At 42.8% G+C, this 142176-nt stretch overlaps 8 protein-coding genes across 11 annotated transcripts; 5 read left to right on the forward strand and 3 right to left on the reverse strand.

Annotated features, from left to right (window-relative positions):
- The first annotated feature begins 7848 nt into the window (after positions 1-7848).
- Positions 7849-51492, forward strand: iqsec1b (IQ motif and Sec7 domain ArfGEF 1b). 4 transcript variants are annotated; one of them, XM_030051912.1, is made up of 14 exons: positions 7849-8130; positions 32284-32557; positions 35209-36470; positions 37297-37458; positions 38858-38980; positions 40477-40643; positions 41182-41321; positions 42083-42112; positions 42421-42546; positions 42647-42746; positions 42908-43069; positions 43660-43836; positions 45281-45330; positions 47116-47667. In XM_030051912.1, the coding sequence occupies exons 1-14, from the start codon at positions 8099-8101 to the stop codon at positions 47665-47667; spliced, it is 3357 nt and encodes a 1118-aa protein (XP_029907772.1). In that variant the 5' UTR covers positions 7849-8098. The 4 variants fall into 4 exon arrangements, with proteins under 4 accessions (XP_029907772.1, XP_029907771.1, XP_029907770.1 ...); XM_030051911.1 differs by lacking the exon at positions 7849-8130 and adding an exon at positions 25371-26069; XM_030051910.1 differs by lacking the exon at positions 7849-8130 and having other exon boundaries at positions 47116-51492.
- Positions 51493-52993: 1501 nt separating this feature from the next.
- Positions 52994-63176, forward strand: acad9 (acyl-CoA dehydrogenase family, member 9). Its single transcript, XM_030051916.1, has 18 exons — positions 52994-53239; positions 54449-54542; positions 54723-54824; positions 55571-55677; positions 56451-56551; positions 56723-56801; positions 56947-57121; positions 57227-57300; positions 57424-57499; positions 57603-57673; positions 57774-57893; positions 57989-58117; positions 58770-58849; positions 58944-59070; positions 59623-59700; positions 60625-60753; positions 62156-62228; positions 62511-63176. The coding sequence occupies exons 1-18, from the start codon at positions 53063-53065 to the stop codon at positions 62609-62611; spliced, it is 1893 nt and encodes a 630-aa protein (XP_029907776.1). The 5' UTR covers positions 52994-53062; the 3' UTR covers positions 62612-63176.
- Positions 62972-73356, reverse strand: cfap92 (cilia and flagella associated protein 92 (putative)). The gene is made up of 19 exons (XM_030051914.1): positions 73347-73356; positions 72739-72779; positions 72485-72611; positions 72063-72277; positions 71319-71517; positions 70472-70594; positions 70222-70294; positions 69167-69255; positions 68924-69049; positions 68381-68565; positions 67251-68158; positions 66927-67121; positions 65841-66120; positions 65595-65759; positions 65074-65262; positions 64524-64674; positions 63842-64041; positions 63225-63368; positions 62972-63113 (listed from the first exon to the last, which is right to left on the reverse strand). Exons 2-19 carry the CDS (start codon positions 72769-72771, stop codon positions 63063-63065), a joined length of 3453 nt encoding a protein of 1150 aa, XP_029907774.1. The 5' UTR covers positions 72772-72779; positions 73347-73356; the 3' UTR covers positions 62972-63062.
- Positions 73357-75193: 1837 nt separating this feature from the next.
- On the forward strand, positions 75194-92143 carry efcc1 (EF-hand and coiled-coil domain containing 1). The gene is made up of 8 exons (XM_030051915.1): positions 75194-75865; positions 76435-76874; positions 85304-85452; positions 86212-86347; positions 87899-88055; positions 89491-89649; positions 90822-90891; positions 91055-92143. The coding sequence occupies exons 1-8, from the start codon at positions 75194-75196 to the stop codon at positions 91186-91188; spliced, it is 1917 nt and encodes a 638-aa protein (XP_029907775.1). The 3' UTR covers positions 91189-92143.
- A 79-nt stretch (positions 92144-92222) lies between these two features.
- On the reverse strand, positions 92223-102366 carry nuf2 (UF2 component of NDC80 kinetochore complex). Its single transcript, XM_030051917.1, has 13 exons — positions 102099-102366; positions 101556-101630; positions 100319-100395; positions 99305-99366; positions 98938-99035; positions 97947-98020; positions 97710-97803; positions 97559-97621; positions 97263-97400; positions 96705-96845; positions 94001-94176; positions 92600-92735; positions 92223-92511 (listed from the first exon to the last, which is right to left on the reverse strand). The coding sequence occupies exons 1-13, from the start codon at positions 102219-102221 to the stop codon at positions 92404-92406; spliced, it is 1365 nt and encodes a 454-aa protein (XP_029907777.1). The 5' UTR covers positions 102222-102366; the 3' UTR covers positions 92223-92403.
- Positions 102367-104291: 1925 nt separating this feature from the next.
- ap5b1 (adaptor related protein complex 5 subunit beta 1) lies at positions 104292-109377 on the forward strand. The gene is made up of 3 exons (XM_030052170.1): positions 104292-104655; positions 105340-106134; positions 107021-109377. The coding sequence occupies exons 1-3, from the start codon at positions 104515-104517 to the stop codon at positions 108989-108991; spliced, it is 2907 nt and encodes a 968-aa protein (XP_029908030.1). The 5' UTR covers positions 104292-104514; the 3' UTR covers positions 108992-109377.
- Positions 109378-109917: 540 nt separating this feature from the next.
- On the reverse strand, positions 109918-113475 carry c5h1orf50 (chromosome 5 C1orf50 homolog). The gene is made up of 5 exons (XM_030052171.1): positions 113281-113475; positions 112412-112527; positions 111615-111701; positions 111064-111195; positions 109918-110147 (listed from the first exon to the last, which is right to left on the reverse strand). Exons 1-5 carry the CDS (start codon positions 113327-113329, stop codon positions 109962-109964), a joined length of 570 nt encoding a protein of 189 aa, XP_029908031.1. The 5' UTR covers positions 113330-113475; the 3' UTR covers positions 109918-109961.
- A 1944-nt stretch (positions 113476-115419) lies between these two features.
- p3h1 (prolyl 3-hydroxylase 1) lies at positions 115420-127250 on the forward strand. Its single transcript, XM_030050601.1, has 15 exons — positions 115420-115884; positions 117252-117404; positions 118015-118204; positions 118323-118451; positions 118645-118784; positions 119946-120035; positions 120141-120193; positions 120318-120445; positions 121196-121323; positions 122254-122349; positions 123922-124072; positions 124516-124633; positions 124880-124955; positions 125085-125225; positions 126128-127250. The coding sequence occupies exons 1-15, from the start codon at positions 115426-115428 to the stop codon at positions 126635-126637; spliced, it is 2562 nt and encodes an 853-aa protein (XP_029906461.1). The 5' UTR covers positions 115420-115425; the 3' UTR covers positions 126638-127250.
- Positions 127251-142176: the final 14926 nt, after the last annotated feature.

Consider the following 142176-nt stretch of genomic DNA (forward strand, 5'->3'; position numbering starts at 1 on the left):
GGCCTTGCATTCTGGGAAAATATCCATGGCCGGGATTATTTATACAGGGTTTCTGTTTTCACTGTTTTGGCATAAGGTTGTATGAGCCACAAGCAGGGGTAGGGTAACAGAGATTAACATTGCAGCCCTATGGAAGGTGTAAAGGCTGTTTGTGGGCTGCATAATGGGCTGAACAATGGTGATTAATTCAAGTGGATGTGTCAGGTGATCGCTGACACACTGCTGCCATTGCTTTTGTCTTGCACGTTACCTGTTAAAGCCCTGTTTTTGTGTGAGGAAACTTTAAGTTAGCAAAATGTCTCTGCACCAGAAAACTCCTGCATTTAGTGCAGCCGGCGATTAATTGATTCAGCTTCTAATTCTCATATTTTCAGCTCCATGAAAAAAAGCAATTTGATAAGGGATTGGTGATTCAAACCAGTCTATATATCACTTTATTGAAGATAATAAAAGAAAAAATCACCATATTATTTCTTCCTCTGTTCTCTTCTTCCTTCTTCCTCTCCTGGGATGTCCAGCCTGAAACCCCCCTCCTCCGCACATTTCATTATTTTTTCCCCCCTGTCTCTCCTCTCTTCCCCACCTCATGCTTTTACTTTTCAAACCTGCAATCAATTACTAGCAAAGAAGCTCCCATCAGTTCCTGCTCATTTGCAATTCCTCCCTGTTAAACATTCTCCTTTATTGCCGTTGCCGTCATAATTAATGCGGAGGAGATTGAGAGAGGAAGGGAAGACAGGAGGCCTAGCGCTCACTTGATCCTGAGGAAAAGGGAGGGTGGAGTTGGCAGGAGAGGAAGATGCGTGTGTGTGTATGTGTGAGTGTGTGTGTGTAATACTTACCTTCTGTTTTCTCCCCACTATTGTAATCAGCCTTACTGCAGTCAGCCAATAGGCCTACAGAGCAATAGCATCTATCAACAGAAGAGTGCAACATGCAAACAGTGCTGTCCCACGGCCTCATGTTACCTCAATCCCGTGTTCCCTCACCATTTAAAAAGAAGAATAACGCCTGTACCTCTGCTGATATTGCATATATGGTATAACACACTAGACTTCCTCATTAATTGTTGCAAAAATCCAATAAAATAATGTGAAAACATGCATTTAAAATTGGAATAAATGTGTAGTCTTGTTCACTGTAATGTACTGCACAAGTGTGTTTGAATAAGCAGCTTATCTGTAAACACAATTTCAGCACATACTATTAGACTCATTACAATTATGCATTTTTGTTAGTATCACAGAGTTATGGGGAATATAGGGCCCTGGGTACACAGAGATCTGGGAGGGGTGGATCCCTTTTAGATTACACCGAGCGTCAGAGGATTAATCTTTAAACTGGGGTTAACGTGCTTGTCCAATCCCAAATTACCGAGGCCCTCTGCTGATACACATCTCTCTCTTCCTCTTTCGCAAAAAGTGTTGATGCAGTCGATGCCTGAGCAGGATGACAGTGAATTCGGCCCTGAGACGCGGCGCGTGCATGCCCACGCCTGTGCAGAAGCATGTTTTTTATGAGCATCCGGATGAAAATGGCAGTGACGGGGGGGCAGGTGGCGGACTTAAGATCTACTGGTAATTGCAGGCCAGCGGTGCCTCACAGTCAGTGGTCCCCACACACCAATCTGTCTTCTTCTGGCCCTAATGAAAAGCCTTTTAACATCTGATTAGCTTTTAATGTCACTCTGTGGGTGAGGGAGGGTGTGGCTTGGTTATGGGAGGCTGGGACAAGTGAGGAATATGCAGATTTATTAGTTTTTGATTGAAGAGCCACATGATCCAGGTGTAGATAATTGCCTGTGTGTGTGTATATGCGTATGTATATGTAAGCCTTTGTGTATAGTGGCAGATATCATTAAATAAAACCCTCTTAATGCATTCATCTCAACATTCGCAGTGCAAACAAAAGCCTCTCTATTATTATACAGTGGAATTAAATGAATATACTGTAACACAAATTAGTCTTTGCAGCAGTTAGATCGTTTAGACACTGAAATGAGACCAAAACCTGATTTTTTTACAAACAGTCCCTCCTGGGGGCTGGAGCTGAATTTGCGGTAGTAAAAATTCAGCACGCGTGCATTAAAATCTGGGACATCCATGATGGCTTCATCTGTATGCATGTATGGTTGCATGTTTATGTGGGCCAGTGTGCATGTTTGCATGTGTGTGTGTGTGTGCTTCTCACTCAGCTTCCTCTCACTGCACAGCGGTGTCTTGTTGATGGATTGTGCGAGATAAATTATTTGATGTCATAGGAGGGATGAGGCCTATTAGAAATTCATTGCAGATTATTCATACAACGGAAGTGATAATGGACATCAAGGACTTAATGGATGTGGATGGCATTTTCTGCCAGTTACTATGATATCCTTTTTGCAGCGGTTTTGTTTTAACGTTACCTTGCCACGCTCATTTTTTCCTCCGACTGGGAAGCAGCAATTCCTCTAAGAGCCGCCAATGATCACATTATTCTATTTCTCCTTTATGCCAGCAGCTTTCATCTGATCCCCTCTATCAAGTCGCAGCGACAAGAGTTGCTTGGCTGAAATGAGCTCTCATACTGTATCAATATGAGTTTCCTTTGAAGCAAGGCTTTCTCGCCGTATTTCATCAAAATAACACTTCGCTTCGTACTTCTCAGTGATTTCTTAGATCTGTAGTTTCTCAGCATGTGATAAGAAAGTTATCACGAATGTCAGCGTGTCTTTTATGATGTTTTCCACGCGAGAAAACAAATACAAAGATATGAAAAAAAGCATTTTTGCGCCATCATGACAAATATCTTGAAAGTCCCCGCATGCTTTGATACGTCCCGAAATGATAGCCAAAAGCCGGGCCTACCTTGTTTTGTGCATTTTGGTGTGACAAGACGGACTATATGAAAGACTGTAAACTGTCTGCCTGTGCAAGCTCTTCAATTTGTCAGGGCCAAGAAGAAACGACACCGAAAGCTTTCAGAGTGTCCAGCAGACGGATGCTCACCTTTATCTGCACTGAGCTCTTGATATTGACTGTGTGAAACGTGTTGTAAGTAAACACCAGCTGTGACTGCTCGGCGAAGGCTGCCTCTGTCACTCCGTTAAATGTAAGTGGCAGGCTTTCGGAGGGGGCAGACGGGCTGAACTGATACCCCTTAGTGGAAGTACAGGTGGGTGGGTGTTGGGTTGTCTCACTCCTAAATTAGCAGATGCACGGTGGGCTTGCCAGCAAGGTGGCAGTCAGCAGCCCGACAGCGGGACGTGGCAGTAAACACTCATTAAATCCAGCTCTGCCTTTGCATACGAACGTCTTCTGTCTGCGAGAGTCAGTGGACCCTACCCAGCACCCACTGTACATGTAGTGTGGGCGTCCTGGCATGCTGAGTCTCTGTACGCCTCACTGCTTTCCATGCCAGCCAGCCCTGGTGCATCAGGTATCACACAAGCACACCTGCACCCAACCCTGGTACAGAAACTCAGGGAGCCTTTGGTAACCTTTGGTCATATCTGTCGTCTTCACCAAAGGGTCTTTTGCTGCTCCATAGACAAATTTCCATTGAGAGGTGTAGAACAAAATCACAAAGTCCAAATTCACTGAACCATACAGATATCCAGAGTCCTTCATCTGTGTTCTTTCACTGCATTTCTTATGTACAACCAAACTTTTTTGACGCAATTAAAGACAAGTACCCCCCGACTGTCCATTGCACCAAAATCAATGGACAGCTGGCGTTGAAAGGTAATTGCACAAAAACAAACAAAAAGATGAGTCGAACATTTCCAGCGTCAACTTGCATGTTTTATGGACATATGTCTGCAATATAAATCTGAACATATGTCTGCAATATAAAGTAGAGGGGATATTATGCGAAGTGTCAGCATTTGTTCCGCAGTAAGTATATCATTTGGAAGTACAGCTCCAGTGAAAAAGTTGAACCATCTGTCCACCATCTTTGATTTTGTTACATTATAGATTTTGACTCAAACTTTCTACAACAAGGCTTCAAAGATTATTCGCACCTAGGAGATGAAGTACGTGAAAGTAGATAAGAGAAAGATTATGGATCTCTTCTGGGAAGTTGGATGTTTTTTTTTTGTCGGAGATGTCTCTGATTTTGTAGGGAGATTTTTCAATAAAGCAGCACAGGACACTTTGGTAGATACAATAACAGATAGAACCAAGATTACCAATCCTGTATCAGGGATAACCCACACCCACAAACATACGCCTCCTCCCACGGCGCGAGGCCTGCCATGTGGTAGGGGATGAGCTCTGAATCCACCACAGAACCCACAGTTAGCACACATATGAGAGAGCATATGCTTAAATGTTTTGACAAAGGCCCCACGTACCAGAGACGGGGCTCTCGTCGTCTCCCTGCGGAGGCTTCCCATCTCGACATCACAGACTTTGGGAAAGGCGGCGTTTCACTGCCAAGGATATGCCTCAGATACTCGGCTTTAAACCCTGCTGCTCTCTAATTTAAGCTCCCCACTTAAATTCTCGAGGAGGGCATGCAAGGAGTTGTTCTTTTGAGGAAGCAACGTCTTATTTCTATCGTTGCCAAAGTGATTACATCAACCTGGGCATGTGCGAGGCGTGAGTTGAAGCCGAAACACGGTGCTAAGAGACACCGGTAGCCCCCAGTCGGCTGGACGGAGCTGTTGTATTCTTGGCACGAATCCCGTGATTCAATTACTTGATCCAAGAGGCAGATCACACTCGTTCATGAAGCCCGTTTCATGAGGCGTTTTGCATCAGCGCTGGTTTTAGCCCCACAGTTACTTATTACATCTGGACACCTTAGCGCTGTGACAAGCTGTCAGGAGATAGTTGAAAGCTCCTCTCTGTTTCTCTCTCTCTCTTTCTCACTCTCTCTGTGGCTCATTCTGTCTCTCTACCTCTACCTCGCCTCTTTCTCTTAGTTGTGGAGAGGCTGATGGTACTGACGTGGTGTCAGAAGTAGTGCCAGCACAATGCCGAGCCTCTGGGCTGCAGGCCTCTCTAATGAGCTCCCCTGAGTGGTTAGCCGGCTGATGGAGATGGCTGTCCTCTCTCCTCCCCCTCATTCAGCTGGCCTGACTCTAATTGGTCGGAGAAGAGAGGCTTCAGAATTACAGGAGACGATGGTTTTATCAAAAAAAAAAAAAAAAGAAAAAAAAAAAAAGAATCTGCTTCATCCGAACGGCAGCCCCCTTCACCCCAATTACAGCTCTTACCATAGGCCTGCGGATTACATCAGCCAGCGCTTCCTAAGCCTTAAGGGAAGGACAAGGCTGAAGTGAAAGGCATCAGGTGCTCTATTTGTAACATGCACGCATCAAAATGTGCCAAAAACTTTCTGATTTTTCACCTAATTTTGATCACGTTGCTGGCTCCTAATATCAAAAGGGGCCCTTCACATTTCCAGGCTCGTCGAGTGTCTGCCTGAAGCCGGAGAGCCGTAAGGTCTGGAAGACTGGAATAAGGACTCCCTCTGCTGGTCAGTTATCAGCACGGCCACGCAAAAACAAAACCTGAACAACTGGAACGTCATGTGGACAGCAATTACCTCATACCTCTAACTTATAATAGCATTTTATCTCTTTTATCTTCTTATTGATAGATTTTTTGTGAGGTTATTGTGGTTTTGCAACAGCTGTAAGTGGATTTTGTGCATCAATGTAGCAGCTTTGATTCAACATTCTCAATTTTACGTCAGCAGCACTTTTATTTAAAATGATCAGCATTCATGATCAGTCTCTTTCTTTTCTATATCTAGCTTTTGACTTATGTCGCTGTGCCGTGGGCCAGAGCTCAGCTGGGTTAAAACTCCCAGCAGCTCCACAATTAGATAAAAGCATCTCTCTCTCTCTCTCTCTCTTTCTCTCTCGCTCTCTCTGAACTAAACTCTGTGTTTCATTTATTCAACACTTTTCCCAAACCAGCCGCTAAGCTGGAACAAATCAAACATCTCACAACTTTTACAACAGAGGAGAGGTGACTGGAAGCTTCTCTGTTCTTTTCACTCAGTGACTTACAGCACTGATCACACTCTGAAGTATTGATGAATGTTGTTCTTGGAAGATGTTGTGTGTTTGTAGTTGATCTTAGGATGACATGAAGAAACCTCGGGGAATCTTTTTTTTTTTTTTTCTCGGATGTATTGGTTTGTCGAACTGTAAAGATGATGGTAACTGTCCAGGGAGGCATAAACCATGAAATAAACTTTATTTTCTTTTACTGGGAGTATTTTAGCGAAAGCTGTCAGGCTTTAGAGAAAAGCTTTTATGTTTCTCCAGAGCAAAAAGAGGAAGTACACACATTTTGAAAAATGCCTTTATGGAGAAAACTGATAACTGCTGCTTCAAGACAAAATTTACAGCACAGGACCTTTACAGTATCTGTAAAGTCTGCAGGCGCTTCTTTTTCATTTTAGCCTTTATTTCTATCCACTATACCTTTTTGAGTTGGCAAGGTGGCTGCATTTTGTTTTGTTTTTTTATGTTATTTCATGGATGGAACAGAATGAAAGTTTTGTGAAGTTTCATGTGTGGAAGAACTGAAACTTTCTCACTATTGCAGGAAATTAGCGTGGGCTTTGTTTGCATCCAGCTGCACGGCGCTGAACTGTATCGCTCGCACATTGCAGCACATTGCACAATAGCGCCTGAAACAGTGGAGGCGATGCCTGCGATGTCACAAGCTGTCCTGCTTTCAGAGGCTTACGGAGAAAAGGTGACAAGCTGCTTTATCCTCATTAGCATCATTACATTATGACGTGCCTCCAGCTATTGTTGTCTTTCTTAGTCCCCGCCCTCCCGCCCTCTTTTCCCTCCTTTTCCCTCCCACTGACTTAGCATCCGTGGACGTGCACAGCTTGACGAGGGACCGTTGCATTGAATTAACATGAGACAGATGTAGGTGACGAGACATAAGGCGATTTAAAAGGGTAGAGGAAATGTGAGCGCCGCTGCTCCCTGTGGCGGTGTGGTTTAGAGATTCCTCGCCGTCCCATCGAGACGCCTCCGAATCTGCTCAGTGGCCAACAAGGTTCAGTCCCCTGAATAGGAGCGCCTGCAACCGTATAAAAGTGAAGCACAAAGCCAGTCCTTTTTTTTTGAAGGCGAGCGTGCATGCTTCGAAAACCTTCCGTGAATAAAGTGGCTGTTCAAAAACACTTCAAAGGTGATGCTTTCACTTGTGGCAAAGTTGCTTTTATCATCATCAGGCATCAGTTCTGCACAGGCCACTGGTTTTGAAAAGCATAGCCCTGATCTCAGCTGCCATCAGATGAGATTTGCATCTGAATATTAGTCAGACGGTGGAGTGGCAGGATTATCATGCGTAGGTGAATCACAGTATTCTGTTTGACTCAAAAAAAAATATTCATCTCCACAAGTCATTTCATTATTGCTGCTTCTAAAATTTTTTTTTTTTAAATGTAATCTTAAAAAAGAAAATGAATTAGTACAGTTTGCCTGAGACATTTTCCATCTCACAACCATTTCAGTCATTTCAGTCATCCAGTCATTTTGTCTGTTTACATCTTTGCAGAATTTAGTCTTAAAATTTCATTTAGCCATTTTCATTGGCCATTCAGGTAAAATAATTTCACTTGAAAATTACTTTATTCTGGTAATGATATATTACCAGTCTTGTTCCGAGGCAATTGGCAGAGCAGGTGAATGCATCAGACATGTGAGATTTTATCTCATCCCAATAGCTGATTTTCTTTTGCACTTGCTTTAGGGCAAACAAGATTTTTAGACTCAACACTAAAAGCACTCGCTAATGTGGATATTTTTTGCAGCACAGGGGGAAAGTAAGGAAAGCTTTAAACCTCTGCAGTGTTTTTATAACCAAAGCTGAACTTGAGCTAAACGAGGACGCCACCTGTCAGAAGGGGCCATTAGTGGGAAATCCCATTACCCGTAATCCTATAGGCCCAGTGGTAAGAGCTCGACAAATAGTTTACACTCTCGCTCTCTCGGCTTCTCTCTTTTGGGATTGCTTGCAGTCGTGCACCCACATCGGTTGTGTGGCGACAGCCCTGTGAGTGGCAGGGTTAAAAGGGGGTACAACCCCTAACAAACTTCCTCCCAGGTGGACAGAGAGCCTCGGTCGGGATATTAATGCCGCTCCGTGCCAGATGCAGTTTACAACAGTAAGTCTGTCGCCTTTCGAGGGACTTCTTTCCTGCTGTTCATTATTCTTGTTGGCTTTACATGACTCTATTGTTAAAAACAGAAGGAGGGAGGCCTGTTTGATCATTGTCTTGTGTTTCACCATGTGTTTATGATAACGTTCAGTGTACCTGAACATGACATGACCGTTCATGTCGAAGAGGAAGCTTAGGCCTAAGCGTTAAGGCTGTGGTGCAGTGTTGGTGTTGCTGTCTTGCCTCTCGTATGTGATGGAGGCCCAAGAATAGAGGTGCTACGGATGGTAAACCCATCTGAAGTCAATTTACTCGGCTTAAGATTTGCATAATGGAATTTACCATGTTTTTAAGCTTATGTTAATATCTGTGATATGAAATTCAAGCTGTGCATCGTGGTCAGCAGAACAAAGCCATTGTAAGGTATTCACAAATGGAGCATTTTAGCAAAGAAAAGCATCGACTGCAAAGAACCTCCATCGCAACAAGTCATTAGATCACATGTGTATGTTTTTTTTCCGTAAATCGAGTTAAACAAATCGAACACTGGGATGAGACAATCCCACTTGCCTCCAGTTCAATTTCACTTGTTTCAGGAATTTTTCTTGGAGGTATAATAAGATAATATGTCGAAACAAGGCACAATAATGTAGATCAGCCCACTTGGATCAAGAAATTGACACTCGATTCAAGAAAATTCTGGAAACAAATTGATTATGGAAACAATCTCATCCCACTGACATTTGATTTAAGAAAAGCTTGATTTTACCACTGAATGTGAGACTAAATGACTTGTTAAAATGGAGCATGTTTTTAAGCATGTTTTTTTTTTCTGCCTTATATGAATAGAAATCATTGTGCATTCCTCCCTTATGTACCATTACAAAGCCTGCAGCTTTTCCATCCAAACCAAACACTACAGCAGGTCGTCTCACTCATTACCACCACTCTCAAGGCGGATGAGCCGGTCAGTGAAATCCGCTGGGCCTCAGTGGCTGAGGACTGCTAATTTACAGCGTTTCTCTCCAGCCAGAACAGACCAGATGTAGAAACCAACCTTGACCTTGCAGCACCACCACAGAGGCAGGGACTCAGCTGCATCAGGCTGGACACACAACCCCACCGAGAGGGGGGGGGGGGGGGGGGGGGGGGGGCGAGAGGAGGAGGAAGAGGAGGCGGCTAGAGGGGAGGGATGGAAAGAGAGAAAGAGAAAGAAACACACAGAAAGAAAGAGAGAGAGTCCAAAGAGGGGAGGGGCCGAGTCGTGTCAAGAGAGTGACAGGGGGAGGGAGAGAAGCTCAGTGCACAGGAGACAGTGGAGGAGAGAGAGGGAAAAGTGAGAGAGAGAGAGAGAGAGAGAGAGGGTGGGGTGGTGTTGGTGGTGGTGGGGGGGGAGCCAGTGGGCCCGATCCATCTCTGTGTGAAGCTGGAGGTGAATGTGCAAGGATGGTCCCTTAGCTTTTATCCTGCCAACACCGACTCTGTCCCGGGCTGAGCTTCTCTGCTCTCTCTCTGCCGGTAGGGCTGCTGCTTTCACTTGTTTTGTTGTCATACGTGTGTTTTCATGTGCATCCATCAGTTTTGTTTTTTTTAGTATTATTGGCATTATTATTATTATTTTACCCACCACAATCTACCTGCGTATTCTGCTTCTGCTCTTTTGGCATGTGTTTGCATGCGTCCTGTCTGAAGTGAGAATAGTATGAAAGGCATGTGAGAAAGCTAGATGTGAGTGTGTGATTTAAATGTATGATAGATAGAGAGAGAGATTGTGTGGTGTGTTTGTGTATGTGTGCATGTGTGTGTGTGTATGTGTGTCAGTGTTGCAGTGGGCTGCATATGCCCCACTCTGTTTACACCCGCTGCCCAGGCAGGTGTCTGGCAGAGATGACTGCAGCAGCTGCACTGGCATGCCCGCCCTCCCGTCCCTTCTCTGTTTCTCTCTCCCTCTCTCTCTCTCCCCTGTAGTCTGATGTCATGGCAGCTGGTGATGCTGCGTTGCTGGAGGACACCCACAGCTTTCTTTGCAAAAAGCTGAAGCGACGGTTCAAGTTGTTCAGACAGAGCCTGGGCTGTTGTCGCTCCCCTCCCCACCCCACCCCAACCCCTCCATCTCCCCATCCCACCTTTTACCATGCAGAGGCTGCTGTGTCCTCCAAGCAGCTTTGCAGAGTAAAGGGACATTGATTGTGTTTTTTTTTTTTTTTTTTTTTTTTTTTTTTGCCGAGGAGGATCCTCTACACCCCGTTTCGAAGCATTTGGCTAAAACATATTGCTGAGCACAGGAAGGCTATGTGATGAATCCCTATTGATCCCTTAAACAGACCCAGGAATAGTTCATTACATCAGGCTGCTCTCTGTGCTGACCTAGACACATTCAACTTACAAAGTGGATGGGCTCCTGTGCCATACTCCCCATTACTGCAAATTAGATGGAGGAGTGCAGCAGATCAGTCCTCTCCTTAGTCCTGCTTTATTTCTTACTTTCTGTTTCGCGAAGCATATCTTAATACAGTTACATAGGTTTTTAGCAAAGCGCACGAGAATTTGTCCGTGATAAGTTTACGGCTGCAGCCTGCAGTACGGGATTGTGCCACGGCTTGTTTGATCTTGATGAATATTGTTCCATTTCTGAAGCCAGACCTTTTTTTTTTTTGGCTCTTGGTTATATCCTTGGGGGCGGGATTTCAGTTTGGGTAGATTATGCAGTAGTAAGCTGTTTGGTATCAGATAATTGTGCAACAATGAAATCCTCAGTGGTTATGAATTAGAATGGGCTCAGATTTCCTGTGAGGTTGTGTTTTTTTTTTTTTTTTGCTCATAAAGATTCACATACAGCACAGTAAACATTACCTCTTTTCAAGCATTTTAGATTCTCGTGCAAATACATCAAACCGTGTAAGACATTTGTCGGGCAATCGCGGATGTGTTTGCTTGTCCAACATTTACAATAGCACTTCCTGCCTGCTCTGAATATGAAACTTGGCCATCCTCGGGGAAGCCAAATTGAGGATGCAAATAGTGTTCTGAGAGGGCATCGCATTCAAATCCCTGCTCTCCCAGCTGCGGGGACGTTTTTTCCACCAGCGAAGCGCACTGATGCATTTAAGCTATTTTAATGCAAAATACATCAGCATGCCTTAAATAAACCATAGGCCAATCAAAAGGGTTTCAGGATGAATATTTACAGCGAGTGGCGATGGAGCCAGCGAGCTATGACAAGCCGCCTGATGACTCATCGTGCGTTTCATTTCAAAGACGGTTGAGGCCCAGCCTGCCGGACAGCAGCTAGCTCCGCCGGCCCGTCATTCATTATCACACCAAGGAGACTCCACTCCGGGATAATGAGTTTGATTGGAGTTTGCCGAGGCTGAATGGAATCCAAATCTGTGACGCTGACTCATCGAGGCTGCCGTACGCCATGCGTTTCCATCCTTGAATTTGAGTTGACCTCATTATGTTTGGAGAACTGAGTTTTGTGTGGCTCCTTTGAGATAAAGAAAAAAAGAAATCAAAAAGTGAGAACATGACATCTTGTTTTTTCACGTAAGCTCCGTGTAGGTGGACTCTGCTATTCTAGCCCCTGGCAATTTATGTTTAATACGGCTGCGATCACACCTACAGTTTTTCTGTCTGGAGCACAGTGGCAAGTTTACAGGGTTTTACTTTGTTGCATTTTTTATTTGGTTTGTTTTGGTACACAATGCGCCCTTACAAGCAAACCAGGTGCTAATAAACAAAAGTTCCACTGAGTCACAAATAGCTTGTTTATTGGGCAGAGTTTTGTCTAACCTGTCACGCTGCCAGGTAAAAGCAAATCCAATTTCAGTCCCTGTAAGTTTAGCAAGGCATGATGGACTTGTTTGTGCTGTTTGATGTAATTTGCAATAGAAATAGCTGGCTAGAGTACTAGTCCAGACTGTGGGTTTCCCTTAATTTCTCTTTTTTTTTTTTTTTTTTTGCATTATTTTTTGGGCATTTCTGCTTCATCAGGGAGTCACAGAGAGACAGGAAACACAGGGCAGAGAGAGGGGATGACATGCAGCAAAGGGTCTGGGCCCGATTCGAACCCAGGCTGCTGCAGCATAGCCTTCACATTACATGGTACATGCTCTACTATGTGGACACCCCATGATACTGCTGTTTTTGTCATGATTTTAGAGACGTCATTGTTTTTGGTTTTCAGTTTCCCCAGGTTTTCCGAGCATGGTTAAACTCCTGGCTATCAGATGTTCAGATTGTATTCTCACTCCCAACAAACCGCACTGCAGCTCTCTTCAAAGAGAACTGAGATCCGCATTGTATTTCCTGGCATCCCGACGCAGATTGAATGTCATTTCTCTCACCTGGCCAAAACAATCGAAACTTAGGAGTAAATGCTGCAGAATTCAAATGAACCACTCCAAACTTGACGGGTGTGAGCGTGCCTTCACACACCAACAGATACGCTCATTCATGACACACTAGTGCTAGTTGTCATTTAATGAGTGTCATAATCCACTGTGCAGAAACACGCCTCTCCCTCTCAGATGCCTGGTGATGGGCTGCAGGGTTCAACCAGTTCGCAATTTGGATTAAGCTGTTTACACGCACCCTGCTTTGGCCCACTGGGTCAGCGTTGGGATTGGCATCAACAGGTTGCCATAAGGCCCAAAAATATGGCAGGAAAAGCTGTGGGGGATTATTATGCTGCCGCTTGCTCTGTCTGCTCCAATTATTGACACAATTACTGTCAGCAGACATAACAACAGGCATTCTGGAGATGTACAACATGAACGATGGCGTGTCATTCCGTTTCAGTTTCATAATAACTCCCATGCTGGATTGAGACATCGGCTGTGGTAGGATAGCTCCTCCTGAGTGTGTGAAGACATCACACGAGAGAATGCTCCACATGTCCTACAGTTATTAATGGCGGTGGCTGCAGTGATCTTTCACAACAAAAGATTGTTGTCCATCGGGACCGATTCAGACAGGCTGCAGTCACTACTAATAGAGCTCATAGAGTAATAAACGCTGGTTGTTTGAAAGTCACCTACTCGGCTTTTTTTCAGTGTGTCACTTGGTTCCGTGTGGACTGTCTGGCACAGCAGATTACTTTAACCTCTGGTAAAAGCGACCCACAGGCTTGTCCCCTGGCTCGCTGCTGCTGCTGCTCTTAACTAATGGCCGCTCTCGCTGTCACATCAGCAGTGGAGGGACATCTGCTGCTGCTGCAGAGCTGAATGCTAAGACACAGCAGAGATAGACATGCCCATACTGCAAATAACATGCACAGCAGATTTACCCAGATGTTTTATAGGCATCAAATGTGCAAACAATTGGCCAGAAAATGTGTTTGTTCACGGAGATGTTACGCATTCAAAATATATGTTTGACACTGGAAATAAATTTTCCTCTTCTGCACTGTTGATAACATACATCTTGCCACTGTATATTTTGAACAAATGTCTTCATGTACAAACACGCCAATTTATATGTAATTTGAAATATAGTACAAATATATAGTGAAGTACAAGTACTATATGTGAAAGGTGTTTTTCTCTCTATGGATGCACTTGATGGGCGTGTCGTTTGTCTGTAATGTCGCATTTTGATTTGTTTTGTTCCAGCTTGCTGAAATGTGGTGTGTCTGAAGTAAACAGGCCTATTCTGCCATATTCTATCATAACAGCCCAGGAGGTAATTATGTTAATCATAAATGAGAGGTACAGAAACAAAGGCCGATGTCTCTCTGCCTGTAAACTACATGTTATGCAACTCAGTGGTGTGTCAAAATGTGTTCAAATAATGACACAGTGCGCCTGTGTGTTTTTCTGCGAGGAGATAAACTGAATGGCGCTTTCACCGTGGGCATCCTGTTCCTCGGGTCTTGCCAAGGAAAACGGAGCCCTGAGTTTGTTCTTTCCACCAGACAGCCGTGGAAAAGCTCACTCCCTTCACATGGAGTTTGGTGTGAAGCGTAAGATGTCATGGGTCGACTCGGTGGGTGTGCGTCATGGTTCGTTCATACATCAAGATTTACAAGACAACATGATGGAAAAAGTAGCCCATTCAGCTTCATTACCATGCTAAAAAAAAAATCCCTCTGAGTGGGTTTGCATTTCAGTTTTCTCCAATGTTGAAATACCACCTGTGCTTTATGAGGAATCTCTAACAGCATCCCCTTAAAAGTACCTGACATACCAAAGATGTGAAGCACATGGTATAAGAATCAAGTTTGAGTTAACTAGTGTGTTTTTTTTTGTTTGTTTTTTTTTCCCCACTTGTGGTTGAACCCTGCATTTGTAGCCAAATGGCCCATGGTGATTGTGGCTTGGCTGCTGGCTTTTCCATGTGGTTTTGCTGAAGGAAAACACTTCCAGAAGCTCCGACACCCTGTTCCCAGTCACTGGAATGTGAACAGAGGCGATGCACTCCAGTGCCTTTGGACGCCAGAGCTTGTCGATTACAGTTGTTTGGAATTGATGATGAGCAAAGGACTGCGCGGTTCCTGCTTCAGTCTGGTCGCTTCTCAAACAAACGGGAATTAGATCTGATTCCTGCATCAGGCCTGGGTCAGAAAATATTTGCAAATAATTCCTCGGGTTTGCTCTGAGGTGTGTGTGTGTGTGTGTGTGTGTGTGTGCCAAGACGGGTGGGGTTGACTGCATCGGGACAATCCAGGTAAGCTGACAGTTATAGATAAGTGTACTAAATGACTTTGAAATGAGTTTCAAATATTTACCTGCGCCTTAACTTTGCAGCAGTCAACCCTTTATGGTAATCCATATCAAAATAGCACCTAAGTAGCTTAAAAAAACATTTAGAAATGATGTTTGCCCTGAGACTCTTTCACACCTGTTCAGCGTGCAGCACAACTCTATCGCTTGGAGATCAGCTCCTAAAACTAAGAGTTATGGCAGTAGTATTCCTATAGGAGAGGATTTTGCACTTCTTAGGGGTATTATTCTGCACTCACGACATGGATTTCCTTTTGAAGAGGATTAATATATGACTCAGTCTTCCAGGCTTTCAGTGTCAGTGTTAGCCAACCAAATTGCAGGTTAGATGTGTAAATGTTTAAGTGCTGAGGGGAGAATGACAGCGCTGGTGATTCACTGTGTCGGTCAGGGGGCACGACACTGCACATTATGGCATCCCAAACATTTTCGTGTTCAAGGACGCCTGCGAATACACACGGGGGCAAAGAACAGCCACTGGTGAACATTTTATTTGCGGATTCAATGGGAGAAACATTTTGTGATTTAGCTCAGAATCGCTTAACCCTGTGGTATTGGAGATAACGGTGAGGACAGTGAGGCTGCTGTCTGGCTCATGCAAGTCTCTTAATGTGCTGACCGCTTTTGAATGAATTAATAACAAAATCCCAGCCTGGCTTCAAGAAGTCGCTGAATTCAATTTCAAGTTGCGCCTCACAAATGCGATTGTTTTGAAAATGCATTCCGCAAAGTCATTTTTGTTAATTCAGCAGTTTGAGTGTGAGCATGATGAATTGAAATGCAATTGAAATGCAAGCTTTTTCCGGTACTAATCTGTTTCCGTGGAAAAGGAGACATCACGGTGTCTGATGTGTACAGGTGTCCTCGGGGGAGGGAAGGGAGAGCCAGCAGGTATGAGCGTTGGTACAGTACATGACGATTATGTTAACACTGGCAGGCCCTGTCAGGCCGCTCGCTTGCCTGTTTGGAAGATAGTCAGAAGCCACATTCAGCCCCTCAGGCCATAGAAACCGCTGCCATTCTTCTGTAGAAAAACATTACTGTCTTGGGAGATTTCTCGCTGCTGAAGTCTACCTCCGACTACAGTTGGGCGGCTTCAGAAAAATGCTGGAGGTGCAGTAGTCGGCAGTGTTTCCCAGTCCACTTCGTCTCACTGCTGCCTTGCTCGGGATAAAAGATAGCTGGTGGGGACATGCGGGGCTCGGCTACATTAGAAAGCTTTTGACAAATGGTTGAAATGGTCGCCCTCAAAAGCACTTTGTGGAAAATGATGACTGGAGTACAAAAAAAAAAGTTCTTTCCTGTTCCCTTTTGATATATTGTACTCTTCACCTTCTCATCCTTAAAAACAATTACCAATCCTTCCTCTCCATGACACCCATATTTTTCAGCTTAGGGAAATAACTTCTGCTGACTGCTTGACTCGTATTTTACTGGAGAGGAAAGTAGCTGGGATTTTAGTGTGCTTCCAACTCATAAATGAAAAGGATCCTTTCAGCTGTGCTGAGGCTGCATTTTTTTTTTTGAGGTCCCTCAGGGTTGCTTAGCATAAAACATTACTGATATGGATGCGGCAGGTTAATACCACAGCATTTACAGATTACACTGAGATTTGTCACACCGAGAAAACAACTCAAAAGTGATGAGATTCGTAGTCAAACAAATTAGGCAGGAGCATGTAGTTTGCGTTTCTGGGAAGAGGCAGCCGTCATTATCACACCCATCACACCCTGTTGCACAAGATAATGTGCACCTCCTTTGGTAATCTTTTCTTCTGTAACTGGCATCGCTTGCATGTCAGAACACCACCCCGGCTTGTTGGCACGCATTTGTCATGTTTTGGGGTTTTGGAAGAGGCATCTTTAAATAAGGGGAGGACATCTTTGGCATGTGTGCGTCTCGCTGACACAACAAGTTGTTGAAACAATGGAATGTGAAGCGGGAGTCCCCTTTCCTATCTGGGGCTGTTTACAGGGAAGTGCTGATCTGGAAGGGTAAGCAGAGGTCACCCCTGAGGAGGAAGTGTTCAAGGAGAGGAGGTTACTGTAGATCTGCAGGGGTCACCAAACTTTGAGCTCGAGTCTACATGCTGTTGACGCATAAATCTGCAGGAAGCACTTTTGTTTGCTGATCCCTGCCCAGCCCTGCCTCAGAATAGACCCGGCAGATTCCTCCCGAACGGAGCAACAGGCCAGCCAAGAGCTAATATTACTATGTGGCGCACGCCGCGTTGAATTTCTTAACGAATTAAAGTGGCTGTGTCTGTACTGCCGCGCGTGCTCTTTGGCTCCACGTCGCCATAACTCACCGCTTCGTGCATATGTTGGTATGCATGAGGGCCTGTTAGTATCACTCGTAAAGGCTAATATTGACAACTCTGCCAGATGGGAATCACAATTAGTGTAATTACAAATGCCGCGCGGGCCTACACAGGAGAACACACTCGGCAAAATTGATTGTAAACGCGAAACTAAGCACATTGTTTACGGGCTTAGCGACAGACTTTTGTTGCTAAGCATGACTTAAGACAGCTGTGGCTAAGCCCGTATCCGCTTATTTACGTGAGCTGAACGATGTGGTTTTACTTACACATGCAGTGGAGATTTCCAGAGTATCAGGTGGGGGATTGCTCAGACTGTGTAATGGTTATGAATAGCACTCGTAGGATCGGGTTACAGCAGCTTCTTTTTTTTTTTTTTTGTAGAATGTATAAGTTACTAAACTGTGTCGGAAGCCGTGGGTCGCTCAGTGTGTAAAATCTGCCCGCTTTCAGATGCCATTTTTGTTAAATAATGGAAGGGACCGCGCTTCCTTGCGACATGAATTATGGTAGAAAACCTCACCGAGGAGAAATGACACAAAGTGCTTTTCCTTTTTCTGCCTCGGCACTTGGCCGTAATGCTCAAATATCCACGCCGACTTCTGACCGGCTGCACTTTGTCAATGATGCTTATGTAACTGTAATTGATTAGATTTACGTGGGAACTGCATTTCGGGCTCTCAGACCGTTCAAGTCACTCTCTCTCTTTGCTCATTGCTCTCTTCTGAACCCTGAGCTATATTTGCTCTCACGCTATTTAACTGTAACTAGCTGGGAGTGTCCCACGCTGAACTATAGTACTTCCCTATTTCTTGAAGTGCACTTTCGGTGTCCATCGACAGGAAGAGGAGGGAGCAGCTCTTCCTGCTGTCATGCACTGTAGTTTTACCCTGGTTGCTATGTGACAGCATATTTCACAATAAATAAAATAAATATAGCAACTGTTCACTGACTGACAGTGACAGCCACCGAGTGTATATATTATGAAGCCTGGTGTGATCACTCATGGGCATGGTAAAGGCAATTTTAGTGGGCCCTTCACGTCATAATTAGGCATGTATACAGCGTAGGGTTTCAGTTTGAGGAGGGTGCCATTAGAAGCCAAAAATAGTCCCCAATCAGCAGGGGTAATCAAGTGTGTCACACTCGGCAGCCACTCCCTTCTCCTGACAAGCAGGCACATACAGGCGATGTAACACCGGCACACAACCCTTTTTTTTTTTTTTTCCCCTCATTTCAGCCTCACAGCTCTCCTTGGCAGAGGTGAAAACTCCAGCGGGAGGGCAAGGGACATGCAGGAGAGAGAAAGGCAGGCTTTATTCCAGATGCCAACATCAACAGCCGGCGTGTAGACAGAGGTGCTGCCTGTCCTTCAATAGCCTCAGTGTGTGTGTTCTGCACCACAGGAACAGGACAGGACGGGAGCTGGCAGAGGAGAGGCGGGCAGGGTGGTGCCCGCTACCCACACTAGCCTTAACTAGCTCCAAGTTCCTCTGGGAATCCATCAGTGTGAAAGAGAGGGTTCCTGGCGTCATCGCCTGTCTGGGCAGATTTCTGTGGAGAAGGAACTTTTCATTCATTTCTGTTTCTATTCGGGACAGACTAGTGTAGAGCTATGCAGACTCTGACTCAGATGTACTTTGCTTGATCTGCTGTGTGATGAAGGTAAGTTTACATCTCTTATCTGCTCTCTGCTCTCCTGCTGTGGGATTCAAGACCTCTGGAATCTATAGTTTTATGTGAGCACCTCACACAGATTACCTTTCTAAAAAAAATAATAATAAAAAAAAAAAAAACTGTAATCCATTAGTTGTGATGCTGAATGTCATTGAATTATCTTTTTCTTTTTTTTTTTTCTTTTTTTTTCTTTGTTACTTCCAATGCCTGGACTACCTTGATTTTTTTTTTCTTTTCTTTTCCCCTGTCATGTCTGTGGCATTTTTTGGGGGGGCAATTTCTATCAGGCCTAAACTAAACTTGTCAGTGTCTTAAATCAAAGACACAGTTCCTTGCCATGTGCTGCGTTGATAGATAGCTCCCATCATCTTTCGGTACCATCTCCCCCAGCAGATGATATACGGCTGCTCTTCCCATGTTAACAATTCCTTTCCCTTGAACGGGTGAAATGCCCTTGAAACCAGCAGGGCCGACAGGCGGATCCATAGCCTGTCACCACTGCTCAGCCAGGATCTCTGGATGCAGGATTTTGCCCTGATGGTCCTGCTTAGATCAGACAGAGGAGGGTATTACCCATCAGTCATTTCTGCGGCAGCGCTACCCACTCGGTGCCAGTGATGAACGATGGATGGCAGGGCAGCGAGGTAATGAGAGAGAGAGAGAGAGAGAGAGAGAGAGAGGGACAGAGAGAGAGAGAAGGTGGGGGAGGGAGGGGGGGTAACTCTTTGGGGCTGCTGTATGCAGCAAATGTGCACCAGCCGGCTGGAGCTGCCTCCCTTCCTCCCCTGTTCTCCTCTGGAGCGATGGCTGGTCAGAGCAGTCCAAAGTGCAGCTGTCAGTGTTTTTGCTGGAGGTAGAGGTGTGTGTGTGTGTGTGGGGGGGGGGGGGGGGGGGGGGGTTCTGACCTCCAGACACACTTCATCAGTCCGAAAGTTTGAGTTCAATATTTAATTTTAGAAATATTCAATACTTTAACCACGCGTGCCACGCAAAATGAAATTCCAAATTTCAGTCACGTGTGGAGGATGTACACATGCGGATTGGGAATGCTAAACGACGAAGGCGGCTTGGCAAAGCAGTCTAAAAGCTCAAAGCATGGCAACAGTGTCAAACCTTCCATCATGTCTTGAGCTGAATCCCAGTTTGTCTAACCTAGTTGACAAAAGTGATGCCAGGAATAAATGATTTCACAGACATTACCCGACAATGATGGACACCCGGCTGACATTAAAACCTCCTGAGCGGTAGTTGCTGCAAAGCTGTCCAAGTGTAATAACGCAAATAACTCGGCAGAGCATCTCAGTGACTCTTCTGCGACACTGTTGTATCGTCGTGTGTTGTATTGTTGTATCAAATTTAAAAATGTTTGCACTCATTTTCTGGAGCGTGTGTTCCTTCAGCCTGGTTTGTTTAGCCAGGTGAGGACATTGCCGTTCAGACTTGGATGGCACAGAATAGCCGCAGGGGGCCGCCGGCGCCTGCAGATGCGAGTCTCAGTTCTCTTCCGAGCAAACTGCAGTGTGGTTCATTAACAGTGAGAACATAATAGAAGCAACTACATTAACACAAGAGTTATAAGTATAAGGCGATGGAAGTCGAAATCTGATGGTCATCAGGTCCTTGTCTTGAAAAGCCTAGCATAACATGAAATGAGGTCAAACCACAGGTGTAATGCTCATATTCAGCCGTTTCCTCCTGTGTTCTGAACTGGTGTGAACGCCAAATACTGTAAATTACAGAAAAGAACCCACACTGCTCCATTATGCTTAGTTAAAGTACAGGGACCTCTAATCAGATGACACGTTACCAAAACTCTGTCCAATAACCATCTGCATGTGATGTGACTTTGGTTTACAGACGCTGGTTGACTTGAAATTGTGAAACTAAATGACCCAGATAAAAGAAATGGAACAAATTAAACATTCACTATGGTTTAAACCAAAGAAACCAAAGTGTGTGAATGATTGTTCCCTTAATACTGTAAAACTCGTTAACAACACTTCTCTTTTGCAGCAGTAAACCGTGTCAAGAACAAAGGAAATCAAAGCCTTCTGATACTGACCACTGGTAAAACGATTCAGGTGGCATGCCAGTTATGACCATACTTGCAAAGAAATCTGTTTTCTTTCAGTTAAGCTGAAAACTCTACCTGCCTCATTTTTTCCACCCTCCCTGTGTTTTTTGTGTTTGGGCCTTTCCACCGCCACAGAGCCAGTGTCCAGCCATTCTCAGACAGAGTCTGAGCACGCTCAGCTGGGCTGTTCTTCCTGGAATAGCAAGGTGTTTATGAATGCTAATGAGGCAGCAGCCCCTCCACCATCTCAGTGTCACTGCGTGACTCTCATCTGTTTTCAGCGCAAACCAAACATGTCAGGATTTGTCATGTTTCTCACACGAGGCAGAGGCTTGTCTTAACTGCGTCAAACTGCTGCCACGAGGAGTTTCTGTTTCAGTGTTAGGGGCTGTGGTATTATTTACGGGAAAACTGATTGCTAGTTAGTATAGGTCTTTTGCTCGGGTCAAATTTCGTTCAGTTGGACTTCCTGAGTCTGCCTATGATGCAGTGTCACATTATCTATGGAGGACATCTGAAAAATGCTTCCTGTCTTGAATCATCAGATAGCACCAGGCGTAGCTCAGATTGTCTGCAGACCTGACAACAACAAACACAGACGACAGGAATTAACGATAAAAACTCAACTCTGCTGTGCAACAGAAATAAAAAAAAAAATTCAGCCAAGTGGTAAAATGAAATTAATGTCCCTGTATGAAGACTTCTGCCGGAGGAATGAGATAGTTATTCAGAAGTATAGCCACATCTTATTCTCTTCATCTGTGTTTAAATCTGTGTGGATTATTAAACCTGCCTCAGCCTTCTTGTGTGGTTGCACAATATTTAGCCAAGTTCTCATTACATTGCTGTGGGTTAATGGTGTTGGCTTGGCGCTGGAGCTTAGTGGGCAGCTCAGGAATAGGGTGGAAGTGGAGTTACGGAAGGAGGATTAACGGAGATAAGCTGAATAACTGTACCCTGGTTCGAGGGGCTGTCATAGCAAAACATAAACATTAAAAAGATGCGGTGCCATATGGCCATCAGCATAACATCATCAGCCTGTAATGATCTCCCAGTTCCTTCCTCTTCAGCTTAGCTGCTTCATACTGTGTGTTTGTGTGCTTCCACTCAGTGGGTCCACGATTGTTTGCGGATGCTTGCGTGCATTTAGCATTTGTCACAGAGTCAGCAAAGTGCGTGTTTTTTTCTGCATTGGCCATCCCTGAGTGACATGCATGTCCATCACGAGGGCAGTGGCCTGTCCTGTGGTTAATTGAGTTAATCCTCTCGCTCCCTCTCTCTCTCTCTCTCTCTCTCTCTCTCTGTCGTTCTCTCTCTCGCTCTCTCTCTGTCAGACAGAGAGGCTTGCGGCAGGCTGAGAGGGCAGGGCCTCTGCCTCTCTCTGAAGGCCACATGTGGGTGGGATCTGAGCTCAGGGATTACAGGGTTGAACAGAAGCCAAACAGCTTTACGGCGCATGGCCAGAGCCTCAGTCAGCTGGCCGGCCTGGGCCGTGCTTGGACTTGGGGTGCGGGTGATGGAGCAAGAAGCCAGCCAGAGACCATGGGGGTAGTCACTGCCTGGCTCTCTGTTACCCATGTCAAAATTTACTCACATTTTGTTTTTAGTGTCTGTAAACAGGACGTAATGCACATTCAGGAAACAATTACAGATGTTCTGGCCTGTTGTTGGTGTGCAGTACACGCAGCTAGACTTGTGAAAACATGGGAGGATCTGCGCTGCTAGCTGGTGTAGAGTAATGGAAAACAGCATTTATGACCACACTAAATTCTTTACTAAATGGTTTCCTTGTTGTTTGTGTATGTTAAAATCTGGCACACAGGTTGGATTGTAAAAGGAATCAGGCCAACAATAATCCCTTTTTCCCAAGCTTTGACAAACACACATTCCAAAATGATGAATGTATCTGCTTGTATTATATGAAAATGACTATTTCTAGTCCATCATGCACACTGTCATCAACAGGTACAACACACTGGCACATGGTGGGCCGGACATGTAATTTCTAATTTGTACGAGCTCCCTGTTGAAAAATTCCTCCTTGAGTGCCTCTGCATTGTGAATCCAGTCGGGCACCTTGTGTTTCTAATCAGTGCTATTGTTGTTTTCAGCAGTAAACTGTAGCATATGGGGAGGGGGACGCGCAAACACATTTGTCTCCAGCCACCCTGCTCACGCAGGCTGGTCAATTTACTTACCAAGCGGAGCAGAAAATGCAATGTCTGTCAATGGATCTATTTCTGTCCCTGCTGAATGAAACCCAGTCTCATGCAATATGTGGAGTTTATCACTGTTGTGTGAGTGGCATGCTGTCACCCCAAAATGTAGAAGGAGTGCTCAGTGAAGGGTGGAGAGGGTAGGATCGTGTAGATTAAGGTATGCAGAAATAGAGTTGGTGTTTACTGGTGTTCCTTAACAGGACCAGAGCTGTGACTCCTCCCGTCTGGCTTGCAGACACTCTGACGGATGGAGGGATTAATACAAGGACAAGAGAGAAAGAGAGAGAGTTCCTGCTGTATCCAGTTTGGAGCCGAGACAGTGTGTGACAGGTGTATCTGTAACACAAGCTCTACAAAGACCCATCCGGTGTCAAGATTTCTCTCAGCAGGTTCACTGTGAACGTACATTATCAAGAGGGCCGGGCTGCTTCATGAGTTCCTCAGAGTCCCCCTGGGTTTGGTTTCTGTCCGATCAATGGATCACAGAAAAATAGCACCAGGCAACATTTTACTGGAAAATCATTGTATTTAATCAGTCAGTCACAAACTGGAGCTGCAACGACGCAGATCATCCCGTTTCCCCCAAATTTGCTCGATTTGCCTGAATTAAATTTTTGCATTGAGTGTGCACACTGCCAGGAATTCTTTGCTTACAGCAAGTTACAAATCAAAACTTTGCGAAATCCAGCAGGCGGTCTAACAGCAGGGAGCAATCGTTCCATCCAGAGAAATCTTGATCTGTTACAGCTCTCATCTCTTTGGTATAAAACATCACAGGCGAACCTTGGTTTGCAAACATGAGCGTGCTGTTTGCATTTTACTGACATCGCCTTACATAATCGACTTGAAGTTCACAACATTTTCAAAAGGTTATATTGTGGGTTGCAGGTTTCGAGCCAGCAATTGGAAAAGTTGTCCTGGGCAGCTTTGATTGTGTCGATGTCAAAGGACGAGCAGGCTTCAGCCGCTGAATCTTTTTAAATTCGTCACGGTGTGGTGATTATTTTGAGTCAAGTCTCCCTGAGGCATATGGTGAAGTTTGCGACTCATCTGTGAGGTAAATATATATCACATCTCTCTTAAATGACCGTATAATCTGGCTATACCGTCTCGATGGAGATGAGAACAAAAATAGCGCTGCGTCTGATTGCAGGCAGCTGTCTCGAACCATCCCTCCACGCATTCAGACACATGTAGTGGGTGTTAACTGCTGTAGCTTTACCTCGGCCTTGATGCTTTATGATTGGAGTCAATGAGAAGCAACTGGCCTGGATGCTGTTGGGCTGGGCTGAATTCCTCACTTAAATGTTCATGTTTGGTTAGACCAGGGTTCACTATTGTCAAAAAAAATACACTTGACTCACAATTCATACTTACATTATCTCAGTTTCACGCGTTTGGGGTCACTAAATCAGTATCATTTGAGGCTCGGTTAAGGTTTGAAAACAATTCTTTTCACTCGGAGCCAGGCCGGGGTCAGTTTTTTCTGGCTCCACTTAAGCCCTCCCTTAGCTTCAGCTCGCTATCATCCAGAGGGAAATTGAATGTCCAGAATAGCGGGTCAGGAAAAAAAATGTTCACATTTGTCCCCAGGGAGAGCAGCTTAACTCCCTCTGTAATTAACTGTTACAAGCGCCATGTTTTTTTCAATATTTGTCTGCCTTGTACGTGAACCTGCACTATATGGGAGGCATTTTGCTCTTTTTTTTTTTATTGTGCTGTGTAATAGCCCACTCATTATGATTATTATGACTTCTCCGTATTGAATTTGTTTTCTTGGATGTATGTGCTTCATCAGAGGGGTGAGGGTGCAGAAGCAGCCATTTTGCAAATGAACATGTGACTTACAGTCATGGGAGGACCTCTCTGACCAAACCACCCATATTACCCAAGTTATCTCATTGCTTTACGGTCCATGGTTGCCTTGGTTCGATAGCATCTCGGCCCCAGTGGATACACACCCATTGTTTGGATAATGATGTCATTAGACGGAAATGCATGCCCGTCGTCATCCACTTTTTTTGGACTGAGGCAAGGGAATGGGCGAGGTAAAATCACTCTAAATATCAGCACAGAGATGGGAGGAGATATGAGTCAAACCTTCCCTATTAAATTGCGTGTTTGTTTAAAGTATAGCCTGGCTGATTAAACCCCAGCTGTTACTCGTTCAGAACTGTCTGTTGGAGTTTCAAAGGACAACTGATGGTATCATTTTAGGCAGATTTCTGGAGGCTTTTCATCAGCGGGTGTAGAACTGAATAAGTAGTGCAGTGAAGGTGATTGTCAGATACTGTACATGTGTGTGTCCGCCACACGAAGCTGAGGGTTAACGTCTCCGGCCAGTGGTGCCGTTGAGCCTAATCCGTTTCGCAGGGGGAGTTTATTGGGCCAAGGTAAAGCTCACATTACTGCAGCAGCACCTCCACAGCCATGGCGAACAGCAGCTGAAGTGGTATATGCAGGGTTTCCCCTAGCTTGATCCTTGCCTGTTAGATCCTCTTGCTATTAATAACACCGCCGTTCAGATGCTATCTCCCACTGAGCTCGCTCTCGCCCCTTCCCACTTCTTCGCTGTTGACCCTGCCCAGCTTTAGACCCTCCTCATCTGCGGAGAATCAGTGCTCCCGCTGCCACACGACCCACTTTCCCCCGGAGGAATTCCCTCCCTCTTCCTGCAGACCCCCCCTCCTCACAAAAGCCGACAAGGGAAGGCCATAGCTGGAGAGGTGTCTGAAGAGAGGAGAGCAAAGCATTTGACTGCTCTTTTGAACTCAGCGTGGAGAGGCTGGATGAGCTACATTTAGCCCAGGGATGGAGTAACCGAGAGCAGGGTGATGATGCGTGTGATATAGGGGCTCAGAGGGCAACATGTGGTGTCTACACTGTGGCTCTGACAGGAGTCAGTCCTTACTTGAGCTGGAGTCAGACAGCTGGTAAGCTCTACTCTCATGTGTCTGTGTGCGTGTACCTGTATGTGCATGTGTGTCTTTGTCAATACACATTAGTTAGCCCATGCTCTACTCATTTGATTAGCCTCTTCTTCGGCTCTTGAATTTGTCTCTTGATGCGGGTTGCACTTTTTCCTAATAGCTGGTCTTTTATGCAGGGACCGCTGCCAGGCTCAACAAAGATCAATTCAGAAAGGACTTATTAGTATCCAGCAAAATTGCTGCCACCCTTTCTTGGATGAATTGCCTTTAATACACTGGGTGCTGAACCAGGACAGAGCTGCTGCTGAAATTCACATGGAGCATGCTTTGTGTAAATAGTGCATACTTTATTTGCAATGCCACTGAGTTTCCTGCTCCATCGATGAGCCTGTAGTTGATTTTCCTGGAGCGTGCCAAGCATGTCAATGCAGCTCAGTCACATTTTACTGCTCCTGCTCCAATGCCTCTTTTATTTAATCAACTTAAGTTGACTCCAAGATGTTCTCACTCCAGCAAAATTCGGCAGAAGACTTTCAGTGTGAATATATACTAAGAAAACCAACAGAGGCAGTGTGTGTGTGTGTGTGTGTGTGTGTGTGTGTGTGTGTGTGTGTGGATCAGTTTATCTCGCTGACGCATGGCAGCTCAGTGTAATTAATTCATCATCGTGTAGTGACACAGTGAGAAGAGGCTTCTCTTGAGGAAGCCACTCAGCATCACAGGGAGGGAGTCTCCAGAGGAGGCGCTGACACCAGAGCTGTCCTCACGTCACCTCCCTCGCCTCACCTTCCATTAAAAAAACATTATTAAAATTCTATCAGCCAGCTTTTACGTTTAAATTGTTCTCTTTCAAAGCATTAGATAACTATAATCTACTATGAGAGGCTGGGTGAGGTGCACGTATTTTCTGCGGCTTTCATCACCATAAGGAGTTGCTGATACCAGTTTTAAGACTTTAGGTTTCAAAGCTGCACGAGGCAGTTTCCCACACACGCATCTTCAAATGGCAGCCAGAGCTACTGTAGGAGATTTCAGACTTCCAAAACCCAGGAATCCTGTAAGGTGGCGTCGGTAAACTGCCACATAGTGTGCTCATGTTTACCACCTCGATCTGTCTCTGATGCTTTATACGAAAGGAAACCACAAAGATGTAATCTCACTGCTGTTGAGGAGACAGTTTGGATTTCACTCTGGCATTGTCACTTCCTGTGGGTGGGGAAGATTTCCTGCCAGTGGCCATACAGACACCAGAAATTAATTTGGGCAAGTAAGGTGAAGCTGCTGGGTCATTAAGTCGGGATGGGACACACTTCATGATTGCATCTGTCATTTAATGTCAAATATATACGAGGTGTGTTTATGTATAACTATCTTACCTAGAGACAGAGCTTTATCTGTTTTTTTTTTTCTTCATGTGCGTGTGGGTGCAGATCACCCTTACGTATAACATTTCTTTCACTATGTGCCTATGCCTTTCAAGTGCATCAACGTGAGACACTGTCTCCTCACCTGCACTGAAATCATTCACATCGTGCCAACAGCTGGTTACGACAGCTGCGTCCCTCGGTGAAACAAATGATGGACAAAGAGGTTTATACCGGCTGCAGTGCAAGCATTGCAAAAACATCCTTCCCAACAAGTCATTTCATGTCGTATTCAGCCTGAAAATTTAGTCTTTAGTAAGGTAAATCTGCCAGCAGCATGACCTAATTTCATTTGTTGCAATAATCTTTGCTGAATTAAGCATCATTGTCTTGATACCAGAGTAATGATCTGCTTTATTTTTTACCTTGTTTCAGGAAATTGACACTTATTTCTGGAAAATTCCTAAAACAAGACTAATTCTATTTGAAACAAGTAGAATTACCTCACCCCACTGGCAGAGGAAAAGTACATCTAAAAGCTTGGATATAGGACTAAATGACTTGTAAAGATGGACATTTGCAGCAGCGTGTCAGACGCGGTGTTGCACTCGAGCAGCGCCTGGGAAGCCGCTTCCTTTTTGCTCGATAGGAGTCATTCGTGCAGCACATGCACTTCATTTCAGAGCTCCTGGTAAAGCCATTGTGGTTTGCTGTCCGCCACTGATCTGTGTCTTTACATGGAAAACGTCAGGGGTGGCCTTTGTGGCGCAGTGTGCATATAAAGGACAGGATTGCCTAAACACTTCTCCTTTTAAATATTTCAAAACCGAGCTCCAAGCGGCCGCTGTGCTATTCTTCGGTGTGTTGAGAAGCTATATCAGGCAAAAAGAGACGGAGGCCTGTTCTCTGCTAATATAAAGATGACATTTCAGTTATCATTATATTATAGGAGGGCAACGGGATCCCTTCAGGAAGCTGCAGCCCGCCACTCCTCTATCCATCTGAGGATGAAAGACACACCGACTCCGGCTGGCCTGAAAGGAGGTTCCCGCTGCCTTGACATATTCTAATAGCTATGGATTCTGACCATCTTATTCCTCCTCTGCCCTTTTTATCCATTTTGTCTCTGCTTTTAAATGGGATTTTTTTGAGAAGGTTATTAATTTTAATGAGGCTGGATGAATGCTTGGCACAGGCTGCATGAGGCTCCCAGTTAGACGGTGGGTCCAAGTCATCTCTCTCTCTCTCTCTCTCTCTCTCTCTCTCTCTCTCTCTCTGTGTCTCTCACCCTCTTAGGGAATTGGATCAGTAACGCTTTCGCTGCTGGGATGACTCAACCTCTGAGTGGGTTCATGCACATTGAGATTTAAAGTTCCTCGTCGGTTCGACAATGAAAGGATGTCCTTAAACTGCCTTGCCCTGTTTCGGTGCAGCCGCTTGTGTTTATGGGTAGCTGTAACATTTTTAAACAACATTGTGTGTAGCTCCTTTTTGTGCCGCTAAGACGCTTTTTGGTTCAGTAACTCCAATGCCGCCGCATCAGCTAACGTGAAGAAATGAATAATAGCTGGTGGAAAAGCATGCTTGGGGTGTTACTGTGCTTCCAGTTTTAAATACCCAGAGGCGTCTGTGTGCTCTGGTTGCGAGGTGAACACTGCACTTCAGCCACGCTAAGCCTCACAAATGAATATTCCCAATTAGACATCCTTCGCTGGCATAGTATTACAGCTCACCCTTCAGTGTAATTAAAGCACTCTCTCTTTCCGATTAGATTAGTTTCTCTTCAGAATTCAGAGTGCTGTTAAGATGCAAGGGGAGGAGAATAAAGGTGCAGCGGGGGTTGACACGACAAGCATGCATCACTATCTATTTGTAGAGTGTCCTGCTTGGGGAGAGAGGCGCTTGTGTCTGATGTGAGATGTGAGCCTGTGCCAGAGGACCCCCCCACCTGACTCACAGTGACTTCGCAGAAAGGACAGGTGAAGGAATGTGCTGCATTGGACATCAGCCTGGTTTATACGATCAGTAGTCTCTTCATTCTCCCAAAAATTGGAAGCATGCCTTCAGTGCTCAGTGGGGAAAAAAGCAGTATTTCAAGATTTGCAGTGTTGTCTGTTGTCTGTTTTCACAAAATATATATATGCCTTTGAGCATCACTAGGACAGATCAGATGGCGTGTTTCAAGCATCTGCTCACCCGGACAAGCCGGTGATCTCACCCTTGAAATAGCTTAAGTCCTCCATGTCCTGAATGTTTCCCCCCTCTGAGAAGTTTTCATGTCGTCCTTAAAAAACAGAGGATATCGCTAGAGGACTCACACACCATGATTACAAGATTAATTAGCTTGCCAGTTTGCAAACAGTGTATGCTTGCGATATTGTAGAGCTGGTGTCTGCAACAAATCAGAAGACGAATATTTATCGTGTTGAATTACTGTGATTGCATTAACATACATAATCCAAGAGTTGATGGCAAAGCACAGATCGATAGAGAGAGTTTAAAAGTGAGTTGCAAAACATGCAAATGGAAACAGGACTGGTGACACGGACGCTTCCAGAAGCATGTGACACACACACTTCCCTACTCTGTAGACTGAACGTGAACTGGTTTCGACGCCGCACTCTGCTCGTCTGTTTGTGCAGGATTACAGCTGGCCCTTTATCAACGTTGTTTATTACTGTTCATTGAACCTTGCATACATTTTACTGCCTTGAGCCTCAGCAGAAGCTGTTGGTGGACATAAAATCTCTTTCCCATTAAACAGCTTATTCCAGCCTTTATTATCTAACCTTGACACATTCTCACACAGGCAGATGGGTATTTGACAAGGCTGTGTGGCGATAGACCCTTCCAGATGGATGTCCTTATTCTTTGCATTCTCTTGTCATCCATCAATTGGGCAGTTTTCGGATCGAGCCCTTGTACCGGCTGATAGAAATGTACTAGCTGTCGGCGGAGGGATATGACGAATCAAAACAAAATAAAATGGTATTGGCCATTATTTTGCAAAAAGATTGGTTTATGGTAGGAAAACTCACCTCTTTACCCCAGGCTTTCAGCTTCTCATGACTTTAGGAAATCAGCTGTCAAGAACATCATCTTCAAAGGCCCGGTCCATAACCGCATCATGGTGTCACCTGTTGTAACGCTGTCGCTTTACTGGATTTGTTTGCGTTTTGATATATTGAAGACATTTTTTCGCTCTCGGAGTGATTGACTGCTGTTGATGCAAGGTCAGGTGGTGCACACAAACACTGTGCAAGTACCTGCTGCTTTGTGAAAGTTATATATGCTTGCAAACAAAGTGAAATAGAACCATAGTTTGAATTATGATGCTTTCTGAAAGTTGCAACATATTCATATCCAACATTTAAGTCAAACTCTTGGAGTTATGGAAGTGAATCGACTCAAACGTGACATTATAGCCAAATTATTTCTGGGATGGATCTTTAAGGGGTCCCTTTGAGCACTCCAGCTTGTCCCTGGGATGCCTTGTAACGCTGATTTATGTGTTTTCCTCTGCTTGTTGATAGTGACACTGTAAGCCGGCACTGTGCATAACAAAACTATGCTGCATTCCTCACTCACACACTATAAATCATTACTGAGTCTGTATTATTGGTATTCAACCCTACACCTGGATCTTAATACAAGAAGTCCATTCCTCATGCTGCTACACCAATTTTTATGTCACTGAAGTCTTTTCGTTTCAAAAAATATGATTGCACATACGGAAAAGAAACTGTTATCATGGGAGTCGGGCCTCTTATCAGTTTTGATCCATATGCAGCTGCACAACAAATGTGCCACTCCATTCACTGCGTTCACATGCATTTCTGTGGGAGTCGCTCAGCTTTATATTTTGTCTGTAAACAGTTTGTCAGTGTTCAAATCTAGAGGCAGACTTGCTACATTTTTGTTTGCTCACATGCTGTACTGTTGTTTGCTCATATGCTTTTTAATTTTCGACATATTCCGATACCTTACCTGCTGAGCAAGGTGCTAAAGCCTTTGATTAAAATGCCCATATTTAATATCAAATTTAATCTTCTTGTACTAGTCCAGAGTCTGTAATAAGAAATTGGCTTAACTTCTCAGGGCTTCTGCCTCTAGAGATGGGGAGCTCGTTATTTCACAAATCCACAAAGCAATCAGATCAGGCTGCTACCTTTTCTTCCAGTAAAAAGGCTTTAATTCCTAGTAAGTAAGTAGTTACTGAGCTGTCTCCAAGCTGCAAAGCACGGTGTACTTTAACCCTCTCCACCAGTAATCACAATAGCCCATTAGGTGTGGTGGAAGTGAACAGATCTGTGGTTAACATTTAGCTACTTGTCTGTTGTGGCATTGCTAGTCGTGGCTTGACAGCCCTGGAATTAATCCAATCAGCTGCCGAGGCGCAGTGTTTATGCGTATGTGGATGGGTAGGGATCCTTTTTGATTCAAGGCACAGCCTCATTTACTGTAATTTGTGCAAAGGATTCAGATTGTGGTAGTGTAGCAGCGATTTCATTATTAGGTATGTTTTTTCGGGGTTGTTTGCTATTCATAATTCATTTCTTTCGTAAACAATTTTAATTTCGGCTAATCAAGATGTAGTACTACACTCTGAGAGCTGCTTAAGGATGACTCAAGGTATTTGTTATGCACTCTGAAAGAGATGTGTTTAGGTGACTGGGGAGACGCTGCTATAAATTCTCACAGTCATATTTACACCGTGTCAGTTGAATCAAAGTTCACTTTCTGCCACTGGAGACGCAGAGGACTTCAGACAAGTCTGGATTGCTTGATCTTTTCAGCTGCTTGTGTGCCTTAAATAAATTCAGCTAACCCAGTGCCTGTGTTGTGTGTTGCAGTGTGGAAGGTGATGCACCAGGCAGTGAGGTGGGCCCATCTGTGGACACCACTGGTTACAGCTGTGGTCCAGTGACCCACAGTGCCGGGCTTGGCCCCGACCACCTGGACAGCCTCTACGGCCACATTGTGCTCCCTGGCCAGCAGCGGCCCCGCCGGCCCAAACTCCAGCACTCCCAGTCCATCCTCCGCAAGCAGGCCGAGGAGGAGGCCATCAAGCGCTCACGTTCACTGTCTGAGAGCTATGAGCTCTCCTCAGACCTCCAGGACAAGCAGGTGAGGGGAAGGCAGAGTCAGGGAAACATTTCCCTTGTAAAGCAGGGCTTTCAGGCCATGTAACACACCCTCTATATTATCTCTGGGACATCAGGTCGTGAACAGCTGCTTCTTTCTAAAAGACTTGATCGTTTCAACAGAACTGAATAGATATGGTAGATGTCTAAGAACTTTTTTGCCATTGATACATCTGCTAGATTTCCTGTTTAGATAATTTTAACTTGTTAGCAGTCAAAGTATAGTTTATAATTATAGTATACAATGCCTGTGTAGATAATTAGCATCTGTCTGCTGGCTTGCCTAGTTGTCATATTTTCAAAACAACAGTCACTTCAGACTTATGTCAAAGAATAATGATTTATTGAAAATAATAATACAGTTATATTTGGTGGACAGGCTTTGCTTGCATTGGCTTCCTCATAGCGTGACAAATGTAAAGAAATAATCCTCCTGCATAGTAAATCATAACAATCACAGCATAGTAATAGGCATGGCTGAAATCATAGCTAGACAACATGATCTAGCATGATTTTTGTAGCAGGATGATGTTGGGGTGGTGGAGGGAGTTGCAACATGGCGTGGCATGAAATCAGCAGTGAACTGGCAGAGCTGGGAGCTTATAAAGACTTGAGCACTAGATTGGATAGCTAGTCAGCTGGGCCAATACACTGATTTTCCTCGAGCCACTGACGCTGTCAGCTGAACGCGTGAGACATCTGACAGCCAATCAGCTGTGATGCTCGCAGACTTCAGTTCTCTGCCTGAAGACACGCAGCACTTCGTTGTGTGTCTGCCGTGTTAACCGCACCTGTGAAGGCAGGTGTGTAGGCCCAAGCAATCCAATAACAATGAGATGCCATAGGGGTTCACAGTCAAAATGAAACCAAAAACTCCTCAAACTGAGAGATTGCAATTCAGTAAGGCAGTGTTTATTCTGCATCAAAACTTTTCAGCTGCAATAGTACAAAAACATTGCTGGGCTCCACTTTCATCAGTGCAATAGATCCATTAAAGACACTCACATCCTTATCATCATTAATACATGATGATAGTTTTCACATTTTCACATGTTTACACATATGTATTTTTACATGATATATTACATGATATGTATTATATATACACATACTGTTAATGTCGTTAATGTTATTACACATTATGGATACAAAAGTGCTCCTTTAAACAAAAAATGTAATAAACATTTGGATGTAATATGTAATAAATTGCCAGAGGATATAATAATGACTACATAATCTATTACTTAAAATGTTATTACTTAAAAATTACTCATTAATGTAATTATCAGGTTTCATTACATTTTTGAGTCATTAAGAGGGACATTTGGTAACATTATACAAGTTATTACATGATCCAGCAGTTACTATATTGTCCATTACTACAAGCAGGTGGGAGGCTGCCTGCCCCAAGTTAGAGCCCCCTGTGGATGGCAGACAAATGTTAGTAATAAAGTGCAGCCTAGTTTGGCCGTCAGGTTATATAAGCGGTGGCTGTGAAGAAGGTAAACTGGCCCTCCTGTTGAGCTGTCACAGTGCTACCTGCTGGGAGCGAGATTCATTGCTGTGGTCCATATTCCTCCTGGCAAGTTTGAGTTCACTAGCTGCCTTGGCTCTCCCGTGGTGCTGGAAAACGTGATTAGTGTTGTAATACGCCGAGAGTATGGAGGTGGATAACTAGTTCAGTGTGTGAAGCCACGGGGCTCAAAGAGCAGAGTAAATGTATTAAAGCGTTGAACAATTTTCTGATTTTATGTATGACACATTAAGTGTAATGATCTGTTTCTCAGCCATTTCAATTTAGATAATTGTTCACTGAAGTAACATACACCTGGGTTTTATTCCTCTCATGTACAGTATTTGTCATATTTTCTTCTTTTATGAAGGATACTTAAAGGTGCAGCATCATACATTAATCACTATATTTTCAATATTTCAATACATAATTTATAGTCCCTTTTTTATGCACCCTGTGAGCTTATGTTTTGAGATATTTCTTCACAGAGCAGTGCTTCATCATCATTTGGCGTATTACAAGTTCATCAGTTAGATTCTCATCAATTACTTTATTCAACATTATCCATCTTCCTTGGAGGTCTGTTTGAGAATAATGAACCTTACATCCCATTCAGTTTTAAATGGCATCATCACTCTCAAGTTTTTAAAGCCGTGACAAAAATAGATGAGGCTGCTGCACCATTCCTCATTCCACCTAACCTAATCTTTAGACAATGAAAGTGTTTCTTAGATAACTGTTTTTTTTTCTTTTTCAGCTATGTGAATTTTTTTTTTTTCCCCAAGGCCAAGAGTTAACATTTTTATACCATTTGCTGTGCATTCATCTTGAATATCATACCTTGAGTTAGTCATCCTTCCTCTGAACCTTTCTAAGGCAAAAGAAAGGTTAGAAGAACTGCCCATCTTGGTTTGCTTTTAATAATTATATTTTCTCTCCTCATGTACAGATATGCTGTATTTCTTTCTGCATTTCCAGAGCATCACCAGTTGTCCTATTACAGAGAACATTTGCAATGTTTTGATTGCCAAATGAGCACATAAGAACTCTTTGCATTTGCATTTGTTTCCGGTATTTTCTCAGAGGCATTTAGGACATCACCTTTCATTCTCTTCCTGCAGGTGGAGATGCTAGAGCGCAAATATGGTGGGCGTTTCATAACCCGGCATGCAGCCCGCACCATCCAGACAGCCTTCCGCCAGTACCAGATGAACAAGAACTTTGAGCGTCTTAGGAGTTCTATGTCCGAGAACCGTATGTCCCGACGAATCGTCCTGTCCAATATGAGAATGCAGTTTTCCTTTGAAGGACCTGAAAAAGTCCACAGCTCTTACTTCGAGGGAAAGCAGGTGTCACTAACAGATGACGGCACCAAAATTGGTGCACTCGTGCAGTCGGAGTGTGGCGGGGACATGGGCGTACCGGCCAAGTCCCCTGCGGCACAGACTGACTTCACAGACGCTATAACAGAACTGGAAGATGCCTTCTCCAGGCAGGTTAAGTCTCTGGCTGAGTCTATAGACGATGCGCTGAACTGCCGCAGCCTGCACGGTGAGGACAGCCAGCCAGAGCCTACTAGAGGCCACCAGGACATAGACAGGGAAGTCACTTACCAGGTCAAACCCTCCCACAGCACCTCAGAACACCGCAAACTGGACGAAATGACAGCCTCTTACAGCGATGTCACCCTTTACATCGATGAGGAGGAGCTGTCGCCTCCACTGCCCCTATCTCAGTCAGTAGACCGGCCCTCCAGCACAGAATCGGACTTACGTATGCGTTCTCTCAACTCTTCCCATGACTACTGGTCCTTGGCTCATAAAGAGGACAAGGGAGACACAGACACCAGCTGTCGCAGTACGCCCTCTCTGGAATGCCAGGAGCAGCGTTTGCGTGTAGACCATCTACCTTTGCTGACCATCGAGCCCCCCAGTGACAGCTCAGTGGAGCTGAGTGATCGCTCTGATCGCAGCTCTTTGAAGAGACAGAACGCCTACGACCGCAGCATCAGCAACCAGCAGGGCAGTCCCAAACACGTCAGCCACAGCTTGCCACCCCGAGGACCTTCCAGGGACGAAGAGGCCACCCGCCATCGGCCACGACAACTGGAGGCCCACCTCGCCATCAATGGCACTGCAAACCGGCAGAGCAAGTCAGAGTCGGACTTCTCCGATGGGGACAACGACAGCATCAACAGCACATCCAACTCCAACGACACCATCAACTGCAGCTCTGAGTCCTCGTCCAGAGACAGCCTCCGAGAGCAGACGCTCAGCAAGCAGACGTACCACAAAGAGACTCGCAACAGCTGGGACTCACCTGCGTTCAGCAATGATATCATCCGCAAGAGGCACTACCGCATCGGCCTAAACCTCTTCAACAAGTATGTACACTCCAGGCCACGAGATCCATTCACACACTTGCCACCCAGAGCCAGACAGAAATTGCCTGGGCGTTTTGAAGTATGCTTGGCTTCTGCTATCACTACTGTGCAAGAGACTTGAAACGATGGAGGAAATAATTGCTGTTTCTCCTGTGATTCAAAACAACACGCCCCATTAGAATACACAAATGCAGTCACAGTGTAATGATTACAAGGTTCTCTAAATAAGCTCATTTTTTGGCACATTAATTATTATTTAGCTAATAATTTGTTTTTTCTTTTGCTGAGGAACCCAAAATGAAAATCTGAAGTAGGATAAATACGCTGTGACAGCAGCTGAAACATGAGCATCTGCTTGTTATGGCTAAGGTGCAAACAAGCCGGTAAACCTATTCAGCTCCTCTTTGTTTTGCCTTTGTTGCTTTATGCAGAGGGATTCAGCTGTGATTTTGTTTAATCATAGACGACTGCGGATTTGGTTTCTTTCAGAGCCGACCATTAAGTTCCTTTTAATCATTTGTGATCAACACCGTGGGGAAAAACAGCCCCCCTCCTCTCCCCGACTCTGAGCCCTCATCCCATTCTGCCATCTTCTGCTCTCTTCCCCTCTTCCCCTCCCTCCCCTCCTGCCTAAATCCAATCCTGTCCCTCATCTGACACACATTTGGCAATGGGCAGAAGTGCAGTGGGATAATCACAGATTTGGATTGTGTCCTCTCTCTCTCACTCTCTCTCTCTCTCTCTCTCTCTCTCTCTCTCTCTCTCTCTCTCTCTCTCTCGCTCTCTCTCGCTCTCTCTCTCTCTGTGTCCTCTACTGTGACTCCAGGAAACCCGAAAAAGGCATCCAGTATCTGATTGAGCGGAACTTTGTTCCCGACACTCCAGTGGGTGTGGCCCACTTCCTGCTCCAGAGGAAAGGCTTGAGTAGGCAGATGATTGGCGAGTTCCTGGGTAACAGGCAGAAACAGTTCAACAGAGATGTCCTCGAGTGAGTTTGCATCGTTTAATTTCTGCGTTCGCCTCAACACATTTGTATGCGCAGAGGCATCGTGTTATTGCAACCCCGAAAATGCCGAGCCCCTGTCAGACAGGCTTTTGATTTAACTCGCCATCTGTGCAAGTAAACGGTGTTTTACTTTTCATTTGCCTTTCAAGACAATGGAAAGCAGAAATTCATCTTCCACACTTAAGTGTGTTACAGTGAAATATTCATGGTCATTTTGTTCCAGTTTTATGGTAACCAGGTTGTACGCCACACACATTCACGTAGTCTTTTCCACTTTCTGAGTACTACATAATGACTCAAAGTCCATCAGGGGATTACACACAAATCTGAATTTGAATCCATTGAGGAAATCTGACTGTCGAAGTGATTCATACCCTCGTAGCTCAGATATTCAAACACATGGGCTCTATTTATAATGTATTCAATCCTTTTTATAGAAAATGGAAGTCTAAAAGGACATTGTGTTATCCAACAGGGAATCGCTACATTATTAAAATAGCACCTCTAGTGTCTGACCGTGACTTGACAGACTTGTCTGAAACGATGAGTCAACACTTCCACTTCAAGCAGGCTCCCACCAGCCGAGCACATTGAGATGCAGCGGAGGATAAGGCCAGGAACGGTCCGTCAGTGTCAGTCTGACAGGGATATCTAAAGGGCTCCTCGAGAAAACGTCCATAAATCCTCACACGTGAGATCGCATCTGCTCTGGAGGGCGGCGTTGCTATCCACACATTAAAGTCAGTTCTCCACGACTGAAACCGACCTCTGTCTCTGTTGATTTCTAATGAGACAAGGAGCCCTTTAAACAATCAAGTTATTATCCTGTTAGGGATCATTCACTGATCACATGAGTGTGCACAAAAATATACAGTGGATATCAAAACTCTTCACGCTCAGTTTTCTTTCTTTTCAATGCCTTAAGGCTTGCGATGAAATCCTGTTAAATTAGACTTTTTTTCATCTTCTTTTGGATCGTGAAATTGAAGTACAAACTACAGGCTAGGCATTTCTGACAGAATATTTAAAATGCAAAGCTAAAACACCAAAGTTGTCAAAAATGGCTGCCTGTGGTTTTTAATATGAGTTTTCAGGTTTCCATATCCAACTGAAAAAGGGTGATTTAATGGGATTTCAGACTTTTAGGCGATAAAAACTAAAATACAACTACTACTACTACCACTACCACCACTACCACTAATGATAATAATAATAATAAAGAATATGCAGACTTTGAATGTCCACTGTATGAATTAATTTACTTTGACATATTTATTGATATGTGTTCACTCTATATGCATAGGAGAGCACAAACTGCTGTTTCCTTTGCACAGCTGATTGCTTCTCCTCCCACTGACCATGGACATTTGTGTTTCATTAGCTGTGTGGTGGATGAAATGGATTTCTCAGCCATGGAGCTGGATGAGGCGCTCAGGAAATTCCAGGCTCACATCAGAGTTCAGGGAGAAGCACAGAAGGTCGAGCGGCTGATCGAGGCCTACAGGTAAGACACTCCTCTGAAAGGACATGACTGAACAAACTGTGGAAAAGATCAGTTATCAGTTAATGACACTTAATGACTGGCATTTGCAGATTTTTTTCGCCGTGCATCATAGTAATAATAAGAGGTGAAGATGGGGATGACACACTGCCAAAGTCGTAAAGTGCAATGCCACACCTGGCAAAAACACGAACTTATGCACTTTTTAAACAATTAAGCCAAAATATAGAGATGGAGCATTTTTCCCACACTGTTTTTCCCAGCACTCATTGGCTATTGGCTATTAAAGTTTTAAAAACAAAAAACAAAAAACAAAACGTAATGTCCCAGTCGGATTGAGGGGCAAAAGATCTTCAAGCCTCGCATTACAATTATCCCACACCAGCCCAGACTCAAACTCATCTTGAAAATCAGACACGATGGCCAAATGACGGCATAAAATCTATCCAAAAATCATTTTGCTTGTCTGTAGCCTCAAGGAATAAATTGACTCTGATAAGCTTAGAATATTTTGCAATTATGTGTAAAAAAAAAAAAAAAAAAAATGTTTATTTTGTCCACTGTAATGCATTTTAATGAACAATGCACTATTAAAAAAAAAAAAAAAAATAGTGGACTTGCTAGCTTTGCATCATGTCAAAAGCACCATAACACACCAAGTACTAGAAAAGAAAACTAGAGGTGACACTTCTCTTGATATTTTTAACCTGCAATAGTAAGTTGATCAAAGCCCTTGTTTGCAAAAAAATTCTGTCTATTATTTTAACTCGATCAAGCATGAGAGTAGCTCCACAGAGTCAAGCCATTTCAGTGATTTTGTGCAACTGGAACATAGCAGAAGAAAATATCCACAGAAAAATTAGTTTGAAAAGTAGAGTAAAGCCCTGCAGGGCTGCGGACGGACGCAGTTTGTCCCTCGTTTATTTTGTCTCGTCCAAACCTACAGTAGAAAGGTGCTGTCATGCCTACAGAGGATTTGCTTCGATCAGCAACTCAGCAAGGGCAGCTCGGCCTTAGTAAACACTGCAGTGGCTGTTGCAATGGGGAGATAACAATAACTGATCGTCTGACGCTAGCCTGCAGCCCAGGCCAGATATGATCATGAACTCACTGTATGGTGACTCAGAGGGAAGTTAAATGGCCTGTCTGATGGCCTTTGGCGGTATTGGCAGTGCTCACTGTTGTGCTTATTGTTCTCTCTCCTTGGGCGTGAAAGGCATCATCTTAATGGCCACATTGCAGTTAATAGAGAGCACAATATCAATATCAATATTGATACTCCTGCCCATGAGTGGAACTAATCACTTATAGGAAATGTTATTGATTTGTCTTCGTTTGAGGGCAAGTCCTCTTTGTCCTGATGCTTTGTACGTGGTTTAATAATCTGCCATTTGTCTCTCAGGGTCACTCAGACCTGAAATTAGGTCAGTGTTCATGGATGCCCATTTTTTTTTCTACCTCAAAGTGAACTGTCTCTTTGTCTAATGTCCTCCTCCCAGCCAGCGCTACTGCATCTGCAATCCCGGCGTGGTGCGGCAGTTCAGGAACCCCGACACCATTTTCATCCTGGCCTTCGCCATCATCCTGCTCAACACCGACATGTACAGCCCTAACGTCAAGCCTGAGAGGAAGATGAAGCTGGAGGACTTTGTGAAGAACCTCCGAGGTAATTTGCAACCCCTCCCGGCCTCACGTCCACATCACTGTCACAAGTCCAATCCCCCCCCCCCACCTCCCTTTGAGTTGTTACTGCGCAGCTCCAAGGATAAACACGGGTCCTTATCTCAAATTGAGTTTTGTGCATGCATTTTGCCTTGATTAATGGCCATGTCAATAAGGTATTTATGTTTTGTAAGTCGTGACTAAGCAAGCATTGCAGGTTGAGGCGAAGCACTGTTTAGTTGCCCCCAACAGATTTTGTGGGCATTAGCAGGGGCTCATGGCATGGCTAACTCATTTCTCTGCCTACTGGAGTGTCAGTAATTAAAGTACAGCATTGAGTGGAGGAGTGAAATTCGTCCTCAGAGACCTCCAAAGGACATTTCCGTCTGCACCGTGAGATATATTTGCACTGCTGCGGTATGTCAGTGGATTCATGGGTTCATCAGCTCTCATAAATTTGTGCATTAATCATTAATCTTTCTTGCCCCACCTCCCCTCTTTCTCTCTCTCTCTCTCTCTTTCTGTTTCGTACCCCCTCTCAGGAGTGGACGATGGCGAGGATATCCCGAGAGAGATGCTGATTGGGATATATGAGCGGATTCGGAAGCGAGAGCTCAAGACCAACGAGGACCATGTGTCCCAGGTTCAGAAAGTGGAAAAACTCATTGTGGGGAAAAAGCCGGTAAGCTTAAATTTAACCTTGGGCTACACAGACTGTGACCACCTCTATACTTCCCCACACCACTCAGGGGCCAAATCTACCACGAGCATGCAGAGCTGCGACGGGCAAATTACCCAGTGTGCCTCTGAGCTGTCAGACAGATCCACTGGTTTATTCATGGCCGGCATTCTCCAAATAAGAAAAAGAATCAACAAGCATCCTTTACCAGAGCAGCCCTTCCTTACTGTGTGACACATCCAATTCCTCACGGCCAGAAACCTTCATGCTGAATGACTTTAATGTGTCTATAGTCCTAACAGCCAGGAGAGGAAAAAAAAAACAGGCTGACACTCTCTGTAATAATAAATGGGATTATCTGGTCCACACTCGATCAGCCAAGGCGCCCAGAGATCAGTCGATGTTCTCGAAGGTGTTTACCCTCAGTCCCCGCATTCCCTTTTCATCACACTAACTCCACTTTAGGGACACAAAAGTCAGCAGGAGCCCAGGGGACCATGACAGTGTTCATCCCCTGCAAGGTTAACACAAAGTGGAGACGCAACACACAAAAAGAGTGGCGGGAAGAAAAAGGGGCTTATATTCTCTGTGAAGGACACGAAAATGTTTTTTCTGTGGCCCGTGAGCCTTTTTTTTTTTTCTTAGTTTTATTTGCGACGCATTTATTGTTGAGCACTGTATGGAGCAATATTTGTCATGAATGGAGCAGTTTGCTGATATTCTCTTTAATATATGTGTCTCTGTGTATATTCCTCTCTCCACAGATTGGCTCTTTGCACCATGGTCTGGGCTGTGTAAGTATTATTCTCTCTATCTGCTGCATAAAAATCCAGCCCCGATTAACTGTATGTCATTAGGACTTCACTAAAAATTTTAAGTGTTTACATATCCGGCTGGCTACGTCTTTGCATTGGGGAAGTGTCTTAGAAGTAACCAGAGACGTTCTGGAACAGATTCACATGTTGAGGACTGTGTAAAGTTATATTTTTGGCAGACTGTACTTTGAAAGCCCCCTGTGTGCTGAGGGGAAGGCAGCAAGAGTCCGAGTCAGAGACACTGCTCTTTTATTTAGAGTGTTTTTCAAGGGTGTTTATGCATGCAGGTACTATCCCTTCCCCACCGGAGACTGGTATGCTACTGCAGACTTTTTGAAGTGCCCGACCCCAACAAACCACAAAAGCTGGGACTGCACCAAAGGGAGATCTTCCTCTTTAACGACCTGCTAGTGGTATGGCGACCACTCCTCATCCGGCACATTGAGATTAGGGGCTTAACTGTGCATCTGGAAAAGCCTAAAACACAGAATTCCTTGTTTTCTCTTTCCATAGGTTACTAAGATTTTCCAAAAGAAGAAAAACTCAGTGACGTACAGCTTCCGACAGTCATTCTCACTGTACGGCATGCAAGTGCTGCTCTTTGAAAATCAGTGTAAGTCCCGAGGAGGTGTTTTGTGTTGGCTAGACCGTCTTAATCACGGCAGGCCTTCCTTTCTGTTATTATTACCTGACTTAAGATGAATCATCATTTTTTTTCACTCAGTGGCCCTTTCCTGGTAGGCTAAATGACGTGTTTATTTTCTCACTCTTCAGATTATCCTAACGGAGTCCGCCTAACGTCTGCCATCCCTGGAGCTGATATAAAAGTCCTCATCAACTTCAATGCGCCCAACCCCCAGGACCGCAAAAAGTTTACCGATGATCTGCGAGAATCTATCGCTGAAGTTCAAGAGATGGAGAAGTACCGGATAGAATGTAAGCACAATTTTCATTTTTTTTCTTCCATAAATGAAGCAATTCCATTCCTTCTAACAGCCAGTAGTCTAAAGCCACTCCCAAATGTAGCCGTGCAAGAAAAGTCGATACAACACTACATTATTTAATGCAATACTCAATTTTTAAGCCCTTGTTTTGATATTTAGCATTGATGCATCTCATGTATAGTGTTATGACATCTACATTTTAATGCATTGTGTTAAGTGGATGCATTGTGCCTATCCTGTTTTGATAATTTACAGTGGGAATTTTGCATTAAATTGTTAAATTGTTAAGTTTATCATCCTGTATATTTTATTTGTCAGATATTATGCAGTAGGTTGTATTTTAAGCTCTATTTATACATTTTCATTCAGCTCTGTAGGCCATTGCAGTGTACTGTGCTACAAATGATATTGTGTGATATGTGCTGTATCGTGAGATCCTCGCCAACACCCAGCCCTGCTTCCAACAAATAGCCGCCGTGAGAAAAGCACACACGAAGAGAGAGAATAAAGAGCTCGTTGACTCATTAACCTTTATCTTTGCATGCGTCAATGTCACCTTCTGTGCATGTGTCCTGTGCACAGCTGAGCTCGAGAAGCAGAAGGGGGTGGTGAGACCCAGCATGTCCCAGAGCTCCGGGCTAAAGAAGGATACAGGCAACGGCAACCTGAGTCGCGCTAGCCTGGACGACAGCTACGCCATCGGGGAGGGCTTGAAGAGGAGCGCCCTCAGCAGCTCCCTGCGTGACCTCTCCGACGCAGGTGAGATCAAAGGTTGCCATGGCAACCTAGCATTCCCCGTCTTCAAATAGGATGTCTTAGACTTAGGTCTCATCCTCCCTACTAGACAAAGTAGATTGCAGACCCAAGCTGGATGCTGGCATGATACCGTTCATTCCGCTTGGACCGGGTGTTAATCTGTGTGTTTTTGAACTGAGAATAAGCTCAGTTCCTGTTGCACAGTTGTGTTTTGGGCTGCAGCCACCGTCGGTAACCTGCCAATTCACAGTCTGGCCTTTGGTTAACACATCCTCTGTGTTAAAGGAGCCATTAAGCCACTGAAAGAAGGGTGACTCACAGTAGGCAAGATAGAGATGGATGTGTTTACTAATGGGCCCAGGTGTAATTTACTGGAGGCTATCAACTAATAATCCTGCGTCACTGGTATGGGAGGAGGCAGCGCTATGTAGGTCACTGTGATCGATTTGACCGTCTTAGCAGTAAGAGGAATTAATGTTGTATTGTTGATTCAGACCGAGCCTGTAGGGCTGCCTCCGTGCTGCCCAGCTGCTCTGCACAAATACACTCAGTGACCCCAACACTGGGTTCAGACTATTGAGGCAATAAAAGAGAGTGAACTGAGCCCTATTTTTTGGAGCTTTCTGAATGAGAGACATTTGTGCAACACTCCTAACTGCTTTTATTATCGTCAAAAATCATGAGTTATTAACCAGGTAAAATTTTATTTGCTCTAATTATGTTCTACCACCTCATAATCCAATATGACTTTGAGCAGCAAGAACAGAGATAGCGCCCTGTCTTTTTTTTTTTTCTCATATTGTCACACAGCAGTTCAGGTAACTATTTCTGTGAACACGTCCGCCCATCGCCGTTTCTCTTATCAACAGCAGGACCTCAGCAATCACTCCTTGATGATTCAGCTTTGTCTGCGTTGCGGTATGCTTTGAACCCGGCGATATTTACACATGTGAACATCCCGGCGCTCATTTCCTCGCCGTCTCTTCTCCTTTAGCAGCTGTTTGAACATCACACACTGTCACTAAGATGAAACCTACTAGAGTTGGCAGGTTGACTTTGGTTGAGGGAAGAGGTACACACCGTGTTACTCAAGGATCTGCTGCCCTTCATATTGCCAGATTGCAAGTCTTTTTTACCATCGGGAAGGTCTCCTGCCAGCTGTGCCTCGCATTATTGCGTGTGGTAGTCTCTGAGCTTGAGTTATCTAGTGGTTGGCTTCATGGTGGAGTCGTGATAGCGCCGACCTGCTTCTCCCTCTCCCTCTAGTTCCTGTTTGCTTCCCTCTGCTGTAGCACACGTCCCGCCGTTAGAGTTGCACGTGCAAACTTCGTCCCCCCTAGGGTGCTAGAGCCTAGTCACTAGACAGCAGAGATATTATGTGTACCTCCACGTGTCGCCCAGGCGTGTTGAGACCTGTCTAATCTGTCATATTACATGTTCTGGGCAGGCAAGCGTGGGAGACGCAGCAGTGCAGGATCACTAGACAGCAATATGGAAGTAAGTAGGACGCAACTGATGTCGAGCTGTCCTCTCATTTTATGTTGTTGATGTTCGCTCTGAAATCACAATTCTTTTATATATCTTGCACTCTGTTTTTTTTTAATCTTATTTTATTTTATTTTTGTGGTGTTTATGTCGCGAGCACTTTGCCTGTCTTTGGTCATGGTGCATGGAAAGGTCTGCTGTGGCTCACCCATGTTAACCCTACACATGTAACATGTACACACAGCATGATGTGACTAATACTACTCCTCACTCACACCATTGCTGGTCGGGGTTGATGGAAGTCTTTCCCTTTTTTTTTTTTTTTTTTTTTTTTTTGTCCTCCTTTATTTTGAATGATTTTTTAAAACTGTTCCCGAAGTCCGTCCTTTTATTTGTTCATGTGAAGCGAGCGTGGTTTGCCGGTTGCAGCTCCTGCATGTTTATACAGTTTGAAGTTTGAAGTCTAAACACACTGCTTCCTTTTTTTTTATTGACCCCTGTCCTTGACCTGAAGTCCACCCCCGCTCTTTATTGTTACACTGATGTCTCCCTTACCCAGCAGTATCCCACAGCAACAGAGTTCATAACAGAGAGGAATTGCACATAGCTGTGGACACAGCGTTCATATTTACTCTTGTGAGCCAGACACTTTCTTTGATCAGGCCACGGTATCATCTGGCTTGTGAGGCTCATTCTTCTGTTTTCAACATGAAAAATTAGGCCCCATATTTCTGCCAAGACCAACAGCACCTACCCACAGTGCAAAGATAACCTGTGCTCCGTGTTGCATTAGGTGCTGGATGAAGTGGCTGGGTTTTGCTTTATTTATCAACCCATATTAGACTGCCCTATCAGTTTAGTCAAACACATTGACTAATGGGAAAACAGATAAGTATATCATAACCTAGAAGTAAAACAGCTTTTGAATTTCCTGAAAGTCATCTGTGAGTAGTTCAGTGTCTGCTCAGGATTTTGCATGTTATGCATGGCTCTGAAATATCTGCTTTATTTCTTTAACACACAGTGGCTGTTTTGACTGTCATCTGTTTATTGTTATTCTGTGTGTTACGGTGCTTTAGTTTAAGTTGGTGGAATACTTATGATTTTTTTTATGAAGGTGTTTGTTCCTCTTGCTTGGAGTGAATTTGGACAACTTTTGTCAAACAATATCACAGTTAAGGCCACGATACACTTGAGCTTTACAGTTAAATAGGCCTGCACACAAATTTGCTTAAGTGCACGACAGCTTCACATTGATTACAGAGGCAGATGTAACCAAGCGACGCTAGAAAGAATGGTGACAGAAACTTAAAATAACAACACTGCTGTGAAAGAGTGACAAAAGCAGGTGAGTATGAGTAATTTGAATTAGTCATAAAGCTGCAGGTATCCTCTGAGAGGCTCAGCAAATTTATTTTGAAAGAGCTGACCACAAGTTGTTAACATGGATGCAGTTCACCGAAAATGAAATGGAAACACAATCAGTCTCAAGATACTTTAGACCACCTGCAATGGTGTCGTCTGTTCTTAGTAGTTGGGCCGTCTAGACACCTCACACTGTGGATACTAAAAGTAGTGTGATGTGTCTTTTTTTTTTTTGTGTTTGTTTGTTTTCCCTAAGAACTTGTCCTTTGTGCGAACCTGACAGAATTGGTTTCTACAGCAAGTGTACCGTGGCCTTTACTGCTGTATCCCACTCCACAGCAAGAGTACACCTTTTACGCTGCTTCTGCTGTCGAGGGCATGTGGTGTTTCTGCTGTGTCTCTGTTGTGATCCGACTGTCCTCTCTCCTCCAGGGGTCCATCATTAGCAGCCCTCACATGCGACGGAGACCCCCCTCCAGCCGAGACTGCCCATCCCGCCACAGCGGCCAGTCCCTGCCCAACTCCTCTTCGTTGCTGGGAACCCTGTTTGGCACCAAGCGGGTGAAGTCGCCCAGCCCCACCCCTCAGCCGCACCCCACCCTCATCTCCCACACCCCACACCCCGCCAACCTGCACCACACGGCCCGGGTGGAGGCGGACACCCCGGGCCAGATGCACCCCCACCACGCCCAGTTCTGCCACATGGGCCAGAACCCCCCGCCCTACCACCACCACCACCACTACCACCCGCCGGCCCACATGCAGCACCCTCCGCACCAGTACCACCCGCCCTCCTCCCATGGCCAGCAGCCGTCCTACCCGCCTCACCCCCACGCGCAGCATGGCCACGGGAGCCACCCGCCCCATCCACCTCACCCAACCCACCCCCCGCATGGCTCCCACCACCACGGCCCCCCTCCGGCCCCCTCTCCGGCCCCCAGCAGCACCAAGCCCAAACACAGCGGCATCAGCACGGTGGTGTGAGGCCCCCGAGGAGCAGCTGGCGGCTTGGACTCCAGGCTCGATGACTGAACTTTGATTTAACTCTGAGGCTCTCGGTAGACAGGAGGGTCGCACTGTGCATCGCTGGCCTGCGTCCCCAGGGAGTCGGGGGATGTGCAGCCAGACTAGATCCTGTGCCTCCTCCTCATTTTTTGCTACAATCTCCATTGGGGCAGTTCATTCAAAACCAACTCATTTCCTTTAGGTTGCTCCGTTTGTTTCAGGACTTGTTTCGCAAGTCGCGTCTGTCTGCTTTAAGAGCAGCAGACAGCAAAGCAAGAGCATGCACAAAGACCACAACTACTGTTTTTCCTAGATAATTTAATGGGGCATCTTATGAATATGATCAAATATCTTGCTTACGTGTGTTTTGCAGAAGAAGTAAGTAGTAAAATTGACAGTAATGTCGACAATGTATGATTTTATCTAGTGGAAGGGTGGTTTGGCTGAAACCGGCTTGAACAACAGGCAGAGTTGCCCACAGACAGACATTCGGCCTCAGCAGTAGCTGTACGAGTATTTAATGTAGCAGTAGCTCACAGTACACTGTGATATCTCTGTTAGCGGTCATAAATGTGCCAATTATTGAAGCATTTACTAATTTAGTCACACAAAAACTTTGCTTTATGTATATCGTGCATATAGTATTTTGCAAAATAATGAGAATATTATCAACTGTTATTATGATTATTATTGTTATTCTTACAAAACAAATAACAGTCTATGGCATCAATTAAAATTCTCAGTATTATACTCTTATGTAGGTGGCATAGTTTCACTATTAAGAACCCAGTCAAAGCTTTTACTAATTAGGCAATTCAGTGAGCTGGAATACTATACGGTTGCCTTTGAATTAGAGCTCTGTCGAGATTGTTCAAAGCCGGCGCAGACTCGCACGCTGGTGGAAGACGGTCTCATCCACTGCACCTGGTGTTGGACTTGCTCAGAGTCGAGGCTCCTGCGGTCCGGGAGGGGAAGCCGTGGCGATCTGCTGAGCAAAACACATTCAACTTGAGCGTCCGACCTTCAGTCCCGGCTGCTTGTCCACCACCATTTTATTTTTTTAAACTATTTTTTTAGAGTCCAATAAACAATCTGAGATCCTATATATGTTATACTGAAACATGATGACGCTGGTATGATTCCTCGAGAGATATTCAAGCTTGTTGTGCTCCAGAGGGTTTTGATTTTTGGATTTTTCCTCTTCTTTTTTTTTTTTTTTTTTTTTTTTTTTTAAAAGGGGGGTAGCCGACGTGCAAGAAGTGTGAGCAAACTGTGTAGCAGGAAAGCAGCAACGTGGCTGTCAAAGTGTCTCTTCTGACGTGGAAGCTCTCAGCTGGCTGAGTGTGCCCTGTCCCTCTTTTGGTTTTGTTGTGTGTCTCTTTAGCAGTGAGTGTGTCGTGCAGTGCTGTTTACTCCCCTCGATCTGACTTTACTCTACCTGGAGCCACACGGACGCCAAAGTACAACAATCAATACTTATCATTCTGCGATGGTGACAGCGCCCTTACGCTTCACTCACCGCAAATGGCAGTTCTGTTTTATATCAATCATCATTCTGACATATTACGGGGCGGCTGATGGTAGGGTTCAGCCGTCCTGTGCATGGTATCAGTGGTGATGTGTGGAGCTGAGGCAGTGGAGCCGGTGTTTCGGAGCAGGTTTTCTGTTGCAGGGTGAAGGGATAGACACAGCACTTGTTTTACTTAGCTGATATCAGTGGCAGAAATTAGTCTGTATCTGCTCAACAACTCTGAGATGGATTTTTTTTTTTTTTTTTTTTTACTTTGTATGTGCAATATGTATTTACTATTTTGTCCATGGACAATTGCAATCAGGTGGTTGTTCCATTTTGTTTAGTTATGTTGTCTTTTTTTCCAATGTCCTTTGTCATTTCTTCCTCAATGTTTCAGTGAACTGCAAGTGTCCACATGGATTTGGGGGGACTGGACCTTCCGCAATGATAACGAATGTCACGGAAAATATTGCATGTAACATTGTATTTTGAGACTATTTTCTATCTATTGTGTATTCCCAAACTATATCAGTGTTACAGTTGACAGTTGTTGAAAATGAATGGTAGAATAGCGTTGACTTCAACAAATACAGCTAAACTGAAGTCAATTCTGTATTTATGTCACTCCAGAGGATAACCAAATCTGTATCTTTACTTGATCAACATACAGTAGTTTACAGGCTGTCAGTCTGAATTTTAGTGTACAACAGTAGCTGAAGCTGGATATTATTACAGCTGTCAGAGGGAAGTTCTTTGCCAACAGAAGTCTGTGTTATCTTTAGAGTCAAGCGTGACAAAAGATGTATTCTATCATCTGGAAATCAAAAATGATAATGGACTGCTGCACTTGCAGACTGCAATGACTACGTGAATGGAACTATCTTATCTGCATATTCACCATCTGTCTTGGTCAATGGCTCACACATTACTGTTGTCAAGTGATGTCCAGTAGATCAGTATTCCTCAGACTTCTCTCTAGAGATGCAAATATTCAAAAAAAAACAAACCAACAAGAAAAAGAAAAGAAAAAAAAAAACAATTACAACCCAAAATTTATCTTGCAGTCATTGTGTAGGCTTGTATAAGAAAATGTGCCCCTATTTTTTGGACAAGAGGTCAATTCGCCTGCAGCATTTTATTCAGCCTCGCTTATCTCACGGGGACTTAGCAGAGTTCCAACATTGCCAAAACATAATAAACCAATTTCTTCCAAGTAGGTTGGGGACCAAAATGTAATCTTCCATTGACCCACCACAACACCACAGTCAGCCACTTAACTGCTGTGCTCGGATCAAACTCTCATTACGGAGTAGTGATAATGGGATAATAAGACAGACAACAGCCCGAGTTAATCAGTCGTAGTTCTCACTCTGAAGTGCGTCAAATGAAAATATGGTCAGTCGTTCCTCTCCGGTTCCTCCAGCAAACTGATCTATTGTTAAAAAACCTGTCCAGATTCTGTGTGAGGTGCTTTGTTGCATGCCATTGATGCCTACCATTTCTGTCTATCTTTTCTTTTTCTGTCATTGTTCTTTTTTATTATTCTTATTATTTAAAGCTGTTTCATTTGATTCATTTTCATGCAACAACAGGCGTGACTAGACCCCGAAACTTGCAATGTAACTTTTGATTTCTCTTTTGACTGATGCTTGTTTACATTGAGATGATTTCTGGCTTGCAATTGTGTCTTTTTTTTTTTTTTTTTCTTTTGAAAGCTGTGTCATTCTACTTCGGCATGCATTTCACCTCAACTTTTCCATTGTACAGTATAAAGACGTGGCAGTATACCGCTGAGTGTAAATAGCAAATCCATCTGTGGAAACCTAATGTAACTCCTGTTAAAATAAGGAGGGTGTAAAAGGGAAGAACATGGTTAAGGGTTGGGGGAGGAATGAGGAGAAAAGAAGAGAGAGACAACGTGTAAATAGTATGTAAATTATTATTATTATTAATACCCAATATCTGCAGTTACATTGAAGGTGCATTCCTGCTCCCCTCCGATATTTACATAATCATGAACTGCTTCTCTCTGCCTCCAACAATACTGAATTATCATAGGATCTAGAGATGAGCAGCCAACTGTTACACGGTTATCACTGCTTCTTATTAACGTCCTGAGACGCTCCTGTTCTCTCACACTCACAGCCCACTTTATAAGTCAAAGGGAAGGGAGGGAGTGCTCTCATTTTATTATGCATTCAGTTTCTAGGTAGACAAAAACCCCCCTATCGATGTAAAACTAGTACTGTGACAATGTTGAGAACGCAAAATAAAACGATATACTGTAAAAACCGAGGCTGTTTTCTGCGTGTTCTCCTTCGTCAGCGAATGCAGTCTCTGTGTTTGATGAGGTTGCTTTATTGACTGAATAGAGAACTTATGGTGTGTGTGTTTGTGTGTGTGTGCGTGCGTGTGCATGCTCTGAGTTGCACTACACCCAAGCCTCATCCATCCTCACAGACCAAAGAATTATAATTAGTGCATCGATATTTTCTGAAGGTTATTATTCGCAGTGAAGGTCAGAACAGCAGCAGGATCGATTTCATATTCTTCACGGCGTCCGGCTGAATCTACAGCTGCATGATCATTGTAATTCTCCCCCAGTGCATCAGAGTCTTGCACAACAAAGCACATTTGGCCGGCTGGCTGGCTGACTGAGAGGCAGGTGGTCTGAGTGACAGTTAGCCCTGTTTGTCTGTCTGGCCCTTGAGGTCCTGCAGATAAAAATAGATCTTGGCTTCCAAGACCGCATCCTCAACGTCAGCAGCACTGCGTCATCAGGCAGAGGGGAGGGACACTGCATTATTTTACCATCAAGGCCTGCTTTGCAACACAGGAGTGCCACTCACACAGGTCCATTCAACATTTAAATAAGACAAACTACAATTTAATTTATTGCTTTTATTTATTTTTTTTCTCTCACACCTTTGCGCTGATGCCACTGGTTACCACATTTATGGTAAAATGTAGAGCCCATGTGTGAGTTTTATCTACTTCACTCGCTTGTTTTATTCTCTAATTGCCTCCTCAGTGAAGGTTTTTTAGTTAATGACGCCATCAAGCGGTGCGATGACAAAGTTGTTATGCCTCCTTCATGGAACTACCGTCAGGAAAATAGTCACTTAGCCTACATATAATCCGTTAATTGCACATGAATTCCCAACAAAATTAATAAACACAAGTAAAAGATGGGGTTTATTTTATTTTATTTTATTTTATTTTTGAATTGACAAATTAACAACAAGCAGGTATACAGTAGCAGCTAGACAGCACATACAAATATGACAAATAGAGACGGGGTTTATTTTATGAAGCCAAGGGTGCCGAGATGTGACGTTTAGAGGGCGGTAGGAGAAAAGTAGGGCAATTTATTTGTTTTAATTGCATTATTTGCATATTTGCATTGTGTCAATAATTTTGCTCCAAGTAAAATTATTTTTCCACCTTTCGGTCCTTTTTGTCATGCAGTTTTGTTTAGACAAATCAATTAAAACATCAGCACGCCTGATCCTAATTTTCTTCTACGTTATGACAATGAAGGGCAACGACAGAATGATAACAGCTCAGCAACAATTTAATCACAGCGACAATTTAATACAAATTAAGAAGTTCATACATGTACACATACATGCATAAATGAGATAACATAACATAAACCACACCACAAACACAAACATAAACACAAAAAAAAAAAAAAAAAAAAAAATCGAGCAAAAGCGTCTGAATTTACGAGGAGCACCTGAAGGTAACATTATCTAACGTTGTTTTTACGTCATCATCATGAGACAGAATCGGGTGAAAGGTACCTAGGCTAAATCATAACCCGGGGCACTGGAGCTGGCAGCTCGCTACATCAGAAAGATGAATATTAATAAAATAATCGCCCTGTCCCGGTCTGCTAACATCGGCAAACATTTACTGCTCTGCGGTGTGAGGCAGACTGGCAGAGCCGATCAGCTGCCACAGCGACGCTCCTTCAAAACCCATGCAAGGAGCCTGGCGTATGCTAAGGATTTGTTCCTGGGCCAGGTGAACAAGGTAAGTTCTTCACCAAACACTGTTAAACTAAATAATGTGTCACAGGTGGTTTTAGGCTCAAACGAGAGACGGTACATTCCGTTCTGTCTCTCAGAGCGAACCGGAGGCCAGACTACATTCAAAAAACGTGTCACTTTTTATGTTTTCCTTGTTTATCGGCAAGTGGACGCATCTCCTTTCACCATCTCCGAGGAAATGATGAATTGAGTCTCCTGTGTCACTTCGGCAAACATTCAGCACAGCAAACAGCGCTAATTTCATGAAAATAACTTTTCGACATGTTGTGTCTTCCACCCATAGTCTGCTTCTATCAAAATACACGAGTGGGCACTGTGCTAATTTATGTATCACTTGTGCTTTGTACTTAGCAACTAAGTAACCATATGTCTTTGATGAATGGTTGTTATTTGGCTTTTACTCCACTGGTTGAGATGTAAACACACTCTTAAGATATGATATTACAGTTCAATCATGCACATGTGACCGCACAGAAGTTTATTTTAGGCACGATAACATGATGCCTCTCCAGTGTGTCACCTAGCAGTACACTGTTAATTGTTCATGAATAAGAAAGAATAACATTTCATTATTTAATTATGATTATGGGTAAATAATTAAGTGATGGTACCTTAATGTGTATATTGCTGTAATTATTAATACTAAAAATGAGTATTGAATATTTGAATTTTTTATTTTGTAATTAAATAATACTTTCCCATATGAAAAAAATAATTGCAGATACCTTACGGTAATTGTAGTTTTGTTAGACATCAAAACATCTTGAACCTGTTATAGAAATTATATTGTATTGTGGTTATAAAAAACACAGCTTCATATGGTTTATTTCCTGAAGCTTCCCACATTGAACATAATATGAAGTAGTTTTACTCCTAAGTGACTTAGTTATTTGTTAAGATTATTCAATTGTTATTTTTATTTAATGATACCTGAGTTGCTAAGATTTGACTTTTATGAAGGGCAGACAGCATCAGTGTGTCAACCCAGGTGTATAAGACAGCACTGTTACTGATTTGTTTTAAAGTCCCTTTGGAGCAAAAACACCTGAAAGCACCACATGTTGAATTTATATTTTCTAAACTCTTAACAGGAGCACTTGAAGGCATCATGTCCTTGGGAAACTTGTCTAACTAAGCCAATCTCCTCACTTTAAGGACGGTTTAAAGTTTCTTTCATCTGCTTCTCTTCCAGGCAGAGGTCTTCCCTTACCCAGAAATTGGAAATGAAGAACTGGAGGAGATTAATCAGTTTGTTGCCCCGGTGGAAAAATTCTTCAATGAGGATGGTGAGGGAGGGGACCTTGATAAATGCATGAAAATAAAATTACATTTTTTTTGTTTTTTTGTTTTTTTGGCAGGCTATCGCATATATTAGCCTGGGTAAATTTAGGTTGTGCAGTCTAGGCCTCTGATTATTTTCATGTTTTGGCAATGAAATATCTGTTGTCTGCTGTTTGTGATTTCAGTTGACTCAAAAAAGATTGACCATGAAGCCAAAATCCCTCCAGAGACTCTGGACGGTTTGAAACAGCTCGGGCTGTTTGGGATCCAGGTTCCCGAGGAGTACGGTAAGATGATTTACAACTGGAGCTTTCCAAACCTCTAAGACACAGGCAGTTTAACTGTCATTTCACACTAAAAGAAAATGATCATAAAGTCTTTTCTTGTAGTCAGAAAACGTGATGAGGTGAGAACAGGTGATCAGTCTGAAGTCACCTCATTACCAGATTAAAGTTGTGATATCGGCGCATGCAGTATGAAAAAAGCAGCGAATTTTTTTGCTCTTTCATGCTCCAGTAAACTCATCTAACAGCTATGATTTTACTAAAGAGAAGCACGTTAATATTCATGCGCAGAGACACACTGCCATTATGCTGTCACTTGCCCCTGTTTTTGAAGTTTCTGCTTCAGTTGCTCTCGCTTGCTGTCATTTCTCCTGATGACCTGCTGTTAATTTAGCAATTATTTAGCAAAGATGAATTCATTACTGATGTGTCTGATAGTGAGACAATGCTCACTCTGATTCCACATCCAATCAACTGGTGGAGCTGGGCGTATTGCCCGTTCACTTGACTTGATAGAGATTAATTAATAAAGTGAATTATTAACTGAATTAACTTTTGACTGTAGCCAAATCTGCTCCTGGACTTTACCTTGGGGGGCTCTTCAGTGTGTACCCAGCGTAAAGTTGCCATGCTGACTCTGCAAAGTGCCACTGCAAATGTTTCTTTCACATCCCCAAACATACCAGTCAGACAAGTTTGAAATTATACATCTCAAGTTTGAAATGTTTGTATTATAATTTTTTGCCTAGGGGGACTTGGACTGTCCAACACCATGTACGCACGACTTGGTGAGATCATCTCGCTGGATGGCTCTATTGCTGTGACACTGGCTGCACATCAAGCCATCGGGCTGAAGGTAAACTTAAATAGGTGTGACACAGTTGGAGATGTCCATCCAGCTCTCTGCTCTGGTAGAAATACTAATTGTCATGTAGGGATGTCACAAGAACTTTGAAAATGATACCAACTGTTTTTTAGCATCAGTAATATCGATACAAATTGACACCTCACTGTGTATCTCAGTGTTTCTATTCTACCGAAGCGTTAGCCTATATTTTTAAATACTGAAACACTTAAAACTGTAGTCATGCTTCTAGGTCTGTAAATCAAAATGAGAGCACATAGTCATGCCATTGCATTTCGCACAGCTTGTCTAATCTGAAATCAGCATTTTGTTGAGCTGCCTTGCTCTCTACCTGAAGGTTGCAGGCCAGTGTTGCACTCGTAACTCTGACTAATGTAGCCTAGATGTTGACACACTCGCAACACAAAGTCTCTGTTTACTTGTTAATGTTTCAACAAGGTTTAATAGTAATCAAGTGTGTGCCAAATGGGATTTCTGTTTCTGCCTTGGTGTTACATGTCAGATATTCAGAATCATGGAATTTCACTGGTATTGGTGTTCATCTTCTAAAATTCTGGCATTATCCACATCCCTACCTCTTCTCCGAATCAAGTTTGCAGTTTTTCCACATTACCTCAGTCGGTAGCATGTCTGTCATGCTGGCAAGCCCTGGACTCGTGGGGGCTGAGAATTAGTGCACTCTTCTTTCTTTTCTAGTTTGTTTACCATCAGTTATTAGGGTAGAGGGCTCTGTGTGACTTGTTAACGGATATTTATTGCTTCAGGGGATCCTGATAGCAGGAAATGAAGCCCAGAAGCAGAAGTATCTTCCCAAGCTGGCCACAGGAGAGCATATCGCAGCTTTCTGTCTGACAGAGCCTGGAAGGTAAACCTGCTTAAGATTCTCCTCAGTCAGTATCCCATCTCCACTCCATCTCCAGCAATCCACGCCATTAACCGTGCCGCTGTGTCTCGCGCAGACAGCGGTTATCTTCATTCCCGAATGAAATGGATCATTTGACCCAATTGTCTGCTTTATAACGCGTGATTGTTTCAGTGGAAGTGACGCTGCCTCCATCCAGACTCGTGCAACCCTGTCGGAGGATGGAAAGCATTACCTGCTCAACGGCTCTAAGGTGAGAAGAAACGCGCTGGCGAATGTTTGATTTGGGCTCAGAATCCACAAATCGTGAAATCTTCTTGTCTTGTTTTCTGTTTGCCTTAAGCTCCAGCGAGGTGTTGATCCAGATATGTTTTTTTTTTTTCAATTTGTCTAATCAGATTTGGATTTCCAATGGAGGTATGGCGGATATAATGACGGTATTTGCGAGGACTGAGGTGACCGACAAAAACGGCGTGAAGCAAGATAAGATTTCTGCGTTTATCGTTGAGAGGGCTTATGGGGGAATCATCAGTGGCAAGCCTGAGGACAAGCTGGGCATCCGAGGCTCCAATAGTAAGACTTTCTCTCACTGTTGGATAACATGGTGAACTCAAAATAGTAACGTAATGGACTCTGTACTTATTCACATAATGCGTAACATTGTTTCCCCTGTCGCAGCTTGTGAAGTGGCCTTTGATAACGTCCCAGTGCCGGTGGAGAATGTAATAGGAGAAGTTGGCGCCGGATTCAAGGTAATCGTCATCCTGTCATCAGCATGTGTTTTTCTACATGACTGTATCTGCAAAGGTTATGATGATTTTACACTAAACTGCTGCAACAGACAGATTTTCTTAGTGCTTTATGTCTCTGTGCAGGTTGCCATGAACATCCTCAACTCAGGGAGGTTCAGTATGGGCAGCGCCGGGGCTGGAATGATCAAGAAACTGATAGGTAAAGACTTTGCAATGGCCGTTTCGTAGTAGGCGGTTGCACTGTGTGGTTGTGGTTTTATGCTGTTTCTTCAGGTGAAAGATTCCCCTCTTGTTTTCTGTAGAAATGACATCAGAGTATGCCGCAACCAGGAAGCAGTTCAACAGAAAACTGAGTGAATTCGGTATGATTCAGGTACCGGCAACGCGCTCTCAGCAGGATCCAGTGAACAAACTATGTTACTCTTCTGTTACAAAATGTTCATGGTTTGGTTTTGGTGTGTTTCCTGTTGCAGGAGAAGTTTGCGGTGATGGCCATGAATGCCTTTGTGATGGAGAGTATGGCTTATCTGACCGCAGGGATGATGGACAGACCGGGAGTCCCAGACTGTTCTCTAGAAGCTGCCATGGTCAAGGTCAGATCACGTCTTCATCGAATTGAAACAGAGCTTCTTTTATTGGAGATTTTGTCCCGCCGGCTGTCTCAATTTCCGTGCCTCTGTGCGGGCAGGTGTTCAGCTCAGAGGGAGGCTGGATCTGTGTCAGTGAGGCTCTCCAGGTCCTCGGAGGTCTGGGTTATACAAAGAACTACCCGTACGAGCGCTACCTCAGGGACTGTCGCATCCTGCTCATCTTCGAGGTATTTTAACATTTATTAACATTTATTAAAGCATCAAAACAAAGTACAACAGTTGGTTTGCAGAGGTAGCTTATTCTGTAAGTGGCCACCAGAGGGCATGCTGCTTAGAGAGAAGACCTAAGGAAAAAAGTTTCACATCAAGTAAGTCAGTGACTTTTTGGTGCTTCAGGTTTGCCAGATGGAGCTTTCCATCTGCAGCTCATTAGTCTGCAATACCTGCTCTCTGTTGCTCTGTCATAGAGTGTAAATCAAATCTTAGTATTTAGAAGAACTGTTTTAGGATCAATAAGAATGTATACCAAATTTTGTAGTTTTATAATGTAACATTCCAATACTTTAAGATATACCCAATTTCCCTTAAGGGATTAATAAAGTATTTCTGATTCTGAAGATATACCTGCTGTTATTGAGGTGGACAATTTTTTGTATGCCACTTTCTCATACATCATATTTTCTAATACATCCCTTGTAGGATGTATTAGAATCCTCCAGCAACCACATATAACATTTTTTTTTTTTTTTACTTTTACCCTCTCGATGTGATGTCTTGTTTGTCTCCTTGGCCACCAAAAGTGCATAAGACTTGACATAATGTACTGTTGAATGTCACATCAGTAGCATGGCACTTTGAATTATTGATGTTTGTCTACAGGGGACCAATGAAATCCTGAGGATGTACATTGCACTGACAGGAATGCAGTATGCCGGCAAAATTCTGACAGGGAAAATAAAGTAAGAGTGTGAGAGTTGTGTTGTTTCAGACTGTGAGAGTTGTCCAGCGTTTAGACTTGAGGTTTCTTAAGACTTTTCTCTGCTCTGCTCTCAGGGAGATGAAGAAAGGAAACGTGGGTCTTGCTTTGGGCATGTTAGGGAAGAAACTGAAGACCTCTATGGGAGGAACGGTGGACTTCGGCCTCACCGGCAAAGACGGGGTGGTGCATCCCAGCTTGGCTGTAAGAAAGTTATTGTCACTCTGCAAGCCTCAGATACACACTTTTTCAAATGCACTAATATTTCTTAAGGGGCAGCACATTTGAGAAGCACCAGCAGTCATCAAACCACGTTGACATGGCTGCTGTAGATCAAAACAGCTGATTTTTGAGAGGTTTCCTAATGTTCAGTGACCACTGATTTATTCTAGACAATAGACCATGATGCTTTACTTAGGAAATTCATGCCAAGAAGTTAAGACACCGATGATGAAATCCAAAAAGCTCTGTAAAATATTGCTTTAAACTAAGGGGGTAATATAGGTAGTCACACATGATTTTGCAGAAGTTTTGGAGAAAATATGAGCACAATGTAGTTTAATTGATCTAGTGCCAAATATATGAAGTAGATTGTAGAGTTCTCCATTGAACAGTATAAATAAAGGTGCCAGTGCTTATGGGAAATCTCCCATTAACATACATCAGTTATCGTATCCAGTCCACTTTATCTGCTGCACTTTTACTTTGCTTTCGCCACAGTTATGTAAAGTTTACAGCCATCTGCTTTGTTTACAGGATAGTGCAAAGAAGTTTGAGCAAAATGTCTACCTCTTTGGATCAACTGTGGAGAGCCTCCTTTATAGATATGGAAAGGTACATTTATTTATTTCACCTTTTTTGGAAAACTGCGACTGTGGAATTTTTTGCAATTGCTGTGCAGGAAATTCCCGTTTGTGTCAGATGACTGAATGAGTAATTTGTTTCTTAATCACGCGGATTCCTTTTCGTACAGTACATAGCTGTTCTCATCCCCCGCTCACTGTAGCTCTGAGGTAATGTTCATCTGCTGGACAGCTGCTCCAAAGTGTCTTCCAAATAAGCTTCTATATCACTATGCAGTTCTGATCAAGGCATTCTCAGAGTGGTAATAAACCGCTTGGAAAGCCATCAGATATCCAAATCCTGTCTTCCTGTGTGATTTCGCTCAATTTTGATTCATTACATGGAGAGTTTGTCTTCTGAGGGCTTTAATCTGAATGCACTCTAAGCAGCTGAGGACCAAGCCCTTGACCATTTTTAGCTAAAAACAACCAAATACATCCTGCAGGCTTAATGGTTTTGGCTACAAGAATGCATGTAAAATGAGAAAAACTAAGACATCTCAATAAATGTTCTGGGCCGATATATCTCACAGTTCATATTTTAAAAGAGAATTACTCCAACGTACTTCACTGGGTTTACATTACATGATTTCTGCATATTGTTGTCAAAATTGAAATCTCTTTGTTTTTTGGGACTGTCAGTGTGCAGTTACCACTTAAATCTACACAGGCAGATCAGTTTTGAACAGATTTTATTTTGAAGTACTTGCCTGTCATAAGGCCTCTTGTTGCTGTCAGGGTTGACGACTGTATTAAAATTATTTGATTACCTGGAAATTTACTGAATGATACAGAATAAGGCCTGTCCAGTGGAATATAGGCCAAGGGAACACACTAAAAGAGATATCTTGCATTTGGTGGTAGCTGATGTTGGAGATGATTGATAGGTTTTCATAATATCCATATTTGTTGTCAGACAATAGTGGATGAACAGCTTGTCCTGAAGAGAGTAGCAGATGTGCTGATCAACCTCTACGCCATGACAGCCGTCCTGTCCCGAGCCAGCCGCTCCATCAGCATCGGCCTCAGGAACCACGACCACGAGGTACAGACACACAGCAGAGCTTTGATCAAGCCCTAAAATTTGGGCCCAGCTTGAACTGGCCCGTGAGAACTGAGGCCAAAGCACGATCTGCCTGTAATCTTGTCTAACGTGCATCGCCTGCGTGCACGTTGTTCCAAAGCAGCACATTGGAGCAGTAGAGGATGTCTTTCCTTGATCTTGACCGTGCCGGCTCCATTAACACCTGGCATTAACGTGTCCCATTTCCAGACTGCATCTCTGTCTGTGGTAGCTGAATTATATTTGCACCCATTGAAATCTGATTTCGCCTTCCTTCACCAAAACACAGTTGCCATACATGTCATTTCCTTTCATAATATTTATACCCTTTAAGACTGCCTGTGACAAGTATGTTTGTTTTGTGTGTGCTTTTTGGTTGGATTTGTGTGTGAAACTTTATTTTCATACAAGTATCTCCCATTTGGTGATTGGAGATGCATTGCATTTACACTTGGTTGGCCAAATGCATCATTGGTTGTGTCTTTGTGCTATCCACTAACGATCTGGTTACTCAGAATGCATTTTTGCATCAGCTGTACTGGGGCTTATAGGTCAATTAACTGCAGTAAATTTAGCCATCATAGTTAAACATAGATTGCAGTAAGAGTTAGATCTGCCTGTTGTTTCTTATACAGCACATAGTGCACAGTAAATATAGGCTGGCCCTGTATGTAACCAGAAACATTCATGTAGGACAAAGGAGAAAGCAGGAACAGTCCATAGAGGGAGATTAAAGAGCGTAGCTGTGGATGTTTTGTGTTATACTGTTTGGAATCCCTTGTTTTTGTTTGAAACGGGCCAGCCTGAGCTGTGTCCGTTCCTGTCCTCGGTGGCTTCAGGCGTAAACGTCAGGCTCCAGCAAACACACAGAGGGCCCCCTCCTCATTTTATGCAAAACACACACTACTTATCCTCCTCAGCAGCCCTCCATTCCAAAGATAAGGCCTACATCTCGCTTTTTTTTTCTTTTTTTTTTTTATGTTTTGACTTAGGTTTTTTCAAAAGCCTCTACTGTAATACTCATATCTACCTCAATTCCAGTGTGTTTGTAAACAGGTTGTTTTAGCAGCGTGTTTGTAGCACTATGGTTATTTTCATGGTGTACAGTACACTGCAAAAATACGTGTAATGTATACAGAGTTTTCAAATTGTGGATGTTGTATGTGTGTGTGTGCATGCGTGTGTGTGAATGTGTACCCGCAGATCAAAATAGAGCGCAACATATGGATGCAATCATCTCCCCTCACATTTGATTACTTGTTGAAGTTTATTGCCTTTAACCGGTGCCTGCGCCATATTTTATTTAAATTTCTCAGGTCTGTTTTACAGTTGAATTCACAGGCCTGCAGATTGTGATGAATGGCTGTGCTCTCCAATTTTCTAGGTGCTGCTAGCAAACACATTTTGCAGCGAGGCTTTCTTCAAGAACAATTATTTGATGACTCAGTTGCAAAAACGTAAGTACAACACAAAACGGTAATTGGGAACAGCCCCGCGCATTTTTATTGCCTCTCGGTACAAAAGACTTGCATGTGTTGTGGAATTTCCTCATGCCAGCAGTGAGGCCCCCCGCTGCATTTGATTTTCCCGTAGTGCGAGTTGTTTTAATTAGTGGAATGTGATACACAGTTATCCAGTGATACGATCCAGAGAGAAGAGACGTCACGCCACATATTGATATGACAAAACGAAACAGGCTTGTTTGGTTTGTTTGTGATTCCGATTCCCATCCGTTCCAGATTCTCCGGAGAACAACGATGCCAACATCAAGAAGATTGCCAGGGAGGTCCTCGAGAAGAGGTCCTACATCTGCTCTCACCCTCTCGAACGAACATACTGAGCTCTCCGATGCGACGCTAACACTCTATCGCCTCCGATTGGACATGGAAATGGACAAAACCACTCTGCGTCCTGTATTTTTCAGTCCTCATGGTTTGTCTCCGCTCTCGTAGTACGGGCATTGCTTTGTTTCCTCAAAAGCAGCACTCACAAGATAATAAACAGAGGTTGTTGGATACTGCGTGCTCATTCTCTTCTAATGTTTTATAAAGCTCTATCTGAAGTGCTCCTTATCAGTAGTATTACCAAGTGACTTCACACAAGACGTGACCTGGAGAAGGTTCAGAGAAGAGAGGGTTTATTCCTTATTAGGCTCTTGGACATATGAGGTGCAGGTTCTGACCTCTGCGATGTTCCCGAGCGGGGACATTGAGGGGTGGGACGGCTGCTGTGTGCATCTTCACATAAGGAGCGTGGCTCTGAAAAATGTGGACACTACTCCTCCTCCTCTGTCAGGGGCAAGGCTGTCCACTTGTACTGGAACTAGTGCTCCTCACAGGATTCTTTGTTTTAAAAAAAAAATCAAAAAAAACAATAAAACATACCATTGTAATACATCATGACTGTAAGTTATTGAGTTGATCTTTACACAAATAAAACTGATTTTAACTGACTTGAAGCTTGTACTTGGAGTTATGTCTGGGAATGGCGTTGTCTTTAAAGCTGAGACTGTGGTCCATGAAGGGGCCTGGAGCCAGAGCAGTGCTTTTGTTTTTCTCATCATCACCCAAGTTCATCACTGACAGTGCAGGTAGAGGCTGCAACACAAAGCACAGTAGTAGGCTCACCACCTAAATTTAGTTACCATAGTGAGTTTCAGTATGAATGATGACTACATCAGATGGATCAGATCAGTTAAGGAAATCAGCATTCAAGTGAAACAACTGTACTGTAAAAAAAAAATAATAATAATAATAATAACAGCAAGGAAATTATTCAAATGTAAATCAGACAACTGAGTGGGAATGAGAATGTAATAAAAATGAATATCTCATGATGCTTGTAGGTTACAGATTTCTAGGTATGACTAAGACGTTCTGTTGTATGCTAAAAATAAGAATTTGGAATAAAATATTAAACTGCTTAAAAACAACCAAAATTGTGTTGAGTGTTTTTTGAGAGTTATGTAATCTTTATTCTTTACTCTGTATTCTATGTTTGGATCAGCATTACCTTCCAGAAAGTGATCGCTAATCTTTTCATTGTCATTTTACTGGCTGTCTGACCATACCTTCAGCATCATGCCTGGTTTCCTCAGTGAATACTTCATGGGTTTATCTTTAAGTATTTCCTGAAACTTTCCCAGATTTCCTCCCATGTGACACTTGAATGCAGGGACTTGACCCTTGCTGCTGCCTGGGGGCAGCATCTTCAGCCTGTGATTGTGCTGAGCCCTGGCGGCCTCGAGCTGTTCCTGCTTCAAAGCCTCTCCTGAGGATGAAGAAACAAAACCACACACAGTCAACAACTACAAGGCATCTGGATGTTTTTACAGAGAAAACAGCTCAGATAATTAGTATTGTTATGCATTACGGGAAGTAAAATTCATGTTTTACTACTCATAGGACTGATAAATTTATCAGGCATGTGAAAGCTTTTCCTTAACAGTAGGGATAGGCAGATATCTGAGACTAATGTTGGCTTTAACCAAAAAAGCAATGATTTTTGTCCAGTTGACAATGGACAATGGAGAATCAACCCTAATGAAAGTGTGATATGGGAGCATATTACTCAACAGCATCATGAGTGTCTACAAGAATAAGAGAAATACACCATGAAACGATTGGCCTTGGATTTGAACCAGAGATGCAAGTCCCACTGCTAATAGCCGTTTCTCATTAGTATGAACATGTTTTAGGGTGGATTTTCCCTTTAGACGCTGATGAAGGTACAGTCGCTGTATGCCACGGTACCTGCCAGGTGAATGGTGACAGGAGCCAGGCTGAAGAGAGGGGGGGGTTTGCTGTAGAGCTGAAAGTCTTGGGAGCGTTTGTCCCAGCACCACGTGTCCCGCGTCAGCGTGGGTTTCAAAGTGTTGGCGTGCAGGACATTCTCTCTCCATGGCTGGAGGCACACCAAACAGTAGTATTATCAGCACCACTGTTTACAGCACTTCAGAAATACTACATGCTATCATTGGATACCTCTTGAGATCAACCAGACGCTCCAAAATGTTTTAAACATTTACTCTTGCTGCCAAGAGGGCAATAAATAAGAGTGTGGCCTCACCAGCTGAGGCAACAGCAGGGCTAATATTTTACAACTATAAATCAACCTGTATTCGTCATGTCATATTATATGCTATTCTATATCTCCCCTAAACTCAGGGGATCCTAGGTGAAGAGTACCAAGTAAGAAAACAGCAATAAAAACCCAATCCCTGTACCCAGATACTTAGGAATGCCTATAAATTTAACATTCCTCTACGGGGACACACTGCTGGAGGCTGAAGACTGACATCACCTTCCACAGCTCTGCCACACGAGCTTCATCCGGTTGTTTAGGGTGCTCATTGGGGCTGTCACTGCATGTGCTTGTGACCCATTTTGCGCGGGTAGCAGTCGTTTGAGGTTCATTTTTAGAAGTCACGTCCCCTGGCTCCACAGTGGCACTGTGGTACTGCTGACAGTAGGTGAACCTCTGACCTGGAGACTGAAGATAATACCAGAGAAGAACTTTGCATTAAGATTCAGTCCATTTCTCTACCTGCTTAATCGCTTTCAGTGGGCTTGGAGCCTGTCCCAGCATATGCTGGGCAGCAGACATGAGCAGGACTCCAGTGAAACACAGGGATGAGACAGAAGGCAGACACTCACATTCATAAAAACAGCAAATTCTGAGTCCCCAATCCATCTTATTTGTGTGTTTTGTAAACTCACCAGGGAGAACATGCAAGGTCCATACAGTGATATACTCAAAGGCTACTGGTAAAAAAAAAAAAAAAAAAAAAAAAAGCACATCATGTCCTGTGAAACTTTTCAAACCTTGGCCATCTCCTTGCACAGCAGTTCCTTAGTCTGTTCACTGGAGTTGAAAGTCTGGATGCTGTAGTTATGAACTGGCTTGTCTTCAGGCTGCTCAATACTCAATACAGGAGCCTTTGGCTTCTCCAACAGTGCACTTGCCTCCTGCACCTCTTTAATATTGGCCTGCAATATTATTTAACACATAAGTGGGTGTACTTATTAACTTAAATCAGACCATAATCAATCTCATTAAAGCCTACAGACCTCAATGAAGTCCTTGGACTGTTGCTGCTGAAGCATGGATTCCTTCCTTTCGATGTACTCCCTGTTGTGTGTGTCAAGTGGTATGTATCTTCTCTTGGACGTGGGCAGAGCAGATGAGGACGTGTCTACTTCATCCTGAGTGTTTGCTTTGAGTTCTTGCTCCCACTGCCCAGGAGCTAAGCCAAATTCCTTGCTCATGCTGAGAACCATGTCAGCTGAGGGGAACAGGTTATACTGCAGTGCTTCTTTGAGTAGCCTCGTTTTACACAGCTGGTTTAATCTACAGGAAAATATTAAAGTTTCTTTAAAAACAGTGCAATGGTGAACTGTATCACACGTATTTCATATTTTTTTGCCCAGTAATGGCTTTTCATATAAATAACACAATATGTCTTATGCAGATGCCCTGCTAGTGATGCCTAGGGGAGGGTCATGGGGTCACTCTAATTGCCAGGGTTCATCCTGTAGCCAACATAAATGTTGTTACCAAATTTCACAGCAATGCAAAAAATACAGTTTGAGACATCAGTGTGCAAGATTAAAATTTGCCCCTTCTGATGGGGCTAAAGAAAAAGGTCAAGGGGTCACCAAAATTGGCAGATTTCATCCTCTAGGTGACATGAATGTTGTCATCAAATGTAATGGCAGTCCATTAAAATTCCACTGTAATGCTGACATTTTGCCTGCTGGTGTAACTAGAGGGAAGGTCATGAGGTCACCAAAATTGCCAGGTTTCATCCTCCGGGCAACATTACCAATGTGGGTCACAAAATTTCATGGTAATTCAAAAACTAAAAAAAAAAAATCGAGATACATTAGTGTGTGAACAGGTTTGCCTGCTGGTGGCATGGGTGGAAAAGTCATAGAGTCACCAAAACTGTTTCATCCTCAAGCCAGCATTAATACTTTCACTAAATTTCATGGCAATGCACTAAATTTATTTGGAGATATGCAGCTCTGGATCTAACTGCTGACAGGCTGACTGACCAACATGGTGATGTATACACCCCTGCTTCCCTGCGGCGCAAAAAAATGTATTTCCAGAATTATGCAAGAGCAAGGTAATCTCTCTGTGTATGTAAATACCGTGACAGAGCTTGGAAGCAGGGCTGAGAGACCATGCCTCTGACATAGACCAATGGCTGCCTCATGATGGTCTCCAGTGACTCACAAAGATGGACAGGTCTCAGGCTCATATCTAATGTGTCATAGATGCGCCTGAAGAAACTCAGGCCCGGGTTGTAGAGGACGATCACCTGCTCCTCCTCACTCCCACTTAGCCTGCAATACATAACACAAACCACTGGTTTCTCACTGGAATTTGACCTCAACACTCCAGCCAAATGGACAGAACAGCTGGAAACTGTTAACACGAGCTGTCAGAGCAACACAGTGTTCATATAGGCTTACTTTATACAAACTGTCTCCCAGAGTCTTTTCACTGCTTTGTTTTTGAGCCCCTCGAGAACAAAGATGTGTATCCTCTTATCTAGCATGTGGAATCCTGTAACAAAATCCAGATCCTTGCTCTCCTTTTGTTTCGAATTCATTTTGTAATGTGATAGGACTCCCTCAATCGTTTCCAGGGGGTGAGAGCTTAGATCGAAAGCTGCCGCATTTATACTCAGAATCTCCGACCGCAGCTTCCTCATCACGGAGACATTGCTGTAACCAAAGAGGTAGATGATGCGTCCAAACGGATGGTCTGAAGAGTCTGAATCGAAACTATACCCCTTAAACTTGAGTGGGCACGCTATGTCAATCTTGACTTTGAGTTCAGAGGGGGCATCATAGTAATGGCCCTGGGGCATGGGCTGGGCACTGGATCCATAAGCAGCAGCTAGTCTGTTCAGCATCTTCCTTTTCCAAACATTTATCTCCCTATCCAGCAGCTGAGGTGGCGGGGAGCATTTGATCGGCAAGTGTAGCTTGAGGCTCCTCTGCCCAATCATCAGGTTGGAGAGGTCGAGACTGGCAATACCGTAATGGTTATGTATCTTTGTATTCTGTTTCAAGGGATTTTGAATGGTGTGTGTGCAACCAACCGCTGCTGCATTAGTCAGCTTGTTGTCATCTCGCCCTAGGCCAAGCATTGCAGAACCTCTGGATGGTTCCTCCAACCTCTTGTCGCGATCATGAATTTCTATCTCCAGTGGAGGACCTTCGAGGAATTCCTGCAGTTCTTCAGGGTTCATCAAGCCAGTCAGAATCACATTCACGTCATTGAAGTAGACCTTGTCACCGTGCTTTTGATAATTTGTCCTGTGCGTTTTCAAGTTGTGGAACTTATACTGGCAATACACAGGCTGGCATTTCTCCTGGGTGTAGAAATATAACATTAAAAGCATGTCTTATATCAAAGTTCACTGCTAAACATCAAATTTTGTTATTCAAATTAGAATTATTCATAAAATATAAGCTGATAAAATATATAAGCAGCAAGGGTAGGAGATAAATTCAGCACACATTCACAAACAATGTATCACTGTACTTTTACTGTTAATGTGGATTGTGATTTTAAAATGAGGTGAAATTCGCACCTTTAGGACATCAAAAGGGACTGGAGATGAGGGCATTGAGTTAGCTGACAAAATAGTGATGACCAGAGGATTCAGGTCAGCCTTCAGTTCATCAGATATTAATGGTCTGTCCAGAGAGATGTTGCATATGGCCTCATATACTCCAGATGAGCAGATAGAGAAGCAGTCAGTAAATGAGATTTCATCTGGTGATCAAAGAAAAAACACAGCACGAGTGTTTGACTGCATGATTAATGAATGGTATAAAATTGCACAATTTGTGTAAAATGCTTGTCTATAATCTCACAACATCCATTTCTGTTGTTTCTGAATAATTCAACAAGTTATCCCCTATAATTTCAAGAGTATCTGCCGTAATAATTAAAATGATGTACAGTAACTGTTTACATTTGCGACCCTCAAATGACTAAAATCCCATTTCATTTAATTCATTACTCCTTATCTCTACTAACATGCTAATAGTATATAGACAGAATAGTTGATTTGTTTTGAGAGAAATAATTTGTTTTGGATGCCGTTTGTGTGAATAAAGGGATGACTTACCTGCCAACAACTTAATCGGACTGATTTCCACTGAAGCAGTGTCATTCTTTTTGATACTCTCAGCGTCTGCAGCATTCTGGAAAGTTCTTTTCTCAGGTGCAGCCATGTTTACATCCACTAAAGGAGCTATGAAAAGTATAGTTTTCATAACCTACATCAGCATGACGGCTGACACAGATATAAAACCAAACATCCATTCACATTGTCATAACTTTTCTAATATCACATAGATGGGAGCTTTACTTGATGAGGGGTGATTCTGCTGATGTTTTTGAGGTTTGCGAGGTTTAGTAATTCCTTCAGCTGAGTCCTGTTGCACTCCAGTGATGGACCTGAATAACACAGACAAGACTATTTATTATGCAACAAATTAATCAAATTGTACCGATCAATTTCCTGTTCCATTAATGCGGGATGGACAATAAGATTTATACAGTATTTTACTTTTTTTTCTTGCAGCTAGTCATAAAGTTTTCAGAGATAATGCAGTCTAGTTCTTCTGCTGAAAAAAAAAATCAATCAAGGATCAATCATTCTGTCCCATGGGTTATTTTTTAATTACTATCCTGCACCACTGGAGGTGGCCCAAAACACTGATCAGGACAGTCCAACAGATCTTCAGGACACCCTGCACTGAATTAATTGATTTTTCCATGTAATTATTCTGCTAAATTATATCATAAATGGTGATCACAGTGCATTAGAATTTAGCTCGTTAAATGGGGACCTGTGCTGTCAGACAACATGCAATAAAACAGCTGTTGGTTTATATAACCAAGGCTACATTTACAAACTTGAAAATATCTGTAGATGTTTTTCAAAAGTGCAAATGCTGTCCAAAAGTCCCCAAAAAGCGGTGCAATGACATACAAATACATGACCAAACAGTAGCCCAAGACAGGACAGGCCTCTTTGAAGGACAATCCTTAGGCTCCTCATCAAAAGACAGCACGTCACATGATGTCTCACCACCCACTTAGTGTTACAGGGCAGCAGGCAGGACAGTAAATTCAATTATACCTCACTCACCACATGATGGTCAGACACAGTAATTACACGGGACAGGGCACAACATGATTTAGTCCCTTCTTAAAAATAAATGTAAGGCTGAAAAATTGTGGAGACAAGTTGTCCTCTCTTAAATGTATTCACAGTTACGCGAGATTACGAGGAACATTATCTTGACTTTCGGTTTGTGGTGTTTGTCTCCACAAGATATTGAATGTTAAATGGCTAAAATATAAAGGAGTCAAAACTTTTGCATATAGTGTAACTGCACTGCATCAGGAATCACTCACCTTGGGTTCATAGCAGTGGATGATGGCATCTTCACACTGGCTGCTGGCTCTAACACTGAGGCTTCAGGACCCGCTGTAGAAGGTCAATGATTTCAGTGAACATTTATGTTCACTGAATATGTCTGAATCTCATGTTATGATACTCGAGAGTTGCTTCATTGCTGCAGCCTAAAATAAATAAGCCTGCTTCACACACACAGCTGGCTATCTGTCATTCTTTACTATGTAAGACAAAAACATGTAGCTGTACCTGTTGTTGTGCCCATCACAGTGTTGTGTCTCCACGCTTTGCCATCTTTGTGCTTTTTTAATGTTTTTGAGTTCTCCCTCTCAAAGGAAGCTCTCAGCCTGCACACCATGTCCTTGATATCACCTTGTAGGAAAGATATTATTAGCTATTTCATGCAATATGCACCAAGCAGATTTCCTCTTTTCCTTTTTCTAAGCAGAAGTGGTATAATGATAAACAATATGATCTTTCTCTGGATGTCCGTCCAAAGCAATTCACAATGTCAGCATGGAGCGTTTAACAGAACTGGCATATACAGAACTATGTGATTAGTGATAACTTTTTGATATAAGACAATGGTTTATATGCCAAAAAAAAATCTATAAATTAGAATTTGATGTGCATCAGAATACATTCACTCAGCGGCCACAATCTAATGCTGTTCAATCCAACAGCTCTGCCATAAATTTGTGTGTCAATTTAATTATATGTTTATTATTGAAATTGCAGTTTGCAGAGGTCTTGTACTGGACAACATTACATTGAGAGGTGTTTCTAATTTTTTGTCCTCCCCATATATATATAGGAGGAGGGACAGAATAGTGGAAACAGCTCCCAATAAAATGCAGTCCAGTGCAACAGCAGCACTAACTATGAGCTCAAAGCCAAACAGAGAAGTGAATGAACACCTCTGTTACTGTGACAAAAAGAAAACCTGAGCATTATAGGCGGCAGAAAAGGAAACGTTATGGCACAACAGTTGTACAGGTGGACCTAATAATAATGTATAATAGTAAGTCAGGCTTCAATCAATGCACAGAAAACAAATATCATGGCGTAAATAATGTCTAAGTAATTTGATGCTCACCAGGTTGAGTCTGTAGTAGTCTGAAGTCGTTGACTCTGTGGTGCCGAGCCCTGCTGGACACTTTGTCTCTGCTGTTCGAGATGCGGAGCCAGATTTTATGAGAAAGTAGTTTGATCAACAATTCTCTGTTGACCCTGACATGGAAAGACTGAGTCCAGCCAACCCACGTCCGATCTCCTTCATGCCATGGTCTCAAAATCTGTTCAAAAGTTTGCACGTTTATCATCAGACATTTTCAGACCTGCAACATTTATTTATTTATTTATTTATTTTCACTTAAAGAGTAACTAAACCCCAAACCCAAATCTCTGTGAGGCCTGACCTCTGATGTACAACAGGTGGTGATATCACCTGCCACTAAAAATCAGGCTCCTATGTTTTCACCATTAGAGGTCAAGCTTCATAGGAGCTTTTTTTTTTTTTTTTTTTTTTTTTTAACAGAGGTACCACTGTACTTAATGGAAAAAAGTGTAAAGGTGTAAGTATATTATTATAATTATTATATATTAGCATTTTTAAGAGATTTGAGTGGGCCACTCATCTAAAGAGGCATTACATGCAAGTCCTGAGTCTTGGGTGAAACATAATCGTGACCCCTGCACAGACGAGTCATTTACTGTAACTCTAAACCCGTTAACTGTCTCGTCTTTGCTCATTCAGGATGTTCATGAATTGTTCATGCAGAGTACACACACACACACACACACACACACACGCACGTGAGCATCATCAGGTGGTGGTTACCTTACACTTTTTCCCTTGGTATATTTTTGCAGCTGGTCCAAACATTACTACGTCCACTTTGACTGGCTCTTTGTCGCCTGGCAGCAGATTGTACTCAATATGATAGTAGGTCTGAGTTGTGGGGGTTTCATTTCTAAAAGGGGACAGGATGGGTTGGACCTTGTGCTTTTTCACGGTCTTTTCAGCAGCTACATGAATCACCTCCTCCTCTTCTCCTAAAAAAAAAAAGGAGCATCTTTGTGAATGAGAACAAGGATAAAAGCCAGTGGTAATCTGCTTATAAGATCATTAATCATAGTATCAGCAAGAGTTTTCAGCTCAGTCTGTTACCGTGATGCTGTCCACACCCAAAGTCTTACAACCAGTTTCACTTTTCAAACTTGTGGGGTACAGTTTGCCACATTTGGGATCTGCCAAATCACCTTTTGGGACAGCTATTGCGATGGAAACTGTCCATGCGACGTTGTAGGAGCCATCATCAGCATGCATGGTGATTTTCTCAGCAGGTGATCTTGACCCAGTTCCCAAATCCACGGATATCAGATCAGTCTGAGAGAGAAAGATGTGTTTGTGTCTTACACTTAAAAAAAAAAAAAAAAAAAACACCATTTTCTGCGTACACACCAATATCACACCGGGACTGTGAATTACAAAGACTGTTTTCCGAGACATTTACCTTCGAGTCTGAATCCACTGTAATGGTTTCCATGGAGATCACTGCATGAAAAAGATAAAAGAATAAGAGGCCCACAGGAAGGAAAGCACGCCGTGACCTCCTTTCTCTCAGCAGAGCTGCACTCTTTCAAACTGTAATCCAGATACTCTGCATTCATTTTGCAGTGTTTTGAGAACAGAATGTGTCCAATAGAGACTTTTTTTTATTTACTTTTGTTGTTGCTCCTTATAGGATTTTTTTCTTTGTGTATGTATGTGTGTGTGAGAGTGTGTGTGTGCTAATTTTCATCATGATATTGGATGTTCAGTTTTCACACCTGGCCTGCACATGCAAAACCAATTGTCACAATGTCAAATTTCATAAAAAGAAGTTAGGATAGATGAGAGAGAGGAAATAGCTTGATCTATGGATTCACCTGGCTAATCTTAAACAATATTAGTTTGCCTGTAGCTGTGCTCAGTGCTTCTGGGCTCAGATTATTCGAGAAACCTTGTCTAACAATTAAAATTATAGCCATTAAATCCCTTTTACCTCTTCCTGTTTGTGTTTAAAGCCTTAGTAGATTATTTTATAAACAACGTTATGCTATATCTAAACCTGTACCTCACCTCCTGTGTGTGTGTGTTGATGAAGACTCCCACTGAGAGTGAAAGTTACACACGAGTGAAGTCTTCTCCAAGGGGACAGTTCACTGTGTGCATCTCGGACAGTTTCCAGTATTTACCTAAAATAACATTTCACTCCCCTTTTTGGTCATGGACTATCAGTTTCAGACCTGCTGACTGAGAATTCCTTAGCAAAAAAAAGTGCAACGCGTCGCCATGGCAACCAGTTTTTTGCAGAGGAAGTGAGGTATGGGTATGCGTTGCTGCCTTCAAGGGCCGTCGGAAATATCATGATTAAGCTATGTCACATGAACGATATAAACTAAAAGTGCATAAATCCAGTCGTTAACTGTATTTTCTTTCAATTTCTCGGCTTTTTAAAACTTTGCTCATACAAAATTCACACATATTCAAACTTTATAAAAGTGTCGTGACAGAGCAATTCACACATCTTATTTAAATAAATATATATCTTCTTTATTCCTTATCTGACCGGCATTGTGTCATATTCAGCTATAAAACAGTAAAGGCTAGGTCTCTTCTTCTTCTTCTGGCAGTGTTTTTTTTTTTTTTTTTTTCCCCTTAATTTGCTTATCAATAACATAATTAACAGTAGCCTTGATATACTCGCTTATGTAGCCTACAAAAGAGGTCATAATAGCAATTGCCAGAATTTTCTAAGATTTGCTGAAATGTGCCATTCAGTGAGAGAGCATGGTGCCAACACCTTATGGTAAAAATGATGTACTTTATCATTACATATTGTTTGCACTGCAGTGAAACATTTAGGCTTGGTTGTATGACTATTTTCACTATTTATGCATTTATTTATTTGTTGTTGTTACATATTTGTTGTAATAGGCTAGGCTTGTAGTAATGAAAACATCAACTACAATCTGCCACTGCTGCTGGTAGGAATATCAGTTGATTTGTAAAGTTACTTTTTTTTTCTCCAAGGGTCTGTAACAAGTCCTGTTCAGGACTTCAGCAGCAAGGATTTCAGAAATTACGAGGAGTAAGGCCACATGAAGGCAGCATAACTATACCCTGTATAGGGACGCGACAATGGATGTTTTTTGGCTGAGTGAGAGGTGATCTCCACAGAGACAAAGGCACACTACAATTGATTTACTAAGGGAACCTGAGGACGCAACAAGCGCTCCTAATGAATTACAGTAAAATCTGCTCATTGTGTAGAATTTGATCTTTGTGGTTTATCTGAATGTTTATGGGCTTATCGTGAGATGAAATGAGCTGATAATATAAGAAACTGAAGAAAATTTGGAAAATTGGCTACAGAAATCGAGACAGGCCGTTTGCAGTGATTCAAGTGGCCAGCGGATTCCAGTTCAAAGCCATATGTGCGTAAAAGTGCAACACTGATAACATGTGAAAACACTGTGACCATATAAACTGTGGATTACAAGTGTTTTATTCCAACTTGCAGAGCATGAAGTGAAAAAGGGTCAGCCCAGTCATCTTCATAGGCGATACGTCTTAACAAGGCATAACCCAGATGAATGACAAATGTAACTTGGAGCAAATTACCATGGTTTAGACACCTGGTGGCAATTAGGCTCATGCAAACAGCAGTGTGAGACCGTTATATGTCTGCGTTAGTGAGTTCTGGATCGCACCCCTGGATCTGGATTTGGGGGGCAGTGCTAAATTCAAATGTGCTCCGTGCCCAGCACACGCCTCATTTCAGCCCTGCTCTTGGTCTGTTGCGTGCGGCTGAGAGGATGGAGACGCACAGCGCAAGGCGTTGATAAATGAAAAACTAGAAAAGAAAAACAAAAAAAAGTCTCCACGTTTGCAAAGACAGAATAGGATGTTGCTCGTTGGAAATTATGGATAAAATAGACCTCAATGATCCATACAGCCGACCAGCGCGCAGAACACAATGGATAGTCAGTACTTTGGCTTACCATTACGGACTGGACCGTGGAGTGGAGAACGAAATTATAGTTTTGGCCACCGGACTGGATCAGTACCTACAGGAGATTTTCCATCATATGGACTACCAAGGGGGCGGCAAGATCCCCGTCGAGGACTTCAGTATCTTGTGTGAAATTTTGGGATTGAACAAAGACTCGGAGGACTCGGAGTGCGCCGGGATTCTGGACAATTTACCGGGCGAGTTCACTTTCAGGCAGTTTCACGCAAAACTGTGCGGATACTTCAGCACCAAAGCGGGGTGCCAGTATGAGAACGGCAGGCTGCTTGTGGGGAAAGAGAGCGAGCACATAGAGACTCAGATCCGTCTCAGGAGCCCCTTGAGGCGGCGAGAGAAGCTGCTGTCTGCCGGTGTGAGCGGCGGCTCCTCTCCCATCTCGGAGCGGCACGCCTCCGGCTGCAGGCTCGGCTCCTGCACCCGGGAGTGTTACGAGGAGATAGTTGCACTCGAGGAGGCAGAGGACAGAGTAGCAAAACTGGAGGACGAGAATGCAAGTCTGAGAGAGCTGATCGAGGACATGAGGGCTGCACTTCAGAGCAGTGATGCCCGCTGCTTGGCTCTGCAGGTGAGTGCTGCTTATGCTGGCACTGTGCATTGCATAGAGGTGCACTACAGTCTGGCAGGCATGAGTATGACTACAATCATTTGTGTGAAGCACATGGGAATTTTCTTTCGGCCTGTGTACTGCTATAAATGCAAGGCTATGCAAATATCACAGAAAAAACTAGGTACATGAATATTTTATGTGTGTTATAGAAACATTTTAGTGATATCAGGATTAGTATAGTATTATTATAGCAATACCACAGGTAATACCTTTAAAGAATACCATGAACTACTTAGGATGTTTAACAAATTTTAAGTATCTTGCAGATACAGACACAGTGGTGCTGCTAGAATCCAAGGCCCCCTAACAAGATGTGACCCCACCCTATAATATAATAGGGCAGAGTAAAGTCACCTGTTTGAAGGGTCTCCTCTTGTTTGGGATGTCCTTAGAATCACCCAAGCGCTCCATCCCAGCCACTCCTTTTCCCTCTGCCACTGCCACAGGAAGAGGATTATTCCAGAGATGTTTCATTAGCCTGGCTTCTGATTCAGGCCGTGTCTGTCACCTGTTGCTCTTTACTTCAGGTTGGACTGTGGAAAAGCCACTCCAGACATAAACCCGAGGAAGGATGTTTTATTGGCCACCAGAAGCAAGCTGTCCAGAAAAGGATAAGCAATGCCAATGTGAAAAGCAGCGCCCACGACAACGTAAAGAGCCTGCAGAGTATCATCCACGAGATAGAACTGCTGCGTGGCTCCAGAGACCGACAGGTGGAGGAGGCTATGCTCTGTAATCAGAGACTGGAGCAGGAACTGCAGAGCTCTAAAGAGGCTGTGGCCGCTCTGGAGGACTGCAACCGAACCCTGAAGAGAGAGCAGGTGGGTATGAGGCGGAAGGTGGAGGAGGCCAGGCAGGCGCTGCTCAGTGGCCTGAGCAAGGTGAAGGAACTGGAAACCAAAGCCAGTCATGTGCCAGCGCTCCAGAGACACATCGTGCAGCTGGAGTCAGAGCTCCTGTACTACAGGTGAGAACCTCAGTGTCAGTCAGGTGCTGAAAGAGTGTTGCAGCCTTTTAACATCAATAGATCATAATGACATTCAGTAATTAGTGTAATTAATCCAACAAGATCATCGCCTCTGCATTGCAGTTTGTGGATCTGGTGGGAAATTATGGTATCACTTGACAGCACAAAGGGAAATGCTTTATGGCACAAAACTGGCTTTGCCTTGCAGGTAAAACACAGTTTCCTCTTTGAGAGGAAGCCACAGGGAAATGTGGTCTTAATTTTGAGTAACACAAAAAGCTTCATGTAGCACCTTTAAGTAAGCCCAGATTTGATGTTTCACTCTTTGTAACAGAGAGCAAGGATCATCAAACATGTACCAGTAAAACCAGTGTTTCTTTAAAGGTGCACAATGCCAAATTGCCAAGTGAGGACCATTAAGATGGTGTTGGCAAAAACCATGAAGTAAGTATGTGAAACAGCACTGAGTTGGGCTGATGATGAGAAACGTGACTCAGACATCAAGTATCTACTTATTCCACATTTGATGTCGGCTGAGTTGTTGGTGGAGAAATGGTACTCACTTAAATCAACCCTCAGCAGTTATGCATAGTGCACCTTTAAGTTTGTTAACCTTTGTAATATTTTACTAAAATGGCTAAATAACAAGGCTACAGCTTGTCAACCGACTGTCTTGTCATGATAAAGTTGTCACTCTGTGAGATCGCATCTTCATCGGTTCATTTGGATTGACATGCCACATTTGCCCCAATTTTATGCTGTTCATATTACTGTTAAATTGTTGTCACATGGCCACTTGCCAGCTCTGAAACCAAGATTGGAGTGTGAGGTGTTTTTTACACAGTTGAAATACAGTTTAATATGACTTTTAATTATTTTAAAATATTTATACAGGAAAAAAAAAAGGTTCAGTTGGATATACAGTCGCCATGGTCATTTGGCTGGTGCAGAATAAAATGACAATTATGGATAGTTGCTATGGTGCTTTGTTCCTTGCTGCAAAGTTGGTTTACACGGATGGTAGCCCAATGGTACTATGGCAACGGGGCAAAAAAAACATCGGCTCCAATCATCCTGAAACACTGATTTGAATAGGAATGGCCATTGTACTCCATTAAAGCTCTACAGATATATATCATCATTTCTGATTTTCCTAATGTATCTAATGATTTGCTTGGTGATGTTGATTCAGTCAAAAAATATCGCTTAATCGTCATGGACAGACCGGAGTGTATTCTTTTCTTACCTACAGTATCCATTAGGCTCAATCAGCCATTAAACCAAATGCAAAACAAGTGGTCGGCTGTGTACTGAGTCATGAGAAAGAAGGGCTTGTTTTGGCAACTTATGGCATTAGGGAAGTCTCTGTGGCTAGAATGAACCATAATGAATTATAATTCCTCCTGGAATAAAATTGCTCTCTGTTTACGTCTGGCTCCATGCCTGGAAAACTCTGCCATGCCATTTATGAAGGTTTGATGTGGTTTACTATTCCAATTTTCGGCCTTGTTTTGTTTGGGTTTGTTTAACAGGCATCGTGTGTGGCAAGTTGGTCCTGCTTGAGCTCTGCTACTGTCAGGAACTATTCATTTTCATGGAAGCTTAGCTCTTTAGGGTGTAATTGGACATTTAAAGTACAAAGCCATAGGTTTAATGTTTACCTTTGTCCCTGTTGTGCCTGTTCCAAGCATATAATCAATGTCTGCAGGTCTGGCTTATTTAGATAGCAGATGTCTCTAAATGGCTGTAACATCTGAACAGTTGTGTTATTATAGACTCTAAGTAAGTCTTAAGAGACACAAACAGAGCAAAAGCCTACCCACGAGATTAAACTCGGCCCTAATACCTACCTCAAGCTGACTCCAAATAACAAATTTTGCGACCACAGTGCCACTTCATAACCCTAAACTCACTAATCTTTGCAGACTCTGAAGACTGTGTTGGAAAGTCTTTTCACTGGCCCTCCATTGATACCCTAATGCCAGATAATTCAACAGCACAAAGGGTCTGACTTGTCAAGAAAAAGTCCATTGAGTGAGGACCTCAGCAGACTGCCCATTCCCATCAATCTCCACTCAGCTCTTTCACTTTGGCTCCAAATGAACAATACTAGATATGCACCCCCATCCTATGGATCTTAGCAACCGGGCTCCATGAATATTCCCAGTAAAAGCATCAATGGCTGCTCAGCTATGTCTCATTATGGGGAGGAGGAGGGTGGGGGGTATTGTTTCAAAATTTCTAGCGTTATATCATTCATCCAAACACAAAGAGCCCAAAGTCCTTTAACTCTTATTACATTCAAATCACAGTTAGAGAGTCAAATAAGGTGCGTTTCAAAACTAAATAAAAATGCATTTCAAGTCAGTACCTGATTTTGCTGTTGCTTTTGGATTCCTCATGTATCATAATCATATTTTAAGAGGACATACAAGTTTTTTTTTTTTTTTTTTTTTTTTTCCCCACACATCTAATGTTACTTTAGACTGCTATGCTGTCTCTGACCCTCCCACATCACAGAAGTCCCACTGTACAACCTAAGTTACCTGAAAATTAAGTCATTACGCTTTGGACATGCTGCATCAGTGTCAAATGTCTCGGCCTCAAATGTGGCAGATTTAGAGATGCAGCCATGTGTTGAGATAGCTGGATCTTGTCTCTGTGGCTTATGTCTTAACTGCTGTGAACGATAATGGGATTAACTCGAAGATGTTGGCTGGATCTCAGATACTTACATCGTTGGAGGGAGGGATTCCTGTAGTGCAGCTTCTGTAGTCAGGACACCTGTCCGTCTTGTTTTTGAAGGTATTTTAGTGTGTTTCTGCTTCATTGGATTGCACATTGTGGATAGGGATAGTGAAGAAGGAGGGGGAAAAGGTACCTGTGGATCCAGTTTGAACTCACAATGTCAAGATTACCTGATATGAGCCTTAATCCACCAGGATTGCCAGGACCTAGTGATTTTTACCTGGCTGCTGATGGAGCCTACAGAGTATTTTGCATCATATTGCGTTGTTTGCTTTTGTGCTTCCTTTTTCCTGCCGGTGTATTTTGTTGTTATATGAGACCCTTGTCCAGAAAATCCACATATAATGCATGTTCTCCATCAACATCTCAGTGGAAGCCAGGTTCAAAATCTGGTCTTCAGTATGAAACTTAAGATGCGGGGGTGTTGTTGCATAACATGTCTGTGATTTCTTTGGATTGTATGCAGCAACAGAGCACAGGGTGAGACCCAAGTGGGAGCCGCCCCCTCAACAGGAACACAGGAGTGAACGCCTGACTGCATTACCATAAAAACTGGGATAGTCAACCAAGAGTTACTTTTAGTTCTTTCTTTTTTTCTTTTTTTAACACCAGAAGGTGAAGGGAGTCTAAATCAGTCACTGTAGCCTATAGAGCTCTGCGGGCCAGAAGCTTAGACAATGGCGAACGCAGCGAGAGGGACAAAAAGAGGAGAGGGGGAGGAATACCCTACCATCTGGAGGAAGAAGCAAACACTCAACTGTTTGTTCATGAAATGACGGACATGTTTTCCAAGGTCCATGAGAAAGGAGCGGTCTCATTCATCTTACGGTCTTCTTTTTGTGCCTTGAAGAATAGTTGAGTGCAAATACAAAATCACTCTTGGACCACAAGCGCAAAACCGGTTATCTTCATTCACGTTTTTATTTTTATTTTTTATTTTAAGTTTTGTTCCTTGACTTAATTCCAGGCATCTCTACTGATGTACCCAAAGTATTCACATATGAGTGCATGCTCAAAGTGATCAGGTTTAAATCTCACTTTTTTGTTTTAACAGCACCTCTGCAGACATCTACTCTGTAGTATGCCTCTAACCCTTGGCCCTCAGATGCTGGGCCCCAGGGGAGGCATAATCTCCAGGCCTTTTCATGCTCTCTGCATGGCGCCCAGGAGAGAGAGGGGGGGTGGGGGCCTGACACACCATTTATCTGCCTCTGTACAAGAGCTGCGGCATTGTGAGGAGCAGGTGCTGCCATGGCATTCCTGCCCTAAGGTTTAAATAATATGGAAAGGACACACTTGAGGGATGTCTGGGACCCAGCGTGTTTAGCTGCCTTACTGTTGTTCTTGAACAGCCTTCAAAAACCCACACTGCCAAGTGGGCTCGTTTTCACTTTGAATTGCTGCCCTCCTCGCTCTCTCTCTGGTTTGGAGATATTCACACTCTGCTGACATCAGCAGAACTACATCACGCACAAAACATCTTATAAAGTTGTGCCACCCACCCGAGTTGGAGTTCTCCCCCTGTATGTTTTCTTCTACTTTTAATCCCCCAGTGAGCTTTACTTTGCACCTTGCTCACTAGGGAAAGCTTAACCCCTTCTCTCTGTAAATGTTACAAGCATTGGGTTTTGGACTGATTCCTTGGCCTGTACTAAGTAATCATAAAATGAGAGGCACCTCACCTCCCTGAAAGCACAGTTGCTTTATGTGTATCCCAGAAACCACCCCATTGTATGAGTGCGACCTAAGACGACTTGATTAATAACTGTCAGCTATGTAAACACAGCCCCTCACCGTCTCCGTCATGCTGCAGGGCACACACAAGCGGTGAACTTCAAGTTCAAGCTCAGGTCTACTGCGTGCCCTCATTTTTAACCTCCGCAGAGCGGCAAACTGTCATTGACCGATGACACCTGAAAGAGGAAACTGCTCTTCGGGGAGTGTAGGAGGGGGAGCGGCGATGGGCGGTGTGGATGGAAAGTTCACTTCAGCGCTGCGCTGTGATAAACACAGGAAGTACTCTGGGTGTCCTGACTCTAACCACAAACAGCTGGACTCCCCCCACATGCCAAAAGAGTGGGTTCAGACTTTTGTTAATAGGGCAGAATACAGGATACAATTAGAAATGCTCTGACATGGATATAACTCTACTCCTTTGTATGTGGCTGTAGGAATGTAGTTATGATTAGATATGATTAAATCAGCACTACACTAAATAGGAAGGACTCCTACATCTATTAAATTATGCCATTAGTGCATTTTTACTGCCAATAGTTCAAAGGAATCATTCACTCCAACAGGAATTTTTTTCATTATCCAGTCCCCCTCGTGTCAGTTGAAACCCTGGTGAAACTTGTACATTCATATAAAACACAGCTGGCACAGCTCCATAGCAGCCTTCTCTAAAATAACGGGATAAATGCAGAGTGTTTCTTTAGAGTTCTTTGGAGGGCAAAAAATGACGGCAGAGATTATTAAGTGTTGTGAAGCTGAATGACTGCACTCAAAAGTCCAACATTTACTTCATCATATCCTCGATTTTCTGCACTGGCAGAGCTCTGGTCACCCTACAGCGATCTGGTGGAAGAGTCTCACTGCCTTCATGTGCTTTTAATCAACTATTACATCCAAGTGGTCAGGAATACGAATGTATTGTAAAGAACTCATATTAAAGAACATTGTAGTCAGGAAAAAAGCAAAAACGGACCCTGAATTTAACCAAGTAGTACAGAGAAGAGAAGAGATAAGATTCATTCTCACATTCAGTAGCTGATATTTTAATCAAAAGTGCACAATTCATATTTTAGGGCAGACCTTTCATGCACCTTTTTAAAACCCGTATAGACCCAGCCTTCAAATTTCATGCTTATTCAGCATTTTTTTTTTCTTTTAGTCGAGTCTAAAAGGTCCCCATCCTCAAATATGACGATGAGAACCAGGGAGACTCAACTACCAAATGAGTTGCGCTTATGTCACGTTTTTTGGTGAGTTTAGTCTGGTGTCCTCACTTCAGTGTAATTTTTATAAAAGTTAATCGGTTAATGTTGATAATGCACGGCTCCAAAACGTTAAACCAAGACTGGGAATGTCTCATTTGGCAATTCTTACTTTCCCATTTGTGCTCATCATTCGGTCGGATAAGATGACTCCCTCCTCAGCTGTGAAAAGTAAAACATCATCACATGCGATACAGTTGACAGGGAGAGAAACGCGCACACTTCTCTTTTCTTTCCATAATGGCTTTCTGGTAATGCTATTTTATCCCGAAGGGCCTACTGCTTACGATTTCGACCAGAGATAAGCCAAAAGGTTCCTTTGGTGAAGGAGCCAGTGGAACAGGAACAAATAAGGGGGGGGGGGGAGGCCGTACAGACAGTCCAGGAAATGTTAAACTGATTATCTAGGGCTGCTCAGCTAGTATTGGACTCCCAGGGTAAAAGTGGCCTAGAGCGGTCCAAAAACCATGGCTTTGAGGTCAGTTTCAAGTTTCCTGTGTTGGTAAATTTGGTTTGAATCACCACATTTTAAAGTCTGACATAAAATTCACTGCATGTTCATATTTTTAAAGCAATATTCTTCTTGCATTACGCTGGGATAATCTTACCAGGTTGTTGGAAAGATTAAGTATTCTCATTGGTGTGTGTTTCCACTGGTGAACCATATGCAAAAGTAGACTCTGACTTCTACTTATGCTTGGCATTACAGTGTCTACAGTGTATACATCCACTGAGAGATGTGAACAGCCATTAACATTTACACACGTGCAAGACATTCAGAGGAACGCCTTAATTAACCACAAAAGACGGCAGGTTGAGACGTTAATGTGAAAGATTTCGAGGCCTGCGGGGCGTTTTATTTTCTCCCACTCAGCAATATAAATAAATGAACAGATATTTTCATCTCCGGCGCTCCGAAACCATCGATGCTGCTTTTCCATCGGTACATTGGCGCGAGCCCTGATGTCTGTCTCATGAAAACGCTGCTCAAATTTTGTCTATGTCTGCTGTATCCCACAGTGCGACCACTATCCAGGATGTCTGTCTGGACGTCTTTCAGGTGTCTCTGCTAATCTAGTTGAATTTCCCATGCTCAGCACTACCGCCGAGCGCTTATTTGCCACTCCCAGTCGCACCGTGTGATGAGGTACCCTCCTCAAACAGCATTAATCTCATACACAATCATAACCCCTCCCTCCCCTCCAAAAAAAAAAAAAAAAAAACAGTTTTCACATGACAACCATGAAGTTCACTCTTTCTTTCCGCCGACCTCAAAGGCGAGTTTGCTCTTTGCTCAGGGGTCCTTTTTGTCTCTCGAGACACAAAGCTGGCACCGTTTTTTAACCCCCGTGTCAAAAGCCGGAGCCAGAAGCCGTGGCCTCGCTACAGTATTCAGCGGACCCAGCGACAGCTTCGCCCCAACCACTGTCAATTAAAGTCCAATTAGTCACACCAGAGCCTGCATTTTAAAAAGCCCTCCGCCAGTTCATTCCAGAGTCAAAGCGTCTCCACAGCAACCAGAAACGTTTTGTGTGCATGTACGTGTGTATTTCTCTGCGTGTGTGTGTGTGTGTTCCTGTGTTCCATGTACCACTTGCATGTTGCTCCGATTGCAGCCGTGGGTCCTCGTGAACCAGCTCCTTCCTCGCTCCGCTGTGGCCCCCAATAACTTAAACACGACTTCGGTCCTCTCTGATTGATTGCCTGGGACCCCGCTGCAATTACTAACCTTCGCTGAAGTCACTCTTTTCCTCTTTTCTCCCCAATCTTTCACAAAGAAACCTGCACTGTACAGATGCAGAGTATGCCGTCGTCTTACGGCATAGTCTGACTCGTGCCAGCAGGATATAAGCATGAGTGCTTCTTGACTAGTTTTTTTTTTTTTTTTTTTTTTTTTTTTTTCAGAGAGCCAGGCTGGTGAAAACCGTTTTCATTTTTTTCCCCCCCCTTTTTTTCCCCATGGCAAGACATCATCATCTGGAAACACTTATTCTGTGATTTACGAAGGCCCCCTATCGGATTTCCCCCAACACAAAAGACCAGACAGCAGGAGAAACCTAGAAAACTCAAACCATTGCAAAACGATTGATCTGTACCAACTGCAGTCTCAGGCTCTTTTCGAGTAACAAATGTTTGAATGTGTCTTAGACATGAAGGAAAAACGAGACAAATAGGCTATATGCGTGCCGCGGCTTTTCATCTGCAGATCACAGTGAGGAGCTTACAGACGTGTTCATGCGCTTTACATTTTCTTTGCTGTCATTGTGCTCCAACCCAATGTCAGTGAGAGACTTTTACCTCACATCTTGCGAGCTAACTCCTATAAACTAATACCATCATTCTACCACTGACCCACTTTACTGTGAAAATGCCTTAAAGATGCAACGTCTGGCTTCAATTACCCCTCCCAGATTTGGCGTACTGTATCACAGGCTTCCATAAAATTATCATAGTGGTTGTAGATGTGGCCTAATATCCACTGCCTGTATGTTACTTGATATGTTCACTTTGATGTTGGCAATTGGCTTGGACTGAACAGTTCTCCACTGGGCACATTTGAAGATAGCTCTCCTCCTCGTAGGCATGTCAGAGTGTGTGCGGACAGATTCATAGCAGCGCAGACGAGGACGTGCACTTGGAGGGAACACGCAGTCAAACGGCTAAACCGATTACATGCACTTTCAGGTCAGAGGTGTCCAAACTGCAACTCCCAAGCAGCACCAGGGCAGAGCTGCAGCCTCGTGGCAGCGGCAGGCCGGGGCAGAGGTGCTGCCTGGACTCCCAGCATGACCGGCGTTCCCCGACAGGCCGCGCTGAGACGACGCCAGACAAAAGTAAGACGTCTTCTGTATAAAACCACAGAGCCTTGTCCGAGCCGTGGCTGTGAATTGAAATCACAGTGAAATGAAAGGTGACTTTTTCACCTTGTTAGCTAATTTCCTTTCACCTATTTAACAATAAATGTAAAAAAAATCTCATTATTTCTAGTTCTGGAAACCAGTGTATCTTTAACAGTGACTTCATACTGGCCTCATTAACCATGAAGACAAATTCCAACCAGTAAAACATCGCAGAGTTTTGAACAGTCCCGCCCCTCTGCCCTTCCTATCAAATAAAACTACCCCTCCCCCCACCCCCCAACCGATCTCATTGGTTAGATTTTTTTTTATTATTTAATTATTTTTTGGAATAATACCTCCATCTCATCAGGTCCCACCCCAACATCCGCTTTCTTCAGGAAATATATCAAATTAAGAAAGCAAAGCAAAATGTCTTCAAAATGCCATTTCACTGTAACTTTAGTAAATATGACTTTATTGAGGATCTTGTTTTTTTTCTTTCTTATTTATTTAGATTAAGTCTTATCATGTTGGTCATTAAGCAGCAGTAGACTCAGTGCCTCTTTAAGGTACAAACCACAAGGGTACAAATAAGTGCCCAGTGTAAAGGGCACAAAGCTGTACTGCCCCAGTGACAAGCTGTTGTACCCCTAAAGGTGCAATTCTGTGCTTTATTTTCTGAGATTGTACCGCCAGGTGATATAACGATGTTAATAATGATGATGATGATGATGATGATGATGTGGTGTCTAGTGGAGGAGCAGCTGTTCCGCTCAGTGGAGGGCCAGGCGGCATCCGACGAGGAGGAGGACAAGTGGACCGGAGATCAGCAGAGGCAGGTGGACGAGGTGAAGAGGATCCTGACCAGGCTGTCCTGCTGCGGAGAGAGGTACAGCAGCGTCACATCGACACTGTACCTGATCATATTCATGCAAAAAATCTGGTTCTCAAATTCCTTCATTAGATTTGTATTTGGGAGGGAGGCAGAGGGAGGTGTTTGTTAACAACATGCATCGCACGTCTGTCCGTCCTGGGGAGGGATCCCTCCTCTGTTGCTCCCCTGAGGTTTCTTCCTATTTTTCTCCCTGTTAAAGGGGTTTTTTAGGGAGTTGTTCCTTATCCGATGTGAGGGTCCAAGGACAGAGGATGTTGTATTTCCTGTAAAGCCCTTTGAGACAAATTTGTAATTTGTGATTCTGGGCTATATAAATAAATAAAATTGAATAAATTGAATTGTAGACTTATTCTGGGTGTCTCAGGATTTCATGGATGATATGATTCAGCCAGCTTAAAAGATATTGACGAACAAATTTGTGCAAGAAAGAGTCCCAGAAATGGAGGAACAAAGACCGAATGTATTTTATCTGTTAACTTTAGCCCTTGTGGTGCTAACCCTAACTAAATGATCACATCCATAACCATTATCCATATAATCACGGATTATCTTCTGGCAAAATTAAATGAAGAAAACCATCAAGTACCTCATATGTAATGTGCAACAAATAAAAAAAATTGCTCTGATGCTTTGCCCAAGAAAACACCCAGGGTAACACCCATAAGTGACATGTTTTAATAACATGACGCCGTTCCAAGCAGCCATGTTTTGCTCTGCATGTGCTGCCAACGCCAAATGAGCTCACGGCTTAACTCTGCTCTTGTGTAACCTCAGAGACTTTGGTGAATGTTTCACGCCTTTGTGTGCAGAACTTTGGAAAAATACAAAAAAATATATATATGTTATACATTATGTGCTCAAATGTGGTCATGTATGATGCAAAAAAAAAGCTGAAATGGGAGATTTCCCGGATTTCCCCACTTTGTTTCCCCATCTGGCAGTGAGACAAGTTTGCCGTCAGCAAAGAAGGAGCTGCCAGTGTCGCTGCTGTAGGACGTGTGTCATGAGCTCACCAGTAAACAGTTATGACTTTAGTGAAATGACATCAGTGATACAGGCTGTTTGACTTTCAATTATTGTAACTTTTGCAATGAAATTAGGAAGTAACATTATCAGTGTTGCCCAAAAAATGATTTACATTGTTAGCTCTTTGGCCAGGCTAGTGTACCAACAGACTAACAGCACTCAGCTACCCAGACCACATTAACGTCACACTGGCAAACTTTTCAAAAATAGTCTATGGAGAGCATCTCCAGCTATGATAGAACTGCCAACTCCACCATCCAGATAAATAAAACAAACGTAGTTATTACAGGCCAAAAAGCCACAGATTCCAGCTTTTAAATAAATACTGCACAGACAGAGGTGCAGTTAATATCAGTCCTGTTGTTCAACCACATGGATCAAGAAGTCCGTGCATGCTTGTTATACTAAATACAACAAAACAACATTTTTTAACACCAGAAAACTGGTGACATGCATCTTTCCACTGAGAATCTGACCCACTCCGTCACACATAAAGCGTCTTTTCAAATGTGTCCTCAGGTGCGACGACAAGGCCTTCAAGAAGCTGATGTCTAATTTCGGGAGCTCGAGGAGCGAGGAGAGCCGCAGCGCTGTCATGGAGCTGCTGGAGCGGGTGACCAGGCTGAATAAGCAGCTGGAGCTGAAGGAGAGCCAGGCTGAGATAGACATGGACCAGGTACAAACCACCACGGACCTCCGTCACACCCAGGGTGGGCTACCACACTCAGCCGGGCCCGTTTACCTTCAGCTGCTCTCTCCGGCCAGTGTTTTGTCTCGCTTTACATTAGAAGTCATTTTGAGGCTGTGTGTATGGTGTTAAACTAAATTAGAGAGGACTCGTGAAGGGCTTCAAAGGGAAACCACAGCAAGCAGCACGGCCCTGGAGAGCCCACCTAACCAAACCACCAGCAGTGGCTCGCCAGCCTCTCTGTGCATGTGCGCAGCTGTTTCTCGCAGGAGCTGACCTCAGAAACGCTCCCCCTCGCCCTGCACGACACTTAGGAATATCGTAAATTAAAGCCTGCCTGTTACACTCGAGTAGCTCTTCCACAACACGGGAAGATGGGCAGATGAGGGACCGTGACGCAACGTGTTCCCGAAATGTCTCAGCGCTCGCGGAGGAAGGGTGAAAGTAAACACCGTCTTCACTGTGAGCCTTTGTTTATGTGTAGGATGTGAGGGGGCGAGACCTTTGTCCTTGAGTGCTGCATGATGTAAAGGTGCACGGCAGGGATTTCCAACATTTCCCTGGCAGCCGAGTCTATCTTGTGGTCAGAAAATTCCCTTTTAACCGCAACATTTGCAAACTGGGTGTATTTATGTTGTACTGAAGTGAGAAGATGATGTTTTATTTTCAAGCGTGACAGAAACCCAGCTGTTCTAAATTTGTCAAGCTGTTATCCGCACACTGCAAAACAATATTTTTTATTTACACCATCTTTGTGCCGAGAGTTAAAATCCTGTTTTTCTTGAAACAATCAGAAACAAATTATACTAAAAGGCTGGGATAGTAATAATAACAACAAACTATATATAGCACCATTCTTAACAAGGTTTCATGTTGCTTTACAATAAAATGAAAAAAAAAAAAAAAAAAACAATTAAACACCAATTACAGATAGTACATAAAAGATTAAAATACACTTCAAAGCAGGCAGTAAAAGTGTAATTAAAGGAACTCAGACATACAATATACCTAAAACTAAACCCCACACTTCATGAGGATATTAAGATTCAGTTTCAGTTTTTCCAATAGTGAGTGATTTGCTGTTTTTGAGCTTGTCCACTGCAGGCATTTACACTTCCGATGTACACTACTACATTGGAAACAAGTGAACTTATCTCACCTCATCTGAAAGTTTCACTCATTTAAAGACAAAATAAATTCAAGGACTCAACATTAGATTAAATGTCTTGTTCAGAGTTTTTTTTTTTTTTTCTCTTCTCAAAATTAAATTACAGTAATACGAGCAACAAGACATTATGAGTCTTCTTGGGAGTGACTTGGCTTTTCCAGCGACCACATGTTAATGTAACGGGAGCCTCCACTGGGGAAGAGCCCAGCATCCTCCAAGCTGAATGTCTGCGTTTTTTTTTTTTTTTTTTTCCAGATGAGGGACTCTCTTGTGCAAGAGCTGCAGCAGAAGGCGGAAGAGACCGAACTGCTTCAGATGGAGCTGCAGATGCTGGAAACGGAGAGGGTGCGCCTGTCCCTGGTGGAGGAGAAACTTCTGGACGTTCTTCAGCTCCTCCAGCAGCTCCGCGACCTGGTTAGTCACAGTTACAGGGTTACCGCTCCGATGAGTCTGACGTCAACAGATGTGGTCATACGGACACCGAGATATGACTGCAGACTGCTTTGACAACAGAAACCGAGCTACAATAATCCTATAAAACTAAAGGTTAGAAGAATAATGCATTTTGAAAGGATACTACACTAAAAGTAAGAATTATAGATAACATCCTTAAGGAATAAGTGTGTATTGAAGCTGCAGATAATCAATATCTTTGCCATCTTCCGGCCCAAAATGATGTTCTCTTGTGTCTTTGCGCAGTGGAAAAGCATTTAGACCATCATGTGAATGAAAACTGTCCTCTGAGACCCAAAGTAATGAATTTTTTTTTTTTTTTTTTTTTTTTTTTTGCCGAGCTGGCAGCTGAGTAAAACCCTCCCACACCACACTGGAATGATTCTCTGGCTCTCTGGTCAGCCGTCTGAAATAAAAAACGTTTAATGAAAACAAATTCAGCTGCAGGCAGGGAGGAACCTCCATCATATGGACACTGACTGGCACATACTGGATTTTTAAGGCCTGTATCAGCACGGTGTGTCAGTCTAACCCAGTTTTTTTTCAAAGTGGGGTCCTCACTGGGTAGCAAAATGAGCAATAGTTTAATTTCACCATAATTAATCCACTAGAAACACAGAAGAAAAAAAATGTATGACTGGTTTTATATTTTAATCTCACTGCTTTGACACTATTTGTTCAAGTATGGCATCTGAACTTTTTAATACTTAACACATGTCAAAAAAATGTTCTCATGACAAAGTCTGAAGAGGAAATTCACTTCAAATCAAGGAGCGCAGCTTAAAGAAAATCAACTCAGCGGTCTGGAACATAAAAAAGTCTGACAACCCCCGGTCTAGCCCGCTATAGGAATATTATATAAGTATTGTGGTGATCTCTTATTGAGTTTTGGTATGTTGCATTACTCTCACAGCATTACTCTTACAGCGTTGGCTGTACATGAGACTTCTCGGCGGTGCAACCAGAGAAAAAGCTTTCATTTATCTCCTAACCCAAACAGCGTTGATGATGAGGGATTTGAGAAGAGATTTGTTTCACTTGTTGAACATGTGAGGGCTTTTCTGGCTGCAGCGTCAGATCGCCTGTTAATTGCCTGACAGCCGTCTGAGAATAGCTCTCTTGTCTTGTTTCAGAACGTCTCCCGGAGGTCTCTGGGGAAAATCTTGCTCAGCACTTTGGAGTCTTGCAGCGACCCGCAGCATGGTTAGTAGCACTCGCAACACCCAATAAAATCAATAAAAGGCGGCAGTAAAGGGATCGTGAAAATTTACAGTGTCTCAGTGGAAGGGTATTGGATTAAATTCTCGCAGGGCTGAGTTTAACGCGATTCCCCGCAGCAGTCACATCTGTTACCTTTTTTGAACAGGGAAAGCTCACATTCTGGAGGTGCTCAACGCTCTCTATCACGAGCTGGCCGCCTGTGAGATTTTGTCCTCTGTGGGCCCTCTGGAGCGAACCCAAAGCCACCAGTCTCTGAACTCCCTCATCATCTCCTGCTGAACAAGCCTGCCTCCTGCTGGGCCAAAGACGCTGAGCACATCTGCACGGGACGTCAGCTTCTCAGAGAGGACTGAAACATGACTCGCCATAACAAAATCAACAGCCAAGAAAAGGGCCATTTGAGTACTGTATATAATGTATAATACTGCATCTCATGTATTCCTCAGGCCTTTATGTCTGTAAAATGAAATTACTTCTTTTTTCTTTAGCCTAGACTATTAATTATTGTAGCCAAGGGCTTAATCCCACATAGAGAAGATACTTGCTCGTTTTTTTTTTGTTTTTTTTTCCCCACGGCGTTTATTGCACATAATTCTGTATATTCCAGTGTTGTTTTGTTTCCTAAATTTGTTCCAGTAGTGTTCTGAATGTGAAAATGTTGAAATAAGCTTAAGTTTAAAGGGGCATTAAGTGATCAATGATCTTTTTAAAAAACAAAAACAAAACTAAAGTATCCTGTAAGGGACACAATTTATGGGGCCACCTGGTGAAATCATTAATATTTATCTCCAACCCTATGAACCCAGCACAGTTTTATTATGGTCATTTTATACTTAAGGACAGTCGGAAATCTTACTTAATGCTCCTTTAAAAACAGATGGTAATGTCTTTGTCTGGGCGTTTGTCTCTGTGTATGTTCAGCTACTTACAGCCCACAGCGATACTGCTGAATCATGAAATGTGTTTCAGAGAACAAAATCCTTAAGGTTTTTAAGGACTAAGGGAAACTGGGTCATGGCCAGTCACATTACCAAATATACGAGATTCATGCAGCCTGCGGCCCACACAAATGCAGCCATTTCTATTGTAAACTACAGCAAAAGTTAACATATTGTTGCCAACTCAACATTGTTTGAATATCATACAGTGGACTGGCCAAATGGTCCCACTGATGTCTTGAAATGAGGATGTTAACATTGTAGTGATTAAAAAAAAAAAAAAAAAAACCTGGTGCTATATCACCCCATTAAAGCACTCAACCTAAGTATTCTTGATAGCTGTGAATCTTTATGTCGACGAAAAGAATGCAACAGTTTCTTTCATTTTTTTATTGACATGTACATGCACTTTCACTACATTTTAGCCAATAATTAACATCTGACGAGGCAAAAGTGTTAGAATAGTTTAACAGATAAAAACTTTAGAACAGAACAGTAAAAAACACAACAGGAATATATAAGTTTGGCCAGAAAGGTGAAAAAAAAGAAGAGTCATCTAAAAGTTAGCAGACATCTTGCTGATATCTTGGTTCAGGTCCACAATGTGCATCTCGATCCTCTTGTGCAACTCATCCAGCGAGGATAACACGCTGTCGTACAGATCCTGGACACAGTGAAGTCACATGGTTAGTCTCCGGCAAAGAGCAAAGTGATAACAAATCAGGGCTATGTGCGCTACGATGTGCCTGTACCTGTGCGTTCTTGGTCTCCTTGCTGCACACGTCCCTCAGGCTCTGCATGTTGGCCTTCAGCTGCTGCGTCTCCCTGGAGATCTCCTGGATTTGGTCGGCCATCTCTTCACGCTTATGATGGACTTGGTCACACTGCCTGAGGGACAGACGAGTCAGAGCTGCACAGTAAGAATATCGCCTTGACTTTTACATGACTTTCCATAAATATATATCTCCGAGTACTTTCAGGAGGAAAAATATATTTTTTTCTCGAGTTTGTTAAAGCTGCACAGGATTTGATTATAAAGTTTAAAAAAACAACAAAAAACACCTGTTTTATCAGCCTTAACCATGAGGTGGGGCTGCAGTGACCCGTTGCCCTATTTGCTACAGTGAGACTGTTGTTGGGTACCCAGAGGAAGTCACTGCTCTGAGCAGCACTCTGTCTAGGGAAAGCTGGCCTCATCATGAGGGCTTAGATTCTCTCTTGTCCCTTTGGTTTTGTTTCGTAAAAAGCAAGACAGGCTGTGAACATGCTATTTTTGTAACTTTGTTTTCAATGGTCATGGTTACAAGTTCAGTAATGTTCATTTATACCTATTTGAGAAGATAATTACAAAGTTTTATTAAGATATATTGATGAGCCATATAAATCATTAACTCATTAGCTCCGGTGGGAGAAAGCTGCCAGACTCAAAAGTCTCCACTTTGGGCAACAGCTGTTTTATGTTGAATTTTGCTACTTTGTCTGTCATCTGACCTCCGGACAGTCTGTAACATTTGTAGCTTACACAGCCCAGTGAAAACCTCAAGCTATGCGCCTCCTTAAGCAGTCATGGGCATTGGGAAGTTACAGAAAGGGTTCATCTCAGCGCTGACACGACCCAGAGCCAAACCCAAACAACATGTCCAGTATCGGATAGAGCGTTTGGATGTCAAAATTACATACACATTCGAAAAAAAAAAAAAAAAAAAAAAACAGCAACACGTTGAGGCAAAAGCTCTGTCGAATTTAAAAAACACACAGATATAGCACGGCAAAACTGTGACAATTTTAAATAAAAACAGCTCCAGATCAAATGAATAAGACCAAATGTCACAGAACTGCGTGTTATTTTGTGTTTCACCATCTAGTATAGGATGCAGCAATGGTACTTCTCATTGCCAGTTGCAGCCACCAATGTGTAAAGTACACAAATAATGTGTGAAATAAATTAGAAAACACAATCTGGTAAATTCCTGCAAAAATGACCCATTTGTAAAACTGATATTCCCTGACTCTCTGGAATACACCTTCTCACAATTCCATGAAATTCCAGAAATTCTGTGACCAGCGGGAATGCTGTGCAACTTTTTAGGAGGATGTTTCATCAGCTTGAAACAGAGGAGAGCATAGTTTATATCATGTCCGTGAGGTAATACCTCAACACATCCTGAACATGCTGGTCCTTCATGTCTTTCTTCTTCTGTCTGCGGATCTGCTGTTTGGATTCCTTGTCCAGCTTCATGCCCAGAGCCCTCCTTAACTGGTTTTCCTCAGTGCCCAGGTTCTTCATCTCCTTCTGCTTCTTCTCATACACAGCTGCCAGCTCTTGGACCTACACACACACACACACAGACATCAAAACACATGTGATATCATTTCAACATATAACAAAATGCTCCAAAACAGGGAGCATTTCATGTTTCCATGTCACAGACCCCCAAACTTACATGCATTAGGCCAATGACCCTTGTTTCATAAGATTAAGAGTTTTTGTTTTGTTGTTTTGTATTGAGTTGCATTACAGCTTAAATAGAAAAATGATGGTCAAAGTGAAACCGAGTGCTTGCAATGAACTTTTTGGCTCACTTGCCACAGGTTACTAAACAAACAAAATAAAGCCTGCCATGAATAGGTTTTACTGGCCAAAATAAACATCTATTTTTCATGGGAATGTTCCCGCCTACCTATTTTGAGTGTAACTTAGTGTACAGAGTCAGAGACTGTGCCTGTGTGTGAAATTAAACCTTGCCCACCAATGCCAAGAAAACAGACCTGAATGTTTCAGACTGAGGTAGCCACCCAGGAAACTGTCTGATACAGAGCCAAAGTTTTGCTTGGATTTGATTGAGTCACAGTCAGAGAGAAAAGTATGGCAGTCAACAAGGACAAAGTTTGAGGAGAGGCAGACTAATCGAGACATTCAATTGTTCTCTCAAAAAGTAAGTGGAAAGAGTGACAGGCGGCCCTTACTGACTTATCCATGATAGACACATTTTGGTGCTCAGGTGTTAATTACGAACCCTTGTGAAACTTAGCAGTAGAATATTTCTTCCTGTACATCCATTCAGACAAATTAAAATGAGGAAACTGCAGTAAAATAATAGTTCTAAAAGTGTATGAGCTCCAAAAAAAAAAAAAACCTTCTTGTCTATAAGAACTGATCCTTCTTATTCCTCTGCAGTCCATAGCACAAGAAGCATTACACCTCTTTTTTTTTTTTTTTTTTTTTTTTTTACCCTGCTGCTGTTATTAAAGGTGGAGTGATTCTTCATACTATCAAGCTATTAGCAGATTCTGAATTAGAGGAGAACTTTCAGTATTATTGGATAAAAGACAAACTCTAATTCTGCTAATCTACCTTCCGTTTCCCTTCAGCAGCGCTCTCGATTACACACGGCTCTCTAAACCTGTTTCTTCTCCACCGGCAGGAGGAATTAGTTACATCCGATCCAATCATCATCACGCCCCCCCCGCTGGGGATAATTATGAGCTGCTCACTTCTCCATCTCAGTGTGCTCACCTTTCGTGTCAAGCCACATCAGTATCACCTCCTCATTCTCCTCCTCAAGCACAGTGTGTTCTGTGTTCACCGCATTATGATGCACTGGCTTCACATCTGTAAAGCATACCTCCTGATCTCACTGTTATGCCAGTGAACTGATACACAAATTGAAAAAAAGTTTACGTTTTTCTGGTACTGCAGAACATATTGTCCAGCTCAAAGTAATTTAAAGTCTGTTCTGGACTACATCTTGTTTGTGTTTGGACAATATATATATATATATATTTTTTTATATACTAGGAATCCACCGATATGTTATCTTTAAGGCCGATATCAGTATCTTCTCACCCATAACAGGCAATACTGACTTTAAGAAATGTCAAATAATGCAGATGCAAAACACCTTAAGATTTTCAGAGCAACCTGTCCACAGATAATTAAATGCCCGTTTCACAATCAGCCAAATCGACAGCAAAAGTATTGAACTGATACTAAGCCAATATCAGCTGATACTGAGTTTGCCAATATATTGGTCCACGGCTAATAAATATTTGAATATTTGAGTTCCTGTTACTTATGTAAAGCCTCACCCTTCCTCCTGATTACTATCTTATACATACATACCTGATACCAGAACTTTAATTACAATTTTCTGTGTACTAGTATTTTGACTCGCTAAATTCATTCATTTCAACTTTATTTATGATCCATATAAACACAAATAAAAGAAAGAATAAAATAAAATAAAAGAATAAAAATAAAAGCTAAAGAACTGAAATCATTTCAAATATCAATTGTTCATTCATTTATATTACACAAAATAAATACAATGAACACAGTTTCACTATTAGGAGTTATTAAACACATGGTGGCTAATGAAGTTGACAAATTATAGACCACTGTAAAGTATAATAGTCTGGTAATCTTCTATAATTATTACTCATTCAGTCTTTCCATTTGAAATTATCTTCCACTTCCAAACTGCTTTGTGAGATAAATTGACCAAATTGGGCATGATTTGATGTGTGTGTTGGTCATTATCACTCATTTATTTATAATATGGTCTGAATGAAGAGCTGCAACTAAATACTGTGCTATCATTTCATCTGACTATTTTTTTCAATTTATTGATTAGTTGTTTGGTCCATAAAATGTCAGAAAATGATGAAAAAAGTTTGTCACAATTTCCCACAGTCCGAGGTGACATCCTCAAATGTCTTCTTTTGTCTCTTGATCTATTGTTAGCTGTTAATTTAACCCATTTAATTTAGGTTTTTGCTAATGTTTTGTACTTAATAATAATATGTTTTCTTTTTATTGTTCCGAGCTGGATGCAAGCGTTTGTGTGCGGGTCGTACCTCCTCCTGTCGCTGCTTGGTGTTGTTCATGCCGGTCTGCAGCTCCAGCAGCAGGTTGTGCATCAGCTGGATCTCGGCTTCGCCCTGGCTCACACTCTGCATCGTGTTCTGCAGCTCCACTATGTACTCATCAGCGCGTTCCTGGCACAGCAAATACACCCAGTTACAAATAACATTCAAAACAGAACCTGACCAACATGGGTTTTTCAAGACCAATACAGTATATTTAGACTGAATGTGTTTGTCGTTTTTATTTTCTGTTTAAGCTGACCATTTTTGTGCTACAAACTTACAAAAACTTTCAAGTATACAGTATTTCTAGCAGAGCCTATATGATATGTATGACTGTTAAAAATGTTGCAATAGAAGCAATTCAGGTTCAAGGTTTCCAACTGACAACCAAGTATTGATTAATTCCACAATAAATTGTCAAAAGTGGATAAGACTGACTGGATGATCTGATTTTTAATAAAACCGCCATTTGGGCCCAATATATTTGTCTCATCCTAAATGAAAATGCTGGCTTAGGGGGCCACAGGCGTTTCATTTTCTACTCACAATGGAGCTCTTGATGTTCTTCACGTTCTCCCTCATCTTCTCCATCTGGCTGGTCAGCTCCTCTGGAGACTCCACGATCTGAGACTTGAGCTTACTGATGTCTTCCTTCAGGGTGCTGACGTCCACCTTCAGCTGAGCCTGGAGCACACGTGCAATGATATGAGTACTAACCTACTTACTGTTTAATAAATTAAGACGACAAGTATTTTTAGTCTCCACAGTAGAGCAAAGTCCAACACAGTGATGCATACAAAGAGATAAAAATCTGTTAAATTTTCTGCTGCACCAACACATACCAGTTTCTGTGTCTTCTCTGCAATTTTGGCTCTCCGCTCTGCATTGGCATCACTTATTCCATTCTGTAAGGGAATGTGTTTCAGCATGACTGGCAATGGCATGAGAACAGGATTGTGTGTGACGATAAAGTGGTGTTTTATGAACACCTACTGCTTCCTGGTATTGGTGCGCAGTGGCAGCCTGGAGTTCGGAGATGGCGGCTGCCAGCTCCTTGGCCTCAGCCTGCTGCTCCGGAGGGATTGTCCTGAACACAGAGGGAGAAAAGTCAACACGCATCTTAATGTACAAGTCTCTCTTTTATGTATCTTACAAATACCTCATTAAAACTCACTTTACAGCAGAGGATTAAAATAGGAAACTGTCTCATATATTTAATGCAACACTTACGTCAACATTTCAATCTTTTTCTCTGCTTCTTTTATTCCCTTGGTGTAAGTCTGGAAATTGTCCATATCTGACCTCTGAAAAAAGAGAAACTGTTAAATACACACAGCTGCAAATACACATGGCTCACACTTGAGACAAGATGCTGGTTTCACTACAAACTGCAGCAAAAAATACTTGGGATTCAATGTGTACTGTGATTTTGTAATTACCGCTATTCTATAAGAACCATGACGTGATTTTACAATATTGTGTGATTTTCCTGAGGAAAAAAAAAAAAAAAAAAAAAAAAAAAAGAACAATGGGAAACTGCTGAATCATACTTCCAAAGGCAATTATCATAAACACATCATTCAGAATTACTTTGAGCTTTTAACATTTATTGCAGGACGAAAGGTCAAAACTGACCAGCAAAACAAAAAGCGTGTGGTGTTTTTCCTGAGTAATCTGAACCTGATAGGAGCAACACGGGCTACAAGTTGGTCGTATTACCACAATACTTGACTTTTCTTCAGCATGCCATGTTTTTTTTTTTTTCTCTTCTTTTCTGTCAGTCTTTAATCCCTGTGATGATAGGCTTGATTCCCATGTTGCTACACCAGAGACCGGGACGTATAATGTTTGTTTGAATAGGTCACGCATCATCTGCTGCATTTTAAGTTGCAAGTCTTTCACCATGTTGAGTCAAATAAAAAATATGTCAAAAATAAGAACAAAGTATTGATTTGGGGTCAACATGGCCATATATAAATCATCATAACAGCAGTGAGAATAAAAGCAAACAGAAAATCGAGCCTGTAGTTGACAGGTCAAGATAGTGCTCAATGTAAAAATGTCTTAGCATAAAATTAAACATTGACAAAATGTGCAGTGAGGACATTTCTCCAGATTGCGCCACCAAGGTAAATTGTGTCAGTTAATTTGCTATGGTCACTGCTTTGATTTGATGTTTTTTCTAACCCCCCACATGCCGATGTGGGACAATATGACATACAAATCTGGCCTGCTGCTCCAAGGTCATCTCCATCCTCTGCTTCCTGAAGTGCAGAAAGTTCATGATTCCACTTAGAATAACAATAGTTTTCTTCGCTTCTGAAAAGAAACAGCAAGACAGACAAGCAAGGACTTGAGGCTTTAAACAAGAACAATTCCTGAGCCCTAAAGAGTTATACAGGAGGAAAGTGTGTGTGTGTGGTCTTCAATAAAGTGTTTTAATGATTGAAAGCAGCTCTACACCTGAAATGTGGCTTGGTACCAAGGATCTTAAAATCCTGAGGACCAGCTGCCAGATGTTGAAATATGGATTATCCTTTGAAATTAGTGTAATACTTTTAACAAAACCCTGAGCAGAAAATACTTACTTGGAGCCAGAAGGTCATTGAGTGAGAAGTCATAAACACAGCACATAGGCAAAAACTGCTGCCTGGAAAAAAAAAAAAATCATACACAATCATTCTGTTAAATAGGACCAGGTAATAGTAAGGACAAATACATATCAGTCTTACTGAAACCCACTTCCATCACTGTAGCCTCTAAAAATGAACTGAGAAACAATGAGCATGCACAGTCTACTCTTCATTTGAGTATATTTGGACCCCTGTTAAACAGCAGGATGGTGTAATCATACAACCAGATGACCCGGGTTCAAACCCTCACTTCAGCAAGCACCAAATTACCCAAGTTCCCTTCAGCAAGACACTGCCTATTCCCTATCAGCCCCAGGGTTCCTGCTCTGTATCTGAGCTGACCTCCATGTATCTGACCTCCATGTGGAGCAGGGCAAGAGAAAAGAAGACTTCTCCAAAGATCAATAATGTAACCCATTAATATTTAATAGAAGTATCAAATATTTAGTTCTACAAATGATTCTTGTCAGTGATTCAACGACTTTGTTCATTGTGCATTAATCTATTGTTTTGGGGATTTTTTTATTCACTGATTAATATTTCCCCGCCTTCCACCCAATGAATGCTGGGATAGGCTCTAACACCCCCCACAACTTTTACCAGGATAAGCAGTTTAGAAAATCAGTGAATGAATAAATGATTAATATTTAGTCTCTAAAGTGTAAAACATAATGACATATACTGAACAAACTTTCCCAGAGCTCAAGGTACTCTGACCAGCAGTCACAAAAGCAAAAGTATTAATTTTATAATATCAAAGGTGAAAGGTAAAGAAATCTTAGCAATTTAGTAATCTTAGTGAAACTGTAGCCAGCAAATGTCTGACATTTTTAAATGACTAAAATAATTTATCAATTATCAAGTTTATAACTGTTATTTTTTCTTTGTCAGTTGACTAATCAATTACCCCACTAATTATTTCAGCACAGGTTGATATTATATCTATAAAGGTAAAGCAGAGAAACTCACATGCGCAGGTAAACACTCATAATAGCAGTCGGCCACTCATGAAATGCAGGATACTGGATGTTTTCCATGAGCGGAACCTGTTGGAAATTGATAAGGAAATGAAATACTCACCAAAACAAAACGCTATATGTTTCATTTACAGTCAAAGCACTCATCATATAAATGAGGGAAGGTGGGGATGACAGTGTAATGAATGACAAACAAGCCATATTTGGCAAGTTTGCTAGGTGGTAATATGAAATCTTGTTTTGAAGATTGAAGCGTCACTCAAAAGGAGACTATGCAGTTTCAAAGGGAAAGGCAAACCTGCTTGTTATGATGTAGTAAAGAACAATGAATGCCACTCAATTCTCAAAAGAATAAAACTTTGAAATGCTTGAGGAGTTCAGGACAACTCTTTTACCTCATCATAACCTAAAATACAAGAGCATGTCACTAATTTTTTTTTATGTTTATGTGAACATTTGACATCGAAACATTAGATCCATGGCAGGCTTTGTAAAGTGTTCAGTATTTCTATGAGTCTTAACATGAACCAGAGTGGTTTTATCCTAAACCTCAACACCAGTAAACAAAGTGGTGTGCCCTCCCATTTGAAACTGCATACTCAGCCTTTATTGGGTTGAATATATACTAAAATAAGGAGGGAGGCCATATCAAAGTCAAAGTCTCAAGTATGTTCTGCCAGGCATGGTGGGAAATGTTGAACATCGGGCGTCAGGTTCTGTCGACGGTCTTGGTCTCATGGTTTCACACTGACTCTGAACCTCGGTCGGAGCGTGTGTTCCTCAGGTTAGGTTATTTTCCACTGCTGTTTAACTGTTATTACTTCTGTTTAACTGTTAATACTTCTGTTGAAATTGTTCATATTCCTATCTTTTTATAATCCTTGTTCATAGTGTCTATATTGCTTACTGCTATTTATCATGTGTATACTGTATATTTCTTCTAAATTTGCACATTGACCTACCTCTATGCACATTTTATACACCCATGCACACGGTTTTTTCTGTTGTTGTTTTTTTTGTTGCACATTGCTTTTTGCACACTGGGTTGTACTTAGGTTATTCTGTTGTTAGGTTATTCTTATTCTGTTATACTTAGATCTTATTCTTTATTTCTATTTTTTTATTTATTTAATCTGTAATCTGTGGATACTGCTGAAGAAAATGTGAATTTCCTGCGGGATGAATAAAGTATCTACCTACCTACCTACCTTTTACCATCATCAACTTACCATGGAGTGGCACTCGGGTCTGAAGCGGTACAGGAGATGCAGTATCCTCATGTATAACCTTTGGACTGACTCTGGCTGGAAGTGGGAGAGAAAAAAAAAAAAGATGAAACATACAAAATAAAGACTGATTGAGCTCCACTGGATTGTGCAGAAGTGACCAGACAGAGATGATGACTGCCTCCAGACGCTGGAGCGCTAACTCCAGCTGCGTAATGGCACTTTGGTGGAAAACGATGACACTGTGGCTAATTTTACACGCAGAAAATGTATTAAAAGTGCTTTATGGTAGATAAAATGTACGCCGAATTAAAGAGGAGGGTCTTATCAAATCCTAAAAGCTTCTAAATTTTGGTCAAATGATCAAATCAACACTAAATTGTCAGACCCCTGGGCGTAACGCTGATTAACTGTTCTCCTCACATGGGAGACGGCGTCCTGTCGGGATTAATGTCAGTCACTGATGATAACTCTGATATTAAAGCCCATGCTATTATAAAACAACCAAACAGAAACAGAAATCATTAGCTTCAGCATTAACTTCACCTTTGGCGTCGGAGTCAAGTCGCTCTTGGTGAAATGTTTTGCCTCTTGACCTGTGAGCACTTCGGTTCGGTAAAAGTTCACTATCGCGTCCACTTTGTACACCGGGAACGTGTTTTCTGTCATTTTGGCGATTTAGCGACGACAAGAGCAGCGATAAAAATTACTCCTATTCGAAACAAAAACAAAGCAAAGCAAAACAAAAATAACTAATATCCCGAGGACGATACAAAATTGGCGCCTTAAAAAGTATTTCCTTGTTGTGATTCATTCAGAGCATCTGATTGGTCAATTTGTACTTCTTCTATTATAAGGGAGATTGCACACATCGATCTTTTGCGCCCCCCAGCGTGCTACTGTAGTATGCCGCCAGTGATTTTGTGGTAATTACATAGTATCATACAGTCATTTAAATCACCGTTTTATACTTTGACTTATAGGTATGCGTTATGTTCCTCTACGAGTATATTTCATCTTGAGCGGTCGTATATTATTTTATTACAACAAGTTACCTTTAGTACATATCAACATCACCTTTTCTTGCAAGTGTTTTTCTTTATTTGTATGTCTTTTGAGGACATTCCGCTTTTGCATCGTCTTTTAACGTACTTTGTAAATTCTTCTATCAAATAAAAAAATATAAAAATTTATTTTTGGCAGTAATAGCAGCATCTATTATCACTGCTCAAACATATTTATATTGCTAGTAGGTTTTCAAACCAATCTCTCTTACTAATATACCGTCCGACCAACACGGCAGCAGGAGATTTAAGGGGTGAGGGCGAAGTCACAAAATATTTGGATTACATGCCCCTTTACAAAGCGTTTAAGGTCAGTTTTGAAAGCTTTGAGGGAAAATAAGAATCATCACACCTTTATGGGGTTATATGGGACAACAGAGCGCTTCAGTTTTTCATTTAATTTCATTTAATTTCATTTAATTTTATTTTATTTCATTTTATTTATTTATATATTTGATTCTGAAAGTCGATAAAGATCCTTGGTGATGGGTGTGTGTTTGTGTCTACAAAGGGGGTAAATTCAAAGTCATGTTTAGAAGTGGGTGTGTTGACCTGTTGGTTGATCAGACTAAAATAAAAATTAGTCCAGTAATTTTAGGCCAAAATTGGGGTCAACCTAGGACAAATTGCAAGAGAAGCAAACTCAACTGATTTTGTATCCTCAGTTTGTCCTGAATGAGGGGAAAAAAGTCCCAAGAAATCCCATTGGTGGAAAGTTTTGAAAATCACCTATTTATGACCACATATTACCAAAAAACACTGTTTTTAACACGCAGGGGAAAGGGGTTCCAAATTTTACTTTCAGATATCACTATAAAAATTCACAAGTTGATTACACACACAAAGACAAGAAAAAAAGTCAATTACAAGTTCTTTGAATTATTCTGTTTACACATGTATATCACACATTATCTGATTTGATATGCGCTAATGAGGAATATAGGGAATAAAATCCAGAAGAGACATTTAAACAGTGAATTAAAAGGTTACTATATATATAATAACCTTGAATTAAAAGGTTACTATACAACAGTGAATTAAAAGGTTACTATATATATAGTAACCTTTTAATTCACTGTTTAAATGTCTGTTCTGGCATTTATTCCTTATATTCCTTATTAGCGCATATCAAATCAGATAATGTGTGATATACATGTGTAAACAGAATAATTCAAAGAACTTGTAATTGACTTTTTTTCTTGTCTTTGTGTGTATAATCAACTTGTGAATTTTTATAGTGATATCTGAAAGTAAAATTTTGAACCCCTTTCCCTGTGTGTTAAAAACAGTGTTTTTTGGTAATATGTGGTCATAAATAGGTGATTTTCAAAACCTTCCACCAATGTGATTCCTTGGGACTTTTTTCCCTCACTCAGGACAAACTGAGGATACAAAATCAGTTGAGTTTGCTTCTCTTGCAATTTGTCCTAGGTTTTTTCATAAAATGACTGGACTAAATCTGGAGAGCAACCACGGGATTATTTGCATTTGCAATCTACAGGTTTCTACCGCATATCTTTGTGATGTGTGTGTTTGAGAGAGAGAGAGAGAGAGAGAGAGAGAGAGAGAGAGAGAGAGAGAGAGAGAGAGAGAGAGAGAGAACATACATACCTACACTCCGGAACAGCAGGGGGCGCTAATGCACGTATAGCATTGTGCTGCCAGCTGTTATAAATAAGCACATGACACAACACGGAAGTTGATGCCTGTGAATCTGTGACAGTGAGGACCTTCTTGCAGTTCCCGTTATAACAGCAGTTTAATGTGTGCAGTGAATTTAGCCATGATGTCACGGCATGTTAGACTGACACCCTGTCGATCCGGGTGAGGACTCCGGTCTGAAAGCGTTAACGAGGAGATAATTTGCTCATCGCGGAGGTTTCGGTCTTGGACTCTTGATGATGGCGGTGAACTGGGCCGAGAGGATCGCCGCTTTCTCCCTCAGCCCGTCCGACTTCCTCTCCCGCACGACGCCGGAGGGTTTCCTCGCCGAGCTGCTGCGGGAGCTGCGGGACGACCGAGCCAGTTATAATGTCAAGGTAAAAAACAAAACAAAAAAAAAAAACAAAAACAAAAACGGAGCTGTGGCTCAATGTATCAGCAAATAAACAAGGCTGAACGCAACTGGAGATATGTTACAACCTTTAAGACGACACTCTGCAAATCGGCATGAATCCCATTTACAAAAAAGCGCTACTTCCTCTAAAAACATTTTTTTTTTTTTTTTTTGTTAGAGCCGAGTCCCTCGTGAAAATACACCGTGCAAGGCAGTGGTGAGCAATGTGAACGACAGCAAGAAATGTATATATTATTGAATTAAAGCGCTGCTTTGTGGGTTATTTGTACCCCGAACTTTCTAATGATTTGTAATTTTAATGATTTGGGGTGAAATATTCCTCAGTGCCATTCTGCGACTTATTTACCTAAGCAGGAAATTCAGTATTAATTTTTTTGAATGGGATTTGGTGAGGAGTATTCGAGGCAAGTTGTGCAGTTTGTAATGTGTGTGTGTGTGTGTGTGTGTGTTCTGCCATCTGTGCACCTGACTAACCAGCAATGCACACTTGCACTTTCTTGAGTAATCTGTTGATGATGCTTAAGTATTATTATTATTCACTTGCTGTAATGACGTCATCATTTGTCTTGTTTAACCCAAACCCTTAATAGTGTCCGGCTTTGTAATCACTGATGGGTCCGTGCTTCTCCTCTGTTCTCCATCCCAGGTCGCCCTGCTCTCCCCGCTATGCGAGTATCCGACTCTGCTGTGCCCCTCCGTCTCTGTGGGGGAGGAGACGGCCCTGGAGCTCATGTCCGTGTTCGCCCAGTGTCCTCCTAAAGCCCTGCAGTTTCGGTGTCACCTCCTCCTGGCCCTCACCTCCGTGCTCCTGTGCTCCTCTTGCGTGAACACACACTCCCGTGCATCTCAAGATTTCCTGGAGCTCCTCCTTCAGATCGCCCAGGACACCAGTGACCCCCACGGCGACGGGGCCCTGCGCTCCTTGCGGGTCACGGCTTGCGACTGCTTGCGGGAGCTGGAGGCCTGCTGCCCCGGCCTCCTGTCCCAGCGCCTGGAGCTCCTGAGTGGGCTCAGGCATCAGGAGACCTCCAGGCTTCACCAGGCCTTTGTGGGACTACACAGTCTGGGATTAAGAAACGCCGTGTATCTGCTCGCCCAGCAGACAGGAGCAGGTGCAGAGGAGCTTAAAGCCATCCTTGGCGGTGCTGCTGCCGTGGCGTGGGAAGCAGACCCGGACTCAGGCCTCGTGAGTAACAAAGGCACGCCGCTGCCGTCTCCTCTCATCTCGAGCCCCATGGGAACCGTGCCGATGCTTCAAACTGGACCGGACTGCAAGGAGTTGCGCTCACTCCTTTCCTCCCTCCTGGAGGAGTCCTACCTGCTCACCCCTCTCTGCCAAGCTGCACTGCTGCATAGACTGATAGAGCTGGTGGCGATGGTGCCTGGTGTCTCTCCAGCCATTTTCAAAGCTCAGCTGCTGCGACTCTTGGGCACAAGCGAGGTTGGTTTTAGTGGCATGAAACAGATTTGCTGGCGCCTGCTGAGCCCTGACACATGTCGTTCTCTTTGCTATTGAGAGATGTGAAGCCAAACTCTGTGCAAGACACTGTCAATTTCATGTGGCCCTTATATTAATACCTAGAAATAAGTCAATATAATGTCACTGAACAAGGCCTAAATGTCTGCGTCTTCATGTCTCTTGCATAGAGCAGCTTTAACAATAAAGCTCACTGGCCTGTCAAAGTTGCTTGTGAATTCCTTATATTGAGGCTGGCTTGCAGATGTGAATCCATAGTATGTAAAACATCAAGGGCAGCATTTTTCGTCAGATTATCTCACTGAACCAGGCTTAAAATAAAGATTTTATTTGTGACAACATGGCGTGGTAATGGACACATGTTCCCATGGTGTGTCGGAAAAAGTGTAAAATTCATCAAAGATGAAGAAATAAGTGAAAGTAATACAATAGTTGGTTTTATGTTAATATGAACTGCTTGTTAGCATTTGTTAATTCAAAGCAAGGTTTGTACTGTAAATTTTGACACTGCAATTTTAAAATTTACTGCAAATGAATATAGGCCTTAAATATTGTTATCAGTGTCCTTAATCACTAATAATCGGTATTGGTTTGCTCATCGCCCCAGAAAAATCAATATCGGTTGATCCCTTGTTCTTAAGAGTAAATCAGTGCTGAAACACTTAGTTGATTTATCAATTAGTCAGTTGAGAGAATGTGTTATTTCAAACACTGAATCACCATTTTAGCCGTTTATAAAATAAAATTTAGAAACATTTGCTGATCAATAGATTAATCAACAATGCAGAGAGTTATGAGTTGCAGCCTTATAGTGAATGCATCAAGTTAATGCTTCTTTATCTGATTTTAGGTTTGCCTCCTGCACACGACTCTGCTGATGAAGGCCGCGTTCACAGACAGCCTGTTCAGCTCCGAGGACGAGGTGTTCATCCTCAAACGCCTGGTGGCGCTCTCCCAGCACCCGCTCCTGAGCACGCCCGAGAAGCTCTTCTACATGGACTGTATCCTGCACTTCCCTGAAAACCGGCCCATCAGCAGCGGCGATGGCGACGAGTCCCTCCCCGTGCTGCTGACCCCCCGGCTGGCGGCGGCCCTGGTGCCCACCGTGTTCAATGACAGCGCTACCATGCTGGCTCGCCTCAACCTGCTGTCGCTGGTTTACCTGGAGGAGGGAGAGGAGGGCGACGGAGAGGGAGGCAGGGGGACGGCATACCTCTACGACCACATCATCTCCCTGATCCGCATCGTGGACAACCGCGGCAGCCGGGAGATGATCGTCACCTTCTTCAGAGCCGCCTTCCTCTTCCTCTTCCACTTCTGCCACGTGGAGCACTACTCTCACGGCATGACCGAGAAGTTATGCGACCTCTACCTTCGCCACACCCGGCTTGCCCCGCACCTGATCAACCTGTGCGACCGGACCCAGGACAGGCTGGGGGAGCTGGGCTGGGCAGTGGGGCTCCTTGGGGCGCTGCAGAGAGCCATCGCAGGGGCCCCGCTGGCCCAGCTCACCTTGCAGGACCTCCGCTGGCATCTCAAGATCCTGGCCCGAGCGGCGGAGGAGGGGGAAATCTCCCAGCAGAAGACCCTCGACTTCCTGTTCAGCGTCATCACGTCGTCCTCGTCCTCGCTGTGTGTGAGCGGCGACTGGCGCCTGGGGAACGGCGTGCTGGGGGTCTGCCGGCGGCTGCTTGTGCACCCCAGCCTGGACTCGCTCCTCATCCCCCTGGCGGACATCCTGCAGCACCTCTCCTGCCGCTACGGAGACACCGACATTCAAGACCATGCCCGCCTCTACTACAGCCTGCTCACCACGCTGTCGCGGGAGAAGCTGTGTGGGGTGCTGGCGCAGGGCGCGACGGAGGGCGGGCGGCAGGTCAAGAAGCGATCACTGTCCTCCATCATGGCCGAGAGCGAGGAGCTGACCAGTGTGCTGTCCATCCACCAGACAGACAGACCAGTGTTCAAACTGGTGGAGCTAGACCTCTATAAACCCCAACAGGGAACAGAAATGGGTCGAGAAAAGGAACTTTGCATCGACGAAAATTCAAAGCCGATGGAGAACTGCCCCGGTGAGCAGAGTGCGGTGTTGGAGGCCTATAAAGCTCAGTTTCAGCACCCCGGTTTCGCCTCAGAAATAACCTTAGAGTACCAGCTGACCCACGCTGAGCCTCACGACTCCCAGTTCGATCAGCTCTTCAGCATCCGGCTGCACTTTGACCTCACTGACGACCACTACGAGGAGCTGAGCGACATCAGCGTCCCGTGTCTGTTCAGAGAGCGGGCAGCGCCGGTGGTGAGGCTGAGCCTGAAGCCCAAGCAGCCTTACCCAACCACCCTGCACGCCAGCGCCATCTTCACCAGCCAGGACGGGCTCTCCTGGCACACCGTCCTGCCAGACATCCATGTGGCTTTTCAGCAGGCCTTCATACCCCTGTCCGCTCCCCCAGAATGGGGAGCAGAAGGCAAACTGATGGTGTTTGAGGGCTTGTGGGGCGAAATCTGCTCTGGGGAATGTGAGGCGGAGGATCTGACAGACTGTGCCACCAGCCTGTTCTGTGGCCAGCTCAGCGAGGAGGCTCTGGTTGCCTTGGTGGAAGAACATTTCCTCCCGTACCGAATATCAGATCAGTCCGATAAGGAGGAGTATAAAGTGCTGTTCTTCCTCCCGCCGCACTCTCACATCCTGCTGAAGATCCGGTCAGAGGAGGATGCCGTGCAGTTCAACGTCGCCACAGACAACTGGCAGCTTTTGCCGTACATTAACTCTTATCTTCTGACAATCACCAAATCTTCACTGCAAGAATCTGTCGACAGCTGACAGTGAATCTGACTGATCCTAGGGGCTTGTTTTTAATGAGATTGTAGACTTTTAACAAAATCATAGTATTTTCTGATTGTGCCTTAAAAATGTAATTTATCCTTTAAAAAAAAATCACTGAAGACAAACATAAAGATGATTGGAAAGAAATTATTATTGCACTTTGATTCCCCTGACTGGAAAATAAACAAATGGGAAAAATAAAATCTTTTGTACTTTGAAAATAAAGACACAACATTTGACTCAACGTTGGGTTGTTGCCTATAAATAACTGACAATGCATGATTTGCTTTATTGGTTGTACAGGACCTTGCTCATCACCAGATGGCTATACAGCAATTGCATTACCCTCCATTAAAAAAAAAAAAAAAAAAAAAAAAAAAAAAGTCAGAAAAATATACTGAGAAAACTCAATTTAGGTCCTAGGAAATAGAACCTCAGCACTGTGGACATTAATGAGGTATTGCAATATTTGACAATGACAAAAGTAATGGTTATGATGGATAAAATAAACATTTTAAAAATAAGAATTAAAAATGTGTAACATTTATGGTGTGTAACATTTTCTTTTCACCACTTTTTCCTGCACAACCCAAAACAGTTAGGTAGCTGTGAAGGGAATATGAGCTTTTGTGATTTTAAAAATGTTTTTGGTGAAATGCCCATCTTCATGCCTGTGCGAAGTGACCTATTCAATCTTTTGATGTTTAGGTGTCGGCAAAGAAAATTGTCCATTTTGGTGGTTTAACGTAAGGGGAGAAAACCTGAAGTAATCACTATGTGCTGTTAAGGCAGAGTACAGACGCCACTAAGTCATTCTGTAAATGATGCTTAGATAGCAGCAGCTCCAAGCGCTGTGCGGGCTTTTCACAGTTCAAGTTAAGACTATAGATAATGTCCTCGTGCTCCATGTGGCCTTTTTTAAAAAAAAAAAAAAAAAAAAAAAGTCCAGTCCAGCTGCTCCAGTCTTTTACTTGGCAATGCCCTCGAAGTTGGGCTCTGCACAAGATGGCAGGGCGGTCTGCTGGCTGAGAAGTTTGTCCATGATGGCGATCTCTGAGTCCCTCTTCTCCACCTGATCGATGGGGGTCCAGGACATGTCGTGCTGAAGTTTGTATGCTCCAATAAACGGGTGAGGACAGCTTGGGCCCCATTCCTATACAAAAGAAGAAAAAAAAAACAGCACAACAATGAGGCTAGAAAGCCAAATGTTTTAAAATCTGTGGTTTGAGATGTTTGGCACTCGCTCTTCTCACACAGAAATCCCCCTCAGTAAATCAGCTGAATTAGTTTCTCTGTTTACAAACCCATGCAGTGCTCTGCTGTGTGTACGTGCTCACACCAGGATTATGTACTGGCTTCCCACTGTGGCTCCGATGCAAAATTCCACCGTTTTTCCGTAACTAAGTCGGCTTTCTTCCATGACCTTAAATGTCAGTGATTCTTGGTTTGTTTATTTTGTTTTCCAGCGCATAAAATTTCTACAGCTGTAAACAAACTGCAGCTGAAAACTACCATCTAATGCAAAACACGTGTGAATAAAATATATTCTGATATATTTCTGTAAGGCCGTGTAACATTCCCCAACTTTTCTCGCAGAATTAACTCATTGCAGACTTTTCCTGTCAGGAATACGCCTCAAAATTCACTGACATTCCAGAGACTCCAGACCCACTGGGAACCACGTGTGTACTTCGAGCACGCAGGCAGCAAAACCTGTGTTACCAGACAGATCCGACCCAAACCGCCTCTGGGTGCTATCAGCCCCCTCCCCCGGAGTGACGTTCAGACTTTGAACACCAAACGCCTTCCACTCATTGTCACATTATGCAAACATGATGTGCTTGTAGGTGCTAGGTGAGCCTGTGGTTCCTCTCATTTTCTCACCCCAAAAGAAATGTTAGGTAACAGCAGCATGTGAGAAACAGCTACAGATACTGTGACTATCATTTTGTAACGTTTCCTGTCCTTCCAGGAGGATAAAACTGCCAGGATAGCTCAATATTTTAGCACTGCCCCACTGATTTCGTTTAAAGGTGATAAACACCGAACACATTCAAACTAAAGCCTACCTTAGGGGAGATGATGGAGAAGTATTTCTGTCCAGACGGTCTCTGGTAGAGGTAATACATGTTCCCTGGCTTTTTCACAATGTTACAGGCAGCATGGTGGAGGTCAGCGTCCATTTTGGCATCTTCCAAAACCTGGAAAGAGCGACAGAAGAGTGCAGATTTTAGTAGTGAAAGTATGTCTTTACTCAGTTGAAAAGATGTAGTGTAGCTGCAGCAGTAGATAATTTTACACGTCAGCAATTAGCCCCCTCATCATCCCATGTTGCCAGGATGCACGAGCTAAGCAGATCTGAACAATCCCAAATCGGATTTCGCTCGCATCAAAATCTGATGATCTCAGCCGCTGTGGGAAATAGTCTGCCCCGGCTAATCGGATCAAAGCACGAGCAAAATCTGATTTGGGAATGTTCAAAAGTGCCGTGTCTGTGCACCCTGCCAAGCGTGGTCTGATGATTAAACACACATGGGAGGAAAACAAGTTTAATCCCGATTCCCGCGCCATTTTCATAACAGCGGCTTATGTGTAGAGGTGTTTGAGCTGATGGTCGTACCTTCCTGGCCTGTTGCTGTAGGTATCTGATCTGGTCAGCGATGACGGTCAGTTTGTTGCAAGCGTTGGCTCTGACAAAGTCATCGCCCTGGAAAAAAAAAAAAGGAGAGAGTGAGGCAAAGATATTGAAACAGCAAACACAAAAATCTACTGTAAAAAAAAAAAAAAAAAAACATCATATTACAATTATTTCACCAGATATTGTGGCTGAAATATGATTCTCAATTTTGTATTTTGTAATTTTCATTTTCACTGAAAAAAGCCAAAGAAAATTGCCGCACTCAGACTCATACATGAATAAATAATCTTGTGTGGACCTGGGTGCAGAAACTCTCTTTTACAAACACTAAAGCAAAAAATAATGGTGATGTGATTTTTGCTGGGGCCTGGGACAAACAAATGTGTTTTTCTCTTTGCTTTTTTTTTTTTTTTTTTTTTTATGTCTGAAAAATTATTTGTAGGCCTTGGCATCTCTGTAGCATCACAAAACTTCATGTATAATAATATAATGTTATTTTGACAAAAAAAATTACTGTTATCAAAACATTGCAGCTGCTACGATTTTATTTATTTACTTTTTTATTTTGTGTGCTGTGTGTTTGTACTGTGATTTTGATAATAATATTGATTTTCAGCCCTTCTTCAGACTGAATTTATAATGATTCCCTCTAATAAATCTGTCCGTCCATAACTGAACCAGTCACCCGGGGTTAAAAAAAAAAAACAACAACAACAAAAAAACAAAAAAACAAACAAACAAACAAACAAAAAAACTCTGGCCAAAGTCTCACTCCTTACCCTCTGGACTTGGGATGCGAGGGCCACCAGGTCCATGGGGTCTCCCACTCTGTTGGTCTGGTACGAGCTGACCAGTTCCAGCCCACTGGGGGCGCTGTTGCTCTCAACCAGAGTCACTGCCAACACACACACACACAGATCCACCTATTACATACCTGGTGCTTGCATAACAGTGTAGTATAGTGTACAGCATGGCGTATATTATGTGTTTTTAATCTTTTATTGAATATATTTTTGGAATTGTTATATTAGGGCACCATTGTAACATGACAAAAATAAAATATTACTAATACACAACACAGCTGTGACTGAGTCCAGTACTATTACCAAGAGTATGACTACGACTATTACTATTACTAATACTGCTGCTACCTACAAATGCTGATAAAATCATAGTAACACTAATAATACCACGAATACCCTTCTTTAAACTGCATGCAACCATTAAATAAGACGAACCTAACAAACAAGAGGCTATAAAACATCAAGAAACCAAGACTTGCACTACTTCAAGGCTGAACCAACAACATTATGGTGAACCGTATGGACTCCAACACAGCTAAGAACATTATTAATTCCACTACAACATAATTTGAGCAAAAATGCATGGGTGAAAGTAAACATATTTGACTTTATACTTGTTTCAATGGAGGTTGTACACAGCTAAAGGACAGTAATACTGCAGTACCACGAATACAGATGTTAGGAAAAGCTGCCAAAGTGAAGCTGGGTACACTTGGACTATTTTAAAACAGACATTTGCTAAAAACAAGCTACAAAAATAAATAAAGAAATAATAAAGTCTTTAAACTGTTCAGCAGGCGCCGGAGGGCCGGGAGGAGTCAGCTGAAGCCGGTGAGTTTATTTACCTGTGGTGGTTTTGTCGGGCTGACTGGGAAGGCTGACCGTCCTGTCCATTTTCCTCTCCGTTGTTTGGTGCAAAATTATATCAGAAAAATCCTCTCGACACTGGTTTTTAAACCTATGTACTGCCTCTATGTAGCTGCTATGTGGTTTTGTAACCTGCCAATGTTTGACCAAAACTGGGAGTTTCGGGGTCCTGTGTCTCCTCCTCGTTTCGCCGATATTGTAGCTTTTACTTGTGCCTGTGTAAAACATCCGGAGAAATTTCAATATAATCAAATTAATACGTTTAACGCGTTTAAAAATTCATCAGTTTTATTTTATACTGGTATTTCAATTCAAATTAATATTTTAGCTTATGTATTTTTAAGGTTTTTGCTATTTTAAAATCATTATGACTTGGCTTTCTTGTCGGTTAGACCGTCAGCAGCCTCATCAGAGAACATTTATCTAAGAGAAGATGTTTCACTCCTTGGAAAGCAGAAGATACGGTGTAAGTAGCATAGCAAACACAAGCTGGGCTGTTTAAAGTGTATTTTACATCAACACATCGGCATGACACGCATTTAAAACATCATGTCTTCTGAAAAACGAAAGATAAATATCCGTTTGGACGCTTGTTTTTCTTTCCTTTTCATAATAAATCGTATACATGTGTCTCTTTGCGTGAGTCCATCTTAGCAGCGTGGCGGATATCTATCTTGTCGCAGCTCTTTCCCTCGTGATTCTTCGGCGTTAGTGTTACGCAACTGATTTGTGTGTCTGCAAACGTGAGACACTATCAAACTGGACCAGGAGAAGTTAATTTGGCTGAGGCAAAATATTAAAACTATTATAATGTGAGGACTGCTCTCACTAAAATAGCTAGTGATGATGATGATGATGATGATGATGATGATGATGAACCATGTGTCTGTTGTTGAGTGCAGAAAGCAACTCAAACTTCTACCTGGTTAAAAAAAAAAAAAAAAAAAAAAAAAAAAAAAAACAGACTAAAGGGCATTATTATTATTATAATTATTATTATTATTATTATTATAGAGACCTGCTTTAACAGTGGCCACCAGCAATTTGTTTCAAGAATGTTTGCGTTTGGGGAAAATAATCATTTTGAGTCCCGTGCCTGATGATATGGCGCAAAACGTGACATAACTTTGATCACGAGGCTTCGGGACTTAGATCAGTTGTTTATTTGACATTTGACAGTGTTTAGTTGTGTGCTATTGATCATTTCTGTAACAGTAGGTGTCACTCTTTCAAGTGTCATCACAGGCTGAGTCACACAGCACACTTAATAGGGGCCTGTAGGACTCAAATATTAGGCTACTGAAATGTCACATCCTCGACTATAATTTCCTTTTCCAACATGAATCTGAATTATTTGCACTTCTTGATTAAAAACAGTCCGCTTCTCACATATGGTCCTGTCATGGTCACCCTATAGTCAATAAAGTTTATGCAGAGCCCTTACGAAAAAGAACTGTAATAGGCCTACATTAGATGAATGGCAAAAAAAAAAAAAAAAAAAAAAAAAAAAAATCACAGCAAAGCTACAAGTTCCAGCAAGAGCTTTACCAGCACACATTACATTGAAAGGAAAGTGGGATTATCGTAGTAATATCACGGCAGATGAGCAACAACTCACAATTAAATCATGCAAATACATTAAAAAGTGACTATAGGAATATTACAGTGAGATTATAGGATAGATAGATAAATAGATAGATAGGTATACTTTATTGATCCCAGACTGGGAAATTCACACGTTACAGCAGCATCATCAATAAAAACAAAAAATAAAATTAAAAATTTAAATTTAAATTAAAAGTATATACAATAGAGACTAAAATGTGAAATATATACACTAAATACAGGAGATTAAGGGGAAAAAACATAAATACAAGAAAATCACTTTGAGGCCACAGTGTTGAGCACCACCGACACACACGAAGTCCCTATAGGAATACTGTAGGTACACAGAGGAGTAAAAAAAAGTGGGTGGGGGACAGATCACAGCCCAGGGAGGGGGGACAAACCCCACCTCCAGACAAGTTTGCAGCCCCCGGATACAGAAGTTTCGCTTCTCCTCACTACCGGCTTCTCCTTCTCCAGGCTGCCGTCCCGCTGCAGGGCCCCTCACCTTCTGCAGGATGGAGCACCGCTATGCAATTGTATTTTTGTGCCTCATCCCGTGGTGCATGTCGGACACGAACCTCGCCAGCCGTGTCGTTCTGGAGCCTTATGATTTTTTATTCGACACGGCGGTGGAAGCCTATTACAACGGAGACTGGATGTCGGTCATCCTGAATATGGAGAAGGCGCTCAGGAACAAGGCGACGGTCCGCAGGGTGAAGACGCAGTGCCGGCTCAGCTGCGCCAACCAGTCCACTTTCGGAGAGCCTCTGGCCGGCCTGGGTGTCCCCATCCCGGGCGCAGGAGCTGTGGAGGACCTGGGCTTCTTCCAGAGGATCCTGAAACGGGCCGACTGTGTGAACTCCTGCGAAAGTGAGAAACTCGGTCCACCGACTTTCCACCAAGTCAGTGAAGAGGTGGAGATGGAGTTCCGAAAGAGGACGCCGTATAACTACTTGCAAGTCGCCTATTTTAAGGTGGGTTATTGTATAAAAATGGACTTTAATAGCGGCCTCACTGCAATAAACAATCTCCTGCAGAAATGATGCATCATATCATTATTTTCATACTGTGGGTGCATGGTAAACAAGCAGGCCTAAAAGTGGAAAATGGTTAGATATGCGCACATTTTGCCTTATTACACTCATGATCTCACTCAAACTTTTATACTCCATTCCCAAAGCAAAACTGGGGCTACTGTAATTGCCCCAACCCCCCTACACCGGGACACCCATGCCACGTCTTAAGGTGGAGTCAGCTCTGCGCGATCTGACGTGCAGTTAAAAGGCCCAGTGCTGCGTTTAAGTCTTCTCTATAAGCTCATATTTCCTGGATTCAAAGTGGTAGTTAAGCTTTGTGGAGAGAATAGGGCGCTTTAGCTGCAAAACAAGATGGGGCATGTAACAAATGCAGATTTTTATGATGCGGCTGCTTAATTGTAAGCATCTCAGAGCTGCTAGGAGGCACAATAAAAGAGAAGAAAATGTGTGCCACGAGTGTAGAATATTTTTTGAATACATTTCTTATCCAGACTCTGTTTTATATTAGATAGAGCTTCTTTTGTCCCTAACTACTAAACACCTTCATCTCAAGAAGTTTGGTGTTTTATATGACATTATCACTTTCCCAGCAGTGTTCACCATTGTTTGCAGGCGGCCCTTGTGTGCTCCTCTCGTCATTACAACATTTCAGACAGATCTTGAAGGCAGCAGTAGTAAGAGAGCTTGACAAGATTTGGGGTGACATGCATTTGGCTTACACAGTTGTTTCATCAGCCCGTGTCCTCTCTGTGGATGCAGCATTGTCATTTGGGAACTCACTTCCCCTTCCTGAGAAATCATTACAATACTCAGTTTATAGTGATATCTTGATAGCTTTATCATATTTAAAGGGGAAAGTGACATGTTTGGAGATTGCAGATCAACACCAGTGACTCAAACATGGCCAGGTGCAGACATTTCTGCCTTTCAAAATCCAGAGGCTTGTGTTGGAGGAGATAAATTAGAACCATATTGTTGTTATTGCGGACTATCAGTAGTAGTAGCAGTCTTATCAGTGAGTAGCAGGCTTATTAAAGTCATTAATTACTTTAATTATGCCCCTTTAACAGTTGAAGTGCCCGCACCTTCAAATAAAAATGCTGCACAGTTTAAATATTTCCAACAGAAAGGAGCTCATAGCCAGGAAAAGAAGATTCTGGACAGCAACTTCATCCCGTCAGTCGTGTTTATTGGCCCAAAGAAGGAAAATGCCCAGCTCTAGACTAAACACTGCCTGATTTCAGTGATTAGCTCAGCTTCAGTGAGAGAGAGAGAAGAACTGAACATCTCTGTCTTTTCTGTAGATCGATAAGCTGGACAAAGCGGTGGCAGCTGCCAACACATTCTTCCTGGCCAACCCAGATCACACGGAGATGAGGCAGAACTTGGACTACTACAGGATGATGGCAGGGGTGCAAGAGGACGACTTCAAAGACCTGGAGGCCAGACTACATATGGTGAGAACAAACTACTGCAAGCAAGCTGTCACAAAACGTGTTTTTGGAGAAATCCGATGCTTTAGACAAAGTGTGTGCGCATGTTAGATTTTGTTTTAGCCCTAAATCTTATGACAAACTTTTTAGGCTGAAACATTTATTAGATTTGGTCACATTTTTTGACATTTAAGTCATTGTCCATTCAGTGTTTCCCAGCAAAATCTATATTAGTAGTCAATGTTATCACATCAGCTTTTCACATTGTTTTTGCTGAAGTAGGCCAATCTCAGAGGTCCAAATATTTTTCAGAATATCAGACAAATAACAAATAAAATGAGGTACAAAGAGGAGAATAGGCACTTATTCTCTCTGATTAAATGTATTTTCTTTTTAACATATATTAGCATAGAATCTAACATGGAATATTCTGATTTGATTATGCAGCAGTGGATAAGAGGAGGTTAATTAAGTGTCTACATATAATTATAAATGTGTGTGTGTGTGTATATAGAGCCTATATACAGTTGAGCACAGCCTGGACAATGGAAAGAGAGGTGGCAAACATGTCAAACAGAAGCACTTGTACCCAAAAAGTGTAAAAAGGATATTCTTACACTTTTCTACCTGTCAGGCTGAGTTCCTGCTGGCGAAGCGGTACTACAGCGACGACTCCTTCGGCCTGGCCGCCGAACACTTTGAAGTGGCCGTCGATGAGTACTTCACTGCCGATAAGGAATGCCGAGCGCTGTGCGAGGGAGCCTACAACTACGACGGGTACAACTACATGGAGTACAGCGCCGACCTGTTCCAGACCATCACAGGTTAGACGGCGTGACTTAGGCTTTTTTTTTTTTTTTGCAGGCCTGCGACAGCGCTCTGGCCCCTGTGCCTTATGTAAATGTGTGTGTACGTGTGTGTGTGTGTGTGTGTGTGTGTCAGACCATTACATGCAGGTGCTGAACTGTAAGCAGCGCTGCTCTGTGGAGTTGGCGTCTACTGCCACTAACAAGCCTTTTGAGGACTTCCTGCCCGCCCACTTCAACTACCTCCAGTTCTCCTACTACAACAGTGAGTCTCCTAGACCCTCATTCATGATTCGTCATTATTATCATCCAGTGTCACCATCGGATTCAGTGTGTAGTGTGTGTCATTAAGTGGAGGCTTTTACCCAAGTGTCTTGAGTCCCTTTTGTCCACCTCACTCTCTCCCGTCTTTGTTTTTCTGTTTCCTCCCTGTTCGTCTGCTGTCTTTCTGGCTGCAGGTGAGAAGTATGAAAAGGCCATAGAGTGTGCCAAGACCTTCCTGCTGTTCCACCCCGAGGACGAGGTCATGAACCAGAACCTGGCTTATTACTCTGTCGTGCTGGGGGAGGACAAGGCAGAAACAATATCAGCCAGACAGGTAGGTCAGTTATGCCCCTGTTTGATCGAGGCTTTCACCCAAAGCCCCTTACAGTAATGAGAGAGCACTCGTTTCTGAAAGTGTGTTGTCCCACGGCCTAAAAAAAACAGGGGTAAAGCAACCTGCACGGTAAGAGTTTGGCAAAACAGCCTCAATAAATACCCCAAATGCGCTCAAGTGCAAGAAAGTGACATTTATATGATATTATTATTAGATTGTTTTCCACCATAATATACAGTAAAACCTGTTCACCAGACGTTTCTGTCATATCTCTGCTCTTATTAGCGAGCTTATGCCTCCTTGTCGACTTTATTCTTTGTGTGAGGACTTCTGATGGAGGAAATAAGTTTTGTTGTTTTGTTGCAATTCCCAGTAGTTGCAGATGGACTTTGATAAGAAACAATAACTACTTTGTGTCCCTTTAATGTAACCTTTTTTTGCATTTGAGGATATTTTTGCAGCACAGGCGGAACAGAACAACTTTTGCCCTAATCTCAGTATTTTTACTCGCTTATTGAGGCTATTTTTCCCTGACTACGTGCCGTTTTCGACTCACAGCCCTGATGTAAATTCACTGTTAGTCTCTTGTGAGCCGATTGAGAGCTGACACTTTCCATCAGCTGTGACAGACTCCCCCAGTCGACTGAGATTCTTTGAGTAGAACAGCCATTCTTATTTCTTTCAGAATTCAATTATTCACATTTTTCTTGTCTAAGAAAATACATAAGTTGAAAGAGCGTAATTTAACCAAAAATACCTGTGTGTTTTCCTCTTATTAAGTTTCAGTATTCTAACAAAGCCCAAGTCATGAATTCAAATTTTCTGGCAATTTAAAATTTTAAGTTGCTGTCACCATGATTTGTCATAGATTTTAAATGCTCACAGATGTTGTATGACTCTGGTGCATTTGATTATCATTGATTATGATTGCTTTGATTTATTATTAACATGATTCATCAATGTTGAAACTTGTGCCGGTGCATTTTCTCACCGCCTGAGACTGTGAATCAATAAAAAAATTGATAAATAAAACAAGAATAATCAAATTGTCGCATTGAACAGCCGAACATGATTCAATTGAATAGCAGCTTTTCTTTGCTGCTGTTCCTGCTCCTAAACCACACACACACACACTCCCCCTTGTCTCTGTGTCGCCCCCAGGTGGTGAAACAGTACATTCAGCAGTCCTTACTGGAGAAAGAGCTGCTCTACTATGGATATGAAATCTTTGGAATCACCTTTGTTGATCCAGTAGGTGAACCTGCCATTTGTTACCTGTTCCTCTGTCATCATACTGCAGTGCTGTACCACAAAAGGTGTATTTGAAAACTGACTGAACTGCTATTACTCATTCAGGACACATGGACTCCTGCAGATGTCATGCCTCAGAAGCTGAGAGAGAAGCAGAAGTAAGATTTCAAACACCGCCACACACACACACACACACACACACACACACGCTTGCATAACTCAGGCTGCTGCAACCGCAGTTAAAGCAACCTCAGCTCACTTTTATCACCGCGTGTCTCTCAGGGCAGACAGGGAGACTGCCGCGAGGATCACAGAGGAAATCGGAAACCTGATGAAGGAGATTGAAACCCTGGTTGAGGAGAAGAATAAGGATTCATCAGACTTGGCCAAGTTAATCAGCAAGCGGGAAGGTGAGATTTCTCCTTAACAAGACAGCCAGCTTGAAATGTGACTGTGAGCAGGGTTTGGGTTCCTGTGAAGGCAATAAAATCATACATCCCTGGGGGTCACTAATATATTACCAACAGCCATCATTTAAATCTTAAATAATGTATTTTTCAATGTAATGAGCATTATTTACATTAACGAGATAAATAGTACAGCCAGAGACAAGGAACTACCATTTTTGTCAGGCAACCACATGGTTGGTTTGTCCAAAAACTCTACAATTCTCTTTACAAATTACAAATTAAAACAGTATGTCTTTAGTAGTATGTTTTCCTGCATTTTATCACCCATCCCTAAAATCTCTATCAAATTTCAACCTCATGTATTTTATTATGTAAAGTTTTCCTCGATTATATCTGTCAGACATCACTATGACGTCTTCCACATTTCCTGAACATTGCAAATATATTTTTCTGGGCTACCAGTTATGAAGAGTTGAATTTAAAAGTTTATGTTCAAGCCTTAACCTTGGGGGGGAGAAAAAAATCCCTCCCTCCCTCCCTCCTAGCCTTCTCTTTGAGAGGTTTCACCGTAATGGATTTCTGTATATTATAAAACTGTCTCCCTTTGATAAGTGAGCTCCCATTTCTTCCGTCATAAATCTGTCACTTCACTCCTCGCTAATGACTTCGTTTACCATGACTGGTTGGTGGCCAGCGTCTTAATTCCCACCTTGGCCGTAACCCTCCTCCACCTCCACCCCCACTCGCCAGGTGGTCCCGTGCTGTACGATGACATCAAGGTGACCATGTCGTCGGCGCAGCTCAACGGGTCCCAGCGGGTGCTGCTGGACGGAGTGATCTCTGACGACGAGTGCGGGGAGCTTCATCGCCTCTCTAATGTGAGTTCTCTGACAGATAGCAGAAGGTCGTCGCTGCCGGCGTCTTATTAGGCCTCATCAGTGGGGTTAAGGTTCAGGTAGCCACCTTAAAGAGGCCATCTGCAAGCTCACAGAGTTTAGGCTCCGACTCTCAAGGTGAAGCGACACATGTGTGACACATGTGAGGTTAGTCCTTGTGTGAAAAATGCTTTTTTTCCTCAACTTAACTTGTAAATACTGCCAAGAAATTGAGCAATTCTTTTCACAAATTTGGAAAAAATATTTGGTAATTTATCGTGGCTTGATGATATCTTTTCTTTCATTTCTATTCTATTGATAAAATCTGAGAATTTTGATTTATAATAGTATTTTGTAAATAATCTCTATTTTTGTTTTTGTTTTTATAAATCCCACATGCAAATGACCCATATTTAGTTATTCATGACACTGAAATTGGGAAGTACATTCTGTCTTTATCCACTCAGAGTAAAAAGTTAAACTCCATATGTGATGTTGTTGAAGTTTGCAGCTTATTTTTTTCTTATCGCCGCTGTCAGCAGAAACCTCCAGGATGTAAGGGAAACAGCCTTGTTTTTAGCTTGATGACCTTGCAGTTTTAGAGTTACCCAGTAACTTTGGGAAGGGTTTCGTACGCTGAGGGGTCTCCGAGATTTATCAATCCCTAGAGGAGAATTTAATCCCTCAACTTCACATGAAACTCACCGAAACTGGAGTTCGGTTTTCACAGGACAGCAGTGCAATCTTACATCCTGTTTGGAGGTCAGAATCATTTGTGGTGGGAAATAATAAGCAGCGAATGTAAGGTTGTTTGGCAGAATGCATCGAATGAAACCACCCCGTGTGTTTTTGTTTCCATACATGTCTGTTTTTCCATCGTGTGTGTCTCTCAGCCCATCGTGTCAGGGTGTTGACATTGTGCATACTTCCTAGGCGGCGGCTCTGAAAGGTGACGGCTACAGGGGGCGTCCGTCCCCCCACTCCCCCAACGAGCTCTTCCAGGGCGTCACTGTCCTGAAGGCTGTGAAGGTCTGTAACCCCGACAAACTCAACCATAAACTCCAACCTACACCAGCCTAGGGGTCCGGCAAGCTGTGTAGGGAATAAACCAGGGGAGTCAATCTCCTACCCTGCTGTAGAGCCCTCGAGCAAGACGCTGAATCCATATCAGCTGCAGAGTCTCTATCCTGTTCCCCAAGTAAAGAGTTCAAAAGTGTATTCAGAGGCCTTAACAATGGTAAAGGGCTCTAAATAAACTTGAACTTGAACTTTTAGGGCAGTGCTACTGTTTCAAAAGGCTCCACAGGTCCATAGATTATAGAAAAAAAAAAAAAATATATATATATATATATATATACTCCCTTACCTGAACCACCCAAGCTACTATATGCTAAGCCGAATACAAGGGAAAACAACAAACTGACAAAGGAACAGAATAAAGTTCGTATTTGCATCATATTTTGTGACCTATGGAGAGGCTTTGGGACTACATTAACGATGCACTACTAAGTATGTCTGAAAGAAAAAAAAAAAAAAGACTAACACACTACCCCCTCCATTCTACCCCCCTACAAACACACACTTGTCAAGCCTAGTTTGAAGTGTAGCTCTCCTGCTTCAAAGTTTGAAGGCAAAATAGCTGAGTGCAAATATACTGTCATCCAGCATGGGGGTTACTTTTGCTGATTCTAAACACATTTTTCACTCATGAAAACCTGCAAGATCTTACATAAGTTACCTATAAAAAAAAAAAAAAACAGTATTTGCTATCACTGTAAATACTGGACACATCAGAGAATCAGCCGCCAATCTTCCTGCTACACAGTAGTGAAATAGCCAAATGAGTTATTTACCAAAAAGGCATCATATTTCTCTAATATTTAAACATCATTTAACATCCAATCCCACTTCAAACTTCTGTCTGCAGCTGTTGTAGGCATTTAGCTGATGAACGATGATTTACAGCGTGTGAGGAAGTTCAGTGCTTAGCTCAATGACACTTGCAACAGTAGCCGCTGTGGGAATCAAACCTGTGACCTTCTGTTATGCAGATGGTGTTTCCAACCACTGGAACTCCCTGCCATGAATTTTTGTATGAATTTTGTGGTTTGACTGATGCTATTGGTTTGCATTGCATGTGAGTAATATTGAAACAGTTCATCTTGGTGGGCAGATTTAACCCTTTATAGGGCAAGTGACTATTTTTGGTAATTTCAGAAATTTGACATATCGGGCCCATGCCCTGTCTCAGTTAGTTCAATAATCATTTGGTCTTCACCCAGCCAATCAGCAAAGATCGCTCTACATCCCGGGTCACATGATTGTGGCATTTGACCAATCTCAATGGCTTTGATTTTCTATAGGAAAATGAAAATTTTAGAAAAATTTTATAGAAGTAATAAAGTCCTGTCATGTTCCCTAATAACAGTCTAGGGTTGTTTTTTTTTTTAATTTCAAAGTATTTCAATGAGTGCCCTATAAAGGGTTAAGGATACTGAGTATTGGAAGATTCATTCCAAAAGTTCTTGGTGTCGACGCACCCACATCAGTCAGCCACAGTACTGTTTGGCCCGCTCTGAAGTGTGCCGCCGTGTCCCACAGCTCGGGCAGGAGGGGAAGGTGCCGCTGAAGAGCGCTCGTCTGTTCTTTGACCTCAGCGAGAAGGTGAGGAAAGTTTTGGAGTCGTACTTCCGTCTGGACGCTCCGCTCTACTTCTCCTACTCCCACCTGGTCTGTCGCTCCGCCATCGACGGTAAGTCAGCCAGTTACAGCGCAGACACTCTGCTGGCTCTCAGGGGTCAGCGCTGTCCTTGTGGAGGAGAGCAGTTTATATATATATAAACTTAATTAACCTCCTCTTGTCCACTGCTGCAGAATCAAAACAGAATATTCCAGATTTTGTTCTCCATGGTGACAGTGGCAGGAGTGACTATGGATCAGTCTCTTCTTTTTGATCATTCATTCATCACACCCAATATCTCAGACTCCACTCATCAGATTTTGATGAAGCCTGTCAGCTGCCTACGTAGCGTCAAACCCCACTGCCAAAAAAGTGGTGAAAGTCATGGGAAGTGCACTCAAAGGAAACTTTCTCCCCCTTTCTGAGTAAAAAGAGGCCAGTTGCAGTTTTTTTTTTTTTTTTTGGTGATCACGGCCTGAATTGTTTAACCTCTGTCTGTACTGTTGGTTATTCAGAAAACCAAGAGGAGCGTGAGGATCTGAGCCACCCCGTTCACGTGGACAACTGTTTGCTGGTTTCTGAGCTCAACGAGTGCATCAAGGAGCCTCCTGCATACACACACAGAGACTACAGGTGAGCACACACACACACACACACACACACACCAATGCACCTTAAAGTGTGACATACAAGCCTCGTGAGAAAAAAACATTTTCAGCTGGAGGAGTTGGGCTCGAGCCCCTCTGACGGCAAGTATCCACTCTGCTGAAGTGTCCTTGAACAAGACACTGAATTCCTACCGGCTGGCTGTTAGATAACATCCTAGTACTGGGCAATGATTACCACGGGTATCATAACCACCTCCTCTCTCCCTTCCAGTGCCATCCTGTATCTGAATGATGACTTTGAAGGAGGAGATTTCATTTTCACCGAGTTGGATGCTAAAACCGTCACGGTGAATATCCAAACATTATTTGCTTTCTCTACATGTGAATAAAAGATCCTGTAATATTGAAGCACGAGTACTTTGAATGACTTTCTCTTGTTGCATTTGTCTGATTTTTTTGGCTTCATTCGTTGCCAGGCGGAGCTGCGTCCTCAGTGCGGTCGCGTGGTCGGCTTCGGCTCAGGGCAGGAAAACCCCCACGGAGTCCGAGCCGTCACCAAGGGCCAGAGGTGTGCCGTTGCCCTGTGGTTCACCCTTGACCCTGCGCATGAGGAGAAGGTACTGTACATCTCCTCTACAATAAACTCGGCTGCCTTTTTCCAACCGGATTAGCATTACTGGGCAAAGTCCTGTAATATAAACCATTACCAACAGCACAGGATTAGTATTTTTAAGTCCAGAAAGCCAAAAAAATCTGCAGCAACTGAGGTCATCTGATAGTAGCAATCCAATTTGACTTTATGGTACCGTAATGTAATAACGCAGCCTAAAACAAATAGCATATCAAGTCAAATAGAAAAAAGAAAGCCACCAATGTATCATCCACCAACAAGATATTCTCTAGAGTCATATATTAGAGGAATAAAATAAGATAAAAATCCTTTTTGAGATTGAAAAGGCTCCCTCGGGTCATGGACAAAACCCAAGAAGTTTAAAAAAATCAGTGAATGTCATGGTACCTTTATATAAGTTATGAGCATGCAATGTTTTAGTCATGCTAAATGATAGAAAAGGAAATTATACTGTTGCCATAGAGTGAAAATCCTGATTGAAGTCTTGCAACTTAGTGTGATTGACCTTTTGTATGGCAGCATTTTGCAAGTAGGTAGCTAAATCTAAGTCTGGTTTCACAAACAATGGAGCATTTGTTGGTGCAAAAGGAAAGTGATTGGTGGTAATAGTAAAAATAATTAGTGTTTGGCCAACAATTGTATTCATATAAATGTAGATGATGATGTTTTACTCTCTGTATACCAGCAGAAAATTTTCAGGAAATAACAAAGCTCATTCATTCTGTGTTACTGTGTAATTGTGTAAAAATAACATTACATAATGTTGTCCAATAAAACTAAGCCAGTGCAAATAGGGCTTTTGTCTGTCCATTTGGGTTCTTAAGAGGTTTATTTTGCATTTTGCTTCTGTTTTTGTTTTTTTTCATATGTTTGTTTTGTGTTGTCTAGGAGAGGATCCAAGCTCAGGAGATGCTGAAGATGTTTTCTACCCCAGTGGATAAGGAGTTCAGACCCACAGAGGCGAAGGACACCTCAGAGCCGCAGCCCACAACCCCAGAAACACCCACTGCCGCTGTGCAGGAGCCAGCAGACGACAAATCAGAGGACAAACCAGCGCAGGAGAAGCTGGATGGACCATCTGGCACGCAGGCTGACAAACCAGCCGAGACGCCGAAGGACAAAGCAGAGGCGAAGGCGGACAGCAAAACGACGAAAACAACTAAAGCCAAAACGGCTCCTAAAACAAAGGCCAAAGCCGGAGATCAAGCGAAGGCCAAGACCGCAGACAAAGTCAAAGCGAAACCCGCCGCGAAAACAGACGGCAAACAGACGGTCAAAACGAAACCCAAGCAGACGGACGAGAAGGGGGCGAAACCGGCTGTGAAAAAGACGGCAAAGGCCGCCGCCAAAAAGGACCCCAAAGCCGTAGACTCTCAGAAAGACAAAGACGAGCTGTGATGAAAGCAGCATCTGTGACTGTGTCTGTGTCTGTGTCTGTTTCTGTGATTATGGAGTGTTTTGTTTAAGGTTTCCTCTGTGGGAGTGCTGACTCAAAATGCAAGGCTGAAAATGTTGTGATGTCGTCGAATCAAGTGGTCATTATGGACCATGGTGTTATGCTGAAATGCAAGCCATACTGAAGTACCAAGGGACTGCTGTATCACTGCAGGTTTCACTCATATTATCACTCCACTGCCATGTCTGGTAGTGTATTTTTGTTGACAGATCACTGAAGTGCCCAAAGTTACTGTAACCATCTTCATTTGGCATCCGGAGCATTTTGCATAGAGATGGTGGTGTTATCATCTCAAGATTTTGATTTTCTCTTTTTTTTTTTGCAGTTTTGTGTCTTATTGTTGCCTCAGTTATGGAGAGAAAAAGAACAACAAACCAGGCTGGGTGTGTGTGTGTGTGTGTGTGGGTGGGTGGAGGTACAGGAGGTAGGGATGTAATATGAGCAGACGCACTGTTTTACTGATGAGAATCTCATCTCAGAATCAATTGTGTGAATCAATGAAATAAAAGTGATCTTTACTAAAGGTGCCGAGTCTTCATTTAAAAAAAAAAAAAAAAAAACATTGAGATCATGCATTACTTCAAACTAACACTGGGTGGCAGGATGGAAGCGTTGTAATTTTCACACTCCTTTACACGCCTTTCACTAGAACAAGGCCCGACTAGTTCACCTTTATGAGAAATCATCAGGTTCTGCATTTAATATTTTGAGGAATCCTGCTGTGATTCGATTTTGAACTTGACTAATTAAAAAAACCCTCGCGCTCGCTGTTCTATTTTCATTTTGCTCTAAGTTCTTTGAGGCTTTTTCAAGATGATGTGTTTTTTTTTAAAATCTTTTTCTATATGTATGTGTGTGTGTGTGTGTGTGTGTGTGTGTACATGTCAGCTCATGCATCTCGGTGTTTTCTCTCGGGACTCGTCTTGTCGCCTCCCGTTTCGATGCAAACTGTCCTTCACCTGCAACATCATCTCAATTTAAATAATTGCTTTATTTGTCTACTTTCTAACACACTGTTTTACCAAGACTCTCAATCTTACCTCACCTTGAGCATCCCTGCGTTGTCAGCGACCCCGTTGAGTCATTCTCTCGGTAAATGTTATCGTAAGTCCAATGTCTTTCTGCTGAAGGAACGCAGGATTGAGATAAATCATATATCCTGCAGAGCCTGAATTAGTAGGAGGGACATGCTAAATATAGTTGCTGCGAGTTTGTATTTGGCATCCAGTTTCAAAAAGTAACCAAAGCTCATGTTATCTCTCGTTTTCATTCTGTATTATGTAACATTACCAAGCGGCAGTGTGGAACATGCTTGCTGTCGCTTCTATCGGTTGTGGTTCTATGTGGATCGCTGCCTGGAGTCTGTGGGTGCAGCAGCTATAACACTGGGATACGTGATGCAAAGTCTGTGTAGGTTTAGCATGTGGATGAAGCCATGCCAACGCAGAGAGGCCATCTGCACACTCACTCTCTCTCCCTCACACACACACATAGAAACACACACACACACACACACACTGTCAAACTCTGGCAGTCCAAATAATAAGCACCAGCACAGCTAAACAGCCTGAAACATCATATTTATTCAGAGAGCAATAGAGGAGGTGTTTGTCAGATCCATTGCTGCCCTACATATCAAGCCCATGTACAGACTGTGTGTGTGTGTGTGTGTGTGAGTGTGTGTGTGCAGTCAGTGCTTTCTTTGTATCTCCCTGTATTCGACTCTTGTGAGATCCAGAGAGCAACAGAGAACGTCAACTGTTAAGTGAAACATTCCTCCAAACTCTGCGCAAACACTGCAGACAGAGCTGACACAGAGCCTTGTCTCTGGGCTGCATGCATGTAATGCAAATCTACACACACATCCACACACACACACACACACACCATCCGCCCACCCACCAACACACTCCCACACACACATATTCCATGCATACGTAAGTTCACAGGCATAAACACAACCCTGCCGAACAGTCAGTTCAGTGGTGTCTCATAATCCCTGATGGGAGTCCTTGTAGTTTAAATTTAAGGAAGAAAGGTCTGGCTAATGCTAACTAATTAATGACTAATTAATGATGCTCATAAGAAGGGCAGATGGACTTGTGGCAGCTGTCAGGCATAAACTAACTCCTACAAGCCAGAAGTCATGAACAGGACCCCCCCCCTGCGCTCTCTCTCTCTCTTTCTCTTTCTCTCTCTCTCTCTCTCCCTTTGTGTGTGTGTGTATTTGTGTGCAGTCAGTGATTTCTTTGTATCTCCTTGTATTCCACACTTGTGCGAACAAGAGAGTGAGAGAGAGAGAGAGAAAGAGAGAGAGAGAGAGAGAGACAAACACAGGCCACTTTGTTTTTTCTGTGTATTTGTGGTGTATGGATTTGACCCATTGTTTCTCCAAAAGAGAGTAGGAGACCGTGAGAGAGAGAGAGAGAGAGAGAGAGAGAGAGAGAGAGAGGGAGAGAGAGAGAAAATAGGGGTAAGAGTACAGTAGACACAGAGGTCAAACCCGAGCTTGGTACAGCTGTCTCTCACTGTTTTGTAAAAGTTTTTTTCTGTGCATCAAAATCAGAATACTTTTTTTTTTTTTTAATCCTCCCAGTAATCAAAGTATGTGCATGAGTATATAGCAAGGTATGCCTCTGTGTGTCTATATATGTGTGTATGTGTGTGCTACGTGGTCTTGCCTAGTTGCCATGGAGACGTGGCGGGCATGGAGACGGCGGTGGCAGGATTGGGTCGGGCACAGCGGGACGCGGTGCTGAGATTAACTGTGACTCTGACTTCTGGAGGGGAGAATAAAACAGCAGGCTAACAAGGACTGACACGGCCTCCCTCTCTCTGCTCTCCGGGCTGCGACCGGCAGCTCCAAAGGAAACTTTTCATCGCACAACGTTTGGCCACAAGGCCCTTCTCTAGATTAGCTCTTCACTTATCTCTGCAAACCCTCACTCAGCACACCGGGAAGAGTGTGTGTGTGTGTATCTCTCTCTCTCTCTCTCTCCCTCTCTCTGTGTGTGTGTGTGTGTGTGTGCTGGGTTGTTTGCAGATGAGTGGCTCTTTTTGGTGAACATAGGGAGCCGATTCCTCTCAGTGAACGAGTTCTTTAATTTGGCTCCATAGTTAAGAGCACATGTGTGTATTTGGCGAGCTTAGAGTTAGTTTGAGTTTTATTTTGTTTATTACATTTACTATATGTAAATGTGCTGAGGTCCAGGGGGAATGTGATTTTTTTCAACTGTATGGTATCACAATTGACCTGCTTGAATAAAACAGTCTTACCTGTGCGTTGTTAGCTGCAAGGTCTTGCTTTGAACAATATAGTTTGCAGTGTGTTTATAATCCATCTATGTCATGATAGAATAATGCAAGACTTGACAACCAAAGCTGAACATCTCCATATTCTCTGTTTGTGAACTTTGCTCTCACTCCGAATGAGTCACTATCTGCATTTCCTAAAAATAAAAAAGAAGAAATATAACTGAACATCTGGTTCCTGAAAGACTACACTGCAAAAAGTCAAAATCTTACCAAGATTATTTGTCTTATTTCAAGTATACATGTCTTATTTCTAGTCAAAATATCTCATTACACTTAAAATAAGACATGATCAGCTCAGAAATTACTTGTCTTTAGACAATTTTCACTTGTTTCAAGTGAAAATTTACTTGAAACAAGTGAAAATTAGCTTGGAACAAGAAACTAATTTTGCCAATGGAACAAGCTAATTTTTACTTGTTCACTTGTGTCACAAGTTTTAAGTGTAATGAGATATTTTGACTAGAAATAAGACATGTTTACTTGAAATAAGACAAATAATCTTGGTAAGATTTTGACTTTTTGCAGTGTAGGAATACCCATCACTAGTGTGTTTATGTGGTACGGTTCTATTTTTATTCAATAGTGTACAATTTTGGCCTAAATTCTCAGTTTTTCAGGCCCAGGACAGGAAGACAGATAGCCATCAAAATTCTGTTGTGTGGATAAAAAGACTTAGGCCATTATGGGAATTGTTAACTGCATCATCACAGATCAAGCAAGCATTTCTGAAGATGCTTCTCCGACAGTCTCAGCAGTTCCTCCCGCTGTTCATTACAGCCGTAATCTCCAGCACAGATCAGCGTGGGCCTCAGAAGAAGCCGTACACATCACACCAGCTCAGGCTGAGCAGCTGTAAGGCGTTACAGTCCACGACAAGGTCGCACTGTAGCTGTCAGTTCCATTGCCTTTGCCTGTCCATCTCGGCGCTGTCCAGCCTCTTGTCTAAAACCAACCTTGTGTTAGCGGGGACACTGGGGTCCATTGTTTCGGTGGGCTGTTCCGACAGATGCCTGGCTGATGACTTCAGCTCTGCCATGAACTGTCTCCTTATTCTCCTATAAGACTGGGATCACGGCCGTGCTGGCCTGGGCATGGGACCACAGCGGAGGAGCCAGAGGTCCAGCAGCGGCCTGGGTGTGGGGTGTGGGGCTGTGAAGAGGCAGAGATGGAGCCAGGATGTATGGAAGAAACCAGCTCTGTGGATAGGGTCACTATCTGCAGTAAAACAGTGATTTTTGGAGATTGGCTCCATTGGTGAACTTAGCAGCCCAGTGATGACAACACAGTCAACAAAATCATCACCGTCTCCAGTAGATCATGATATTAGGCTCCATGCTCCAGATCGTTTTGTTCTTTTGCAGAGCTCGAGAAGGTCATGTGTGCCTTCATTTTCTTCAGACTTGCCTACCGCAGCTCAAATTACTCAGCACTCAGTAAAACAAATATCACCTGCCTGCATGTTAGCACAGTATGTGGCTGCTAGTTTGTCTGTGAATTTTCATGGCTTTGAATGATCAGGCTCCTGCTTAGACCACTTCTCTGATTTCCAAATGCCCTCTGAGCCTGACTATACTGCCTGAGCTCCCCGAGGTCCTCAGATCTCAGCTCATCACTTAAGGTGATCTGTCCGGACTCCAAAGCCGTGGAGGAAATCCAGTTGGTAAGGGGTTGGTGTCCGCCTTTAAATCCCACCGTAAAACTTATTTTTATCATAAGGCCTTTCCCCTCACTGTTTTAATTACAATTTTCAGTATAGTTACATAACCTTTTTATTTTATCTTGGTGATTTTTCCCTTCTCCTTCGGTTATCTTTTACTTTTCCTCACTTACTTTTGTCTTTTACTGTTTTTGCGCTGTTACCTGTAAAACACTTCATAACACTGCTTGCACTTTAGCATACACTATGGTGTGTGATAGTAGGCCACAACCTTAATCCAAAGTAATAACTCAGATGTTTTACTAATAAAAAGTTCATAGTGTTTATACTTTGTGAATTTTAAATCATAGCCTATGCAGCCTCACTATATTTTTAGAAGTGTGGTAGGTGAGCAGCCACACAGTATTATTTAGCTGGAGGCCCATACGGTCTCCCATTGCCGAAAAAACTTCACTTCCAAGGGAGAAAAAAAAAAAAAAAAACTAAAACTTTAAGCTGAATAGTCATTTATGTTGAGAGATGCTGCAATTTCTCATTTGAAATAATTCTGGAGTCACTCAGTTCAGATTACACTAGATTATAGCTTTCACTTAAGTGTTCGCATTGATCAGTGGAGCCAGTGATTAACATGTGTTCACATCACATGATGGCTTATTATTATTATTATTATTCTTTTTTTTTTTTTTTATTGTTACATTTACAGAATTCAGCCATGAAGGTGAGAAGCAAGCCTCCGGATCTGAGGATCTGGTTAAGGTTATGTCTCTGTCAAGGGATTAGCCTGAATGTTTGTATTGAGCTCTGCGGGCGAGCTAATGGAATTTAATAAGCCACAGTGATAAGGCCGGAGTGACATATTTATTGGCTCTCATAAAACAGGATCTACAAATGATAATTCTTCATGAATACCATGCACTCCAGATAATCGCATGAATCTACAATTTCGCTGTGAGTGAAAGCAGGGTCCCAGTGATGTGTGTGTGTGTGTGTGTGTGTGTGTGTGTGTGTAGAGGGGTCATCCATATGTTGACATTGGTATATATATAATTCTGTCCTGTGAGAAGGGATCAGCTCTTTCGGCAACAAGCTGACAGTGTGGGGGAGGTGTTCCAGGGAGGCTAAACACCAGGTTGATATATAACGTGACTCCTTCCAGGAATCAACCTCCCAGCTCACCCACTCTTCTCCCCAAAAAAATCTCCATCTCTCAGCCCATAGGCCGCTGGCGAGCACCCATAAGCCCCTGGGAGAACAGCAGTGATTCTTGGAGGCCCTTTTGTCCCATCAAATGAAGATGTCTGGGCTGGTTGTTATGGTGAAAGCAGGCTGGGCGATGCTTGGCTCACTGCCACCAACTTACAGGGAGACAGATGGGAGGAAAAAAAAAAGGTGGCGAGGGAGAAAAGAGAGAGAGAAAGAGAGCGAGAGAGGACAGGAGAGGGTCTGAGGGAGATGAAAGTCGGGTAGTGACGGAATGACGCAGAGAACGAAAGAGAGAGGAGGACATAGGATGAAAGGAGGATGTATTTTTACATGTGATTAACTCTGCACAATTCAGTGGGAACAAGAGCAAATGGAGAGAGAGAGAGAGAGAGAGAGAGAGAGAGAGAGAGAGAGAGAGAGAGAGACGGGGAAGAGAGTGAGGTAGGAAGGAGGAGAGACTCTCCTTCACGAGACAGCAGGTACATGACACATTTTTGGCATACCAGTCAATAAAAAGGCAGCAAAGAGTGTGAGAAAGGTTTTGCAGACACTGTATCTATATAGGGGGCCAACTGCAATCACCTTAACAGGGTGCTAGGGTTTTCCCTGAGTAAAATTTATTATTATTTGATGTTTCTTATTTTAAACTGACATCTAAATAGTACCAAAAACGTATAAAAACACCTGTGAGAGCTCTCCAGGCGTTTCACCTTTTGTATTTGTATTGGATCCAGACCTTGGCCGTCCCGCTGGAGCCGTGACCCCTGCGTGTTTACATCCAACGCAAAACATGGAGTCTGTGACTTTGCATTGGTGGATTTGAGAAAAAGGGCTGGGCTCACGCAGGTGACACGTATGTGAATATGAGCAGTGAGGAATTCAACCCACTTCTCCCACGATGTGAAGAGAAGGAAGGCGGAGGAGGGGAGGGAAGGGGGGGGGGGCGACTGAGCGAAGTAAGTTTGTGGTTCTCATGCTGTGTCACAGGTGTTACAGAGGGTGTCCCTGAAAAAAAAAAAAAAACAGCTTCATTTCATGGGGTTTGACTCCGTAGAATTTAGCGCAATCAGATAATGCATAAAAATGATGAATTTGTTCACAGGTCTGACCTCTCGCCTCCTATCTCCCAACCTACACAACACAAACAGCTCTGCCGTTCTCCACTGAACCACATCTAACATAAAAATAGAAAATAAATCTTTCCAGCTGTGGATTTCTGGGACAAAGCCTTAACAAATGGGAGTCCACGGCCCAATCTATCAAAGGTTACTGTTGTCCTTTTCCATGATAAAATCAAAATAGAGTGAATACCCACAGAAAATGAACTGTTCTGTGGTCTGGTTCTCATCTAAACTATCTGAGTGGTGCTGGCTAATTGTAGTGAAAACAAACTGGTGCATGAGCTGGGCTATGTCTTTGGTGTAGTTCACCTTTGATAACAAAATTAACAACCATGACTGGAATTTTTTAACCCTCCTTTTATGTTTGGGGTCAGTTTGACCGCCAATGTTTAACATCTCTAAATAAATGGTTAGCATCATTTTTTTTGCTTCATATTTTTTTTTCCTTTTCCTAAAATGTTTACCCTTTACTGGGTAAACATGAAATTCACATGATGATATGTTTTTAATGTCCTGTACATACTTTGTAACGCATTGGTTATAAATAAGAAAAATCTGTACTTAGAAATAATGTCAAGCCATTTAAACACCAAAAATTAATATTTCTTTCCAATTTTTGGTCAATCAGTGAGATTTTATGGTGATTTGTATATTTTTTCCATAGTGGCGTAATAGGAATACTGGATGTATAAGTAGTGTTGGGGGGGGGGTTATGTTTTATTTAGCCCTATAAAGCCTGAACTATGAAAGAATTGGCAGAAAATTCCAGTTTTTTGAAACTGAACCCTTTATTTAGTCCTATAACAAAATATATATATATCAAAAAACTTAAAAAAAAATATGTTATTATACGACCTTTCTGGTGTAGGATATATGATATGTACTTGAAGTGCCAATGGTATGGTCCAGGGTGAACAGAGGAAGTGTTCAAAGGTATACAACAGTATTTTGGTCAAGTATTGATTAAACTGAAAACGAAAAACGGAATTGAAAACATGTATCATATATGATACAAATGGCTTTATAGGGTTAAAGGGCTATTTAGGTCGTCAACACAGAAACATAAAGTACGTGACACATAAACTTTGGTAACAATTTTAGTTATAATAATTTTGTGGAGGTTTAAACTGCTGGGGTCAAATTGACCCCAAACATAAAGGATGCTCGTAAATTTGAACATAACAGGAGGGTTAAGTTTTATCTTTTTATTTATTCAGGGAAGTGTATATAATCACTCTTGCTCTTTTCCAGCCTCACATCCACACAGTTACAACGAGGAGCTGTCCAATGCAGCCACAGTCATCTTCTGTCAGCGTCGGAGCAGCTCCACCAAAGCAGATGGTCCTTGTTGAGGATTGAGAGAGAGCTGCTCATTCACTTTCCCCAGCTGGCCAGTGTCTTTGCACCAATAACCTTTTGGCCACGAGCTCGCCTCTCTCACCTCAGAGCTGTGCCACCGGCCCAGTTCTTTTTGTCACCGCTTCGATTAGTGATTCTCTGACCGATAACTGTCGTATAGTCATAAGAACGTTCGTACGTAATCACGGGTTAGCTGGTGGTTTTGGAAGAAAAATCAAATGGGAAAATTTGCTGGGCTTCAGACACGATCTATCGTACATCAAGACATGTTTCAGGAGTGGAACTGCTCCTGTGATGAGAGGATGAATCTGGACTCATTCAATATTTCAATGGTTTTCTACTGTAAAATGTAATGTTTTTCAGGCCTGTTTGTAGTTCATTTTCACCAAAAATACAGTAAAAAAAAAAAAAAAAAAAAAGACAAGACAAAATACTCAGAAAATACACAAAATAAACTGTAAAATATTATCATACAATTTGAAACAATTTCATAAATGAGCTACCTCGCCAATGGTCTCTCAGTGTGCACGAGTACAGAGAACAGCTCTTCCTGGAGCTGGTTAGCACCTCCGCGATGCTGCTGTCTGAGTCATCCAAGCGGCAAATACATTTATGTGTAAGATGCCTTATAAGTGTCTCACAAGCACAAACACCAGAGTACACACATGCTGCTGCAAATCAGATACCACGCGTTCATCTGGACATTTTTAAGCAATGCAAGCGGGAGTCTGCATCGCTGAGGTTGGTACAAGCATAGTAATGAAAAAAATTAACATAGAAATTATCTTCTGAGATAGTATAATCCGAGAGTTGGCGATAAACCACAGATCTGTTGAGCTAGTTTAAAAGTGAATTGCAAAAATTGTAAATGACCACTGACATTCGCCTCTGAAACTGGTGTGACATACTCGTTTTCCTACTCTAGAGTAAAAGTAAAAAATACTGCTGTGCTGAGTAACATGTTGGAGGGGTTGAAGTGGCAAAAGTGAGGTGGAGGATGAAGCTGGAGAGTGTGAGGCTTTGAAAGCTGAGGAGGTTCGAGGGGTGGAGGGCCGGAGTGGATGAGGTTTGTCGGGCTGTCCGGTGTTTGGTTAAGGCCAGATGGCAGGAGAATGGCGTCTGTAGCCCCTGGTCTGTGTGCTGTGCAGTGAGGCCTGGGAGGAATGCTTATCTTTTCTTTGCTCTCTCGGTGAGTGGAGACTCAGAGGACTGCTGTATAATAGTGGATTAGGTCCCACATTCCCTTTTTAATCTCTCTATTCTCACCCTCAGCTGTTCTCCCTCAGGCCTCTGCCCCTTTACCTCCCGCTGCCTGTCTGTTGATGTTGGGCTAGCATACAGTATGCACACACACATGCACACACACACATGCACACACTCAGATATAACCCAGCCACTTAAATGACTCTATCAGCTATATGCTCTAGATTTGACTGCATGGTTTCTCAGACTATGCAACTGAATAAAATCATTGAAGATGTCTGAATGAAACATTTATTTCACTGCATGTCCTTTTTTTTTGTTGTTTCCTGGGACTCACTACACTTAAAATAAGGCCCAAACAGGAAATAAACTAAATTTTCCATATTGGGTCTTTAGCTGACAAGTTTTAAGCACTGTGACGCTCGAGTATTACCCAAAGTAAAAAAATCTAACAGTCATTTTCCATTGCATCCTTTGCTGATTTCCCCACACCTCCTATTTTGTTTTCCCCCTCCTTTCTTCTTTATAACCATGTTCCCAACCAAGTGGTCAAGCAAATTTCACGCAGACATAAAATGCAAATTAGGGTGTGTTTCTATCAGCTAGGCCGAGGTAAATAAATAGGAGTCTTGAATGTCAAAAAATGGGAGAAAATGGAAAGAGTCTCTCGACAATCGATTATCATCGGGCAAGTTGTTGTTCTTTGGTGTGCCAGCTAATGTTGGACATATTTCATGCTGTCCAAAGATGAAAACAAGAATTACACTTGTTAATATTCTAATGCACCAACTAATGGCCATACAGCCATGATGGGGTGTTATACATTGAATTGATAGTGCCAACAACATTTCCAGCAGGTCAAAGTGGCCAGATGTTTGCAGGCATCATTTCTGAAAGTCTAAGGTTACTATTGAAATGTTGCACAATGAGAGTGGTCCATTTGTTGGTGCTATTATGCCAAGGCAACAACATTATTTCCTCAACAAAATGTGTTTCCGACACAGAATTTATCACCTAATTTCTTCACTGAGGACTGAAAACTTTTCCATTCAAATGAGCATAATAAAAACTTTTTTTTTTTTGAGGCAGTTTGTCATTTCAGCTTTTGTCATTTGATGCATCATAATTAGCATAAAAGTACCTGCACAGAAGCCCAGCTTATGCCCCTCAAATTGCTCGAACCTTGTTTCCCCAGCTGGGCCTATTCCAGAGTTGGAGGGGGCCCAACCGTTGCAGAGAACAGGGGACTCGGGGGCCCCACTCCAGACCAAAAAAACCCTTTCTGGGGACCAGGTTAAAAGCAGGCATTTTCCAGACCCCTTGGTGAACCACAAGCTACAATAAAGCTCCTTCCGCCTCCAGATAAATGCACTCCCATTAGAGGAGCCCACCCCGCCACCACCGGCATTGCACCACCGCTGAAAGGGCCCCTGCCGTTCTCCCCTTATTTCTTCTCCTCTCCCCCTCACTTCCCTGATTTTCTTTGAGGGGGCAGATCCGCAGAGCGCTCTCAGGAATTCAGGGAGCCGGATAGAGTGTGGATGTGCAGGTGCGGGAGATTTGGTTCCAATAACTGGATGGTACAGGAGGAGCTGGGTAATAAAGTGCCAAGAGGTGCAGGACAGGATGAGAGGACTGAGGGAGGGAGAAAGAGATGAGGGAGTAAAGGGTGGATGATTACAAGTTTTATGTCATGGAGAAAGAGGATGAAGTTGGTAGAAGATGGAATGGGGGGGGGGGGAATTAGCAGTGACAAATAGTACACCATCAGAGACTTATTAAACTTTTCTTTTTTTAAAATTCCCTGAAGCTAAATTCAATTCAGCGAGTCAGGGCCGAGACACTTCATCACGGTTTACAGCACTTGAGAAAATAATTTTCTACAAATCATGCCTGCTTTTTATTGAGCAGTATCTGCCTAATAAAAGGAAGTAAAATGTCTCCTCTTGTGAAAATCAATCTTTAATTATGAGTATAGTTATGAATTTGCATACAACTGCCATGTTTTTTTTTTTTTCTTTTTTTTTTTTTCCTAATGGGAGTTAGCAGAATCTGCAACACCATCATGCTAGAAGATATATCATGGATAGATCTTAGAAACACAACATATCATTGCTGTCAGAAAACCTCATTTGTTTCATCTGAAAAGTGGTTCTGTACAGCTCAGCGGGTAGAACATGGCATCACCGCTTCCAGCGTTAGGAGTTTGATTCCCACTGGGGCCACTAGGGCTAAAAATATATGTGCTCACGGGTACTGTAAACTGGAGACACACTAGGCGACTCTTTTCAACTCTCTTCAGTGTAGTTGGAAAGTATGTCACACTTAACAACTGCAGTTTGCTGAATCTTGTTGCCCTTTCTGTCCTAGTGGGTGTCACATTTGACAACCAGGAATCTAGTTGATGGCAACACACACAACCCTGCACAACACTTCTTTTTTCTGCTCCTTGTATTTTTACATGGTTGGAAACAGACTAAATACAGACTTGGCCCCGCTCTTTTCCTTTTCCACTCTGTTGTGGTAAAATGGACTTGAAATATCTAAAAGGAAATCTGCTTTTTGACTGTTTTGTCATGGGAACCCACCTCTAGGATTGATAATAATGTTTGATTTTGTGTTAAGAGGTTTAGTGAGTACTAAAACCGTGTTGCACTCAGGTGTGTCACAGTTAGACAGTAGTTTTTTCTGTGATTTCTTTCAGAAACCTCTTAAAACTCTGAGTTACACTTGCCTCACGTGTCCCTATCTATAGGTACTATGTCTGAAACAGTTAAGCCAGTGTCTTATGGTAAGTTATGTTTTGAGAAATTGGGGCTATGGTGTATACAATATGTGAAGTTTGAGAAGTGTAGAGGAAAAGAGGTCGCAGAGGATAAAAGAAGAAATGGGAACAAAGGGAGGAGGAAGAGGAGGGAATGCCTGCTAGGGCTAATTAGAGTGATAATAGGGCACCAGAGCATATAGAGGCAACTGGAAGGGGTTGACGTGATGAGAAGAGTAGTAGAAGCAGGAGAAGGAGGGGGTGAGGATGGTGAGAAGGAGGAGAGTGGTGGGAACAGGGCCTGGGCCTTTCCGACTCTGGGGGAATGCTGGGTAATAGAGGGTGGCTTTCTCTGTAGACTTAAATTCACTAGAGCAGGCCGGCAAAATATCCCATGGACCTGTGTTTTGTTTCCAGAAGAATGAAAACGTATTCTCAGAAAAATAATGAGCGATTTCTTACTTGCATTACCATGTTATTCATGCAGACAGACGGGTCGTGTCTATAATACTCTGAAGTCCTCTCATGTCCTTTCTAGTTACAGTAGGTCTATGGCTGTGGAACCCCTTGGGAGGTCCTGTGTCGTTGGGAACTCTCGTCTCTTGTTAGCCACTACATGGCTCTGGTCTTTGATCAGCTCAGCTGACTTCTAAGCTCAGCTTAGTGTTGCAGGGGTCTGGAAAATCTGGGGAGAGGGAGAGAGGTGAGAGGTGGGGGGAGACAAATGGAGGGAGGAATGGTGGAGGGCATCCATTGAACCATACCTCTTTTGGTGAGGGGTTGGGAGAGAGAAGGAAGAGGAGCTGAGGGTGCAGAGACGGGAGAGGGATGGCAGGTAGGATGGGGGATAAGTGGGTTTGAGGGTCAACGGGTGGAGGAAAAGGGAAGGGAATGAGAAGAGGGACTCCTTCCATTCTTAGTAAAACATGCAAAATAGTGTGCACATCCAATCCAAGTTAGGTGCAGGATGCAGTCCAAGTTACTGAAAGGAAAACAATTCCCCACACAATGAATATTAAAACCCCCACACAATGTACAGTGTTACCATCTACAATGTTTTGACCACTATGAATGCTGCACAATAAATGCTGCGGGGACTCTGATATCCGGAGCGTGGACATTGTTCTCCTTTCAATCAGCTCCTTCTATCCTTCCCATGATGTCCAGGCACTCACACGCTTCATGACCACCATCACCACCAGGAGCTGACCCAACGCCCGGGCTGAAGCCAGGCATGAAAGGGAGGTTGACTGCAGTGAGTTTAGAAAACACAGGGATGAAAGCTTTTGGAGAATGCACTGCCTCTCTGTGCCATTAGATGCCCAAGACTTTGGAACATTCTTGGAAAGTGCTTTCGTAGATTCAACAGAGTAGACATCGGACAGCTTCCAAAATGACATAATTGAGGTAATTAGGACATCAGTCAACAACAATAACCTCTCCAACCATTCACGTCTCAAAATGTGGGCTCAACTTTTTTTTTCCTCCAGATTCTCTAAGTTGTTTTTTTTTTTTTTTTGTAAATCTCATTGCACTTGATGCTACTTTTAAAAAAGAAGCACTGTTCATCTCCATAATGAGCAGAGCCAACAGTCTCTTCAGGGGTACTTGAGCTTGACCAGAGGAGCTCTCCTTGGGGCACAGACATACATTATTCATTTCCGTGCTTAGTTAACATTCATTCTGTCAGGGTGAAAAACATTAACAGGAAAGACTTGACATAAATGTGATTTATTGAAGAGCCCACTACACAGTCCCAGGGAATACTGCTAACTCATGTATGGATATTCACATCCTAACCAATTATCAATCATAGTCTATCTCACAGAGATACCACTGCATACAAATTTGGCTCACATGATACATACAAATGAAACTGCTTCACTGAATACTCTCTGAGAGGCTCTTTAGCTAGACTAACCCACGGCCACCTGCCTAAGGAGCCGGCCTGTTACGTTACATAATTCTCCACAAATACTGTTTATATGTCCACATGTGGCTCACAGTAACCCTGACAACACTGGCTAATCTGATGATCGGGCCACTGATGCCTTAATTGTGTGTGCATGGGTATGAGACTGTTTTAACCACTTTTGCCAGTTTCCTGTTTGAGGGAAGTTAAATTCAAAGAGATAAGAGCTGAGAAGGAGAGAATGGGTGTATCCACGCTGGTGATGGCAGGACTGGCAATAGAAAGGGGAAACTCTGAGGGAAGTTCGACCAGGTGATGAACTTTCTCTAAACTGTCATATGTTCATCAGTAACAAAATCAAAACATGTTTTAGAATTCAAACCACAAGCGTTGACGTAAAACTTTGAATTTCTCATCAATTGCACTTGTATTCATTTGTTTAACCAAAAAGCAGCTGACTGTTTTCTTAGTCTTTTTATCAAGTGGCTGCAGCAGCACAGGCGTTCCAACGCTCAGCATATGAAGATGATGTCTTAAAATGTAAATGAAAAGCATGTACCATGAAGAAAATGTGAGAGAAAAATATGTTTCCCCTCCATGAAAGGATTTGCTCATCACAAAAGGAGATGCAACTGGAAGCGGGCAGCCTGACATTGCAATGGCACTGTACAATTTAAAGGACCATTCTGGTGCTATGTTTGACTTTTCTTCAACAGTCGTGATTGTATTGGTCCGTCACAAACATTGGCTGTGTAAGGGTCTTGGTAGCTCAGAAGTCAAAGCTATCTCCTCCCAGTTCACTCCCATTCATCCAAAAGTTGTCTGGAGCAATGCCAAAAAAGAGGGGATACAGGAGCGCTGCATGGGTCCTCAATCAGGCAAACGAGAATCAGATGCTCTTTGGAGAAGGTTAGAGCAATGAAAACTATGTTTAAGGTCATCTCCTT

Source organism: Myripristis murdjan, chromosome 5, assembly GCF_902150065.1.
Source record: "Myripristis murdjan chromosome 5, fMyrMur1.1, whole genome shotgun sequence".
In the NCBI taxonomy this organism is placed as follows: Eukaryota; Metazoa; Chordata; class Actinopteri; order Holocentriformes; family Holocentridae; genus Myripristis; species Myripristis murdjan.

Coding starts and splice junctions, on each gene's coding strand:
- iqsec1b (XM_030051911.1), top strand. CDS start 26,005: ATGTGGTGTCTACACTGTGGCTCTGACAGGAGTCAGTCCTTACTTGAG. Junction 36,471..37,296: donor GGCCTAAACCTCTTCAACAA/GTATGTACACTC, acceptor CTGTGACTCCAG/GAAACCCGAAAAAGGCATCC. Junction 45,331..47,115: donor CACTAGACAGCAATATGGAA/GTAAGTAGGACG, acceptor TCTCTCCTCCAG/GGGTCCATCATTAGCAGCCC.
- acad9 (XM_030051916.1), top strand. CDS start 53,063: ATGAATATTAATAAAATAATCGCCCTGTCCCGGTCTGCTAACATCGGC. Junction 56,552..56,722: donor TGTCTGACAGAGCCTGGAAG/GTAAACCTGCTT, acceptor TGATTGTTTCAG/TGGAAGTGACGCTGCCTCCA. Junction 56,802..56,946: donor ACCTGCTCAACGGCTCTAAG/GTGAGAAGAAAC, acceptor TTGTCTAATCAG/ATTTGGATTTCCAATGGAGG.
- cfap92 (XM_030051914.1), bottom strand. CDS start 72,771: ATGGAAACCATTACAGTGGATTCAGACTCGAAG. Junction 66,121..66,926: donor TGCTTCCAAGCTCTGTCACG/GTATTTACATAC, acceptor ATTTTCCTGTAG/ATTAAACCAGCTGTGTAAAA. Junction 64,042..64,523: donor TGTCACCATTCACCTGGCAG/GTACCGTGGCAT, acceptor CTTCATCCTCAG/GAGAGGCTTTGAAGCAGGAA.
- efcc1 (XM_030051915.1), top strand. CDS start 75,194: ATGGATAAAATAGACCTCAATGATCCATACAGCCGACCAGCGCGCAGA. Junction 76,875..85,303: donor TCAGAGCTCCTGTACTACAG/GTGAGAACCTCA, acceptor ATGCACTTTCAG/GTCAGAGGTGTCCAAACTGC. Junction 86,348..87,898: donor CTGTCCTGCTGCGGAGAGAG/GTACAGCAGCGT, acceptor ATGTGTCCTCAG/GTGCGACGACAAGGCCTTCA.
- nuf2 (XM_030051917.1), bottom strand. CDS start 102,221: ATGACAGAAAACACGTTCCCGGTGTACAAAGTGGACGCGATAGTGAAC. Junction 97,401..97,558: donor CAGAGAAGACACAGAAACTG/GTATGTGTTGGT, acceptor CGTGTGCTCCAG/GCTCAGCTGAAGGTGGACGT. Junction 92,736..94,000: donor CATGTTCAGGATGTGTTGAG/GTATTACCTCAC, acceptor TCTGTCCCTCAG/GCAGTGTGACCAAGTCCATC.
- ap5b1 (XM_030052170.1), top strand. CDS start 104,515: ATGATGGCGGTGAACTGGGCCGAGAGGATCGCCGCTTTCTCCCTCAGC. Junction 104,656..105,339: donor GAGCCAGTTATAATGTCAAG/GTAAAAAACAAA, acceptor TCTCCATCCCAG/GTCGCCCTGCTCTCCCCGCT. Junction 106,135..107,020: donor GACTCTTGGGCACAAGCGAG/GTTGGTTTTAGT, acceptor ATCTGATTTTAG/GTTTGCCTCCTGCACACGAC.
- c5h1orf50 (XM_030052171.1), bottom strand. CDS start 113,329: ATGGACAGGACGGTCAGCCTTCCCAGTCAGCCCGACAAAACCACCACA. Junction 112,528..113,280: donor GCCCGACAAAACCACCACAG/GTAAATAAACTC, acceptor GTGTGTTGGCAG/TGACTCTGGTTGAGAGCAAC. Junction 110,148..111,063: donor TCTCCATCATCTCCCCTAAG/GTAGGCTTTAGT, acceptor TCTTTTGTATAG/GAATGGGGCCCAAGCTGTCC.
- p3h1 (XM_030050601.1), top strand. CDS start 115,426: ATGGAGCACCGCTATGCAATTGTATTTTTGTGCCTCATCCCGTGGTGC. Junction 121,324..122,253: donor AGCTTCATCGCCTCTCTAAT/GTGAGTTCTCTG, acceptor CATACTTCCTAG/GCGGCGGCTCTGAAAGGTGA. Junction 122,350..123,921: donor CTGTCCTGAAGGCTGTGAAG/GTCTGTAACCCC, acceptor CGTGTCCCACAG/CTCGGGCAGGAGGGGAAGGT.